General features: G+C 43.2%; 1 pseudogene; it reads right to left on the bottom strand.

Annotated features, from left to right (window-relative positions):
* Positions 1-35837: 35837 nt before the first annotated feature.
* Positions 35838-35955, bottom strand: LOC124596977 (annotated as a pseudogene).
* Between the last annotated feature and the right edge of the window lie 108224 nt (positions 35956-144179).

Genomic DNA, 144179 nt, shown 5'->3' with positions numbered 1-144179 from the left:
CTGCGCGCTAGTTACTTGCATTTGATTTCGTTTTGTCAGAACTTCTGCTGTTTGTCTAGGTAGTGGGTGCGGAGTCCTGAGTTGCGTCCTGCTTGTGCTGTTGTGTGTTTTCCGCCCCCCTTTGCCCGCGAGTGCCGGCTGGCCGTGTATCTAGTTCACTCATGGCTTAATGTATAATTACCCTTACGACATAAGATAATAGATTTGTACTGCTTAGCTGATGTTCATTAATAGGTTGATTAATTCTACAGATGATTTACTGTAATGAATTATTGTGTTTATAGTTCTTAAGGCAGATGTCAGTCTGCTGTAGATACCCACTAGTTCTGGGATTTTCCGTGCCTATTCGTGACCGTTGCTGCTCTCGTTTGGGGGTCCATGCCGAGCTTGTATTGAAAACAGCTGAGTGAGCGGGTTTCCGCTTCTGCGCATAGTTTGTTGAATCCCACGAGGTTGCCTGATCACATGAAATTTTATATTTTATATCCTACATTGTAGGGTGCCTGCCATTTAAGTAACGTGGTTGTGTGCCATGGTATGATTTGTTGTTGCCTGTACTTTTGAGGTGACGCCACTTTGGCAACTTGTACGTCGATAAGGATGAAATGATGATGAATAATACGACACGCCAGTCCCCAAGCAGAGAAAATCTCCAACCCAGCCGGGAATCGAAACCGGGTCCCCTGGCATGACAAGGCGGCTCGCTACGGTGGCGGACAATTCTATCCAAAGGGCTAAACTCTGTTGCAAATATTTAAAATGCAAAGAAAAAATTGGATAAGAAAGGAAACAGACAAAAAGACATAAAAAGATCACCAAAAGGAAATACTAGTGAAGAGAAATACAGACTGAAGCAGCTGAAACAAAAATACTGCAAATAGCTAACCGTGTTTATAAGATGCAGACACTGCAGTGGCTTACGAAAATGACTGTGGTGAGTGCAGTGAGGATGAATGTGTTGGATGTCGTGAAATCTATTACGAAACTAATAAAAATGACTATTGAATTCAGTGTGTTTCCTGTTCACGATTGTCACACGAATATTGTTCAACATTTGATTAATAAGTGTAACATTGAACAGAAAATATGAAGTGAAAGAGTGTAAATTGCATGATTTTGAGTTATTTTTTATTCCAGTTTTTTTTTTTTTTTTTTTTTTTTTTTTTTTTTTTTTTTTTTTTGTCATCAGTCTACTGACTGGTTTGATGCGGCCCGCCACGAATTTCTTTCCTGTGCTAACCTCTTCATCTCAGAGTAGCACTTACAACCTACGTCCTCAATTATTTGCTTGACGTATTCCAATCTCTGTCTTCCTCTACAGTTTTTGCCCTCTACAGCTCCCTCTAGTACCATGGAAGTCATTCCCTCATGTCTTAGCAGATGTCCTATCATCCTGTCCCTTCTCCTTATCAGTGTTTTCCACATATTCCTTTCCTCTCCGATTCTGCGTAGAACCTCCTCATTCCTTACCTTATCAGTCCACCTAATTTTCAGCATTCGTCTATAGCACCACATCTCAAATGCTTCGATTCTCTTCTGTTCCGGTTTTCCCACAGTCCATGTTTCACTACCATACAATGCTGTACTCCAGACGTACATCCTCAGAAATTTCTTCCTCAAATTAAGGCCGGTATTTGATATTAGTAGCCTTCTCTTGGCCAGAAATGCCTTTTTTGCCATAGCGAGTCTGCTTTTGATGTCCTCCTTGCTCCGTCCGTCATTGGTTATTTTACTGCCTAGGTAGCAGAATTCCTTAACCTCATTGACTTCGTGACCATCAATCCTGACGTTAAGTTTCTCGCTGTTCTCATTTCTACTACTTCTCATTACCTTCGTCTTTCTCCGATTTACTCTCAACCCATACTGTGTACTCATTAGACTGTTCATTCCGTTCAGCAGATCATTTAATTCTTCTTCACTTTCACTCAGGACAGCAATGTCATAAGCAAATCGTATCATTGATATCCTTTCACCTTGTATTTTAATTCCACTCCTGAACCTTTCTTTTATTTCCATCATTGCTTCCTCGATGTACAGATTGAAGAGTAGGGGCGAAAGGCTACAGCCTTGTCTTACACCTTTCTTAATACCAGCACTTCGTTCTTGATCGTCCACTCTTATTATTCCCTCTTGGTTGTTGTACATATTGTATATGACCCGTCTCTCCCTATAGCTTACCCCTACTTTTTTTCAGAATCTGGAACAGCTTGCACCATTTTATATTGTCGAACGCTTTTTCCAGGTCGACAAATCCTATGAAAGTGTCTTGATTTTTCTTTAGCCTTGCTTCCATTATTAGCCGTAACGTCAGAAATGCCCCTCTCGTCCCTTTACTTTTCCTAAAGCCAAACTGATCGTCACCTAGTGCATTCTCAATTTTCTTTTCCATTTTTCTGTATATTATTCTTGTAAGCAGCTTCGATGCATGAGCTGTTAAACTGATTGTGCGATAATTCTCGCACTTGTCGGCTCTTGCCGTTTTCGGAAATGTGTGGATGATGCTTTTCCGAAAGTCAGATGGTATGTCGCCAGACTCATATATTCTACACACCAACGTGAATAGTCGTTTTGTTGCCACTTCCCCCAATGATTTTAGAAATTCTGATGGAATGTTATCTATCCCTTCTGCCTTATTTGACCGTAAGTCCTCCAAAGCTCTCTTAAACTCCGAGTCTAATACTGTATCCCCTATCTCTTCTATATCGACTCCTGTTTCTTCTTCTATCACATCAGACAAATATTCACCCTCATAGAGGCTTTCAATGTATTCTTTCCACCTATCTGCTCTCTCCTCTGCATTTAACAGTGGAATTCCCGTTGCACTCTTAATGTTACCACCGTTGCTTTTAATGTCACCAAATGTTGTTTTGACTTTCCTGTATGCTGAGTCTGTCCTTCCGACAATCATATCTTTTTCGATGTCTTCACATTTTTCCTGCAGCCATTTCGTCTTAGCTTCCCTGCACTTCCTATTTATTTCATTCCTCAGCGACTTGTATTTCTGTATTCCTGATTTTCCCGGAACATGTTTGTACTTCCTCCTTTCATCAATCAACTGAAGTATTTCTTCTGTTACCCATGGTTTCTTCGCAGCTACCTTCTTTGTACCTATGTTTTCCTTCCCAACTTCTGTGATGGCCCTTTTTAGAGATGTCCATTCCTCTTCAACTGTACTGCCTACTGCGCTATTCCTTATTGCTGTATCTATAGCGTTAGAGAACTTCAAACGTATCTCGTCATTCCTTAGTACTTCCGTATCCCACTTCTTTGCGTACTGATTCCTCCTGACTAATGTCTTGAACTTCAGCCTACTGTTCATCACTACTATATTGTGATCTGAGTCTATATCTGCTCCTGGGTAGGCCTTACAGTCCAGTATCTGATTTCGGAATCTCTGTCTGACCATGATGTAATCTAATTGAAATCTTCCCGCATGCCCCGGCCTTTTTCAAGCATACCTTCTCCTATTGTGATTCTTGAACAAGGTATTCGCTATTACTATCTGAAACTTGTTACAGAACTCAATTAGTCTTTCTCCTCTTTCATTCCTTGTCCCAAGCCCATATTCTCCTGTAACATTTTCTTGTACTCCTTCCCCTACAACTGCATTCCAGTCGCCCATGACTATTAGATTTTCGTCCCCCTTTACATACTGCATTACCCTTTCAATATCCTCATACACTTTCTCTATCTGTTCATCTTCAGCTTGCGACGTTGGCATGTATACCTGAACTATCGTTGTCGGTGTTGGTCTGCTGTCGATTCTGATTGGAACAACCTGGTCACTGAACTTTTCACAGTAACACACCCTCTGCCCTACCTTCCTATTCATAACGAATCCTACACCTGTTATACCATTTTCTGCTGCTGTTGATATTACCCGATACTCATCTGACCAGAAATCCTTGTCTTCCTTCCACTTCACTTCACTGACCCCTACTATATCTGGATTGAGCCTTTGCATTTCCCTTTTCAGATTTTCTAGTTTCCCTACCACGTTCAAGCTTCTGACATTCCACGCCCCGACTCGTAAAACGTTATCCTTTCGTTGATTATTCAATCTTTTTCAGTATAAAGTGATACAAAATCACCGTCTTCATAAATATTTAGTTCTAGTTTTTTTAAAAAGTAATCTACATTTTTGTGTAAATAACTCACTAACTAAATATACATTCATGTTCCAAGATTCAGCATAACAAATTTTAAGTGAATAATTACTTGAGTTATGTGTTATGCATCGATAAATTTCAGTACCATTCTGGATGTAAAAAAGTAGAATATTAAGAAAAAATGAAGATAATATTACGTGAATGAAAATACTTTGTAAGCCTACTTTGTACCAGAACTATAGAACTATGCATAGCACAAAAGAAAATATATGAATTAACTGGTCACAAATGTATATAAAGGATTACAAATGTTAAATGTCAATATGTACAGTATATACAATTACATATTTTGTTCAGAGATAAATTCAAAAGATGACCGTTTTCGCTTGGCTTGACGTTTATATACTTACTCGGGAACATCCCTTATGACAGACCAGCAGTAATCTGCTAAAATAGTAGGGCTCCACTTTCCGGCATACCTCTTCTCAAATGTGGCAGTATCTTGATGAAATCGCTCCCCATGTTCATCAAAGAGGTCAAGATGACTATGTAAGAAATGCGTTTTCAATGACATGTTGCAACCATGTTTATCATAAGATGACAATATGTTATCTACAACGTCCTTGAAATTTATTGCTCGTTTGTTCCCTAAGAACTGTAAACAAACTGTCTTAAAACATTCCCATGCATGCTTCTCATCACCTTGTATGATTCCATCAAAAGTATGGTCTCCAAAAAGCTCTCGAATCTGTGGGCCTACAAAGATGCCCTGCCCCCCTTTACTTGGGAATCACTTAAGAAAGGGAATTTTTCCCTTAAGTACTTAAACGCGTCAACATCTTTGTTCATTCCCTTAACAAAGTTTTTCATGAGACCCAACTTGATTTTCAAGGATGGGAGCAGAATCTTTTTAGGGTCTACTAGAGGTTCACTCTTAATGTTCTTTATACTTGGTTGAAGAGATTTTCTGGTGTGCCATTCATGTTTAGTGTAATGAGATGCATGAGCTCAGCTATACCATTGACAGAGAAAGCAGCAATATTTAGCATACCCTGACATCATACCTAATAGCACTGCAACCACTTTCAAGTCACCACAAAGCTGCCATTGAGAGTCATTATACTTGATGGCTCCTAGTAAATTGTTCATGTTTTGGTATGACTCTTTCATATGCACACTATGCCCAACTAGAATAGAAGGAAGCTCAGTACCAATACGTACAAGCACTGCTTTTAAGCTCAACTTTGACGAATCAATAAAGAGTCTCTACTCATCAGGGATTTAATTAATTCTGAAAGCCTTCATTAGACCATTTATATCTACACATGCCACAAGACTAACATGAGCATGTTAAAAAAAGGAGTGAATTATTGCTTTCTTCTGCAATAGAATGAAACATTTACATTGTTTTCCATAAAATTGCGCTGCTGCAATCTTGATGCTAAAATCTCAGCCTTAGCTTTGGAGAGCTCCAAATCTCTAATGTGATCACTTAACTCATTTTGAGGCAATTTTTTTGGATCATCAGTTAATGATATATTTGGAAGAAACTCTGGATCTTGTGATATACATGGTTCAGGACATCCAGAATCCCCAGCAGAAGTAATCTCGTACTCTGTCGGTCGTTCAGGTATTGGCAATCTTTCCCCATGTAGAACTGGACGTATGGCAGATGGAATGTTAGGATAGGTCATTGTACGCTTCTTCTTCTTAGATATTCCCTTCTTGATAGCAGGAACCACACAAAAGTAGCAGTCACTGAAATGGTTAGTTGGCTCACGCCAGATCATGGGCACTGCAAAGGGCATTGAACGTCCTTTCCCATTCATCCAATTCCTGAAGTTGCAGGCACAAGTGTTGCAGATCACAAGTGGACCCCAGGGTTTATCCTGATCACATAGGCCGGCCGTTGTGGCCGTGCGGTTCTAGGCGCTTCAGTCAGGAACCGCGTGACCGCTACGGTCGCAGGTTCGAATCCTGCCTCGGGCATGGATGTGTGTGATGTCCTTAGGTTAGTTAGGTTTAAGTAGTTCTAAGTTCTAGGGGACTGATGACCACAGATGTTAAGTCCCATAGTCCTCAGAGCCATTTGAACCATTTTCTGATCGCATATTTTGCACCCCAAATAACAACTGTAAGCTTCTTTAATCAATGGAGTTATTTGCTGTTTTTGTGAAGCAAATGTCACTTCTCCACACGCATACCAAACTGGGTTAGCACTGTTAACACAAACTTGTGGCATTTTTGTCCACTTCAATAGCAGTCAACTTGAACAAATGGTAGTTAATCTGGAAACAAATGTGCAAAAATTATTACATGCATTAATAAAGTCACTGAAGTTGAAGAGGAGGGAGACAAGATGATCACTAAAACTGGTATCAAAATGTTTACGATTAGATCCAAAAATTTGCACACAAGTAAGACCAGGGACAATAATATAATCCATTGTTACTAGTTATTAGTCCGCAGCTCGTGGTTTTGCGGTAGCGTTCTCGCTTCCCGAGCACGGGGTCCCGGTTCGATTCCCGGCGGGGTCAGGGATTTTTCCCTGCCTCGAGATGGCTGCGTGTTGTTGTGTCATAATCATCATTCATCCCCATTATGGTCGGAGGAAGGCAATGGCAAACCACCTCCGCTAGGACCTTGCCTAGTACGGCGGTGCGGGTTTCCTGCATCGTCCCCTACGCTCCTCGTAATATGAGAACCCATCATCACCACTAGTCATTATGACTTTGACAAACCATTACAATATTTGATTTCAAACTTAACATAAAATCCGTATACAATTATCTCACTGTAATAAAACAGTGTAAAATGAAAACAGAGCTAACTTTGAATTGTCTTTGTGATATTCGCGATCAGCACATTAGAACTGAGAGAAATTGGCTATTTTCATTAGATTTACATTTTCATTGTTGCACAGTGTAATCACAAGTGCTACAAATTATTTAAGAGGTTCTTTGTTGCGAACTTTCAGAAACTGTTGTTCAGATTCATACAAGGAAGTGTATTTTAGCTCATAGGGTATTACAGAAGAAAGTGCAAAAGCAGTTTGTGTGGAACCGTTGTTAAGGCTGTAGACGTAAAATAGGGCAGTTTTAGTACAAATTGTAGCCAGAAATTGTCATATTATTTTCCTGTGTAAGTCACTAGTTATTGAGCTGAAGGTTTAGATACGTTGACTTATTCTACATAACACTGTGACTACGATTAAGTCCAACATATCTAATTTACCGTTCAGCTAGACTCTAAAAATATCGGTTTAACTGAAGCTCCTCATAACACTTTTAACAAATTATTTAAGCTATCATTACAGTTACTAAATTAATGTTACAAAGTGTTTATTTAACATTACATTTCATCATCATCAGTTATCTGCTATATTAGCAGGTCCTTTGCCTCTCCATTTTCTGCGATCCATTGCTTCCTTCTTAAGGCTGCTGTATGTTGTACCGTCCATCATGTCATCCAGTATCTGGGATCTCTTCCTTCCTCGCTTCCTTTTCCCTTCTACATAACCTTCTAAAACTGTTTTTATCAGTCCGTCATTCTTTCTTAATATATGCCCAATCCAATTTCTTTTTCTTCTCTTTAGTACATCTAGTAACTGCCTTTTCTCTCCCACTCTTCTCAGTACCTCTTCATTTTTTTACTCTGTCCATCCAACTTATTCCTTCCATCTTCCGCCATGTCCAGATCTCAAAAGCCTCCAGCCTTTCTCTGTCTTTTTTCCTCATAGTCCATGTTTCAGCGCCATATAGAAGAACACTCCATACAAGACATTTTATGAGTCTCTTTCTGAGTTCTCTGTCCATACCGCTGCAGAAGATTCTCCTTTTCTTATAAAACGCCTCTTTTGCCATTGCTATCCTTATTTTAATTTCTGTGGTGCACTTCCAGTCGGTGTCTATCCTGCTTCCAAGATACTTAAAATTTTGCACCTGTTCTAGTGTTTCTCCATTCAGCACAATTTTTATTTCCTTATTTCCTCCTATTGCCAATACTTTTGTTTTATTTGTGTTAATTTTCATTCCATATTTTTTTCCGTTAGTTGCAATGGTGTCCACCAAATCCTGTAATTCTTTTTCCCCTGTGGCTAGAAGGACCATGTCATCAGCAAATCTCAAGCACCCTACTCTTCTTCCTCCAATTTCTACTCCTTTGTCATCTAATGAGCATTGGTCAATCATATTTTCCAAGTACAGGTTGAAAAGAGTAGGTGATAAACAGCATCCTTGTCTTACTCCTTTCCCTAGTCTGATCCAGTTTGTACTTCCTCCTCTCACTTTAACTGAAACTTTTTGATTAAGGTACAATGAGTTTATTACATTTCATTTCATACATCTACTTAATTACGGAGTGAAACAGATTTTGATATTATTATGGTAAACTACCGACAATTCATGAAAAAAGTTGTACGCCACTATAATCCGTTCAGCATAAGAATAAACCTGATGCAAACATTGCACTATGGATTCTTCCGCGTTTGCTGGAACGTCATTGGATTTCCGTTTCACGTGGGACTGCATCCAAGCTGCCTAGAGTACTGTCAAGTACGATAATAAGGGTACGTTTTGTGCTATGGGTTACGCGCACATCGACTTAGCGATAATACGGGACAACAGCTTTACCGGCGCATTTAGCTTGGAGAGCATTGGCCGGTCAGGGCGTAAAGCTAGGCTACAGTGATATGGCCAGCTGCAGTTCACACGTAAAAAGAGACGAGCAGAGGAGCAATACAGTTTCGAATGTGATTTAATTTTTGAGCAGAATGAAATAATACACTGCAAATCGCCCACAATACGCTCCTTAGACGACGAGACGAAAACAGCAACACGTTATCGTTTTTAGCTAACGTGTCATTGTAATTAGAAACAAGAATGATGAAAATTCCTAACATAGCCACAGGGTAACTTTTCTGCATGAGCTGTGTGTAACGTAAGAGAGCATTGATGGATTTCACCGTATAGTTAAATATTGAAACCACTGAAGGATTTACTTACAGTCAGTCGTCTGGTAATCTCTCAGCTCCTTCCTTATCCGAATCCGAGAAATACATTTCAGCTCTGGAAGTGCCACCTGCTACGTTGATAACGAGTCTATCAACAACGAATCCACGAAGCCAATCAGGCGCAGCAATTTCTCTTCTTTTATGACGAGCCGTTCTATATCCCGCCAGCGTTCGGCAGTGACGCGTGAGAAAGCTGCGTGCGTTAGTTCCAGTACGTCTGGCAGCTTAACAGTCTTGTTACTTCTCGGGCCAAATCCCGCAACTTGGCTCCAGATCAGTCCTGTTGGGTTCATATAGTAGTGGTACAGTGGCAAATGTAAAAATGCTGCATTTGTATGATGTGCTGGATGCTGTGAAAATGATTGTTTTTCATGTTTCTACGATACTTACGTACCTTCTGTGGTATAAAACGATGTACATAGTCCAAATAAAGAGGATTTGGTTTTTCACTTTTGCCTTAAAAATTAAATTGTTTTCTACATTCAAACAACTCTTATGAACACTCTTTCATACAACATCGATAATTAAGGATTTGTATCTGAAATGGAATTTCGCCTGCAGTATGTAATTAGAAACAAGAAGACCGTGCATTATTCATAAAAAATGATGAGTTTTATAATTACGAGATGTAGGTATTTCAAACTGAACGAGAAAAAAAGGATACTGGGGGAGCATTGAACCGACACACGAATAACCGTAGTATGTTAATATTCCATTACGCTCCCGACTGCGCTACACTTTCAATATAGAATTGAATGTCAACTGCATAATATACAAAACTTCAAAGCCGATTATCTCCTAAAATTTATGAGAAACATTAAGAACAGCCTATTTCTCGGCACTTTTTAACCGTGTTCCACTAGCGTGTTTCACTACGGATCAGAAAGCAGCCTCAGCCATTTTTTAACTGTGCATTAACAGTGGGACAATCAGAGCACAACGCAGTAGAGGCTGAGACTTTATGCGATTTTTTAAATAAAAACTACGTAGCTAAAGCGTGATTAAGAAAAACGTTGATGGTAGTTAATACATTTGACTACCTTAAAGTATCATTTAACGTAACTTAGTAATGAGATATCAAATACAGAAGTAGGACCTACCTCCAAGAGCGTAACAACACCAGTGTACGTGTGCTACGGCTTCTGACCAATCATCGCGTTTGTGTTTGTTTACTTCAGGTTTATTCTTATGATGAACTGATTACAGGAAGTGAATCCACCGTCTGTTATTTAGAGACAGTTTGAATGACGCAGCTGTGGTGGCTTAATTGTCTGCGAGACGTAGCTTCACTCATCGTTCAAAAGTGCGTCTCGAGTGGGTTCATGTTTGTGTTTACTCGATACGGTATCCTTAGTCGACGACTCTCTCAAATTATGGCATTAAAAGTCAAAACCGATTCAGCATCATCACTAAAAGAAAGGTTCGTGAAGTGGGAGAATACATTTTGAAATAATGAATCCGTTACTGTAATAGTACACTTCTTACTGAAGGGATCCAAAAATAAATCATTTTCAGAACGTCACATCATGTTATAGCTAGACAGTGAATTCATTACATTTCTCTCTAACAGATAAATCATCATGTGTTCCATTTTTCTCTCCTCATTTAGTAGATAATAAGTAAGTGTCATTGTGGCTCCAACTGGCTGGTTTCGGAGTGTAACGACAGTTCTGTTTCATCGTTATTTGTGAAAGTAATTGATAGGTAATCATGCTGAAGTTCTTCAGCAGTTCAGAGTTTGCTTCATTTTGGTATATCTGTATCACTGTTCAGCACTGTACACTGAAGGTCGCTGAAGTACACTGTCCAGTCACATTATTGCGACCGCCTGTCAAAAGGCTGAATAACCACCTTCTGCAGCGCGGACCGCTGAAAGACGTCCAGGGGCAGAGTTAAACCGTCGGCACACGGACCGTGCTGTCGAACGTTAACGTTGAGCGTGCCAAGTTCAACGTGCTGCTGAACGCTCAGGAACGATGCAACTTGTGCATACGGTACGTGGGCCCCAACGTGGTATACGCGATCGCAACGCACTCCAGCGGCAGTTCAGGGATGTTTCTAGTTCGTAAATAACACAGTTTACTCAACGGGCGCGCGTAAAATTCCCACGTTAGCTCTATTAGAACGCACATTTCCTCCATCGTCCACGAAAGGGAAAGTACCACGTCCAATCAATAAGGACACAGGCTTATAAAAGTTCCATTACAAACAGTGCGGTACAAATTTGGAATACTGCTCCGCATAAGATAAAAATTGTTTCATCATTCCCACATTTTAGTAAAACCCCGAGGTCAATCTTACTTGATCACTGTTCCTACCCAGTAGCAGAATCTTTGCAACATGTGAATTACGAAGCGTAAAAGAAAAAGGAGCAAAATATCTTCATACAAGTAGCGCAAGCTGTCCTGCAGATTAAGCCAATCGAACAGTCACCCCTCAAAACAAAAGGTGAACTTATATTTACATAACATCAAATATACATATACTTATATTAAACTAATAATAAAGTATGAGAACCTAATAAAAACGTGAATGTTAGGAAAAAAATTTGGTAGTCTCAAGACGCGAACCACCGCCCACACAAAAATCTCTAGTGAGGACAGTGACGCTACTAATTACGCTAAACCAACAACACAGTCCTTGAAGCAGATCACACAATGTTTCGGCATGCTGAAAACCTTAATAGTAGATATGTTACTAACTGAAATTTAATTATAACAAATTCTATCAAGAACAATGCGTTTTGGATGGATCTTCAGTATGTAGCTGCCTTTAAATAGCCTCCTCTCATAATACGCAAGTTACAATAATTCTTTTGCCCCAAATATGATGTTTCTCATTATTTTATTGCAACGAATCACAAAGTTAACAACGGGTTTTCCAGTGATTCTCATTTTGCTGGTGCTCAGAAACGGCATATGTACATATAGGCTTGAAATGAATGCCAATATGGCGCCTCAGAACTCTGTGCTGAAGGGAGACGGCGAGCGTGTGACGTAGGTGGCGTTGTGCCATCTCATTGGTCATCGCTCAGACACATGCTCAGAATATCTGACATGCCAGATACTGCTCTGCACGTTCGGAAAGACTCCCGAACGTGCTGCTCCACGCTATGACGTCAGAAACTCGACACGCTCCACGTTCGGATGCACGGTCCGTGTGCCGACGGCTTTACTGAGGTTCTAGAGAGTACCGGCAGGGTTGTGGAGCCGTTTGGACTCCACCACCGTGGCCACTGCGTTACGTTTCTCGGTTGAGGATCCATGTCGCGAACAGCCAGATCGATGTGGTTCAAACCCGGAGAGTTTGGTGGACAGGGGAATGCGGTAAATTCTTTCTGGTGCTGTTCGAACCACAAACGATCACTGCGACCTATGTGACACGTTGCATTCTCCTTCTGGTAGATGCCATCGTGCCGAGGAAAAACAACTGCATATAGGGGTGGACATACTTTTGTTGAGCCATTGTGCCTTCCGGAACGACGATATCATCTAGGAAGTGTCACGAAAACGTTCCCCGGATCATGACACTCCCTCATTCGGCCTGGACCCTTTCGCCGATTGTTGCAGGATGTTTGCCTTCAGACGTTTCATGCTGTACACGCTAACGGCCATCTGTCCGATGGAGCATATAACATGATTCAACTGGAAAGGCCAACTGACGCCACTCAGAATAGTCGTCCAAATTCTAGCCTTCGTTGCTGATGAACAGCAGTCAGCTTGGGTGCACGAATCACGCGCCTGCTGCGGAAGCGCGTAGCAGCAATGATCGCTGAACAGTCATTGAGGACACAACGTTGGCAGTCTCTTGGTTCCTTTGGGCGCACAGCTGCTCAACAATTGCGCATCTATTCGCCCGTACATATCTTGCGCTCCGGCGCCCATTTTGGATAGCGTCATTTTGCTATGCACGGTATATTTTAACCACAGCGGCACGCCAACAGTTTACAAACCTAGCAGTTTCGGAAATGCTTCCAACCTTTATCCGAAAACCAGTGATCATGCCCTTTTGGACCTCAGATAATTCGTTTCGTTTCCGCATTAGGACAACGACTGCTCCGTTTCTCGTGTCTCCCCGCCCTCCAATATGTTTTACGCTCCATGACTAGTGCTGTCACCTGCTGTCTGTGAGTGTTATTGCACGTTGATGTCGAACATAGACGATGGTCACATTAATGTGACTGGACCGTGTATAAATTGAGATCCGCGAGGAACGCGCTTTGCTTGAAGTAGCAGCTACGAGAGTAATCCCAAAAGTAAGGTCTCCTATTTTTTTTATAAGTACATAGACCTGTTTATTTCCACAATGGCTTACATCAGTTTACAGCTATTTTTCGACATAATCACCATTTCTGTCCATGCATTTTTGCAGACGCTGTGGCAGTTTTTGTATGCCCATGTCATACCAGCTCGCCGCCATGCTGTTCAGAAAGTTATGAACCTCTTCTTTCACCTCGTCGTCGGAGCTGAATCGCTTTCCGGCCAAATTTTTTTTTTTTTTTTATTTTTTTTTTTTAACCTAGGGAGCAGTTGATAGTCACTGGCCGCCAAGTCAGGACTATAGGATGGGTGGGTGCTTATGTTCCACTGAAACTGTTGCAGGAGAGCAACGGTTTGCCGAGCGATGTGTGGGCGAGCGTTGTCATGGAGAATGTGTACGCCCTTGCTCAACATTCCTCTTCTCCGGCTCTGAATTGACCGTTTGAGTTTTTTCGGAGTCTCACAGCACCTTTCAGCGTTAATTGTGGTCCCAGTGGGTATAAAGTCGACCAACAACACCCCTTTCCGATCCCAAAAAATGGCTGTCGTGACTTTACCGGCAGACTGTGTTTGTTTGAATTTGCGCGGCTTTGGCGAAGAAGGATGCCGCCACTGGCGTGGTTGTTGCTTGGTCTCAGGTGTAAAGTGGTATGCCCAGGTTTCGTCACCCGTGACAATTCAGTCCAGAAAGTTGTCCTGCTCGGCTGCAAGGCGGTGAAGAAATGAGCGGGAAGCATCAACTCGTTGCTTGAGCATGTGGTGCTCAGTCAGCATGCGTGGCACCCATCTTGAGCACACCTTCCAGTAGTTCAATGTATCCGTTAAAATTCTGTGAGCGGTGCTTCGGGAAACCGCACGAACCAACGTGCAGAGATCATCCAGCGTGATCCGCCGATCTTCACGCAGGCTTTGCTCAACCTTCAACACTGTCTCCTCAGAAATTGACGGTCTCCCGCTCCTTTGTTCGTCGTGAATTTCGTTCCGACCAGCTGCAAACTCTCTACACCACTTACCAACATTTTTGACGTCCATACACGACTAACCATACACTTCCATCAACTCACGATGGATTTCAATCGGCGCAGTGACCTTTGCATTCAAAAACCGAATAACTGCGCGCAATTCGCACTTGGCGGTTAACATCCAACGGGAGCTCCATTCTTAACGGCAGCCAAGCCAAGACTGAGCGCCTCAGCGCGGCGTGCTCATGTTTACACACAGCGCGTGAAGCACTCTTCATAACAGTGTAACCAACTGCCAAACAGAGTTCTGTACTCACAAAAAAATAGAAGACCTTACTTTTGGGACTTTTACGGTCAATTTACTGCTAACTAGAATAATTTTCATAGTGTGAGCAAGAGGAGGGCATGGGTGTGGACTATTCGTTGGTACTGAAATTGAGGAGTGCAATTTCTTATAATTTAAACAAAGCACCAGTATTCCACATTATTACGACACTGTGCACCGTCAATAGCGGCCCAAAATTACACGTCACCCCCACACTACAAAGTAACGGTACTCACCACTTCCTGGCAGATTAAAACTGTGCGCCCGACCGAGACTCGAACTCGGGACCTTTGCCTTTCGCGGGCAAGTGCTCTACCAACTGAGCTACTGAAGCACGACTCACGCCCGGTACTCACAGCTTTACTTCTGCCAGTACCTCGTCTCCTACCTTCCAAACTTTACAGAAGCTCTCCTGCGAACCTTGCAGAACTAGCACTCCTGAAAGAAAGGATATTGCGGAGACATGGCTTAGCCACAGCCTGGGGGATGTTTCCAGAATGAGATTTTCACTCTGCAGCGGAGTGTGCGCTGATATGAAACTTCCTGGCAGATCAAAACCATGTGCCCGACCGAGACTCGAGCTCGGGTCATTTGCCCTTCGCGAGCAAGTGCTCTACCAACTGAGCTACCGAAGCACGACTCACGGCCGGTACTCACAGCTTTACTTCTGCCAGTACCTCGTCTCCTACCTTCCAAACTTTACAGAAGCTCTCCTGCGAACCTTGCAGAACTAGCACTCCTGAAAGAAAGGATATTGCGGAGACATGGCTTAGCCACAGCCTGGGGGATGTTTCCAGAATGAGATTTTCACTCTGCAGCGGAGTGTGCGCTGATCTGAAACTTCCTGGCAGATTAAAACTGTGTGCCCGACCGAGACTCGAACTAGGGACCTTTGCCTTTCGCAGGCAAGTGCTCTACCAACTGAGCTACCGAAGCACGACTCACGCCCGGTTTTCACAGCTTTACTTCTGCCAGTACCTCGTCTCCTACCTTCCAAACTTTACAGAAGCTCTCCTGCGAACGTTGCAGAACTAGCACTCCTGAAAGAAAGGATATTGCGGAGACATGGCTTAGCCACAGCCTGGGGGATGTTTCCAGACTGAGATTTTCACTCTGCAGTGGAGTGTGCGCTGATATGAAACTTCCTGGCAGATTAAAACTGTGTGCCCGACCGAGACTCGAACTCAGGACCTTTGCCTTTCGCGGGCAAGTGCTCTACCAACTTTTTTTTTTTTTTTTTTTTTGTATTAAAGAAATTATTTTTACTAATTTCTTAATTAAGTCCCATAACCTTTTAGAAAACGCGAATGCGAAAATAAAAAGATACAGCAGGATTCGAACCCTTTGCCGACCCAACCTCTGTTTAGCAACTTTTTTTTATTATTATTTTTTATTTTTTTAACCACTTTTTTTTCTTTGTAACAGTAACAAACATAAACTGCTTCTAGCATTTTTTTTAAATATATAAGACGATAACTTTACAAAATAAAATTTTCTGGGAAACGTAAATAAGTGGACTTCCTTTTTTTTTACAGAATAGTGAAAAAAATAAAATAAAATATCCTTCTTCTGTCAGTACAAAACAATAACGTTCTACGTTCCTCTTTTAGGCGCGTACCTCACTAATCCCGTCATACCTCCCGTTGGTGTCGGGTACGTCTTCACGTGTGTTTGTGGATCCTCTCCACTGTCCTACCGAGCGGGGTGGCGCAGTGGTTAGACACTGGACTCGCATTCGGGAGGACGACGGTTCAATCCCGCGTCCGGCCATCCTGATTTAGGTTTTCCGTGATTTCCCTAAATCACTCCAGGCAAATGCCGGGATGGTTCCTCTGAAAGGGCACGGCCGACTTCCTTCCCAATCCTTCCCTAATCCGATGAGACCGATGACCACGCTGTCTGGTCTCCTTCCCCAAAACCAACCAACCAATCCACTGTCCTGGTCCTTTCGTGTTCTGATACTTATAGACAATAATTACATTCTCCTACCCGGGACACCCCAACTGGGTGGGGGACCAAGCAAGGCACTCCCTAAAAAATTTGCGTAATATGTTCGATATCTCGGATGTCTTATAAGCTGTGAGTGATGTTCCTGTAGTAAGGCCCAAAAGTCAAGCACATTCTTACTGCCGTCTCGGAAAAGATAACGCACAGTCAAACCTCGAATCCAAGTCACTGCGTTTGTCTTCGTTCGGGGATAATATGTCCTATCTGGGAGAAGTAGTGTGCGTGGTTCTATTGTTTGCGGCCCCACCCGAAGGAGGAAGGCGATCATTTTTTTGACCAAACACCATACGTCCGCCGAAGGACCGCATATCAGGCGATGCTCCTCAGTGTCTATAACATTACACTGCGGACACAGTGGCTCGTCCGCCATATGAATTTTATGCAACCTGGAACGAGTCACGTACTTCCCATTTACCACCTGATACCACAGTGCGCGCGTTCCCGTATCAAGGTGTGGGTGGTGCACTGTACGCCATACCACTGACCACGTAACTGTTGGTTGGCGGCGCTCTACGGCGTTATTCGGCCGTCGTCGAGTCAAGATGTGATATATATCACGTGCCGTCGCCGTCCTGATAGTCGGTAGTTCCATATGTACATAACTGTGTTCCACAAAGAAGGTTCGCATATGGGCAAGCGATGGTGAGATGTGAGCCACCGCTACCGGAGCCGAAAGCGAAGTTGGAGCGAGTTCGTCTATCAAGCTGCCCGTCAGACTTGTCTGGTGTCGTGTCCACATCTTTATCATTGTGGTTACATAAATAGCCACTGCTCGGTCGCGAACGTGGATGAGTCCAAGACCTCCACGACTACGAGGAAGGGTGAGGGTTTCGTATCCTACCTTAGAAAGCAGACCTGTGCTCACAAAATATTCAAGTGCCGCCAGGATTCGGCGGGCCAACACCACCGGCATAGGAAGAACTTGTGCCAGGTGGGGGATGCGAGAGGCTAGATAAGTGTTGGCAAAGGTGACCCGTTGTATCATATCCAGTGCCCTTAACCTGTGACTTCGGACACTCGCACGTATTGTTTGCAGATGATGTCTGTAACTCAGTGCCGCCGTGCGTCGAACGTCTGTAGTGAAGATAATTCCTAGGCATTTCATCTTGTTGATCGGCTGTAATGGTGCTACACTTCCTGTCGGGAGTCCTCTCCCGATGTTCATCGCTCCTGACTTTGCCATGTTCAGGCGACTTCCCGTAGCCATACAATACAAATTAATCCAATGCAAGGCCACTTTTGCCTCGTCGCCTGACCTTGCTAAAAACACTAGGTCATCTGCGTATGTTCGGCATATAAACGTGTTGTGCCTTATCGTCATTCCTTGGAGTCGATTCCGGAGCCCGCAAAGCAGCGGCTCGACAGCGATGGCATACAATATCGTTGACAGCGGGCACCCTTGTCTGACCGATCGTGAGATGGTGATGGGCCCCACCAAGCGTCCATTGATGAGCACTTTGGATGCGGCTCCGTGGAGTAGTCTCATGACGACGGTGACAAAACTTTCCGGAAACTTCATTTTCGTCATCACGTCCGTGAGATAAGCATGACTCAGCCTGTCAAATGCGCGATCGAAGTCTATCGATACCAATACACCCCGGAGACGACATGTTGAAGCCAGTGCGATAACATCGTGGTAGTCGCTGAGTGCCGTTTGTATATTGCTAGCTCCTCCTAGCTGGGTTTGGTCGAGTGAAATCACTTGGCGTATCACGCGTTTAAAGCGTGCTGCAAGTATCCTGGCGTAGATCTTGTAGTCGCAATTAAGAAGGGTCAGTGGCCGGTAGGCCTGTATCCCTGTGCCGCCAGATGGTTTGTGGATGGGGATGATCATTCCTTCCACGAAGGAGGGTGGAAGAGTCACGTCGGGAGACATCAATTCGCAGTACATGGCAGTCCATCGTGGAATCATGAGATCTTTAAATGTACGATAGAACTCTAACGGAAACCCGTCGGGCCCCGGCGATTTGTGCGACGCTCCCTTATCAATCGCTTCCATTACGTCGTCAACTGTGATTTCACCTGTTAACTCCAGGTTGGCCGACTCGTCGAGACACGCGGAGAGCGTTCGTCGGACCTCATGAAAGGCTGCCTGATCGTGTTCCGCTTCTTGATAGAGATGACCGTAGTGTTCCACGAAAGCGTTGGCAATGTCTTTTTGCGTTGTCATGCGGCGACCATCTGGCAGTACGACCGTCTGTATTAACGTTCTGCGGCTACGTCGTTTTTCTCTGATAACGTGATATATCGACGGGGATTCTCCACGGACTCGTTCAAAGGCCCTTGCACGGATTGCGACACCCTCCAGTCGGCGGCGGGTTATGGAAATTATTTGGGCCTGTGCTCGTTTTATACCGGCACGACGCTCCTGTGAAGGTGCTTGTACAGAAAGTTCGCGCAGCATCGTGAAATAAAATTCCGTCGTGTGTCGCCTCCACATCATCTGCTCTCTTCCGTATGCATTTAACGCTCGGCGCAATGCAGGCTTAACGCATTCCAGCCACCACTGCAACGTCGTCGGATATGTCGGGAGGCGTCGTTCACACACGTGCCAAGTGTCTTCGACTAAGTGTCTGCACTCAGGTTCCCTAAGGTGGGCTGTATTCAGTTTCCAAACACTGCGACTCCTCCACACTTGTTGACGACTCAGGGAGACCGTGCATATATATGCTATGTGATCTGAAAAGGCGACAGGCCACAATTCCGCATCGAGGATCGCAGGTTCGAGACGACGTGTTACGTAAATGCGATCGAGACGACTTGCAGAGTGACTCGTGACGTAGGTGTATCCACGTCTGTCGCCATGTATCTTCTCCCATGTATCAATGAGATTCATGTCCTGTATGAGTTGCCGCAGCTCCGGGCACGAAGTATAACGTGGGTATTGATCTTTTGGTGCGAGCACGCAGTTGAAGTCGCCTCCAAATAAGACATGTTCATACCGACCTAAGAATAGTGTTGCTATCGCCTCTGCGTAAAATCGGGATCGGTCGCGCCGTCTGCCTGACCCCGAAGGTGCGTAAATGTTAACGACCCGTACTCCCAGCACTGTGAGCGTCAGTCCTCGCGCTGACGGCAGGTACACCACGTCCTCGGCTACTATGCCGCTACGTAGAAGTATCGCTGTTCCGCTGACGCCGTCGGTAGTAGGTGTAATGTACGTATCGTACTCATAGAGGTCGGGGAAGCTCTCAACACATGCTTCCTGCAGCAGAACGATGTCGACTTCTGACGCATGCAACATGTCTCGTAATAATTGCAATTTGACAGGCGTTCTGATCGTATTAATATTAATAGAGGCCGTTCGATATGCCTGCCGCTGGTCCTCAGTGCGTAAAGCGCACATGAACGCTTATGTTAATTTGTGTGCTGCTGCCCGGTGACATGCTGTCCGTGCGTCAGTCTGCATCTTCTGCGCGGTTAACATCCGGTGGACGCAGCACTCGCCATGGCGGGTGCATCGTCGGTGTGGGGGTCAGTATCGGATTCGTCGGCCCAGTTCCTGTGCTGGAGGTCCAGCTCCCGTCGTGTCTCTCCGGCCGGGCTAACCGAAGGCTGTGGCGTTGCTGCGGTGGGTGGAGGGACTCCTTCCGTCGGCTTTCCGTCCGGTGTGTCTGTATTTAACCCCTGTGTATCATGATCCGCGTCGTACTGCTGTGTGGGAGGTAGAACCTCCCGTTGCGCATCCGGATGCACTGTATCGACGTTACACCCAAGTTCGTCTGCCGTGGACTGCAGTAAGCAGGTATCCGACGGCGCTAGTCGTCGTTTCTTGTGGCGCTTCGGCGATCGTTGCTTGCGCGTGTGCGCCTCCGTATCCGAGTGCGGAAGTGACTCCCGGTGCTCAGGGACGAAAGCAGCCGTCGGCACAACAGCAGGATCAATTTCCATTTCTCCTACCGATCCTTTCCGCTCGGTGAAGTGCGTCGTCGGCGCCGGAGCGGCCGAGGTGTGCGTCGTTTCGTCACTGGAGGCGGTCTCTGCCGCAGTCGGCTGCCGTAAACTGTCAGGATTCTGTAGCTGGTCATTCTTCGGGATGGGATCCGTTCGAAACGCATCCGCATACGTTAGTGGCAGCGGCGTCAACGTGGACGGAGGTACGGGTTCGCCGTTTGGAACTTGCACTATCCTCCGCTGCATACATTCGGAACGGACGTGGCCCTCTTTCCCGCAGCCTGAGCATGTTTTGGGTTGTCCATCGTATATGACTATAGCTCTGCATCCGCCGATGAACAAGTACGAGGGTACATGTTGTGTCAGTTCTATTCTGATTTGACGCACCCCATTGAGAACGGGGTAAGTCGTGAAGTTGGACCATTTTTCCTCAACGTGGCTAAGCACTCTGCCATATGGGCGTAAGGCGTCAACGACCAAGTCAGACGGAACCTCGAAGGGAAGTTCGAAAATACGTATGTTTCGTAAGCCCAGTCCTGCATGATGAATAGTGACTTCTCCAACATGTCCATCAGAGTGACGAAATCTGAGTCCATGTTTAGTATCTCGGATGATTCTGTCACATACTGCATCGTTAATCAGCTTGACGTAAACGACACTGCTCACTATGGAGAGGTGGATTCCGAGAAGTTCGTTGTAGTCGAGTTTAACTTCGTCTCGTAGGAACCGTTCTATTTCGTAGGCTTTCGGTCGCGCATATTCATTCGAAAAACTAATCTTGAGAGTCGACTTTCGGTATGCATGTGCCATTCTATATCGAGTCGCCTAAACGCACCAGTACGCCGAAGAGGTAAACAACTGCGCGAGCGCGAACTTCTCCGGCGGGGACGTAAACAGACGTCCGTGCCGTAGCACCGCCGAAGGCAGACTGAACTGAGCTACTGAAGCACGACTCACGCCCGGTACTCACAGCTTTACTTCTGCCAGTACCTCGTCTCCTACCGTCCAAACTTTACAGAAGCTCTCCTGCGAACCTTGCATAACTAGCACTCCTGAAAGAAGGGATATTGCGGAGACATGGCTTAGCCACAGCCTGGGGGATGTTTCCAGAATGAGATTTTCACTCTGCAGCGGAGTGTGCGCTGATATGAAACTTCCTGGCAGATTAAAACTGTGTGCCCGACCGAGACTCGAACTAGGGACCTTTGCCTTTCGCAGGCAAGTGCTCTACCAACTGAGCTACCGAAGCACGACTCACGCCCGGTTCTCACAGCTTTACTTCTGCCAGTACCTCGTCTCCTACCTTCCAAACTTTACAGAAGCTCTCCTGCGAACGTTGCAGAACTAGCACTCCTGAAAGAAAGGATATTGCGGAGACATGGCTTTGCCACAGCCTGGGGGATGTTTCCAGAATAAGATTTTCACTCTGCAGCGGAGTGTGTGCTGATATGAAACTTCCTGGCAGATTAAAACTGTGTGCCCGACCGAGACTCGAAATCGGGACCTTTGCCTTTCGCGGGCAAGTGCTCTACCAACTGAGCTACCGAAGCACGACTCACGCCCGGTACTCACAGCTTTACTTCTGCCAGTACCTCGTCTCCTACCTTCCAAACTTTACAGAAGCTCTCCTGCGAACCTTGCAGAACTAGCACTCATGAAAGAAAGGATATTGCGGAGACATGGCTTTGCCACAGCCTGGGGGATGTTTCCAGAATGAGATTTTCACTCTGCAGCGGAGTGTGCGCTGATATGAAACTTCCTGGCAGATTAAAACTGTGTGCCCGACCGAGACTCGAACTCGGCACCTTTGCTTTTCGCGGAGAAGGGCTCTACCAACTGAGCTACCGAAGCACGACTCACGCCCGGTACTCACAGCTTTACTTCTGCCAGTACATCTTCTCCTACCTTGCCCGCGAAAGGCAAAGGTCCCGAATTCGAGTCTCGGTCGGGCACACAGTTTTAATCTGCCAGGAAGTTTCATATCAGTGCACACTCCGCTGCAGAGTGAAAATCTCATTCTGGAAACATCCCCCAGGCTGTGTCTAAGCCATGTCTCCGCAATATCCTTTCTTTCAGGAGTGCTAGTTCTGCAAGGTTCGCAGGAGAGCTTCTGTAAAGTTTGGAAGGTAGGAGACGAGGTACTGGCAGAAGTAAAGCTGTGAGTACCGGGCGTGAGTCGTGCTTCGGTAGCTCAGTTGGTAGAGCACTTGCCCGCGAAAGGCAAAGGTCCCAAGTTCGAGTCTCGGTCGGGCACACAGTTTTAATCTGCCAGGAAGTTTCATATCAGCGCACACTCCGCTGCAGAGTGAAAATCTCATTCTGGAAACATCCCCCAGGCTGTGGCTAAGCCATGTCTCCGCAATATCTTTTCTTTCAGGAGTGCTAGTTCTGCAACGTTCGCAGGAGAGCTTCTGTAAAGTTTGGAAGGTAGGAGACGAGGTACTGGCAGTAGTAAAGCTGTGAGTACCGGGCGTGAGTCATGCTTTGGTAGCTCAGTTGGTGGAGCACTTGCCCGCGAAAGGCAAGGGTCCCGAGTTCGAGTCCCGGTCGGGCACACAGTTTTAATCTGCCAGGATGTTTCATATCAGCGCACACTCCGCTGCAGAGTGAAAATCTCATTCTGGAAACATCCTCCAGGCTGTGGCTAAGCCATGTCTCCGCAATATCCTTTCTTTCAGGAGTGCTAGTTCTGCAACGTTCGCAGGAGAGCTTCTGTAAAGTTTGGAAGGTAGGAGACGAGGTACTGGCAGAAGTAAAGCTGTGAGTACCGGGCGTGAGTCGTGCTTCGGTAGCTCAGTTGGTAGAGCACTTGCCCGCGAAAGGCAAAGGTCCCGAGTTCGAGTCTCGGTCGGGCACACAGTTTTAATCTGCCAGGAAGTTTCATATCAGTGCACACTCCGCTGAAGAGTGAAAATCTCATTCTGGATCATCCTCCAGGCTGTGGCTAAGCCATGTCTCCGCAATATCCTTTCTTTCAGGAGTGCTAGTTCTGCAAGGTTCGCAGGAGAGCTTCTGTAAAGTTTGGAAGGTAGGAGACGAGGTACTGGCAGAAGTAAAGCTGTGAGTACCGGGCGTGAGTCGTGCTTCGGTAGCTCAGTTGGTAGAGCACTTGCCCGCGAAAGGCAAAAGTCCCGTGTTCGAGTCTCGGTCGGGCACACAGTTTTAATCTGCCAGGAAGTTTCATATCAGCGCACACTCCGCTGCAGAGTGAAAATCTCATTCTGGAAACATCCCCCAGGCTGTGGCTAAGCCATGTCTCCGCAATATCCTTTCTTTCAGGAGTGCTAGTTCTGCAACGTTCGCAGGAGAGCTTCTGTAAAGTTTGGAAGGTAGGAGACGAGGTACTGGCAGAAGTAAAGCAGTGAGTACCGGGCGTGAGTCGTGCTTCGGTAGCTAAGTTGGTAGAGCACTTGCCCGCGAAATTCAAAGGTCCCGAGTTCGAGTCTCGGTCGGGCACACAGTTTTAATCTGCCAGGAAGTTTCACACACAGCATTGTTTAATAACGCAGTATCACTGTCCACACAATTCCAAATCGAGTGGGCACTTATCTATCATTTCTTCCTGCAGCTCAAGATACTGTTTTGTATTCCATATCTGAAAGACAAAAAAAAATGTCAAATGTGTGTGGACTCTTGTCGGACTTAACTGCTACGGTCATCAGTCCCTAAACTTACACACTACTTAACCTAAATTATCCTAAGGATAAACACACACACCCATGCCCGAGGGAGGACTCGAACCTCTGCCGGGACCAGCCGCACAGTCCATGACTGCAGCGCCTAAGACCGCTCGGCTAGTCCCGCGCGCATCTGAAAGACAGCAAATCGTTAAAAACTTCCTTATTGGAATGGGTGTTATTTAAGAAGATGGCTCACCTCTACGTAGAAGGTTTAGAAACGCTTGTTCCACTCGGAAGGTAAATGAGATTTAGTAATTGAAAAAAAAAATAGAAAGCAACAGATAATGGACGTCTGCGGGTCTCGTAATACAGATCTAAATTTTTCGTTATCCTGTCTAACCAAATTACATACAACGCAAAATTGCGGTACGTACCTGACACGAATTTAACTTCCCTTTAGTTTGAAATTGGACGCCATTTTTTCACTTTTGCATCTCGTCCAGTATTCCTTCATTTAGACACCATTTTTTGAAAAACTCAGGAATGCCTTCCATAGGATGAGTCTGAGCATGCGTTCCAGTTTTTGAACCTTGTAAGCTGATAAACAATATTTTTGTAACGGCCAAGGACGAAGCTATACAAAGAGAAGCCAACCACTGCCGGACGACCATTAACGTAGCCACGTAGCCGTTCCCCTCCCCCAGTGCCGGTGGAAGAGGAACAATTTATTCTCGAACTTCAGACTGACAATCCTCTTACTTGACGCCATTTCAAGGGCTTAAAATCAGAACTCATTAAAATTTCATCGAAGCGAACTCTTCCCTTGATCTTTCGTCGCCACTCTGCTTCTCATAAATACGTAATTCAATCTAGCGCGCATTGCGCCGAAGGATGACAAAGACAGAGAGGATGAGAAAGAGAGAGAGAGAGAGAGAGAGATCTTGGAATAATTTAAAACTAAATTCGATAATCCTCCATAGGCTTCTGCATTAAATAGGTATTTCATAATCCGTAGTTATTTTAATTCTGAACACCATCTTGAGCTGAAGAGAGAAAAACGGTTTCCACCGCCTAAAGCTGCTTCCCCGTGCGACGGAACAAAGTTTTGAGGATTACATCTCGTACTTCTTTTGTTAATCCGAATTACAGTGCTCACTTTGTAGACAGACTTCTGTTTCGACTCTTTCCCTTCCGTTGTGTTTTACATAATTTAATTTGTATCTTAGTTGATAGGTTTTTAATTTGTTAATCTTCATCTCGAGAGTAAAATACCATATAAATCTTTTAAAATGAACAAATTCCCCTGCAAATAAAGACTTTATGACCTGCAGAATGTTTGCATTCATCAATACGTTTAACGCAGAGGACGTTTTGTACCAATCAATAAGAGTGTGGTTCAGTGTAATGCAATATCCCTGCTTAACGTAACATATTCGAGATAGCATACTCAAAATTTTAAAAACTTGTACGAAGCTAATGCATTGTGTCGGCAAAATGATGAGGTTGTTTCAACGTTATGTGTCACATGTAGCTCGTACAAAAACTTAACATCCTCAAGCGGAATACCATATTTGTGTTTTTCGACCGTATCTTTTGCTGCAATGAAATACGAATGCTGAAAAACAAACTGTAGAAGAAGAATGATTTCTCTAGTCAAAATTGCAGAGCATTTTGTTGCCTTGTTTTTCCAAACACCAACCAGTAGCTCAGGGTACTTCTCTCCAAAGCTGTTATTAGCCAACAACACAGTAGAATACCAGCCGCACTGCTTCGTCTACATTCTTTACAGAAAGAGTAATCATTGTAAAACCAATATCGTTTGAACCTTCTGCACATAGTAACAACTCTGTTGAACGTTTTGTGCAGTATGACTGTATTATTCACATGTAGTCAATTTTAATCAGTGTAGCTAGTGAACAGTCTAAAATCGTCACTAACAATTAAAGAATATAACAACTAAAATACTTCAAATCCATCGGTTGTGATATAGTATATGATTACCACGAAGACATAGCAAATAAAGTGAATAAGTTATGTAAATAATATATCAAACTTTTCCAATTTAGAATTAAAGAATTTTACCTACAAAAATTACAGATATAATGTAAGCATGTGATATGCGTTAAGAAAAACACAGGGAGCAGAAAAGTCACACCGTTATGTTAGCCCCCACTAAGTCTGCTGCCACCCGACCATTTTTAGCTTAATTTTCAGTATGTGCCTTTAGGAACCTTTATCGAAATTGAATGTGTAATTATACTTGATCATTAACACACAAACCTCTCACAACCGTACGTCTGATGGCAGAATACACATCCATTAAAAGTTGTCGCACTGTAACCAGTCGAGTCAAATATGCTAAACGCGACTGACATAATAATTCTGGAGCAAAACTCTAAATTATGATGATATACGCATTCAGCATAGCTTAAACGAAATTATAGCAATAACATTATGTTGTGCTAGTAACTGTTGATCTCACAATTCTAAACACAATATTTATTTACATTGCCATCTTCTGATAGAAGATATGGCCACGAAACTACAGCTATGAGCTGCTGTTCTGTAAGTCACAGTGTCCTGTTACTAAGGCTGACAGCTGGCAAGTCAGCGTTTTAGAAATCGACTATTCGGTTATTCATACGCTGTGTTATTAAAATCATCGCAGGATAAAAATCTTAAATTATTCCTGTGACTGGTATGCGACAAAATAATAGTGGTACAGTGTACCACAACCAGCAGTACATATTTAATCGCAAGGTCAGGCCTGAGGCCGACCAATATTTGTCACATGGGAAACAGGGAACAGAAAACTATCATAGCAGTATTTGTGACCACGGAACTATTACTGTTTACCACACTAACAGTATCATGCTACAGACAACGAGTATCAAATGCCAGGATCTTCTCGTCTTTCCATTCTACAGATAATTTTTGTTTCCATTATCCCATTCACATAAGGGACAATAAGGTGCAGTTACGCATACTTGGTTAATATTAAAACAATTATCATTTTTTACGTTCAGTACATGTAAAAGTCGTAAGTATTACAGTGATGAGCTATCGTCCTGCATCTCTCATCGTCACGTTTCTAAAGCCATCACCTGACCACACGGCTTTTTAGAAACGATACTATTCAGTGATCATGTGCTCTGATACTAAAATTCTCTTGGGATAAAATCAAGAATAATTCAGTTATTCGTATATTTCAAAGCATGATCGGCACGCTATGCCGTAACCACGTGCACTTATATAATCATCAGGTCTGCCCTCATGCCACCCGTTATTTGTAATAGTGATAAAGAAATACAACGCTAACAGATTAAAACAACTTTAGTAGTAAAATACAACAAAATAACATTGGTAAGCTGGGCCGCACTGAGGCATCCATAGCTGACCTCCAGGTACTTTCATTAGCCACCTATTATTTGTCATATTTATAACAAACTGTATACTAGCATAGATGGTTCTGGGTAACTCATGGGTCCTGATGCCATCGCCTTACCGTTCTTATCTTCGCCCACTTTTTCTTTAAGCTCAAATACCAGGCACCTTAGCAACTAGTTGCCATTTCAAAGGCCATAGCATCTCAGCTCTACGAACGCTATTCGACAACCATAGTTTAATGTCAAATGCTTACATAGTTAATCCAATACGTTAACAAATCGAAATAAGAACTAGGTTACGCTTGTGTATTGAAGTCTTAGTGTCATGCAATGCCGCACCAATTACTCGTTGTCAAACGTCATACAGATGAACTGGGCAATATACAAGTGTGGTTGTAGCTACACACTAAATTGTCAGTGGCATGCAATGCAGCAGCCAAATTCTGCAGGAGGATTATTCCATAGTCATTCGATTGATCTATTTATATTAGCTCTGAATATAATTGCTCGATTTGTAAACTATTCTTTATCACATAATAACAATGAGTATATTGATTCCGACAATAGAAATTTTTGATCCAATTACTGCAGACCATCAGCTGATGACTACTCATTGCACTAAAATTCTTTTTCAGACCACATCCAAATGTAACAATTTTCTATTGGAGTTCCCTTAGCTGGAAAATAATGATGCTTGTAGGATCAGCAAACAGTGTCAGTTTAGCTTCTTGTTTCAGACAAGAAGGGATGTCATTCACTTTTACCAAGAACAGAAGATTAAACCGTGCAGAACACCTATTGTTATGTCATCCAAGTTAGATAAAGTGGGAAATTTCGTTAAATCACTTCTTCCGTATAAAGAAACGTTTTGCTTCCTGTACAGTAGACATGACTTAAACCACTTATGTGCTGTTCCATTTTAGCGTAGAATTGTAATTTCTGTAACATAATGTCGTTGTTCACACAATCAAATGCTTTGGATAAGTCACAGAAAATTGCTATTCGTGACATTTTACTAGTTGAAGACTCTATTATGTGGGCAGTGAAATTGTGTATTGCTATTTCAGTAGAACAGCATTTTCGAAATCCAAACTGTGATTTACTAAGTATGCCATTACTGTTGAGATGGCTAACCACTCTTGAGTACATTTCTTTCTCGACGATTTTTGAAAATGCTGTCAGCAAGGATGCTGCCCGATAATTATTGACATCTGTGGTGTCGTCTTTTTTCTAGAGGCTTGACAATGGCGTATTTTTAACCTTTCTGGGAAAATAGCGTGAGTGCAAATGTGACTCAGAACATCAGCTGTAACTGCTGCACATTGTTTTAATATCTTGTTAGAGGTGCCATCTACTCCAACAGAACATTTAATTTTCAAAGATTTAATGATTTTCCTTATTCCGCAAGAGGTTATTAGATGAAAATTAACGTGACAAGGATTTCTCGAAACTGACTCTTCCATGTACTGCTTGGCTTTTTCTTTTGAACTACTAGCACCAATTTCTTCATCTACACTTAAAAAATGGTTGTTAAATACATTAGCTACTTGTGTACTGTTAGTTAAGATGGTCTCATCCTCTTTAATAGTAATACTACCTACCCGAGTGGTTACTTTTCCTGTCTCTCTTCTAACACCATTCCATACTGATTTGATTTTATTGCCTGAGTTGTTAATTTCATCTCTAATATACATTTTTTTTTTATTTTCTGACTAATTTTCTCATAATGTTACAATAATTTTTATAGTGTAAAATTACTTATGGATCTTTACTAATTCTTGATGTCTCACACAATTTTCTTTTTCTTTCTTAAGTCACTGTAATACCTGTAGTAATTCAAGGTTTCTTTGAAAACTGTTTGGTGTTACATTTAGTAATTTCTTGGAGAAACCGTGTTCAAAAAGCGATATAAATTTATTAAGAAATATATTGCATATATATTATCATTTGGCGCATTATATACATCTCCCCAATTACATTACTTAAATTTTCTCTGAATTGCTCTATAGATATCGGGTTGACCAGCCTCACACTTTCACTAAATGGTTTCTGAAATGTACACGCTGCTACGTTTTGTTAGTTAATCAATTGTGCATCGTGGTCTGATAATCCATTTATCACAGGGGAAGCATGTGTTAGTTTTACATCCTCTTGCTGTACAAATACATTACCTGTTAGTGCTACTGTCTTGAGCTATACATGTAGGGAAGTTGATCACTGATTCTAAATTACACGTCAGTAAGAACACTTCTAGTTCACTTTTCCAATCAGAATTGCTTAGAAAGTTTATACTGAAATCACCACAGATTAATAACGTCTGCTTTTTGTTTGACAGACAGCATTATAGGGAGTCAAACTTTTTTTATGAATAGCTCCCAATCTCCTAGTGGGGACCTGTACACTGTTGCTAATATCAACACTACATTATCTAGCCGTAGTTCACATGCACAAACTTCAAGTGCCGATCGACATAAAATTTGCTTACTTCTACAGTTTTGTACTTATATCCCTGTTTTGTGTAAATGGTAACTCCTCCTTTATCCATGCTAGATCAGTAAGTGTAAGATGCTAAATTATTCTCATTTATACTGACACTTTCCATCCCACAGTTACAGACAGACAAATTATATCAATTTCATTCTTATTTTTGAGTTCATTGTAAACACACTAATAGCTCATCTACTTTATTTTTTATTCCCCTGATATTTTGATAAAGTAAATTTAAATGACTCTTAGCTTTAGTGTACATGAACCTCATTTTATTCTATTTTTCCTGATTGTTCTCTGCCTGGACCTTTGGCTTTAACCTAAAAAACCTGTCTTCCTGGTCCCATTAACCACAGGGGTCATCCCTTGTGTGACCCTGTGGGCCCCCCTTACAGTATCTGTTAGTAGACAAACTAACTTATCTTTCGCCTTCCTATTTAGGTGAAGGCTGTGTGTAGTGTATCCTCACCTACCAAAAGCATCAACTGGAACAACACGTGTCAGATTTTGCTGGTGTGTGGAGCATCCTGTTCAGCTCAGTGTTAACATGCATTACAGCAGTGATTACCCAGGGTTAATCATGGCACTGAAAGACCTCCACAAACCCCACATATATGTGTCCAGTTTATGTTCCTATTTTGTCCAGCTCACTCCTAATATTATACCTTGGAATCATAGCCACGTTGATTCCCGCTACCCCAACTATAATTACTCGATCTAGCATTTGGTTTTACAAAACTTGTGACCCGATACCCTGCACCTAATTTCTCCTGAAGCTGCTCGCCTACACCGCTCCCATGACTGCTACCTAGAAGCAAAATTCTTCTTTTCCTATTCTCATTTGACCCCGACCTGTCTTTTTTGTTTAAGCTAATATTCTGCTTCAGCCTACATTCAGCTGCATCTGAATCAGGCCCTTCTTCCACATCTTCAGATAGCAAGCCAAACTGATTTACTAACCGAATTTCTGAAGATTTTTCAACAATATCTCTTTTTCATCCTTTGCTTGCTACCTTTTCCCAGCATCCCGTCTCTTTTTCCCTCCGCAGCTTACATAATTTCAAATTCTCGCTTCCTAATTCAGCCTTAAGGGCCCAAATTGTTGCCTCCCGTTCAGCAATTTTTCTGTCCTTTCTACAAAACCTACATTGTCATGGAAGAGCCTCATTATGTATCCCGTTTCTTCGCTGCTACATTCTCCTCAATGAAACCATAACCTTCAGTCTTCAGGCACCCTCTCCTTCAGATTTCTACGGGAACCAGCACATTTGCCACACATGGTTTGATAGAAAAGTTACACAAAAGCAGAGAATAGCTTGGCATAAGAACACTGAAGTTTCTTAGCCTGTACTAATACGCAAACAAACTTCTAAACTTAGTTTCGAAAGTTTTAATTAACTACCTATACTCTATATGACAGACACGATTTAATTTAACTTTGAACCGCTAAGTTTAGTCAAAAAATAGAGATCTACACTCGCACGAAATTTACGTCTAGAATGTAAAAAAAATTTAACGACCATCGGCCTTTACAAAATATTTTCCTTTCAATCTAAATAAGCTCATAAAAGCGAAACCTTCAATAGGTAGCTTAGCGAAGAAGTAAATGCACTAGTCTAAATTGTAACATTAACTAAACTAGCTCTTATTTCAATATTAATCACTTAACTTAGCGCGAGCTTCGTGGACGTGCGTCTGCCAGAGATAATAGACCACAGAGTCCCAAAAGGAATCCGCCAAATTCGGTTTACAGGACAAAACACACGATTCTGCAAATTCCACCAAGCACCTAGGGATTACAATTAGGAATTTTAATTTAGGTTGTATGCATTGCGTGCAGCGTCATGAGACTTACCACTTAGATGACAGTGATATAAGCTGCAGCAATTAATTAAAATTTGCGCAACGCTTCGGCCTTGAACCCAGGTCTTCCGTTCAGTAAACACATATTCTAGACACTACACCACGAGAGAACTACAGCTATTGCAGCTGCACGAACTACGTATGTCCAATGGTCTGTCTAACACAAACTTCGATTCACACGTTCAGTCCATTTTCCGCTTCTCAAATCGTTAGTATTGTCGAGGCTCTTCGATATTGGAATAGCATACCAGCTTTGTATGTAATGGGGAAATGCTGCCTGTACGCAGGCGTAGGAGATCTATCAATCTGATGGAATTACGTTATCCGGGAGACTTCTGTGTCTCAACTTCATCTTCCATAATGATAGAAGCTTAAACAATGACTTAACATGTGTATCATAGCCAGGACTTGAACCCATCTCCCCTGCTTATTGGACAGTGTGCTAGCTGCTACACCACCGTAGCATTGTGGCTACGAGAGCCGAACTGACTATGTAAGCCTAGTGTCCTCCCTAACACAAGCTCCAATTCACACCTTCAGTCTATTTTCCCCTTCTCAAATCGTCAGTACTGCCAAGGCTCTCTAACACTGGTAAAGCACCCCAGCTTTTTACATAATGGGGAAATGCTGCCTTTACCTCAGGCATAGGAGATCTATTAATCCTATGCAATTACATTGTCCTGGAGACTTATGCGTCTGAACTTTATTTTCTATAATGACAAGCTGAAGCAATGAATTAAAATTTGTCATGGCTGGGATCTGCTTACAAGGCAAATATGCTAGTTCAGCAGAGCATTGTGGGTACCACAGCTACACACACTACGTAAGTCCAACACCCTCCTTAACACAAAATTAAATACACGCCTTCAGCGAATTTTCCCTTTCTCAAATCGTCAGGTACAGACAGCATTTTTCCATTACGTACAAAGCTGGGGTGCTAAAACAATATCAGAGAGTCTCAGCAAAACTTACGATTTGAGAAGGGGAAAATGGGCTGAAGGTGTGAACTGAGGTTATTGTTAGGCAGTCCACGCAGCTGTGATACTCAAAATGCTCTTGTGGTGGAGTGGCTAGCATATCTGTCTATTAAGTGGGGAACTGAGGTTCAAGTCCAGGCTGTAGCACAGATTTTAATTCATTGCTTCAGCTTCTATCATTATCGAAGATTATGTTGAACGTAATTCCATCAGACCAACAAACGATAGTGATCCGTACATGTTTTTTCACTGGTTTTTGCTAATCACATCAGACAAATATGATTCTCAATAGCTTATCATACTTCAGTTTAAGTTCCTGAGTAACAGTTAGGGTAACTATGTTTCATCAGCGCCTCCTGTAGTTCCTTCAAACTCAGAGATCAACCATTTCGTATGTTCTTTCCCACCACAGGATTGATAATAATTACTGATTATGGTTGGCTTGATACGAACATACATACTAACATGCTTCAGAAATTGGTATGTACTGTTCTGCGAGTGTTGTATGCAAGGCAGTAGGTCATCTTCAGAGCACATCGCAGGACTGAGAAGCCGTTCAAAGTTTGGTACACTACAAATGGTACTTACTTCTTGTGTGAAAAATTGCTAAACGCTGGGAAATTTTGGGCCTCAGTAAGCATTGCTACACATACCGGATTCTGGGTAGAGCAATGTCTCTGTCAGTTGATTGTTCGAATAAAATGTATTCATGTTCTAGAACATATAATTGTCATGTATTCTTATTTACAGTCTATTTGGTGAAAATAAGGTGGGACATTTTTTCGATCCAGCAGTAATGTTGCTTTGCACCATCAGAGATGAGCAACAAATGACGTGTTTCTCACATGGACCTGTGAATAGGGTATAATGGAAGGCTCTGACAATTTTATGCTCGCCTTTCTTCTTCTTCTTCTGCACATCGTACCAGGTTTGTCTTTCTCTAGGCCATAAAAATGAACTGATACGCTGGGTTTCTGCCTCTCAAATTTTACAATGTCCATGAGCTTGATGAGTGTGTTAATACCTAATGGTTACTGCTAGGTAGCTGTTGCTCTTCCAGGCAGCATCCCATACCAAAAAAACCATTTGTGCCTTTACCTGTGGTTACTCGTACTTTAGGTACTTGAACTATGTATGGATCTGTTTAAAAAGGATAACTTGGTGTAGTCATAGAGTCCATCCGCACACATTTGCTTTCATGCCCCACAGCTAATACGCTGCAAATAACAACCTGTAGCCGTGAACCTACGGTCTGATAGTCTGTGCATTGGCTAGAATTGCGAGTTAAGAAAAAAGACAGAAATAAAAATAAAAGTTAAATGATTATCTTAATAGCTAGGGTTCTGTCATATTAGTCTGTAACAATGTAGACAACAGAGAATTATGTTGAACAATGTTTACTCAAGAAAGGACATCTCATATAAATGGGAAGTGGTCCTACGATATCCAGTTAAAACACGGACAGAAAGTACCCTTATCAGATGCAGTAAAGTTGAGAGCGATACGAGAATCGTAGAAAAATCCCCAAGCTAAATAGTTATCAAAGATACTCTAAACTAAGTGCAATCCAAGTCAGAGTTCTATTCTGGAGCACATTCAGACCTCTCAAAACATAAAGTTCCTTGATAAATTAAAGTATGGTAGATCATGTACACAGCCCAGAATCTGTCACCCACTCCATCATAAACCCACTGATACCACAGGCCTGTCTACCTTCTTCCAGAGCGAACATGCAAGTCCAGACTCGCTCCCTTGAACTCTTCATTCAAGAAATCCCAGCCTCCACTTCACTCCTGTAGATTTCTGTCTGCTTTTCCATTGACTGAATGCCATCACCACCAAAATTATATCGTGTTATGTCCTACAGATATCATTTGACTCAACATAACTACTTCCAAGATTAAACTAATATATTACAACAATATTTAAAAAAAGACGTGTTATAAAAATTCAGTGACACTCAGACCATTCACAATAAATATAAATAAAGGCATGTCCATAAATAAATAAGCCAGTATTCATGTGCAAGTGCACTCATGATACATGAGATTGTAGTACAGATTGTAGTTAATATTATTTAAACAATTATTTAGGCCTGCTTTTGAGAAACGTCTACTGGCACTCTTTTAGAGAGGAAGTGTCACCTAACACATGCAGTTGACCACTTCTTAAATTACCAAGATTTTATATTATCAGTTGCAATTAATATTTGAATAAAGGTATTGGAAAAATGGCAAAGTGTTCATAAAATAAAAACGTGAGCATGCAAAATATGAGGTACTGATGCTGTGTTCAATTGTTGTGTAAATTTTTATACTTCGTTCTGACAAACATTTGTGTAATAAAAAATATGTAAAAGACGCAACAAATCAAGAAATAAAACATGTACATGTAACTGGCTTTCAGGGTTGGTAGCTATAGTGCTATGCTATCATCTGAGCTATCGTTTGCTGGAATCACATGAAGCGTTTAAAAGAATGTTTATTTGTTGTGAGATATTAACTTCTGTAGTTTTAAAGACACTGAAATGTTCTATCATCGGATGCTCCTCATTTTACTGAGACCGCAGATGTGTTCAAATCTGCTTTAATATTTGACTGTGAATTATTATAGAGTCTTGAAGAGCTGTACGAAGCCTCTTTCAGCTTGTCTGACTCTCCTCCATTTCTTGGAGAATTGTCTCTCCTCTGAAGCGGTCGACACATCGTCCAAATTCCCCGTACTGAAGAGAGAGAGCACTCCGTCACCAGGCCACAAGTGGCCCATCGGGACCATCCGACCAGCGTGTCATCCTCAGCTGAGGATGCGGATAGGAGGGGCGTGTGGTCAGCACACCGCTCTCCCGGTCGTTACGATGGTTTTCTTTGATCGGAGCCGCTACTATTCGGTCGAGTAGCTCCTCAATTGGCTTCACGAGGCTGAGTGCACCCCGAAAAATGGCAACAGCACAGGGCGGCCCCGATGGTCACCCATCCAAGTGCCGGCCACACCCAACACCGCTTAACTTCGGTGATCTGACGGGAACCGGTGTATCCACTGCGGCAAGGCCGTTGCTAAATGCCCCGTACTGGGATTTTCCCTCTTCCGGCCATGCATCTGAGCTCGCCTGGGACAGTCGTGCGATGTCGTGCCAGTAGTCAGTCCATGTTGCCGTGGCCGCGGCTGCTGCTGTGCCATCGTCGAGGGCTCTGCTGCTGCTGGCCGCCTTAGACTCCAACTCAAGGCGCCTCTGCATAGACTTCTTCTTCTTTCTTGAGTTCTGCAGCCAATTCCCCCACTCTTAACTTTTGCTACTAATCCACACGCACGAAACTGCTGCAATATCTTATGCTCGGAGCCACCACACAAATTGTCTATAATGCGATAGATTTGAGACCCGGATACAGAATACGATAAAGTGTTAGAATTACAATTACAATCGTAAAGGAATTAGACTCATATGCCGGACGAGAAAACTCCAATTCCGACTGTACCTAACGAATACTATTAGGTAGTCGTTGCTCCTCCAAGCGCGGCCGAGCGGTTCTAGATGCTTCAGTCCGGAACCGCGCTGCTGAAGCGGTCGCAGATTCGAATCCTGCCTCGGGCACGGATGTGTGTGATGTCTTTAGGTTACTTAGGTTTAAGTAGTTCTAAGTATAGGGGACTGGTGACCTCAGATGTGAAGTCCCATAGTGCTTGGAGCCATTTGAATTTGCTCTTGCAAACAACATCTTTACTTGTGGTTACTCGTACTTCAGGTACATGGGCTAGGCACGGCTCTGTTCAAAAGACCAGCTCGACGTGGTCATAGGGTCGAGCCGCGCAAGTCTGCTTTCGTGCTCCGCAGTTAATTCGCTGCAAATAATAACCAGTAGCTGTGATCCTGCAACCAAATAGTCTATGCATTGGCTAGAAATGCGAGATAATAAAATACACAGAAATACGATGCTTGTTTGTATGCATTGCTGTCTATTGTCGGAGATAGAACATAAACACACACACTCATGCAAACGCAACTCACACACGCAAGGCCGCAGTCTCTGGCCGCTGAGGCCACACACTGGCCTCTCCGACGAAGGCTCATTTCTGACAGCCTTTTTGTTGTGCCTGTTGTGACTGACAATTCGCAATTTTTCACAACACAACTTTCATTGATGTAAGTTCACAAGGTTGATGACTGAACATACAAACGAAAGGTAACAATAACGAAAAAAGTCTCCTAATTGAGGCAAACAAAAGTTCACTTCTTATTTTCCACAAAGGTTCGTGGTAACACACTCACATACTAGTAACAGTCCAATTCCGAGACGAAGACGTAATCTTCGACGGTTGCAGTACACGAGGTCGGCATCTGGCGTGAACTGAACTTCGGGCCTGGTTCTAGCCCCTAAATAGCTGTCTCCAGCCAGTCAGATTTCGGCGTAGTGATACTTCCTGCAGGCCGTGGCTCGAGCTCCTCCTGCAAAAAGTAGTGCTCGGAATGAATGTTTCCATTATCTTGTATGTAAATAGCCGGTGTTAACCATGGTGCTTTTGGATACGCCTTTGGGCATAGACAACCTCGTCCTCTGCGGTGTTATATGGGTTGCCGGCCCTCAGGGGCTACCTTGGCTCCGGTATAACAGTGCCTACAAGCGATTCACTATCTCCGCTTTGTGGTGAGCAGCAACTATCCTTTCCATAATATTGTTACATTCGAGCCTGCATTTTCCACTGTTGGATTTTGCTGTCTGTTGTGTTTTGTTTCAGAATTAGTTGATAAAAAAAAAAGTCGTGTGACTAGGCCCTCCCGTCGGGTAGACCGTTCGCCGGGTGCAAGTCTTTCGATTTGACGCCACTTCGGCGACTTGCGCGTCGATGGGGATGAAATGATGATGATTAGGACAACACAACACCCAGCCCCTGAGCGGAGAAAATCTCCGACCCAGCCGGGAATCGAACCCGGGCCCTTAGGATTGACAGTCTGTCGCGCTGACCGGGATCATCTAATGTCTTCGAAATACCCCATTAGCTTGAGTGGTATAGGCGCATTAAAGCATCTGTATTCGTTCCTTGATGTTGATGTCGTTTTTTCCACAATCTATCCTGCATTTTACAAACCGTTTAAGTCCGATTTCAATGCAAAAACTATTGTTTTAAAGGTTAATATTTGTCCTATATTTCTTTTACGATCAACTTCAGCTTATTTTCTGAAACAAGAAGATGAATGCATTACACGTCATATGACATATTGTTGTAGGGTTTCCATTCATTTACACATATTTTCCTTTGAAGTATAGTAAACTTGGAATTGTTAAACCAACTTCGTGCTAAATGAGAATTGTAATCTCATCACTGTTATTAAATGCGGCCAAAGCAAGCGGATTGTGCAAGGGAGAAACGTTCTTGTCTTATATTTCACTGATCATGGTCCACTGGAGCAGTTATATCGAGTGAAGTCACTGGGTGGTTTCAAGCCTAGAAGTTTAAGGATTTTTTGGTTCCTTCTGTGTCAGTATTAAAGAAGGAACATAAAACATAAATGTCCACAAAGCAGTGATATAATTCTTCAGGCATAAGTGGGTCTCCAAATGAATCAAAGTAGTAGATTCCACATTGTCATAGGCAATATATTTTGCATAAATACTCCGCAAACCCTAGGAACATGGAACTTTTTCATGAACTGGAGTCGATTTCAAGAAGCCTGTTGAGTAGTGTACCAAGGTGCTTTTTTAATGAGCGTTATCAGTCCACGTCAATTTTAAACATAGTCCTTTTCCAATAATCACACATTCCATCTTTTTCTTGCGTCTTTTCGCCTCTTCAACCCATTCTTAAGTGCTTCCCACATTTTCCACTGTTCAAGTGATGGTGGCTGCTGCTCCTCCAGCTAATGGCGTAATAGCTGAGACTCCTGTCAGTGCAGGTATTATGAATATAATAATGCCACTCGATAATGTCTCAGGTAATGATAGAACCAACAGTTTTATAATCAGTCTTCTTGTCCTTATTCTTTTTTGACTCAACACGCATTTACCGGCCGTCACTGATGATTAGCTGCATATTTTAAATCTACTTGAGGGTTGCTTTTAGCGGATGATGAGCAGCATTCATAATATGCTGAAAGTTTTTCCTGGCACCCAATTTAAGATTGGCTTGCATTTTGTTATCAATGAAGCAATACGTTGTCGTATACCAATGTCCCTTCTGCACGTATTCGTTTTGTTTTATCAACCAAAATTTCATCGGCAGTTTAACGTTCTTCCAGACCTTTAATTGCTGTGTGTGGAGTATTGCGTATCCTACGCTACTGAATGGTTTGAAGATTTTGAGCCCTGTTGTGTACAATGTCTTTGACGTCTACCCAGCTGTTCTGTGACGAAGGGAAACCGAGCAATCGAACCAACATCTTGTTCCCTCTGCTTCTCATAATGTGCTCCACGAGAAACATGTTCGGTTCAGTGCTCCTCGGCAATCCTTCAGTATACGAACTGCGTGATACTTGGTTATTCCTGCTATGTTTTACAACGTATGTTCTCAGATTCGTCCGCAGCACACTGGATATTGTGAACAACTCTGCTGACAAGCTGGTAGGCATAATTTCTCCAAAGCAGATCTTTTCTGTTTTGAAATATGTACTAAATCACAAACATTAAATTTCTGTTTGTTCCTAACTTCCATTTAATGTGACTGTATGCATTATTTAGAAGCTTATTATCATCAACGTTTAACGTTTTGTGTATGCTTCAGTTATACTGCTCAATTATTTGTGAAACAATGTCTCTTCATCTGTATGAGCCACAAAGATTACATTGCTTCCACATGTGGTATTTTATAGTTCTCTTAAAATATCTCACAATATGTAACTTCATTTGGGAGAATCTTGAATGGTAGTGTGTATACGATACTGCTTCAGTACGCCCTGGGATGTCTGTTATAAAACACACCACTATGTTTGGTTTGAATGTTTACTGGACATTTGCAGCAATTGATCCATCACCCGTGCAACTGCCTTCCCCGTCTTTTTTTTTCTTTTTTTACGGGTAAGACTCAAGCGAACTTGGAATGTGTATTAATGACCATTAAAATATATTTGAAATGTTTATTCTCCCATGAATATTGCCTCATCTTTACAATATCGAAATGCCAAACGTCATCTAAGCCTCATATTAGCACATGCCTATGTGGGAATGCTTAGCATACTGGTCTGTGGAATTCTCGAATTATCATCTGTATAGTTATTCGTTATGCATCTTCCTCTGAGCTCTGAAATGGCTTATATGGTTGGATTCGTATGAGTGCTAATTCCTGCAATGACCGATGCTGTGAGCTTTCTTATGTGTTCCACTACCTCGCTGGGATCGACATAATTTATACACTGGTGCGCAGAAGTTAAGGATGAGATACAGAAAGTAGCAGAGCATACTAAGTACCTAGTGGAAATGAACAGAAGAGCGGGAGCATGATGTCAGACATCTTCCAGTCGTGCCCTGAAACCTGGGCGCTATATGACGTGAGGTCAGCGTGGATGTAGCGCTAAATGGGGCTGGTCCCGTTAACATGGGACAGTTGGAGGAACGGGAAACGAAAGTGCGTGCCAGTCAGCGACCAGTTAGGCTCACTGTGGTGGTGATCTTCATTACTGCTGGCCAGGACATCCCATTTGGACGAATTCACACTGAGAAGTATCATTGAAAACCTGGAAGATGGGCGAAGTGTGACGAGTGTAGACCAGGATTTTTGTATTGCTCACAGCATTGCTCCCTTCCGTGGGGAGCGTTGCGAACCACAGGCACTGGAGATAATGCTCAAGCACTGCAACAGATAACCACTATATTGTGGAGTAGGGAAGAAGCGACATACATCATATAGCGGATTGGATCTATGCAATGCACACAATTTCACGTTTCACAGTGGTATGGCGACTGCATGCGGCGGTCTTTTTACCCGGCGACGAGTACATTACGTTCCGCTGACAACCACACATCGGCGACGCCGTTTGCGATGGTGCCAGGAGCATAGGGGATGGATCAACGAGGAATGAAATCGTGTTCTCTTCTCGGATGAGAGCAGATTCAGTCTGAGCAGTGATTCTGAACGTACCCTCGTACAGACAGATGTGGGAACACGTCAACCACCGAGGAACACTGTCGAACATGATCGTTTTGGTGGTTCAAATATGATGGTGTGGGGAGCCGTAATGTTGCATAGGCCCACTGCCTCCAAATCTCTGAACACGGTACACTCACCGGACAAAGTTATTGTGATACTGTATTCCTTTGCCATATGCGTTTTTCAGTAACACATTCGGCCCTGAATTCATTTTTATGGATGACAATGCGGTGGAGGGGCTCTTGGAACGAAAGGATATTCGGAAAATGATCTGCCTGCCTATTCCCCTGAGTGTAATCCCACTGAGCACGTGTGGGGCGCTGCGGGAAGACGTACTGCAGCACGTTCACTTGCGGCAACCCAGTTGTCAACAACGCTGGTGCAGAGACGGAACGGCCTTCAACAAGAATTCCCCACCACCCTTGTGACCAGCACGCGAGCGCATTGCAGAGTATGCATTACTGCCCATGGTGATCACACACCCTATTAAGAATCTTATCTCCCTTTGGTAATGTCCAGGGGACTGTTCGTCAGGATAGAAGTCAGGAGCGGAGGGCGTTGTAAAATGAAAATTAATTGAGTGGAATGGACCCAGTTTATTCTTGTAATGATGGTACAGTGGTGCCTACGTAGGGCTGAGCAGCCCCAAGAGGGGTTGCCGTCTGCTCATCAGAGAGGCAGAGACTAGAGGAGCGACTACTCGGGGCCGAGGTCAGAAGCTAAGAGAGCGCGGAGCTGTTTCCAAGCCGCCCTCGCCGCTCCCGGCCGCGTCCCCACGTGATCACACGATTAGTCTCTGATTGGAGGATTGATTCCGCCAACGCGCCTTGCTAGTAGCGTGCCCCCGTCAGCGCAACCAACCCGTGGGACTTGAGTCTGACCGAGGAGCACGTGGCAGGAATGTGCCGACCATGGTCTTCCGGCCAGCACCTTCCACCACAGTATGCCCAAGCCGGCTACGGCCGAACATTATGCATTGAAAATTTATTTAAATAAAATTTTGTCGGCAATGATCCCTCTTGGGGGTCTCCTCCCTGCACATCCTTTCCCCTTCCGAAGAAGGCTCTCTGGATGAAAATGAATGAGCTTATTCTAATCGATTATTCCATTTAAAAAATATATGATCATTATGAAGGGTCCCATAACATAGTGATATCAATATGTGCAAATGTTACAAAGTGGCCTGAAGGGCCTGAAGGAAGGCTCTTGAATAACAAACTTGTGAAGTTGGTGCGACGGCAGTGGGGCGGCGCCATGCTGTGAATGTGTGTCGGCGGTATCAGTGGTGGTGGGTACCCAGGCGATGATGAGGGGCACCGGAGCACAGCACACTGAAACACTCCACCCTCGTGGGGGTGGTACTACTTCTCGGAAGGAAGTGAAACATTTGCAAAACCCTCTTTTACAGAGTATCCAGAATACTATAATCAGAATTATTACAGTGATGATTACCGAACCAGCGCTGGGCAATACAACGGTGGTTAATCGCTTGGTTTGGTGCCAATCAGCAATATGTGAGGCCACTCGGTCAAGAGCAACTTGGTTGTGTTCCTGGGTAAGGAGATGATTGATCGATTGGAGTAGATCTGAATCATTGGTATTCGGTAAATTCTTCAGCTTCTCATGGTGATGGATTTTAAAAGTGAGTTCAGGAAGGTATAAGGTAAATGTGGGAATGGTGACATGAAAGGTGGAGTGCAATTGAGCTGATATCCTCATAGAAGCAGCGTATACGTCACATCTAGAACTATTATACACTAGGCCACTATTATTCAGTGTTACCCGGTACGATTCAGTCTCTGCCATTGAACGGTGGCACACGAGGGTGGCGGTGACAGTCTGTGGAACAGCGAACAGAAAACTGTTGCCAACAGGCTGAATTATTGGTTGACGAAGTGAGACTAGAACACGAGGACATGGAGGGGTAGTGGTTTCAGCTAAAAACAGTGACATCTCGCACTCAGTAGTGTTAGTGTGTAAAATTAGCGTGGAGCATAAGTAATGTGTTGTATGGAAGCAACTGGATAGTTCAGCGCGAGTGAGAGTGGCGTGAGTTTGTCGATCCCGACTAACTATTAAAAATTCTTGAGTCTGCCAAACAACATGGTGATGAAGGGTAGCCCAAGAGACTGGAAAAGTGTATATTTGATAGCACTCGTATTCGCAATTTGCGCACGTGATTGGCAACCTCATTCGCATCCGAATACCGTCAGAATTACGGGTAAGTCGGACCTCCAATGCAGCATAGTAAAAGGGGAGGTTGCTTTCAGCTTCCAATGTTGATAACGGTCGACTGCGAGAGAAAGTATTAGTGCCCCTAGAAGTAAAAATTTCCTGGCTTACTTGATGAGTAATTCAGAGATGACGGAGGGGGTACAACGTTGTAGCAATAATTACCTGGCAAGTAGCGACGATGGACCCGTTCAGTCACGCTTACTGCCGTGGGGGTAGCAAGGCGGCAAGACAATGGTGTAATTCGACACCGAGTATCCGCTGATCAATCACGCGTCAGCAAAATAGACGCTGAACGCGGAGGCAGTACTACGCAGCGCAGACTAAGCGTAACTCGCTGGAAAAATTTTTCTACCTGCTATGGGGCGAAGGCCAAGTGTCATCAATTAATTTGAGCTTTGTACGAAGAAAGTTTTTTTTTTTTTTTTTTTTTTTTTTTAATGAATAAAATGAGAAGGATTCCTGTGATCGCGGTGTAAACCTGCACAGCCTAGGCACCTCCCACGCATTGGCCACTACGCAGGGGCACCCACCCCGCTAAGGCTCGACACGGCGAGACAGGTGAAGTACTTCATAAATTTCAGAAATAATATTGAGTGGTTTTTCAGCTGTAGAAAACCCGAATGAGGGTAGGACAACTCAAGTTAACTCAATAATCAAAGGATCTTTACTTACAGAAGTGGTCAATAGAAGTCGGAAATGAATGTTAGCGAGAGCGAGTCTGTTGCTCGTGAATACAGAGGCTGGGTGTGAAGCAGTGGAGGCGGCGCAGCGCAGCTTTATCAGCGCTGAGCCGGCAGAGTGCTGAGCTCAGATAACAGCGTCAGAGAGCGCTAGTGGCTCTGCGTCCGAGACTAAGACATTGTAAGTGCAACTTAAAAGTAACAGTTTATTGCAAAGCAATAATACACAAATAGCTGATGTCACAAAGACGTTTGATTCCATTTTAACAGAACAACTTAAGTGTTCAACAGGTAAATTGACTACGTTGTTGATTAAAAGAAACTGCTACTGAACATAACGTACATACGTACGTACTTCCCTTTCCCCTTCCGAAGAGCGGAGGGCATAAACCATAAAAGCCTTGTTCATGTACTTAGTATATGACAATAGAGGTCTGGTAACATCAACAAGTTACACCAAGGTAGTGTGGATATGAACAGTGTGAGTGTGTTGTTAGTTGTTATTGGCGTATGAAGTGTTGTGTAAATGTGTGCCTAACGGTAGCTGATGGCGGATACGAATTGAAGGCCAATAGGTGCTATCAGAGATACTTCCAGTCGAGAAACAATGAAACTTAAAAGGGAATACCGAATATGACACAAAAATAGCGTATAACCATAAAGTGTACTAACATTAATCATAACTATAAATTGATAACAATAAAACATGACATTGAAGTAATAATAATTGACAAGAAATAAAATAAAGAGGATATTTCCCGAATGTAAACTTCCGAATCGGATACGAAATCCGTCAGGGGAAGTTGTTTTTTTCTTTTTTTTTTTTTTTTTAGTCGGTTGACGAAGTGCATAAGGGACTACGTCAGTAAAATCCGACAGTGTGTGTATGTAACAACATCGTTCTTAAAAGTGCAGTTTGCACTCTCAGATGGTGAAAAGCAACTAATCCGTTCAGCAACGGAAAAGGCTGCCATCTGGGGAACGGTATCTGAATCTTTGGCAGAATCCGATGATTTTGCAATGGAATTGCCATCTAGAAGACGGTGGCTTTGTATAAAATGTAATAAAAGAGCGTCTGGGGCTCAGTTCATTTGTGGTTGAGTGCCAAAGGCGTAGTGTGAGTGCAAATTGTCTCACGGTAATTGATGTATGAATTGTTTTGTGGTCAACCGAGGAGCCTAGGATTCGGTGACGTGTAAGTACAAGTTCGCAGTGCGTATGAGCTACCTGCGAGTGACTCGACTATTAAGTTCAGCAGTGCATTAGTGCAATCTGCAGACTTGGATTGATGATTATATAATTTGCAGGGCAATGGGGCAACCTGCGGACAGTGCTAAGGCAACCTGTCTAATAATTGAGGGGTAGGCAGTGCATTGGAGCTATCTGCGATACCGTGGTTCAGCGGGCCTAAGGGCGTCCGTCTGACTTAATAAGAATTAGTGTAGGCACATGGGTTTCCTGCGATACATGTAATAAAAGTATCAGCGGCGTTATTAGCGACCTGCTGTACTAGGGAAATGTCGACTGTTCAAGCAATAAAAATAGCTCTGAAGCTAGAATAGCATACATGCATAAATAGCGTCACTTTTTGAGCGCGCAGTACATAACACTACATAAAATGAAAATCATGAACTATAAATCACTAGTGCTAGCATAATGACATAATTAAACACAATGACATATATTGACAGGAAAATAAAAACACAATAATGTATAATAATAATGCTGCAAGTAGTCGGAACGCTCAACATTAACATGCAACACTGGCCACCTGGGGCTGGCTGCTAGGCTGCGTGTGTGTTAGTTTTAAAACTGACGATAACAAATTGAACTGAAAGGACAACTAGGCACAGTTCCCGTAGCGCTTACATCACCGGCTAATTAGAGGCAAAGTACGTATCTCACAATGGATCACTGGCCGATATTTTGGGGCAAGACTGCAACAAGGGAGAGCAATATCTCGGTGTAAATGGTGGTAAGACTAAAAGACCGGTACTGTCGGAAGAGGGTACCTAACATGTTGTAGGGGCCTCCTCATCGACAGAAGAAGGAAAACAGGATAGAACAATGACCACGGCGGTAGAGTAAAATAAATGGGGAGGGCAAAAATAACTGCGTAGCAACCAAGGAACAATCGTCTACCGATATACGGCAGCCCGGACGATTGGTCGTTTGTGCCTCGTCAGTAGCGTGAAAAACCCGTGGCATTGTATTGGTTTGCCCATATCTGGCCTTGTCCAAGGCAGTTCGATGTGTAAGAGGGTTAGGGCTGTAGTTTGTAGCTTACACAATGAATCAAAGCAGTAGTGAAATTTCACTTATAGGATTGGCAGACTAAGGTATGCAGAATAATGTAAATCGTTAAGAACTTCGTGTGATTTATCCAGCTAATGTGAAACAAAACGAGGAAAAGAATTTAAACAATGAATCACATCTATTTAATATTTATGTTAAGATTTATTGGTATGTTTGAATGAATTTTGTTTGCCGTGTCTTCCGGATGCATGAAAGAAACCAGCTTGGAGCTGTTAGCGAGAGCGCAGCGCACGCGTAGGTGCGGAGTAGGCAACGGCACGTCAGCGGTTATGTGAGACGGCGTGTAGCCGCGAGAGACCGGCCGCTACTGCAGCGACAAATATCACGCGCTTAGCGTGTACCAGAAATAACGATGAATTAGAAATTGCTAATTATCTAGAATAAGAGTTTTTTTTGTTAAAAAAAAAGGGTGTTAGTTATATAAACTGATGGTAAGTGCATTGTAGTCTGTCATACACGGAGGATAGGGCAGTAATTTGCGGTTTGTGTTTGTAACTACTAGGACGCTCCGCGTGTTGAGACGCTGGAGGCGGCAGCGCACGTGGTGATAAGATACGTCATCGCGCGGAGCGCTGTTACTGGCTGAGAAGGAATGATGGCCGCTGGCCAGTTCTTGGCGAGGAGAAGGGACAGCGCTGAAGAGGAGGGGAGGCGACAGCTGATGTTATGCCCCGCCAACAGCTGGTCCCGTAAACAAAGCGTACGAGGCGTATGCATTTCAAGTCCTGGCTTTATCTGTTCCGATTACTTACGAATAGCTGCAGCAAATACAGAACTAGGACATATAGTACAATACACTAGACGTCAACGTAACAAGTATTAAGAAAAGCTCGGAGTAAAAATACTCCACATGTACTGGTTTGCCAAATAGATGGCAATAGAGGACATTGAAGAATATTATTCGGAGTTAGCAGCCGCGGTACTGCCAACACCAAGTGTAATGGTTGCATTTGAAGCAAGTCAGTTGCGTGACGTCTAATGCGTGGCATTGTTTGCAAAACATAAAACATAATCACACATATAAAAATGAGCAAAAATACATGACAGGACTGGAAACTGACAATTGAGAATGGCTGGGAACTCCGTGGTGGCCAGGCACGTCTTGTTTCCAAGTCCCTGGAGAAAATGACTTAAACTAAGCTGCAATAGAACATAACATAAAACTCTAACTAGGCGTTATTAATCACGCGACCTCAACCCATAAGGGTGTCGATTCCGCAAAGGGTATCTACAACCCTGTGGAGGTAATCTCCTCCGTTTTTCCTTTCGTTTTTGTTCTACTTGAGGTGGAGGTGACACAGGCGGATCGGGGGCTGCGACCTGTTGTGGTGACACAGCCCTACCGTGGTAAGGTTGCAGGCGGTCAAAGTGCACTATCACCGTACGATCGGTTAATTGCAGTTCTGCATTGACTGGTGAGGTCAACCGTACAATCCGATACGGGCCTTCAAAGCGGGGAGAGAACTTTTTAGTTCGTCCCTTTTTGATTGCCGGGTTTCGTAGTAACACTAAATCACCTGTCTGATAAGTCGGTAAAACAGCATTTTTGTTCTGCCTGTGCAACAGTTTATTAGTAGCCTTGATATTATTCCTCTTTACCTTATACCAGATCGCTTTTAGCCGGCGGGCTAAACCTTTTACTTCCTTTATTTCTACACCTTGAGGTAGTTTGTCTATTTCGAACGGCGAATTCATCGGCCGTCCAAACACAGCTTCGTAAGGGGTATACCCTGTGGATTCATGTATTCGGGTGTTGTATGCAGAAGAAATATACGGTACATATCTGTCCCAATCAGCGTGCGTTTTTGCAACATAATAGGATAACATTTTACAAATTGTACGGTGTACGCGTTCAACGCGACCGTTGGCTTTAGGATGGAAGGGAGTTGTACGCCATTTTTTGATTCTTAATAATTTACAAACTTGTACAAATAAAGCAGACATGAAATTGGTTCCTTGATCCGTTAAAATGGCATCAGGACTTCCAAAAGGTAGTATCACACGATTTACAAACTCTCTCGCCACAGTTTCAGCTGTCATGTCGGGGAGGGGAACCAAAATTAGATAACGTGAAAAGTGATCAATAATAGACAAAATGTATTTGTTACCTTGTTGCGACTGTGGAAAAGGACCTTGGAAATCTAAAGCAAGAATTTCGAAGGGTGAAGATGCCTGAGGAAGTGTTTGCAGCGGCACTCGCGGATGCCTATTTTGTGCTCGTTGTGCACACGGCAGGCAAGATCTTACATACCTGTCCACATCACGTTGTCGGTATTGCCACCAATAACGTGTCGCAATTCGAGCGTTCGTAGCGCGTTTTCCGCTGTGACATGCTTGGATGGTATCATGGCATTGCCGTATTATACGTTGCTGCAAGCATTCCGGTATTACCAAACGATTCCCATGTGGAGTTCTTCGATACAAAAGGTCGTCTATTACTTCAAATTCTGGGAAGGTGGCGTATCTTTGACATTGAACGTCCACCTGCTGTGCTTCTTTTAACTCTTCAATTGATACCTCATCTGATTCAATGACACGCACTTTTCTACTTAACGCATCAGCATTTTGATGCAACCGACCAGGCTTGTGCCGAACTTCAAAATCATATTCTGACAGTTTCATGGCCCAGCGCATAAGTTTGCTGCTAGGGTCTTTAAGATTCAATAACCACTGCAGAGCAGAGTGATCGGTAAGAACTGTAAATTTGCGACCATAGAGGTAACATCTAAAATAATTAATTCCAAAAAGAAGGGCAAGCAATTCCTTTTCTGTAGTACTGTAATTAGTTTCTGCTTTATTCAGTTGACGAGAGGCATACCCAACGGGTTTTTCCTCACCATCTTGCACTTGGCTTAGGACACATCCTACAGCAAAATCAGATGCGTCACAAGATAAAATAAAAGGTTCAGCGAAGTCTGGGTAAACAAGTAGAGGTGAACTAGTTAAAATAGTTTTCACTGTTTGAAAGGCGGTCGAACATTCATCCGTCCAAACAAAAGGAGTATCCTTTTTCAACAATTTAGTAAGTGGTTTGGTAATAGTAGCATAATCTTTAACAAAACGGCGGTAATAATTTGCAAGGCCAAGGAAGGATTGTAATTCCTTTAAATTTGTTGGAATAGAAAAAGTGTCTACTGCTTCAGTTAATCGTGGATCTGGTTTGACTCCGCTGGAACTGATGACATGACCTAAATACTGCACTTGTGATTGAGCAAAAGAACATTTTTCTAATTTTAAGCTTAAATTAGCATTTTGCAAGCGCAACAGTACACTGCGTAGATGTTCAGCATGTTCAGCAATGGATTTTGAAAATATAATTATATCATCAAGATACACAAGGCACATAGTAGGTTTCAACCCACGTAATAGCAGATCTGCAAATCGCTGAAAGGTTGCTGGTGCGTTGCGAAGCCCGAAAGGCATCCTTAAGAATTCATATAAGCCGCCAGGAACTACAAAAGCTGTCTTAGCTCGATCTTCAGGAGCAATTGGAATTTGATGATACCCACTGCGCATGTCTAATGTTGTGAAGTACCGGCAATTGCCCAGACGATCGAGTGTTTCATCGATCCGGGGTAATGGATAATGATCTGGAGTAGTAACTTTGTTTACTGCTCGCATGTCTACACAGAGGCGATAGGATTTTTCTCCGTCTATAGATTTCTTTGGAACGACTACAATTGGGCTAGACCACGCACTAGAAGAGGGTTGTATTATTCCTGCTTCTAGTTGCTGTTGTATAGTTTCCTCTACCACTGACTGAAGATGGTAGGGAATTCGGTACCCTTTTTGAGCTATTGGCCTAGCATTTCCGGTTGGAATCTCATGTTGGATTAAATCTGTTGCTGGTAAATATTTCCTGTCTTCAAACAACCATGAATACTCATTCAATACTTCATTTATTAGCTTTTGTTCATGCAATGGGAGGTGACTAAGCTTAGCTTTAAACTTATCTGTCAGATGTGACGTGATTGTCAAAAGGTGTTGAGAGGCGGCAGCAGCCTTTTTCTTTTTCAGAGAAGGGGTTCTCTTTGACAACTCATCTTCTGGGATAACCTGTAAGCTGGCTAATACTGTACCACGTGGTATGAAAGCTTGCTTGTGACTAAAATTGTCTAAACACACGGGTACGCAATTTTCTTTCTGTACTTGCTGTGCTTTGCACAGGCTACGTTTTACGTGGACCTGCATCTGGTCAAGAGTTTCATTCTGGCAGAGTGGATCTACCAAGAAATGAACCTCTTCGGATTCACGTATCCCGACAGGCACCCAAAGGATCTTTCCTGTGCCTTCTGGTATCTCCACGGGATTATCGGCTTTTAGCATCGTTACGGGAGACTCCGAAACTTGGGAAACGGATCCTTTTTTCCCAGCTCCGCTCGCCCGCAACGTGCAGTCACGTCCAAAACGGTGCACGTTGTCGCCGAATTGGACGGTATTCAACCTATAGTCAATAATCCCCTGGAAATGACGCAGAAAGTCACTTCCTAGGATGATGTCGTAATCCGTGCGCCTGTTTCGTACAACCTCCATCGTAAAAGCATATTCTGTGGAGTCCAACATGAACTCAACGCAACAGCTGCCATCAGGTTTCACTATGCCGGGACCAATACCACTGATATGGTACCGCGGCGGTTGCAATGTTCTTTTATCTCTCTTCGATAAAAATGCCAAGCTGATCTGTGCGCCTGTGTCAATTAGCACGCGTATTGGTTTGCGGCCTCTAACACCATCGACAACCACGCTTGCCACCTGCGTGATTCCCTTATCAACTAGGGGGGTCACTATTTTTAACGGGGGCCGGGAGGGGTGGCACTTCCTGCCCCGCGGCCGTTTCCCGAATTCTGTGATTGGTTTGCATTTCGCCTGGAATTTGCAGGCGGTTGTGGCCTACTATTTGGACAATGCACGCTTTGGTGGCCCATGTTCCTGCACTGATGACAATATGGCACGCGACATTGCTCTGCCACATGTCCTTGTCTATTACAGCGCCCACACTTAGTATCGTTCGAAAAGACACGTCGGGGCTCACTTTGCCGCGCGGAGACGGCCACAAATCGGCTCGCCTCCTCTCTCAAGAGTGCTAATCGCACGGCTTCATGTAAGGTGCGGGGGGAAGCTACCTTGATTTCGCCCCCTATTTGAGGGTTTATGCCACGAATAAACACGTCTATCGCACGACATTCTGATTCTTCCAGCAGAACTTCGTTACGAGCAGAACTGGCACTTAGTGCGTACGTGTGGCATGCGACGCTTCGAATCCTGTCCGCGAATGCTTCTAAATCTTCACCCGTTTTTTGCTTAAGGGTGGAAAGCAAGTCGCGATAGTAACTAGTACCACGTTTGTCTGTATACCTTTCAATCAACCCTGTTGCAAGGGACTGGAAGGTAGGGGCATTTTTCAAGCTCTCGACCGACTGCACGTAGTTCCGCGCTTCGCCGGTGAGTTTCATTTTCATCACGTTTAAGAGAAATTCATCTGGCCAACCGCAAAGCTTTCCGATGTCCTGGATATTCTGGACAAGCGTTTGAATATCCTCGTGCGGCTTTCCAGCGAACGCCGGAATAAACGCTACTGCTGGGAAGCTCTGCACCAAAGTAGAGGTGGCTACTGCCACAGGTGATTCTGCACTAGTGAGTGGTGGAATCACCTGCTTCGGCTGTTCTTCCACTAGCACTGGCTTAGCAACACTAGATTGCGGAGAAGCCATTTTAAGATCATCTATCTGTTGCTTAAGCTCCGCGTTAGTTAGAATTAATTGATTTAACTGGGACTGCAGCGCCAAGAGGGGATCTTCATCCGCTCCGGCTGCTCCTGCCTCCGATTGCTGCCTGGTGATCGGCATGTTACAATAGTATGGGCATCTACACCACCGTAGCGTCGCTAGCGACTTACATTATTTGGTGGCGTGCAGACGACGGACGGCGGCGGTGTCGACGAGCGGCGGCAGGCGCGTTGATCACGCGTGGGCGCAGCAGGCGGCGGGCGACAGCATGGACAGCTGCGACGGCGGGGCGGCGCGAGGGCCGCACCCCGGACCCTGGCGCAGGCGGTGGCCCGTGGCAGCTACGGACAGCGGCGGCGGCGGCGGCGGCGGCGGCGAGCGTGACTGCATCGCGGACCCTCCTCGGCTCGCGTCCGGCGGCGAACTGCGTCACGCTTGTGGCGCGCTAGTGCGCGGCCACGCACATTCTGCAACGCAGGCGTCCGGCTGGCACGTGCATGGCGCGCTGCAGCCTCGCCACGTTCGGTCTAGTTTCCCTTAATTGCTCAAACTCGGCCCCTTCATAGTACTCATACTCAACTGATGAGTTGATTTTACAACCGTAAGGTAGGTCGCATCCCACTTCTGACACCATTTGTTCGTCAGGATAGAAGTCAGGAGCGGAGGGCGTTGTAAAATGAAAATTAATTGAGTGGAATGGACCCAGTTTATTCTTGTAATGATGGTACAGTGGTGCCTACGTAGGGCTGAGCAGCCCCAAGAGGGGTTGCCGTCTGCTCATCAGAGAGGCAGAGACTAGAGGAGCGACTACTCGGGGCTGGCACCCGCGCGGACCCTTAGCTGTCTGTGTCGTTTCTTCACTTTTCCGTTTCGCGGCATAGTCCGTTCTACCCACTTTGATCTGTCAACTTTCAACAGACACAAAACTATTCAGCCCAGACTTTGATCTTCCATCTCGGAGAAGAGTTCACGAGAACAGTGTTCCGTGCTCTCTGACGACAGCTGATCAGGCAACGTCAGACGCGAACCGCGTCTAGCCCGCAGCTAAACGCCAGTAAGCGGAAATCTCTGTTCAAAACCTTGAGCCTTCTTTGTTTCTCCCGTTGTATTTTCCGAAGGAATACCGACTATTGAAGTAGTAGCATTTAACTGTATGACGTGTCCCAGGACACTGCGATACAAGCAAGGATAGACGGAGTTTTAAGCAACCAGCTGGGCCCAATGAGCCCAGCACCATGGAGTTATAGAGACGGTGAGTTTAGTTTCGAGATGTTGAGTGGATGAAGACGGCGAATTTTGTCGCGCAGTAAAGTTTTGTTTTAAGTGAGAGAAGTCGTGTTTTAGGAAGAAGTAAGTAGCAGCTATCTTGGAGTCGCAGAATTGTCATATACACAGTTAAGTAGGCGATAACGTCGTGTCAACGATGCGCCGTGCGCTAAACCTTCATAAAGGAAAAGTCCTTCAGAAATTACGCTCAAATTATATTGTAATCCAATTTCTTACGCTTTCTGTCTCCACTATGGAAATCTCTAGATTCCCTTCGAGTTTTGTTTCTCTCCTTTCGCTAGCAACAGCGTTGACATCCTACGACACAATCTATGTCCCACCTGCACCAAACTGGTGTCACTTTTCTTCGTCACTCTCACTTAACGGCGTGCAGCAAATATATTGAGTGACGAGAAAATTCTTCTCAAAATGTGAATGTTGTTACACGTAGAGGGTCAGCCCAAAGAGGCACTTAACTTTCTTTGTTTACCGATGTGGAATATGCAGTAAATTTAATATGATATATGTGTACTTCACTTTTACATTTTCATGTTATGAACCAATTTACTGATGCGTAATGTAATTTTAAACAGAACCCACTGTAACAGCTCATCTAGCTTTATGTCACGCGTAATCCCACTTCTGACACCATTTGTTCGTCAGGATAGAAGTCAGGAGCGGAGGGCGTTGTAAAATGAAAATTAATTGAGTGGAATGGACCCAGTTTATTCTTGTAATGATGGTACAGTGGTGCCTACGTAGGGCTGAGCAGCCCCAAGAGGGGTTGCCGTCTGCTCATCAGAGAGGCAGAGACTAGAGGAGCGACTACTCGGGGCCGAGGTCAGAAGCTAAGAGAGCGCGGAGCTGTTTCCAAGCCGCCCTCGCCGCTCCCGGCCGCGTCCCCACGTGATCACACGATTAGTCTCTGATTGGAGGATTGATTCCGCCAACGCGCCTTGCTAGTAGCGTGCCCCCGTCAGCGCAACCAACCCGTGGGACTTGAGTCTGACCGAGGAGCACGTGGCAGGAATGTGCCGACCATGGTCTTCCGGCCAGCACCTTCCACCACAGTATGCCCAAGCCGGCTACGGCCGAACATTATGCATTGAAAATTTATTTAAATAAAATTTTGTCGGCAATGATCCCTCTTGGGGGTCTCCTCCCTGCACAGGACCATAATAAACTGCAGTAACTTCAGTGTAATTATTATCTTTCAAGATTTTAAACATGGCTGCAGCAGCAACTGTTAAAATTCTTCACAATAAAGGATGGCAGCCAAAAACAGTTGCAGGATAGAATTTTTTTATTAAAATTCTTGACCAAGGTTTCGGTACATATAAATATACCTTCATCAGAAGTAAAACTTCCTGAATAGAAATACACATTCATTAGGAAAGCCATATCAACGAAAGTGAGAAACAGAAGCTTAAATAACGGTGAAATTGCTAAAGTAATACAGGCACACAATCTTTAGTACTTACTAAAATTACATCATGCACTGGAGAATAATAAAACAATTATGTCAAAAGGCGTCGTCAGTAATTAAAATATCATCTCCATTTGTACAACATGTGTAATGGGCACAGGATCCAAGCGAACAGTTTAACAATGTTACTTCGCCTATGAACTGTTGAGACACGAGTGTGAAGGCACTAAGGCAGATTGTTTCGCCGAGAGAGGGCACTTGCATGTGCCAGACTCGCGCATATTACAATCCATAAATACATACATAAGCGCATCAAAAATTATTAAAGGTTGTGTTAATTCAAACTTTGTCTTAATAAATAAAGCGTATCACGCCAATTAAAGACATTTATGTAAACTAGAAATATAGAACCAAATTTACCTGTGTCCTAGTGTCAAACGGATAAAGCTTGCGCTTGGAACATCTAACGAGAGAGGGCACTATTGTAATGCGCGAGAGTCTCGCGTAACGTAGGCAGTGAAATACATACTAGCGAAACAACCAAAATGTTATAATAAAACGAAACCATCTGTCTGTATGAATAAAACATAGTAGTCATTTAACCACATTGTGAATTATTATCTTTGCATAAAAGGGAATTTCCGTTCGTCTCACCGCATATTTCTTTCAGTTACCATCTGTGCAATACTGTAGCAGTTCCTTCTATGTACAACCAAGTTTCATCGAGCTATGTTACTATGTAGTGACAAATTATGTGAAAGTTACTTTCCTCCTTAAGTTTAGCACTTGGTTTATACTGCAGAGATCTTTTGTCCACTTTTTATGCTAAATGTCGGTAACGTCACAACCCTGCCGTATTAATCATCTAATTGTGGTTCAATAACCTTTTTCTATTTCCCACCCTGAGAGTCTTTTTATTCGTTGACTCTTCATCCTATGTGCGTCAGTCATCAGTAAGGTTTTTTAAAATTTTTTGGATGAATATTCGCCACATTTTGAAATTTTTAAGAATATTATGTTCAGCAAACCAGCTGTTCTTTTAAATCCTATGTCCCAAACCAAGGTCTTTTGCTTGGTGAAACATACAGGTTGCGTACCCAGTACATATTTCGCTTTAGGAGACCAAAAGCTGAATAGGGTAACATATGTAGGCTGCAATAATTATTCGGAGATTAAGAGGGTTGCAAATTATAGGGCAGCATGGAGAGCTGCACCAAACCAGTCTTTGGACTGAAGACCACAACTACTATCGCGCATATATAGTTCTTCCCTGTAAGTTCCAGATGTTTCAGTATTCCTTCGACTGCTACATCCATAACACACATTTAAACCACCTGAGTTGAAAGTTATTAATAATGTCCTCTGCATGAAAGAGATAGTAAAGTTCCTGTGATTCGTGTTTGCAAAAAACTGATGTACATAGTTATCACACCTAAAATATACAATAACAAAGGGCGTTTACGCGTCTAACTTCCTGAAGTGTCAGCCGCAAGTCTTGGAGACCAAACAGAGCATGTCTACACGCACTTCAACGAGCTTTTATGCGGCAGAGGCTTGATCTTGTATGTCAGTTCTACATATCAGCTAGACCTGCACAACTGCAGATCGTCGACCCTGTCCACCATGAGGATTTCAGATGTCTACAAGACCAGCCCTACAGCCATCCTCCGCCCCGCGGCTGATTTGATACTACTCTCTACCCAGCTGAAACTGCTTATGTTGCGTCAGGCATATGACTTCTTGATATATCTACAATCATCCATATTCTACCTGAAACATCCTGGCAGATTAAAACTGTGTGCCGGACCGAGACTCGAACTCTGGACCTTTGCCTTCCGTGGGCAAGTGCTCTACCAACTGAGCTCCGAAAGCAAGGCCCACGACCCGTCCCCAATGCTTCAATTCTGTCAGTACCTCATCTCCTACCTTCCAAACTTCACAGAAGCTCTTCTGGAAACTTGCAGAACTAGCACTCCTGGAAGAAAGAATATTGAGGAGACATGGCTTAGCCACAGCCTGGGGGTGTTTCCAGAATGATATTCTACCTGCATGACCTACCACCCACGGTGATGACGATCACTTGTCACCCACATGTGACAAAGCCATTATGTGTCTCCAAGAACTGAGATCCTTTGGTATAGATCTTAACCACGGTTGGAATTACCTGTTACGCTGATCCTTAATAAGGTCTAGCATTCTTTTAAAGGGGACGTTCATGAAAAACACATTCTGTTTAAAAGATGCATCAAATCCTCCATTTTGAAGATATGCTCGGATGAGAGCAGATTCAGTCTCAATAGTGATTCTGAACGTTACCTCATATAGCGAGAGGTGGAAAGACTTTATATATGTGTGTGTGTGTGTGTGTGTGTGTGTGTGTGTGTGTGTGTGTGTGTGTGTATGTGTTTTTTGAATATATCGAATAATTTTTAATTGCACTTCTGTAAGTATAACATAAAATTCTTTCAATTTTCAAGCGTTTCCCCTCATATCTCAACGTAAAATTTCAAGATTTACTCTTGAGACAACATTTATTGGATTTATAGAAATAACTGCACAAAATTTCATAATTCTAGCCTCCATAGATTCTGAGAAAAAGGTACATAAACCTTAAAAAACATAATTTTCAGGGAACGCAATTAAAGATCAACCGAACTCTTTTTCTTATGTCACCTCTTCAGAAAACCACAGATTTGTAGACAGCGTCCTCTTTCCCTTCACGGTTTCTCTTCTGGATTCTTGATTTCTGGCTTCTTTCCTTTACCAGGTCTTCAAGCGACTTTTTAGCTGCAGAGAGGCACTGTAAATCTAATTTTCTCAAGATACGTTGAGTGAAATTTTCTGTCTTAAAGCCCATTCTTTCTAACACCTTCATCTTCCCTACATTCCCATCATTAAATACAAGAACTACGTGATACGTTGCAGTTCTACAACTGTAGCAGATGAAAATACGGTTTTAGGGCATCATCTCCAGAAGAGCGAATTTAGAGACTCGTTTTGATTCTGGGTTTTGCCATCAACACACTTTGTTTAGAAGTTCAGGATCGACCAGAAGCCTGTAATTTGGCTTCACAACGTCCAAAAGTATAAAATTTGAAAGACTCTCCTTGTGACTGTAATCTACAGATCGTTCACCGAGCTAGAAGTATTGCTTCAAAAAGTGAGTGTGTCAGGAAGGTCGCGTCTTATATAAAACTAATGAAGAATCAGAAGGATTTTATTCCTGTTTTAAGACATAGTTTGTCATATTTTAAATTTGCAACACAGCTTCATAGCTGGCCACTGAAACTGCAGCACAATGAAGGCGGCGTATAACAGGCGTCAGACTGGCGTGAAATATACAGGGTGCTTCAAAAAGAATGACCTGATTTTAGAGTATAATAATTTTGAAACAGTGGCCGTAGCGGTCAGGAAATTTGTGTTAATTAATTGGGTGTGGCTTAGAGTTTTAGAGAATCGCCGCTAGGCGCCAGCTGATGCGCCTCCACAATCAATGTGTGGCAATGTGGCATCCGCGCAACGGAAGTCGTTTTGCGTACTCAAGCGTGGCAAGAGTGATTCAGCGATTACAGTCAAGTTTGAATTTCCACCTTCGCCGAAAAACATTCGTCATGTCTTCAGTTTGAGGAAAAATGATTTTTAACGAAGCTGAGAGTCTGGGTCGACTACGCACTTCAAATGAAACAGTGGAAAGAATTCAGCAAACGAACTGGCAATGCATCATACGACTGTCTGGCGAGTGTTACGGCTTAGTTTGGTCTATAAATCATACAGACTACAATAAGTGTAAGCTCTTCTGGTTGGTGATGAAAGTAAACGGGCTGACTTCAGCAATGTTTTGCTAGAGGACATGGAAGAGGATACATTTTTTACCACGGTTACTATTCAGTAATGAAGCAACTGTACATCATGTTAGCCGTAAAGTAAACAGACATAACTGTGCATAGGGGAACTCCAGAACCCGCATGGTGCTACTGAGCACGAAAGAGTCTCATCTAAAGTGAACTTTTTTTGTGCCATTTCCTGTGAAAAAGCGTACGCTCCCTTCTTTCTCAAGGAAAACAAGGTAACTAGAATGAGCTATCTTCAAATGTTGCGTAATTTCCTTTTTCCACAACTTCAGGAGGACTTTGATGATTTCATTTTCCAACAGGATGGAGCATTATTCCGGTCTCGTAAACAAATACGGGCAGGAGAGCGGTGCGCTGACCACATGCCCCTCGATAGCCGCGTCCAGTGACGCCTGTGGACTGAGGATGCCGCAGCGGCCCGACAGTACCGTTGGGCCTTCATGGCCTGTTCCGGCGGAGTTAAGTCTTTTAACTGGAGCTCCACAACACTGGCACAACAGCATACGTCAGTTTCTCGGTGACAGTCTGCCTCAGTGCTGGATAGGGCGCACTTGACCCCGAGACACTGCATTCTTGGCTTCCGAGATCGCCAGAGACGAGACTATGCTATATTTTCTTGTGGGGATATGTGAAGGGAAGTGTCTTGTGAGGATATGTGAAGGAAATTGTATGACGAATTTAGCTTCGTCTAGATGTTTTTCATGCTGCTGGTGGTAGACACATACAGTATTTGTTATAGCAATCCTGAAACTTTAAGATTTTCTTACTATTTTGCAATTTATCCCATGTCTGTAGTCTGTTTTTAACTATATATATAGAGTTTTGAAATTAGCTCATTAGTTTTGAAATACCCTGCACTACACGCTTGGATATGCAGGACATCAGCATTTTAGCGCAGTCACAAAAATTAGGTAGAAATAGCGTCATCCACATTCTGCATTTATGGAAACGCTGCGCAGAGCGTTTAGCATTGGCATATCGCGTTTGAATGTTGGTTACTTGTGCGAATATCGTGTTATGGCTCGTGTATGAATGAGAAACGGCTACCAGGACGTGTTGGAATTAGACAGCGGCACAATGGTGGCCTATCGAGATGGCAGTTCTTCGATATTGCTCTATGCAGCATCTGTCACGATCTGAGCATGATCGGTGACGATCAAAGCCAGTAAATTTGTAATAAATTTGTTGCGATTGGGCCGGACAATAAATTATTTTCAAAACGAGCAGTCACTGTCGCCTCCTTTACGCATGAAATGCCATTCTTTTCAAAACTCATGAACCTACCGCACCTTACCTCTGTGCTAAATAAATCGTTCTCAATCTCACAGTAACTGTTTGGGACTAGTTGAAACAGCAATCAACATCCCTGAAATTTGGCAGTTCAATGGCATCCAATCTTCAACGAATGGCGTCAGCTGGTTACGGCTTACCTAAAGAATAGTCGTCGAACTGACGCCAGCGTGAAGGCTTGACACGGTATTAAGAGTGATGTTTTCTGAATATGGCAAACTGTAAGTGCTTTTGTTCAACGTCTACACTGCTGGCCATTCAAACTGCAAAATCACGATGGCAGTGTGCAAAAGATGTCAAATTGATAACAAGTGTACTACATGCTCGGATATGTAAATGATTAGCATTTCAGCACAATCGGACAAGGTAGGTAACGCCATCTGCATTCTGTCTATGAGCATAGACTGCACAGTGGGGTTGTCATTGACAATCCATATGACAAGGTGACTACATGGGAATCGGATTTTTAACTTTTTATTTTTATGGTATGTGAAGTTCAGAACTTGTATATCACTTTCCCAACTCTCAAAAATTCTCGAGAAAATCGACTTTGAAATCTTGCGAGCGTCTTTAATACCGTAAAGTAAAGCGGAAATTCTGACAGAGAGTCCAGCTCTATGGCAAGATGCTTACCTGAAAATTGGGTGGTCTAGGTTCAATTCCTAGCTGTGCCAGATTTTAAAAAAAATTATTCCCTGAAGTGCTAAATACATAAACATGAGAAAATTTGACTTGTAACTTTTTTGAAACGATCTTTGTTAAAAAGATCGGTAATTAAGAATGTATGTTCCCAATGAAGATTTTTGTGTTTGATATGTAATGAGAAATGTGCATTTTTCATCTAAATGAGAGTGTGACATATGTTAATTAGCAAATATTTGATGAATTTGATATCTAAAAGACCGTGGTATCCTAAACGAACGGAAAAAAGAGAAAACAAAGTAATGAACAGAACGGGACACGAACCAGCGATTACCACGGTTCAGTGATACCCATTCTTCCCATAATTATGCATTTTACGCTTTACAGAAATATTTGTAGAACACGCCTCTTAGATTAAAAATTTACGCTGATCAGGAATCGAATCCCGGCCACCCACTTGGAACGCCATCTCCCTGTTGAAAAATTTACTTACTTCACTTTGAGTACTACAGACACTCGGAGAGCTTCAGAATCGGTTTTCTGTAAAATTTTTGAGAGTTACATGAACTGCTTTGTGTGACTGATATTTCAGTTATGAATTCTGCGTACCACAAATATAAAAAAAATGAAAACTCCGATTCCCGTCTTCTCTTCTCATGCATTTTGGTTTCTTATGTGAACATTATTTTATGCCTCATATAAGAAGGAGAAAGCGGCACGTTTCTGAATGCGACAGCGGTGTCATAGTGGCCAGTCGATCCTTTGGCTTACAGTTCTGTGATATTGCTGCTCGCGTGGGGCAAGATACCACGAATCTTATGCGAATATGGGTGCAAAGAATTCAGTAGGTCCATTCTCAATTCCAACCACATAAGCGACCCCACGAAATTAGCTGTACAAGATGAGACATCCCCATCACGTGCACTGAGTCAGGAAATATGCTTGTTTGCAGGAAGACAACTACCCATGCGGGCAGCGCGACGATGTCTGGAGCACTATACGCCGACAGCTCGACGATCCATTCATGCTGACAGACCTGACGTCGCAGCGGAAAAAATTGCGTAACGACATCTCTTAACACAAGACTGCATACAGAATGAACGTAATCATGTATGGGGGCTCCGAGGAACAAGAACGATGACAGAACGCACTGTAGCGGCCAATGACAGTGTAGGGCGCCATTCAGTACAGGAGATTGGCATTTACAGTTGACGTAGCTGGTAATTTAGACAGCAGCCATTACATTTCCGACAGTTACGGCCAGTGGCTTTGCCCTGTCTTCGAGGTCTTCATGACGTTGTTTCAACACGATAATGCAAGATCAAGTGTAGCCACGTTTCATGTCGCTCATGTTCTAATTTACACCGATACACACTGCGTTCGATTTTTGTCCAGGCTAGGACGTTCTCCATATCTCTCACGCACTAGAAACATTCCGGCCAGCGACTACGACAGATGAACAGAGCTGAAAGCTGAAGGAACATTGGATGAAATACCCATAACTGTCAGCTAACGTCAGATCCAATCGACATCTAGTCGCGTCAGAAACATTGTTATTGCCAGAGGCATCATCTGCACCCCAGACGCATTCAAATCTTCTACAATATTATCGTGATTCTTCCTCATAGACTGTATGCGTACCAAAAATACTACGGACATTCAAAACATAATGCAACTCTTTTTTTCGGAGAATTTCGGTTGAAAAAATGCGGAATTTGTTGTGGGACGTCGTAGGATACTCCCGCTTCGGACCCTGCAGTTTCGTAAAGTTCCGACCGGAAACGGCGCTATATGTAGCCTTCAAAATGGCATCTATAACAGAAGTGCATTCCTAGCCGACAGCTGACATTAAGTTTCTTTTAACGGAAAACCAGAACATCGCAGATATTCACAGACGCTTGCATAATGTCTACGAAGAGCTTACAGTGAACAAAAGCGTGGTGAGTCGTTGGGCGGGTCGTTTGTCACCTCCTCAATCTGTCCGATCTCCCGCGTGCTGCCCGGCTGCATACAGCTGTGACCACTGCAACGTTGGAACATGCGAACACTCTCGTTCAAGGTAATCGACAGATGCAAACTAACTTCTCCTTCTCCAGAAAAACGCAAGGAGTCACACAAGTCCGCTCACCCGTGAGGAGCTCACAAAACTTCATTGGACAGTTCTTCCTCAGCCACCCACAGCACGGACTACTTCCACCTTTTAGGCCCAACGAAGGCCACATCCGCGGGAGCAGTACGTGGATGATTGGAGAGTTATTGATGCAGCAAAATGTTGGCTCCAACGGCGGGCATACTAAACTTTCCAGTAAGGTGGCATAAGGTCGTCGCATTATGTTGAAAAATAGTATTTTGTAGCAAAAGAGTCGGCAATAATACGGAATCCTCTACTTTCAGAAAATAATTGTTGCATTACTTATTCAGCGTCCTTCGTAAAATTTCATTATTCCCTATCCTTTGCTGTACTGCAATTTTGATGGTCAGCAAGGTAGGACGTAAAAACAATATATTAGCTTCATTTCACACCGCCTCCTATCTCGCTGATCACGAGCGTAATATTTATCTTCCGCTCGCGGTGCACGCAGGCTGCTGCACCATTCATTTTCTCATTTCCCGAGGCGCCGACACGCCGTGCGACAATGTTGCTGGTTTAACCCGCGACCCGTTCCTAATCCCGTGACAGTGGGGCGGACGCGCGAGCGGAGACAGATGCGAGTCGAGTCCGCCGTGGCCGGCCCGGCATGAATATCACATTCATCAGAGGCCGCTGCCCACCCCACGCCGTATTTTCTCCCCTTTTTTCACAGTTTATTCTACGCCGCAACTTCCGGCCGAGAAACAGGAAGTGCGGCTTGCAGGCCTCCCCGGCGCCCCCACCCAGTCCGCCACTGGAAGCAGCGACAGCCAGCGAGGAGTGGAATTAACGCGGTCGCGCACATACGGAAGAATTATTCATCCTTCCGCGAAACTATGGTAAAAATATTAATTATGCAGCGCACGACGCGAGAGGGCGGTGCGCCTCGTTTTCTGTAACCTCAAGGGAAAGAGCTGCCGTCCGTAGGCCTCAGCAAGCAGAGTATGTTTGGATTCGTGCCTTCAGCCCTTACCCTTTCTCACGGGAGGTCGTGCAGCCGAATACAGTGAGACGCTTCAAGCAGTCGGTCTTCGACGCATACATCCCAAGTCCCGCTCACTGTGTGGAAACGGAGCCTGGGTCTACCAGCGTGGCTTGAAACGACATCAAGTACAGTGCGATCGAAACTTCACACACATGAAAATACAGGTGTCTGTATACAGTATTAGCCAGAACTCCACCGACAAACTTTCAGAGGTGGTAATTTGGAACAAAACCAAAGATAAAAATCCATGGGATCTAAGATGCATACCATAAGAGCTATGAGCACTTCTTCGTTTTCGATACTGTGAAGCACATCTCGTCTACTGCAAGCTCTCGGCTTTCCATAACTTAGGATGTCGTGATATGGCCCAAAACAAGAGAAAAACCGCCCAGTAAATAAGGTCTATAAAATGCACCCCTTAAGACCGGTGAGCACTTATTCAGCAGAAGAGACGTGTTTCGAGAAAAAAGATGGCCGCCGAGTAAGTGACGCCAGAAACCATTTCCAGAAAGTTAAGTGATTTAGACAGGAATATAATTTAGTTTAACGCCGACAACAAATTAAATACGTGCATTAGTGTATCGTTTAGTCTTGCCATTAAAGGTTTGACTTTTCTTTGCGTATTTTTTCAGAAAACACGAAAAGATCGTAACTTCGCGAAGTCGCGCTTAGGCTTAAATTTTGTAAACGTGTTTGTTTCTTGTTTCACGGTAATTTAACTAGTTTCTCGGTAACAAATAAGTAAACTACCGTAAATAGCGTATAACTTCATTGTTTTAATACAGATTTCAGAAAAACAGCGTAACTTTATATCAGAAACTTACCTATATACATTTGTTTATAGGCCTAATACTCGTAACGTTTTTGGAGAATCAAAGTTAAAGTATCTCGTTTAATTGTCCTCTTTTTTCATTCCATCGAGTGAAATATATAATAAATAGCGTATACCTTCATTGTTTTAATACAGATCTCAGAAAAACAGCGGAATTTTAAATCAGAAACTCGCTTATATACATTTGTGAATAGGCTTAATTCTTGTAACGTCTTTTTTGATTTTCGGTAATTTAATTGATTTATTCTACCTAAAGTATTATTTTTGCCATGAGTGAGAAGTGCCTGACTTGCCGTAGAATTGTTAGTTCCGGAGTTTGGAGTGATGGGTGTAGTAGTTTTTTTCACTGGGGGGACTGCAGTGGCGTGGGTGTTGGGAAAGTGGATCAGGCTCATCAGTGGTTATGTAGGATTTGCAGCAGAGATAGGAAGATAGTGGAACAGGAGGGGAAAATTGCTGCCCTTCAGGCTGAGCTAGATCAGGCTAGGGAATATCTGGACAGGTTAAGGAGGGACAAGGGCAAAGAGAGGTGGGAAGTGGCAACAGGTAGCAGGAGGAACAGGCCTAGAACTAAGTCTGACAGTTTTGTGGTGAATGTCAAAAATAAGTTTGACCTGTTGCTTCAGTTAGAAACTGATGAGCCTCAAGCAGAGGTAGGTGTAGACAGGACACAACAAACTTTCAATAGGAAATTGAAAAAGAATGTAGTAAACTCATCGAAAAGGAAGAAAGTTTTGTTGTTAGGCAGTTCTCATGCCAGAGGTGTAGGCCAACTTCTGCAGGAGGAATTAGGACCAGAATACCAGGTCACAAATTTTTTCAAACCAAGTGCTAGTCTGGATCAGGTGACAGAGGATTTAGGTTCACTCTGTAAAGGATTTACCAGGGAATACACCGTGGTTATAGTGGGAGGGCCAAGGAACAGCATCGACAGAGATCCTGGGTACAGTATAGAGTGTGACCTGGTAAAGATTGCGTCGGCATCGAGACACACCAATGTTGAATTTGTATCTGTCCTGAGACGCCATGACCGGCCTCATTTGAACTCTTCTGTTGGGAGAGTTAATTTGGAGTTGGAACAGGTGCTTGGGTCGGGTGCGGGGGCTCATATTGGTGTGGTTCCTGTTGATTATCTCAGTAGGTGGGACTATACCAGGCACGGCCTACATCTCAACAGGAAAGGGAAGGGGAAACTGGCTGGGGTAATAGCAGGAAATTTAAGGGGGGGAGGCACTGCCATGAATGGTAAAATACCAGTGATTACAGGTGTTGGAGCAGCACCTTTTTTAGGATAGGTAAGACAGAAAGATGTCAAGTTCTACGAGAGGTCAGGATTGAAACAAATCTTCAGTTTAGGAAAGAAATTAAACAGCACAATTCTAGCACATTTGATCATCAATCACAGCTATCAATTATAAATTTTCACCAATCACCAGAAAATTTATCTCCACCAAGTTGTATCTCAGTCCTAGGTAATTGCATTGATGAATTAAACTCACCCAACCCAGTTGACATAATCTGCCTCTCTGAACACCATGTGACCACTGGTATAGGAACTAGGCCTAAGCACAATGAGAAACTCAGACAGGAGAGTACTGCAAATATTAGAATAAGGAAAGGTTCTCATAAAAGTATAATTAAAAATAATGTAAGTATATTTCATCAAAATATTGGGAGTTTAAAGAATAAAGTAGATGAGCTTCTGGTTTGTTTAGAAGATTTAGAAGCTGAGAATGAAATAGATATACTATGCCTCTCTGAGCATCACATTGTTACTGATATGGATAAGGTAAATGTAAGTGGATATAAGCTCTCTGCACATGTAATGAGAGAAAATATGGAGAAAGGAGGAGTTGCCATATATGTCAAAAGTTATCATTGTGCAAAAAGTATAGAAACAAAAAAGTTTTGTGTAGAGAAACATATAGAAGCATGTGCCTGTGAGCTTAAATTAAATAAAGGCACATTTATAATTGTAACTGTATATAGGTCCCCATCAGGAAATTTTCATCTATTTCTGAAAAATTTGGACTCCTTGTTGTGCTATCTGTCAGACAGGGGGAAGCAAATTATTATTTGTGGGGACTTCGATGTAGATTCTCTGAAAGAGGGTAATAGGAAAAATGACCTTGAAGTATTACTCGGTTCTTTCAATTTGACACCCGTTATTGATTTTCCTACTCGGGTGGTAAAGGATAGCAGCTCACTGATAGATAACTTCTTTATAGACCAAGATAAGTTTAACCAGATAAATGCTCAGCCTGTTGAGAATGGTCTTTCTGATCATGGTGCACAGCTAGTTACAATATATGACATAGCTCCATTCAGCAATACTAAACAGTCCTCCAAAGTAGTACGTTCAGTCAACGATTTAACAATTGCAAATTTCAGGGAAAGCCTACAGCAGTTAGACTGGGATGAGGTGTACCGTGAACCTGATGCCAATTTAAAATATAATTTATTTCATGACATTTTTGTAAATGCATTTGAAAACTGCTTCCCAAAGAAAATAGTTAAATATACTCGTAAGAAACCTTGTAACAAACCATGGCTTACTAAGGGTATAAAAATATCTTGTAACCGGAAAAGGGAAATGTATCTGACAGCAAGAAAGAGTAGTGAACAAAGAAACTATCAAAAATTATAAAAACTACTGTGTTATATTAAGAAAAGTTATTAAAAAATCCAGGAGTATGTGTATCATGTCTGAAATCAGCAACTCTGATAATAAAATTAAAACAATTTGGAATATTATTAAAAGAGAAACAGGTCAACCAAGAGCAGAGGAAGACAGTATTACCATCAAATTGAATGAAAACTTTACAAACAAAAAGTCAGAAGTTGAAAATATTTTTAATAATCATTTTCTAAATGTTGTGGATATAGTAGGATCCAGGTGTTCATTAGAAGATGCTAGGCTGTTAATGGAAGAGGCCATACCTATGCAATTTGATACAATTGAAATCTCACCCACTTCTCCCTCTGAAATCAGGAAAATAATAAACTTGCTTAAAAGCAAAAACTCACATGGAATTGATGGCATTTCCAGCAAAATACTAAAAGCTTGTTCTCAACAGATAAGTAAGATTCTCAGCCACCTGTGTAATAGCTCTTTGGAACAGGGCATTTTCCCTGATAGACTGAAATATGCTATTGTTATACCTTTGCATAAAAAGGGGGATATATCTGATGTCAACAATTACCGTCCAATCTCCCTTCTAACAGCTTTATCCAAAATTTTTGAGAAAGTAATGTATTCAAGAGTAGCTTCACATATCTGTAAAAATGAAGTACTAACAAAATATCAGTTTGGTTTCCAGAAAGGTTTTTCAACAGAAAATGCCATATATGCTTTCACCAGTCAAATTTTGAATGATATGAATAACCGAACACCACCCATTGGGATTTTTTGTGATCTCTCAAAGGCTTTTGATTGTGTAAATCATGAAATTCTGCTAGACAAGCTCAAGTATTGTGGCATGAGTGGGACAGTGCACAAATGGTTTAATTCGTACCTAACTGGAAGAGTGCAGAAAGTTGAAATAAGTAGTTCTCGTAACATGCAAAGATCAGCACATTCCTCAAACTGGGGAACTATCAAGAATGGGGTTCCACAAGGGTCAGTCTTGGGTCCTTTGTTGTTCTTAATATATATTAATGACTTGCCATTCTATATTCATGAAGAGGCAAAGTTAGTTCTCTTTGCTGATGATACAAGCATAGTAATCACACCTGACAAACAAGAATTAACTGATGAAATTGTCAATACTGTCTTTCAGAAAATTACTAAGTGGTTCCTTGTAAACGGACTCTCACTGAATTTTGATAAGACACAGTACATACAGTTCCGTACAGGGAATGGTATGATGCCATTAATAAATATAGACCTTAATCAGAAGCATATAGCTAAGGTAGAATATTCCAAATTTTTAGGTGTGTCCATTGATGAGAGATTAAATTGGAAGAAACACATTGATGATCTGCTGAAACGTTCGAGTTCAGCTACTTATGCAATAAGGGTCATTGCAAATTTTGGTGATAAACATCTTTGTAAATTAGCTTACTACGCCTATTTTCACTCATTGCTCTCATATGGCATCATATTTTGGGGGAATTCATCACTGAGGAATAAAGTATTTATTGCACAAAAGCGTGTAATCAGAATAATAGCTGGAGTCCACCCAAGATCATCCTGCAGACATTTACTTAAGGATCTAGGGATATTCACAGTAGATTCTCAGTATATATACTCTCTTATGAAATTTGTTATTAACAACCAAACCCAATTCAAAAGTAATAGCAGTGTGCATAACTACAATACTAGGAGAAAGGATGATCTTCACTATTCAAGATTAAATCTAACTTTGGCACAGAAAGGGGTGAATTACACTGGCACTAAAGTCTTTGGTCACTTACCAAATAGTATCAAAAGTCTGACAGATAACCAACAAGTATTTAAGAAGAAATTAAAAGAATTTCTGAATGACAACTCCTTCTACTCCATAGAGGAATTTTTAGATATATATTAAGAAAAAAAAGAAAAAATATTTAAAAAATTAAAAAAAATAAAAATAAAAATAAAGAAAAACAAAAAACACAAAAAAATAAAGTTGTTATATTAACTTAAGTATGTTGTTAAATTAACCTAATTATGTCATGTATTAGAAAATTCGACTCGTTCCACATCATTGCGAAATATCGTATTCATGATCCATGGAACTAGTATTAATCTAATCTAATCTAATCTTACATGTTTCTATCACTCAGGATCATCTTGAGGCCTAAATAGTTGCGTCAGCAACCCGTACTTTCTACCCAGAACCACATATCACCGTACCATGTTTTGCAACTACTTAGGTCTGAAGATGATCCTAAGAGATCGAAACATGTAAGCTCATTAAAAATGTGCAGATGAGACGGAACAATAAATGAGAATTATCTTAAATACAGTTGTTGAATTTCTCAAAACGAATATTTCAGCTCTAGTGAGATAGTGGCGAAGACGGACAAGTGCTTGTATTTTCTAATGTGTGCTCTTTAGAGGCCGTGTTAATGGAAACTTTTTTCTTGTTTTGGTCCATAGTACCACCTCTGAAAGTATGTCAGTGGAGTTCTGGTTCACCCTGCATAGGATTTGCGTTGCGTTCATTCGATCACCCGTCGCAAGGTAGCACCACAAGAATTACCGACAGCAAAAGAAGACACCAATGTTACGGGTGCAGGTCACATGACGTCTGCTACATCACGCAGTTCACTGCTTGGTAACCATGTCGTTTCCCCAGATCATCTAGTTTTCATTTTTGACAGTATTTTGCACGTCGTTCGTGTGCTCGCGGTTTAAACTCATTTCGTAGGAAATATACAGTCGCCGCAGTGCCGAACAGTTCAACAACAACGAGATTAAGCGTCCGTTTCCAGTTATGTGGATCACCTGAATACACGAAGAGAACTGGGAGACTGGTCAATTTGACGGACGCTGAATTGGCTGTGCCGGGTGATGTCATGCTTCGTTCACCTTCACCATCTGTCCAGCCCCACATTTCGTATGACAGCTCTCAGAAAGCGGTGCACAAGCTGAAATTTCGTGTTTAGCAAGTTCTTAGTGTGCAGCAATTGAAGATATCGGTTAAAGACAAGCGTTTAGCGTACTGTGTATTGTTTCTGTCATTTGTTGAAATCCATGGATGCGCAGAGGTGGATCGTGTTTTCTTCATTGAAGAGGTATATTTTCACCTCAGTTGACACTTAAATAGTCAAAACACAAAAAATTTTTTCACCAAAAACCCACATGTAGTTCATGAAAACTGAGCCGTGGTCAGCTCGCGCTGATGCCGTCTTCCTTTATTTGGCATTTTGTCACCATCGAGTGGCGTCTTCTTGCTCCCTCAGTTACTACCCGTTGCACACTTGCCTCCGTCAGTGGCAGCAGCAGCGTTATCTATATTAGTACTGCTGTACCTTCTTTGGTGTGGCCGCTATATTTCCGTGTCATGGTGTGTGTGAGGCAGCTGGGTCGGTTGCGACAGAGTAGCGAGAAAGTCTCCGCGGCGTGAGGTGAGACCGGGTCTGCTGGCAGTGTGCACCCACGGTCAGAGTTGTGTGGCACTAGCTGCGAGAGCTGCAAACTTCGTCGCCCACCGAACCTGCATACTAGAGTTGAGTAATGAGTGAACCTGTTATGAAACCTCAACTGCTGTGACATCTCTTCGTTGGATACTGGTTGTTGCTTCCTGGGCTGTTACCGCAAGCAGCAACGTGATGGTGTGCTGGAGTCGGCAAGATTTTGCATCCGTCTTCCTATATGGTGTTTAACTTTTGAAATGATTGTAATTTATCAAGTGAAGTGCACCAGCGGTATCTTCTGCCTTGTGACCGTTAACGTTCCGGTTACCTGCCCTGGTCGTTAGCGTAGTTTTCCGGCAGTGTGTTTTCCTCGCCGTGTTGACGCTGTCTGGCATGCCGTGTAGTTCGACAGCTTGATGTTGTTCCCCCTTTTCCTTGGGGTGGTTATTGTGCCTTGACTGTGTTGAGACGCCAGTTATTAAGACATAGTCCTGCTGCGATTCTCGTCCTCGCTGATATTTTTGGTTGTCATCCCGTTGGTCGGGTGGAAGGGAATTGACTGTGTTGTTGGTTGGTTCTTCAGCCGTCCCTAGGTCGTGCTGCCACACAATTATTTAGTGTAGCTGCCTGTCTAACTTAAACTGTTGTTAGAGCTTCCTCCCCAGGCCGACACTTTGAACACTTCTGAGCACCACTGTTTTGCTGTTTGTGACTGCGATTTTCTTTTGTTGCAAGTACTGTGCCAGGCCTTCAGCTGCGTATTAATTTTGTCTGTTCTATGTTCAGTCTATGGCCTTGGGGCGAATCTTATGTGAAGTATTTTAAGATTAGGCCTTCAGCCGTGTTTTATTTAAAATTCATGTTTGCTCTGTATTTAGGCCTTCAGCCGGTTTGTTTTAAAATGTGTGGCTTTCAGACCGTAAGGTGTAAATTCCTGTCTATAAGGTTTCTCTTTAATTACCTTGAAATCTTAAAACGACCTTCAGCCATACTGTGTAAATGCTATCTTAAGGTTTGTCTTTAATAATTGCGTGGGCCTTCAGCCGTCAAGATATTTTAAGTTTTCTTAACATGGTTTTCTGTTGTACTGTGTAAATGATTGTCTTTAAAGGTGCCCTTTTATTATGTTGAAATGTTATTTAGCTTTCAGCAGAGGAATTAATTTAACTTTGCCTTAAAATGGCTTTTAGCCGAAATTTGTAAATGCTTGCCTTTTAAGAATTTCCTTTGCTGATCTGATATGTTATTTGGGCCTTTAGAAGAGAAGATATTTCAATTTTATTGAAGTAAGGCCTTCAGCCATTTGTCCAAATTCTTGTGCCTTAAAAGGAATTATTTAGGGGTATTTTAATTTTACTTATGTAAGGCCTTCAGCCGTTTCTCTAAATCCTTGTGTTTTAAAAGGAATTATTTAAACTTTATTATTGAGAAGTTACTTGGACCCTCAGCCGTGAAACTGTGCATTGGTGTTCGAGGGATAAAGTTGTGTGTTCTTGTATATCTAACAGTAACTGATCTTGGCCCCTTTCCACAACCTGATTCGCACTGTCCTGCGAAATCAAATTCAAAAACACTGTCAAAAATTGGAGCGTGGTGACCCGTATTGCGTCGACGCACAGTGGGCTCTATTTTCTGTGAAACTACGGGTAACAGCGCTGTGTACCGAGATATCACCACACTCTTCATTTCGCTTCTTACGGTAGATCAACGTTATTGTTGGTGGCAGCAGGTCAGCTCCACTGGTCACACATGTAATGAAACAACTCAATCGTTGTTTGATCATCGAATCGCCTTTAAAGGATTATGCCCCACACCCTCGCCCGTGCCCCCTACCCCTGTTCACCAGATTTAACGTCTCCAGATTGCTTCCTATAGGGCTACCTTAAAGGAGGGACTTTCCACTTCAACTTGTGTACCTAGAGGTTAACGCAACAACAGAGATTAGTAACGTCAGTGATAACGTAACACAGGACAACGATTTGAGCTAATGTTACAAACATACATATTGTTAACACGTAAATAAGCGATTATGAGTGGCGGCCAAATGAAAACCGAACACCAGCCACAACGGACCCATAGAATGGTTCCACATAAAAGTAACCATTGGACGTGTTACGATATTACCCCACTGGAAGACGAGTCGATCAATTCAGGTTCCGTAGAAAGCGGTCGGCTGGTGACGGATCCACAACTGCACGCAGTTTTGCACTGTGCGGACGTCCGAAAGAACAGACACCACGTATTCATTAGCTGGTTCGTCTCAATAGGAAACGAATTCACCTTCTTCACTGCGGATGTACAATTACGACTGACCTTCTGCATGAACCTGTAGATAGCGAGCATGGAGGGAACGGAGTGTGGGTCGGCCAACGGGCGTGCCGAGGTAGTCCGCACAGGTGCGATGAGCACACTGTCCGGATGGAGCAGCAGTTAACGCAACTGACTCATAAGCAAGAGATCCCGGTCCGACACACATTTTCACTCGTCGCCGCTGATTCCACGTAAAGTTCCGATGCAGTTGGCATCAATAGTCCTTTCCTCCCCCCTTCCATCATCTTCAGTTTACATATAATGTAATATGAGACGTTCTACTGCCGTGCACCATCACTAGACAGAATCTTTCCCGCTCACACTCATTTTCACGTTTCATTTCTTTATTCATCATATTTCTTGATGTCTATTATGTGGTGTTTCCTTATTGAACAATTACTGTCTCTCGGTTCCTTAACCATTGATTACCTGTAGTAGCAGCACTTAATGCCACTTATTTCCTACTTTCTCATTTACATTAAAGCGCCAAAGGAACTGGTATAGGCATCCGTATTCAAATACAGAGATACGCAAGCAAACAGAATACGGCGCTACGGTCGGCAACGCCTAGGTATAAGACAAGTGTCTGGCGCAGTTGTTAAGTTGGTTACTGCTGCTGCAATGGCAGGTTATCAAGATTTAAGTGAGTCTGAACGTGGTGTTACAGTCGGCGCACGAGCGATGGGACACAGCTTCTCCGAGGTAGTGATGAAGTGGGGATTTTCCCGTGCCACCCTTTCACAAGTGTACCGTGAATATCAGGAATCCAGCAAAAATGAAATCTCTGACATCGCTACGGACGGAAAAAGATCCTGCAAGAACGGGGCCTACGACGACTGAAGAGAATCGTTCAACGTGACAGAAGTGCAACCCTTCGGCAAATTGCTGCAGATTTCAGTGCTAGGCCATCAACAAATGTCAGTGTGTGAACCATTCAACGAAACATCATCGATATGGGCTTCCGGAGCCGAAGGCACACTCGTGTACCCCTGATGACTGCACGACACAAAGCTTTACGCCTCGCCTGGGCCCGTCAACACCGACATTGGACTGTTGATGACTGGAAAAATGTTACCTGTCCGAGTGAATGGGCGTGTACGGATGTGGAGACAACCTCATGAATCCATGGAGCACGCTTGTCAGCAGGGGACTGTTCGAGCTGGTGGAGACTCTGTAATGATGTGGGGCGTGTGGAGTTGGAGTAATGTGGGACCCCTGTTACGTCTAGATACGACTCCGACGGGGGACACGCACATAAGCATACTGTCTGATCACCTGCATCCATTCATGTCCATTGTACATTGCGACGGACTTGGACAATGCGACGCTCCACACGTCCAGAATCGCTACTGAGTGGCTCCAGAAACACTCTTGTGAGTTTAAACACTTCCGCTGGCCACCAAATTCCCCAGACTTAAACATTATTGAGCCTTGCAGCGTGCTGTTCAGAAGAGATCTCCACCCGCTGGTACTCATTTATGGGTAGCCGTGCAAAGTTCTTGGTGTCAATTCGCTCCAGCACTACTTCAGACATTAGTCGAGTCCATTCGATGTCGTGCTGCGGCACTTCTGCTTGCTTACGGGGACCCAACGCGATATTAGGCACGTGTACCAGGTTTTTTTGCCTCTTCTGCGTGTAAAATTTGTGAGCCTCCTTTGAAATGTATTATGGGTCCCCATGAAACAGTGTATGTGATTAACTGACCCTGTAGTCAACTATTATTGGTGGAGAGTTGTGCTGTCCCCTCCTGTCTCTAATTTTAATAATGCTTTGCCGCCATCACTATGATCAAACGTGTCGTCAAGGCGCATTAAGCCAGCAGTAGGCGCAGAAGATGAGTAGGTAGAGAAAACAAGTGTGTTCAACGGCAGCTCAGTGTGTAAAGCGAGATGACATTCTAATAATTACGGGAGATTCGATCACAGTAGCAGGGGAAGGAATTGAAGGAAAAGTTACGGGAGGATATAGACTTAGTAGCAACAATGAAAGAGGAGTGAGACAGTTCTGCAACAAATTTTGGCAAGAACAGCGAATACACTGTTCAAAATCACAAGAGTAGTAGATATACTTTGAAAACGCCCAAAAACGCTGGATGGTTCCAGGTGGATCACGTCGTGGTCAGAGATTTCCAAGACAGATACTGTATTACAAGGCGTACTCAGGAATAGGTATACATTCAGGTCACAATTTAGTAACGATGAAGAGCAGGCTAAAGTTTAAGAATGTTGTCTGGAAGAATCATCGTGGAAAAAGTGGAATTCTGAAGTACTGAGGAATGATAATATGTGTTTGAAATTCTCTATGGCTGTAGATACTGCGGTCATGGATACGACAATATGCTGTTCAGCTGAATAGGAATGGACATCTCTAAAAAGACCATTAACAGATGTTGGACAGACAAGCAGAGGTACAAGTAGCGTAACTAGGAAGAAACCTAGTTTAAAAGAAGAAATACTGTAACTGATGAACGGAAGAAGGAAATACAAATATTTTTAGTTAAAGAAAGGAACACAATTTTTTTTTGGAAATTTGTGGTGAGGTCTTATGGGACCAAACTGCTGAGGTCATCGGTCCCTAAGCTTACACACTACTTAATCCAACTTAAACTAACTTAAGCTAAGGACGACAAACACACCCATGCCCGAAGGAAGATTCGAACCTCCGACGGGGTAAGCCGTGCGGGGCCGTGACAAGACGCCTCAGACCGCTCGGCTACCCCACGCGGCCACAGGAACACAGAAATATGTGTCACTTAGGAATAAAATAAATAGAAAGTGCAGGGCAGACAAGCTGAAATTGCTAGATGATAAACTTAAAGAAATCGAAAAAGAAAAGGACTGATTCAGCATATATCTAAGCATCAGTATTAGCTGTTTAGTAAATCCAGTCTATCCTCGCATAACGCATAAAGTTAATAATTAAAATGAAGTATTCTTTGATAAATTCAAATTTATATGTTATTCCTGGCCTCAAAGATGCCAGGTTCTTCAATGTTTAGAAAGTATGTCACACTAGAATGAGATTTTCACTCTGCAGCGGAGTGCGCGCTGATATGAAACTTTCTGGAAGATTAAAACTGTGTGCCCGACCGAGACTCGAACTCGGGACCTTTGCCTTTCGCGGGCAAGTGCTCTACCATGCTTCGGTAGCTCAGATGGTAGAGCACTTGCCCGCGAAAGGCAAAGGTCCCGAGTTCGAGTCTCGGTCGGGCACACAGTTTTAATCTGCCAGAAAGCTTTTATGTCACACTAAATTCCGCCACCCCCTAGAGAGTGCAGCATCACAATTGCAGTCGGCCTTCTGCTTATTGTAGTTGAACTGAACACGTTGTTGCACAACTGTCTTGTCAGCTCTAAGATATTATTAGGACATTTTGTACACAATAAATAGTCTGTGACTCTGGGAAACACTTAAGCGCAGTTTGTAACGGAGAACAGAAGCTATTCGCTTACTACTTTTCCTCCACTGAGCTGTATTTATTGTTTTGATTTTTTTGCAGTCGATTTCGAAGCAACTCTAGCTTCATCTACAGGCACTTAGAACTGTTATCGATGTGATATAAAATCGAATGTTCATCTCAAACTTCACTGTGTAACAATTACCACACCAATGGAGCTGACCCACAATTACAGTATATACATTATCTGATTAAAGGTATATGGACAACTATTAGCGGATACTAATAGGGTGTGTGCTCGTCCTTTGCCTTTATGACGCCTTGAACTCTGTTGGAGACTCTTGCAGTGAGGTGTCTGAGTGTCTTTGGAGGAATGGCAACCCATTCTTCCTCAAGAGAGAGAAAGCAGTGATGCTGGAAACTAGTGTCTGGAGGGAAGTCGACTTTCTATCTCATCCCAAAGGTCATCCATTGGTTTCAGGTCGGGATTCGGCGCGGGCCAATCCATTTTAGGAATGTTATTGTCCACAGTCCATTGCATCACAGTTGCTTTGTCATTCTGATACAGCCATCGTCTCCTACCCATTCCTGTACTGTAGAAGTACATAATGCTGTAACATGCGTTCGTATCCTCGGGCAATTAATTTTTTCTTATGTTTAATAAAGGGGCTACGCCCAAAGCACGAAAAATACTCCCATACCGTAAGCACCACCTCCTATGTACTTCACTACTGGCACTACACATGATGGCAGGTAACGTTCTCCAGGAATTCTCCACCACCCAAACTGTTCCATCGGATTGTCGCTGGGTATAGGCATGATCCAGTGGTCCAGAACATTCGTTTCCAGTCATCCACTGTCCAACGGCGTTGCTCTTTACGCAACCTCAAGTCTGCTTAGCATTAACTACAAAAATGTGTGGCTTATGAAGAACTGCCCGACCGTTGTACCTCCGTCTTTTTAACTCCCTACTCACAGCCATTGGGCGTCACCCTCCGCTATGCTCTGTCCGCGAGTGCATGAAATGTGTCTGGCCTTGGTTTAGCTATATTTGCGCGTTCTTCTATCCACGTCACAGTCACATCACCAGCTGTCGGTTGGGGCAGCTTTAGGAAGGCTGAAATCACCCTGGTGGATTTGCTACTTAAGTGACATCCAATGACTAGTCCACGTTCAAATAAAGAAGAAAAAGCAGGATAAGCAGCTTCGTGTGTTTGCTTGCAGACGACATAACGCTATGCTCCGGCTACGTCATCGATGATGACTGTTGCCTATTCCAAGAGGTCCCTAGGGATTATAGTATTAGCCGTTTGCTGTCGAGCCAATAACCGGCGACTGCACCAGGACTTGGTTTTGTGCATCAGGATCGTACTTTGCATAAACTGTACCTTTTAGTCAGTAAACGTGGCGTGCGCCAAGTCACAACAGTATTCTCATCTCGTTGAGCAGAGAAGATATACAAGTAACTAAAAATTGTAAAAATAGGTGTAACACGACCTGCTACAGTACTTAGTACCAGATCAAAAGTCGATACCAGCAATTAAACAAAAAAAATTTCAATAGCTGGCAGTCTAGAGGCAGTGCAGAGGACCAACGGCACACGGCAGTTCAACATTCGGTCAGTTGACACGGGATGATATGGCAGGGGTCACTCAGTGACAAAGGAAAAACACCGTGCTGTGGAGGGCTGTGACTCGCTCGTAGCATACATCTCCCTTCCTCCTTCCCTCCCTCTCTCAGCCGTGCTGAGGTTGCTCTACCCTCAATGACCGTTATGCCTCCAGCGGTGATCACGTACTTCGGGCAAATGCCACGACCGCAGAATAAGGACCATATTTTGGGCTGGAGCTACGCACATATTCGGCTGTGCTGCTGGAGAGCACTTCCCCTCCCCCCCCCCCCCCCCCCTACCTGAGCCTGTCCACCCTCCTCACCCCGCCACGAGACTGAAGCTCGGTTCCCGTTCCGCCCGCCGTCAGCCGATTGATAGCTTCGGAGCGGATCGTAAGTCGCGGCCCGCGCCGCCGCTTAATGTTCTGGAATATGAGATAAGGTTAAGGTTCCTCGAGTGGCACTCGGAAATATATTCGCGAAATCCAACGCGGCGCCCTGTAACTGCCACGCACCCAAATTTACGGGCGGGACTTAAAACTATTAAGGCGGCAGCCCGGCACCTTACGTTTTGATATACAGCGTCTTGTTCTCCGCTCACCCCCTCTCCCTTCCCCCCCCCCCTTCCCCCTCCAACCCTCCCCCAGGTGACTCGCGTCTGGGACTGCGACGAAATTAATTCCGCCAGATTTATCATTGGCCGCGCCGAGGGCTTGCAATACTCGGTGCCTTCTCACAGATGCGTCCTTCATGATATATTTGGCGCTTCATTTGCGCCTGCAAGGCACTTTTATTCGTATAAATGTTTATGAGAAGTACTCTTATTTATTAGAAGGGGCTACTGTCATATGCGCAGTCCCAATACGCTTAATGAGGAAGACTAATTTCGTCCAGCGTTCCCTGTGTTATACATCATACTGCCTCGACGTAACAGACGGTCCAAATGTTATTACACCTAGATCTATTGCAGCTGCTCTACACCGAAGAAACAAATAACGTTACAATACATTTTGAGGATATTACCACTACAATTTATTGCGTCTTACTTTAACGCTGTTACACTATCTTCAGTTGTTTTAATAACTCGGTTCCCCATGGAGTGTTTATGCAACTGATCGCCTTGCTTGGTACAGGCAAGATTTCGCTACAAGGTTTAGAATTTTTCTACCAAACTGCTATTTAATTATTGTCTAGTTGTATTTTCCAGATATCTCAAAATGTTTATGTTGTTTGTGTTCTGAAACTGTTTGTTTACAATTCAGTGTTGTTTGGTTTAATAGATCCTGACAACCATTGAACATCTCAAAAAGACAGTAATTAGACAAAAGTATAATAGCAGCTTGGCTGCAAAACTTTCAGATGTGAAGTACAGTACTGCAAAAAAAAAAAAAGAAAAGAAAAAAAACGCACACACCTGTACCAACCAAGACAGACCACCGTACAAACAGTCAAATGTGAAATTACGATATCAGTTGATAAATAAACACCGAAGATGGAACGACAATTGTGGAGTAGGATAAGTGCTTTCTTTGTATGACTAAAACCCGCAAATTTTTACCCAGCGAAAGTATTACAACTAGCACTTTCTTAAGTGTAACAAAGCATTTTACTGACAGTTGGAAATTTGGAAATTTGTGGTAAGGACTTGTGGTGCCAAACTGCTGAGGTCATCGGTCCCTAAGCTTACGCACTAGTGAATCTAACTTAAACTAACCTACACTAAGAACAACACACACACCCATGCCCAAGGGAGGACTCGAACCTACGACGGGGGGAGCCGCGAGGACCGTGACGAGGTGCCATAGACCGCGCGGCTTAGAGCCAGTTGATAGGCCTTAAAAACACGAATATTTTAATGTGGAGTCTGCTTAAGTTTGCAGTGACACTTTTCGCAAAAATAGCTGTGAAATGATCTACATTTGAAACTAAGAACTACCAGGCAGTGTGGTTTCACCTTGACTGACGCATAAACTTCGTATAAATGGGCGGAGGCATTGTGCTGACACCTTCCGCTCTCCCAACTATAACTTTGTCCTATTTTTACGATAACTTTTAAATGGAAACATTAATAACACATGACATTCGCAATACTTCTACTTTCAAGAACACTTCAATCCCCTTTAAAAAATCAGTTCCTTGCTGCAGTATTTTAATACATAAAATAAATATGTTACTAGCGTTGGTTACATTTCTTGGTCTGTTCATGAACCATTACGAGCGCCCATTCTCATGACTCATTCAGTATATGGCAGTTAGTTAATTGGTCAGTTGCATAGTTTCATGTTGCGTTAATCATTTTGCACGATAAATCGTAATAATGTGGAACGAGCTATTTTACATTCACTTCGCAAATTAACTTGTAAATACAGCTACACACTGAACATTTGTAAGTTATATACAGGGTGGCCCATATTTCCTTACGTAATACACGAATATGTAATAAAAATGGGGCTTCCTATTTTAAAACACGCAGTTGATATCCGTTTGACCTATGGCAGCGCCATCTAGCGGGCCAACCATAGGCCATCTAGTTTCCCCCTTCAAGGCAGACAAGTTTCGTTCTTTGTAATTTTTTCGTCTGACGCTTATTTCGTGAGATATTTGGCCCGGTCACGATCAATGGACCACCCTGTATATACACTCCTGGAAATTGAAATAAGAACACCGTGAATTCATTGTCCCAGGAAGGGGAAACTTTGTTGACACATTCCTGGGGTCAGATATATCACATGATCACACTGACAGAACCACAGGCACATAGACACAGGCAACAGAGCATGCACAATGTCGGCACTAGTACAGTGTATATCCACCTTTCGCAGCAATGCAGGCTGCTATTCTCCCATGGAGACGATCGTAGAGATGCTGGATGTAGTCCTGTGGAACGGCTTGCCATGCCATTTCCACCTGGCGCCTCAGTTGGACCAGCGTTCGTGCTGGACGTGCAGACCGCGTGAGACGACGCTTCACCCAGTCCCAAACATGCTCAATGGGGGACAGATCCGGAGATCTTGCTGGCCAGGGTAGTTGACTTACACCTTCTAGAGCACGTTGGGTGGCACGGGATACATGCGGACGTGCATTGTCCTGTTGGAACAGCAAGTTCCCTTGCCGGTCTAGGAATGGTAGAACGATGGGTTCGATGACGGTTTGGATGTACCGTGCACTATTCAGCGTCCCCTCGACGATCACCAGTGGTGTACGGCCAGTGTAGGAGATCGCTCCCCACACCATGATGCCGGGTGTTGGCCCTGTGTGCCTCGGTCGTATGCAGTCCTGATTGTGGCGCTCACCTGCACGGCGCCAAACAGGCATACGACCATCATTGGCACCAAGGCAGAAGCGACTCTCATCGCTGAAGACGACACGTCTCCATTCGTCCCTCCATTCACGCCTTTCGCGACACCACTGGAGGCGGGCTGCACGATGTTGGGGCGTGAGCGGAAGACGGCCTAACGGTGTGCGGGACCGTAGCCCAGCTTCATGGAGACGGTTGCGAATAGTCCTCGCCGATACCCCAGGAGCAACAGTGTCCCTAATTTGCTGGGAAGTGGCGGTGCGGTCCCCTACGGCACTGCATAGGATCCTACGGTCTTGGCGTGCATCCGTGCGTCGCTGCGGTCCGGTCCCAGGTCGACGGGCACGTGCACCTTCCGCCGACCACTGGCGACAACATCGATGTACTGTGGAGACCTCACGCCCCACGTGTTGAGCAATTCGGCGGTACGTCCACCCGGCCTCCCGCCTGCCCACTATACGCCCTCGCTCAAAGTCCGTCAACTGCACATACGGTTCACGTCCACGCTGTCGCGGCATGCTACCAGTGTTAAAGACTGCGATGGAGCTCCGTATGCCACGGCAAACTGGCTGACACTGACGGCGGCGGTGCACAAATGCTGCGCAGCTAGCGCCATTCGACGGCCAACACCGCGGTTCCTGGTGTGTCCGCTGTGACGTGCGTGTGATCATTGCTTGTACAGCCCTCTCGCAGTGTCCGGAGCAAGTATGGTGGGTCTGACACACCGGTGTCAATGTGTTCTTTTTTCCATTTCCAGGAGTGTATATAAGGAAGTGAGTTAGTGATTCCTATTCACCAACTTTTACACAATATCTGATAGTGCGGTGATGACAAATTACAGCCAAGAATAGTGCAGATTCTAAGCTATTAAGTACGTCACGTGGGAAACACAGCCAGATTATCTAAGATGAAACTGTTCTAGTCCAAACACGCCTCCTCTTGTGCATGTGGTCTGACGAAAGTGCGAAAATGACTTCAGCACATTTGTAACACCTCCGTAGTTTTAACCAGCTAGAGCTCTTAAATAAGAAAACACGATAATGGGGTTATCGAACTGGCTGTGAAAGGCTACGAGCAATTACTTCGTTTAGCGGTCATGTTAGACTCGCTGCCACGATGAATACCAAAAACCCGAAAATTTTGTTGGCTGAGAGTACCTATTTTTATACATTTAAACTCCTCCTATACGGAACCCTAAAACTCCAAGTTTTGGCTGGTACAAGCGAAGATACGAGTAAACACATACTGATTCAGCTGATCCAGGCCATGGTTATGGTGAAAACCTCAACGATAGTGATGGCAGGCAAGATGGACAACAAATTTTCGCTCCCACGGGAAGCCATATAATATCTCTTGGCCCGTGCTAGCGGATACAAATCGGGGACTTCCGAACGGTAGAGCTGCCGAATAAGGCACCTTACTGTTATGCGCTAAATTGAGCAGAGGGCACGAGAGTTCCACATATTAGTGGAGCTACTCCAGCACCATCTGTTTACCTGTTAATGGTTGCTGATTCATTCTCGGATGACTTCCAATTTTGTACTCTCTACAAGCGGCCAGGAAACGCCTGGAAGCTTTTCATGCATTACCAACATAGCAAACCTATACGTATAATAACCCACATGTAAGAGTGGATCGAGAGCCAGTGATTCACTTTCCCCAGGCTCATAACCTATCACCTAAAATTAATCACAAACTGCCGGCCGGAGTGGTCGAGCGGTTCTAGGCGCTACAGTCTGGAACTGCGCTGCCGTTACGGTCGCAGGTTCGAATCCTGCCTCGGGCATGGACGTGTGTGATGTGCTTAGGTTAGTTAGGTTTAAGTAGTTCTAAGTTCTAGGGGACTGATCACCTCAGCAATTAAGTCCCATAGTGCTCAGAGTCATTTCAGTCAATTACAAACTTAATGTAATGGAAAACAAGCAACAGACTAAAAACCTCAGTCCTCGCCATTAACAGCAAAGTGACCCTGTTCATTGAAATTTTCAGTACATCATGCATGGAGGAATTTGAGCTTCTCAGTCAGATAAAAGATAAATTTATTAGCTTCCTCGACATACGGACGTCAACCAAAACAGGAAAACTTGCAGAATGAGATTCTGATCAAATTCATTCAGATGCAGGCACCTACAGTTACATCTACATACACAATCCGTAAGCCACCGTACGGTGCATGGTGGAGGGTACCTTGTACCACTATTAGTCATTCCCTTTCCCGTTCCATTCGCAAATGAAGCGAGGGAAAAACGAACCTATTTCCCTTATCTTGTCTCTTCCGTCTTTAAGCGTAATGTACGTTGGCCGCAAACTCCGATTCTCCATATTTTCTCGACAGTGTTTCGTGAAACGAGCATTGTCTCCCCTCTAGGATTCCTGTTTCATTTCACGGTGCCTTTACGTAACACTCGAGTGCTGATCTAACCTGCCGGTAACAAATCCTGCAGCACGCCTTTGTATTGCTTCAATGTCTTCCTTTACTCCGACCTGGCGGCGACCCAAAACACTCTAGCAATACTGAAGAGTGGTTTGCACTAGTGTTCTGCACGCAGTATCCATCACAGATGAGCTACACTTACCAAGAATTGTCTCAGTATATGGAAGTCGACCATTCGTCTTCCGTACTACCGACTTGACGTGCCCGTTCCATTTCACATAGCTATGCAATGTTACGCCCTGTTATTTGATGGACGTCTGTGTAAAGCGGTAGATCACTAATAATTAATGTATTCGAACATTACAGCACTGGTTTCCCTACTCACTGCATTAACTCACGTTTTTCTACATTTAGAGCAATCTGTCATTCATCACACAAAATAGAAACTGTTTGCCTCATCCTACATCTTCCTACAGTTACTCAGTGATGGCACTTTCCCGTGCACTACATCAACATCAACATCAGCAAACATCGCAGGTTGCTGCTCACCCTATCCGTCAGGTCGTTTATGTATATAGTGAGTAAGAGCGGTGCTGTCACACTCCCCAGGAGTGCAGTCCAGGCGGTACCTCCGTCTCTGAACATTCCCCGTCCAGGACAACGTATTGAGTTCTATTTCTTAAGAAGATTTTGAGCCACTCACGTATCTGAGAAGCTACTCGGCATGCCCGAATCTTCATTAACAATCAGTGTCAAACACAGAGAAATCTAGGAATATGGGATCTGCCTGTTGTCTCTCATCCATAGTTTGCAGGAAATCGTGCCAGAAAAGGCAGCGAACTGATGTTAAGGACATTTGCCTATGATTATGTAAGTCCGTTCTTTTGCCCTTCATACACACGGCTTGCTCTTTATTTTCGGTAATTTGGGAATTTGCACTTTGCGAGAAAATTACGATAAATGTAAGTTATATAAGGGACCAGTATCGAAGAATACTTTCTGGAAAATCTAGTTGTGATTCCATCTGAACCAGGTGACGTTTGTTTTCAGTTTCAGTTGCTCCTCAACGCCAGAGATGCCTATTTCTATGTCCTCCGTTCCGGATTACGCGTGACAGACGAACGATGGTATGGCTGTACGATCGTCCTGTGTGGATGATTACTCAAACGCGAAATTTAAAAGTTCAGTTTTCCTTTTGCTATCATCTATTTCCACACCAGACTGGTCAACGATTGACTGAAAAGAAGCCCTCGACTTGCTTTAGAATTTTCTCGGGTTCTCGGCAATACCATTCGCTAACGTATGACGATGGAAGTTGTTGCATTCTTCGAGCATCGATGTTTCTATAGATGTACAAATTTCTACTAAATTTTACCTGTCGATCTTTTTAACCTAGAGTACAACAGTTTCTGTAACTGATGAAATCGTAAACAAATGGTAATTTATTCACTTTAATGGTGGCTAAAGCATTTTTTAAAAGAAACAGATTTAAAATTATAATCATAAAGCACCCTCTAAATATCAAGTTACAATTTATTCAGAGGCAGAAAGAACAAATTTTTGACTGTATGAGCTTTCGGGCTGAGAACCTTGTTGCTCCCTTTTGACACGGCCGTAGTCACGACCGCTCACAACAACCTCTGAAAGACTACACTGGTACAAATCTGCAACACATCAGATTGCTTTAAGCTAAACGTTTTAACAATTGACACAAGCAAATAAACTATGCACCCCGTATGAGGGTTGGAAATGGTACAAAACACTAAAATTAAAATATTAACTTGCCACCGAGGGTGAAACTAGATTTTGACTTCTAAGAAAAGTCTTATGGTGGAAGGGTGGCAACTTTATATACTAAAATGACCATTTAAATAAAATCCCATGAAATGCAATCTTAAATAAAATTATACAAGGTTGGCCAAACGAGTTGACATGCTCTAGAGTACACATATACCGCCTCTCAAGATGACAGGCAAGACCAAAACATATTTCAGGAATTCGTTAACACACCGAATCCGACAAACATGACAGAGGCAGCTCCGAACGACAGACAGACACTAACTGCCTAACAAATGCGGACGAGAGACAAACGAGCAAGCTGGGAACGAGAGACTGACCAAGAAAACAAGTAAAATTTAACAAAAGTAAATCACACAACATATCACCAATCACTTAACTTCTAATAAACTGCGATTTCTCGAGAAGACCTGGCGCAGCAGCCTCCAAACCGCTCTCCCGAACCGTCCGCTGCCAGCCGCCTCAACGGACGCAGGAAGGAAGGCCGATCTCCCGTCTCACGGCGTCGCAGCTCGCACTGGCCAGACCGATGTCGTGGGTTGATTCCTGTTGCTCTCGTGTCAAAAGCGAAGCCACTACCCCTCGCTATATGCCGCGGCCCACTGGATTCACGTGGCGACCTCACATGCGCCGACGCTCAAGACGGACAAGTCATCTTGTGTTTCAGTGCGCGACCAACCAACCGATCGATCCAACCGCCAATGACTATTGCCTGAGCAAACTCGAGCCGACTGGCGGCCTAACGCGCAGACTCAGATGCAGGAACTAAGCCCCGACCGGGCGACCACTCGCTGTCTTACTGGCGGAATGGAAAGACTCTCATTTTGCCAGCTTTAAAGGTTGATCCGAACGAAAGACATACTAGCACTCCGGATGACAGACAGGCACTAACTGCCTCACAATGCGTACGACAGACAGACTGACCGGACTGTTGCTGGCTGCCAACTCTTCTCCGACTGATACTGGTTCAGTGCTCAGCAGACCACATGTCACCATCCGATGACCAGCCGACCGATCGACCAACGGCCTTCCGTCTGCGTCGACCACAGTCCCGGCGCGTACTTGCACCGTGCGGACCTGCCTGCTGCTGACTGCCAACTCGTCCAACAGCGGAGTAACGACGAACCCGACCCAGTCCACAATCCAACGGCGACTGAGACTTAGAGCAAACTGACTAACATGCGACTGTCTGCCTTCCGACTGACTCTGTCGACTCACTGCACCGACTTCCAGACTGACTCCGACTGACCCGCGAGTTCAAAGCGCCCCTTAAATGCACGTGAACAGCAACCTTCCCCCCTTTCCCACCAGAGGGAGACACAAAAGCTACGATTGCCACAGCGGCGCCACAGCCAGAAACGGAGGGCGACTACTTCACACTACGCGCTGCGGCGCGCTCTTCAAAAACAGCAGTTCTTACCAAGGCTCAATCATTTTAGTATATAAAGTTGCCACCCTTTCACTGTAAGACTTTTCTTAGAAGTTAAAATAAAGTTGCACCTTCGGTGGCAAGGTTAATATTTTAATTGTTAGTGTTTTGTACCATTTCCATCCCTCCTACAGGGGATGCATAGTTTGTGTGCTTGTGTAAATTGTTAAAACTCTTAGTTTAAAGTTATCTGGTGTGTTGCAGATGTACACCAGTGTAGTCTTTCAGAGGCTGTTGTGAGAGGTCGTAACTACGGCCGTGTCAAAAGGGAGTGGCGAGGTTCTCTGCCCGAAAGCTCATACAGTCAAAACTTGTTTCTTTCTGCCTCTGAATAAATTGTAACTTTTATATTTAGAGGGTGCTTTCTGATTATAATTTTAAATCTGTTTCTTTTAAAAAATGCTTTTAGGCACTATTAAAGTGAATAAAATTCCCATTTGTTAACAGGAATTTGGTTATGATTTCATCAGTTACTCCCTGGCAACCACTTCCATGCTTACATAGTGTGATTAAACGTGTTAAAGTCTTGATGAATCGCTAGTAAATAAAATAAATTCTTAAGAATATTCTTTGAAAATGAATCACGGTTCAGTGAGTACACTTGGACCTCATGGTCGAGTGGCTGCTCATAAGCCACGCATTACGCCGGTAAATGCCAAACGACTCCTCGTTTGGTGTAAGGAGCGTAAACAATGGAGATTGAACAGTGGAAAAACATTGTGTAGAGTGACGAATCACGGTACACGACATGGCGATCCGATGGCAGGGTGTGGAAATGGCGAAGGCCCGGTGAACATCATCTGCCAGAGTGTGTAGTACCAACAGTAAAATTCGGAGGCGGTGGTGTTATGGTGTGGTCGTGTTTTTCATTGAAGGGGCTTGCTTGCACCCCTTGTTGTTTTGCGTGGCACTATCACAGCACAGGCCTACATTGATGTTTTAAGCACCTTCCTGCTTCCCACCGTTGAAGATCAATTCGGGGATGGCGATTGCATCTTTCAACACGAGAGCACCTGTTCATAATGCACGGCATGTGGCAGAGTGGTTAGACGACAATAACATCCCTGTAATGGACAGCCTGCACAGATTCCTGACCTGAATCCTATAGAACACCTTTCGGATGATTTGGAACGCCGATCTCGTGCCAGGCCTCCTCAGTACAGCACTCCGTGAAGAATGGGCTGCCATTCCCCAAGAAACCTTCCAGCACCTGATTGACTGTATGCCTGCGAGAGTGGAAGCTGTCATCAAGGCTAAGGGTGCTCCAACAATATACTGAATTCCAGCCTTACCGATGGAGGGCCCCACGAACTTGTAAGTCATTTTCAGTCAGGTGTCCGGATACTTTTGATCACATAGTGTAGACAGGGGAAATCTAAGCGACTGACTCTGCGGAACGAGCAGAGCATTCACAAACAATAATGAATGTAAACTAAGGACATGGAGCTGTGCATCAAAATACTTGAATGATATTAAAGTTCGAAACTTCATCGAATGCACACAAGTCTTTATACGCTAACAAAATGGGCCTTGGCTGAGAAGTTCAAGCTCTGATAGCTCTAGTATGGGACTATGCCCACTAGCATTCAGAGTCTCAAAATATTTCTAACTCCTGTGAAACGCTTAAGCCCATGTGACTTCCTGGCCGCGTAGATCTTACCAATACGAACCTCAAAAGGTGAGAGATGGAGACCAAAAACCATAAACCCTGCTCTGCATGCCTATTTAAAAACTTGATGATGTGACCAACTGCTTTACTCATGCTGAAACTTACAGCTTGACCACCATTGATAAGATTACATACATTACAATATTTATACATTTCTGACATACATGACATATACTTTTAGTTGATTTCTAGTCTGATTGAATTATTCAGTTTTATACATAGCTAAGTAACTCGTTTTGTTTAAATGTTACACACCACAAACAGCAGTGCAGCAGCCTGGTCAAGTGAGTGACTTTATTTAGCTTGGCACTGTAATCCTACATTATTTAATTTATAATCTTACAAACATTAAGTTACAAAAATTCTTACTAAATAACTTCAGGATAATGGGACACGACACTCATGCTGAAGCTAATCATTAGTATACATGTATAGAAATCTTTGTTTAGCATTATTCTACGAATTCTTCAGTAAGTTACGTATAACAGTTTCTATATTTGTTTAAAAATAGTAAAAATATGCTCATATTTTAGCTGACATCAAGACCTATCTAACCGTGTGTCATAAAAATATATTGTGTGCCTGTGTCATTTTTATTGATTTTATGAATTCATGAATACTTTTTAGTAGAAATGGTAATAACATTGTTAATAACGACTTCATACACATGGTAATAACTTTAGTGTGCTTGTCTCACTGCCACGAGTTCGACGATGTTTTTATATTTTTCTTGTCATGTCTGGAAGTAATTGTAGTGTTTCTGTTAGAGATTGTAAGTTTCAATCGGTTTCTGGCTTTATTGCTTCACTTCCCTAAGCATGCGACAGCTCCGTCTCCCATTTCGCCTTGAGGTTTTCTGAGCCATTAGGCCGCTGTGGCAAGCCAAGCGGCTCCACTCCTCCATCCACTGTTCGCTGTAATAACTCCGGTACAAAGCCCAGTGCTTCCTGTAAAGTATCTCCGTCTTACAGTGATCTTTGAACAGGGAGTCGAGTGACGGCTTGCATGCTGAACGGAGTAATTGAATATTTACGAGGTATAGGAACAGCCTGAGTGCTAAACGAATGATCATAAAAGTATAAGTGTATATTAATGGTGTTGGTTTCAAAGCCAAGTGGTGCATGATTGTGGAGAGTAGCAACCATATCTAATTCTATTATTACCAAAAGTTAAAGCGGAAAGCTACAGGCTAAGTGAAGAGTAAGTAAGAGTATTTGTTTGTATTCATTGTGTCGTAAGAAACAAGTTTCATTACAACAAACAGGTTTTGATCTTGTGAAGAGTTATTTCTTCTCTCTCCAAAGACCACAACATTAACTGACGCAATAATCAATATTATGGTGTTTACTCCCCCACGCTAGTACCTTATATTGCTCACCTGACTGGCCCGTCCACTACAAAGCAACTTACCTACCACATATTGCTGACACAAACACTGTTTTTGATAAAATTACACGATGGACTTGCCGTTCATAATGTCGCAACTGTCAGCATGAAGCGTTTTTGTAGCTGTAAGGTCTAAAATATTTCCGTCACAAATAGTTTGGCAAACTAGCTCATAAGTTCAGTTTTCGAAAAATGTGATCAAAACTACTTCACCGAATGTCTGTCGTACCACCTGCACTGAATCCATAGACGTCTTGGTCTATACTCGGCAGTTTAAAGTCGCCTCCCACTAATACTGCATGATCTCCAGACGTCTGCACTACTGAGCATGACTTTCTTTTAATGACGTTACAACTGTTACAGAGGAATCATGTGGCCAGTAATAATGGTTGATTTGAGTTAATCTAGGCCTGTTAAGCGCATCTAGTTAACTTGACAGTCAGACTCAATTACGACCTCGGTAGATACAACTGCAGCATATTGTAAATACAAATAAAAATCTACAATTAAACTCGGAAACAGGAATTTGCATACTGGACCTGCGTGGCTGATGCGCAGAGTGTTTTAAAAATTATTATTACAGGCTTCTGGGGGTTGTAGAGGGGACTTAGTAGATAAAGTTTTGAGGAGGAACCCATGTCTGGAAATGTATTTTGAAGATAAAATAGGTTTCAAGATCAGATCACTTACAAATCTTCCGTTTCGTGGTAAAGTTTGTGTGTCCTACGGGGGTAATGGCATGGCGAATGTTTCGAGTACTCATCGCTGGGATCTCTTCCATGTGACGAAGGATGTTCTTTTCAAAGCCGAGGGTACGGTGCATCCGTGGAACACCACAGTCCACCCTTCCTTGCGAATGTACCACTTTCTGGCAGCCGTTATTGTAGCTGGACGAGAATTCTATGTGATATAATCATAAAGGAACTGTCGATGGTTCCCTTTTCTCAGTTTATGCGCGTGGGAGATTTAAAACTGATACGATCTTCAATTTTATTTTATATCCAAGAGCTACATTTCCGGAGAGCTCCTTGTCAAAATTTATCTACTAAGTCGTCTTCACAACGCCTAGAAGCTTGTAATAACACTGTTGAGCATATTTAGGGAACTGCAAGTACAACGATTCTAATGTCGCCAAAGTACATTTCGCGTAAGGAGTACTAGATATTAAAGCACGTACGGAGTCGTACAAGCAATCGCTTTTCCCTCGCAGTGGTTGCGAGTGGAACAGGAAAGAAAGTTACCAATAGTGGTACAAGGTACCCTCCGCCACGCACCATACCTTGGCTTGCGGAGTATGGATGTAGTTATACGTGTAGATGCAAGTATAGATGCTTCAAAGTGCAATGGTCCTGACTAAAATAACAATAATTTCTGGTCAAGGACAGTCTCGAAGATACCTCGGCACCATGTTAAGAGCCTGCTTACAGGTTTCAATACGAAAATCGACAGAGAAAGGGACTGCAAACTCACAATCAGGAATTTCTCAGCAAACAGGACAAATGGCAATGGGAAACGAATAGTAAATACATGTAGAGTGACCAACCGTCAGCTAATATCCACTCACTTCCAGAAACCACCGCTGAAAACGTCATAGAAATCGCCAGCCAGCTATGCAGGTGAACACCGCGTCGACCAAGTAGCAGTCACTCTCCAGAATTAGGGAGAACACGCTTGCGGAATAGAAATATAAAGTGCAATCACCATTTCTCACAAATCAAATTCCGCTTTAATTGTTATCGGAAAAAATATTAAAAACCTAAAATATCACGCATTGATGCAGGGTACATAAAAGAACGTGCAAAGGAATTTATGCAGTGGTTGCAGATAAACAGAAAAACATCGAATCCACTCCTCGAGTCCATTCAGAAATCAGCAAGCACACTCGGTACACATTCCGACGTAGCGAAAAATGTTTGTGATGCAGAAATTGCTTTCCATCTAGGTGACCCCACAAAAACTGTTGTGTGAGCTTTTAGCTTGTGAAACCCCACGTGCACCAGGATGAATAATAAACTGAAAGTGCATCCGTCTGTGTGGTTGAGCCTCTAAGAGTTGGCTACGTTATAATTTAGGAGCCAACCAAATGTACTTGTAGCATTTGCTTTAAAATCTGGTCAGAAACTTCAAATAAACGCAGAGAGGAATTTGCGGTAAAAATAATGTTCACTTTTCATAGCATTTTTAAAAATTAACGAAGCGGTGTTTTAGCCGGCCAGTGTGGCCGTGCGGTTCTAGGCGCTTCAGTCTGGAACCGCGTGACCGCTACGGTCGCAGGTTCGAATCCTGCCTCAGGCATGGATGTGTATGCTGTCCTTAGGTTAGTTAGGTTTAAGTAGTTCTAAGTTCTAGGGGACTGATGACCTCCGATGTTAAGTCCCATAGTGCTCAGTGCCATTTGAACCATTTTTTTTAACAGTGTTTTTCTTTTCTTTGACCTATATAACAGCTTATAATTTTTAACACTAAGTTAATGACTGTCTAAGCGAGAGCTTCAAACGAAGTGGAGAAGTATCTCACATTACGTATCGCGTAAACTTCCGGAAAAATCTGGGAAAATAATCAATGTTCATTTCGTGTAAGTTTAAAGTTCTACAAGTGCAAACTGCGATTGCAGATCCCTCACAAATAGCCTTGATAAGGTTATAAAGTTCAGACTAGTTCGCATAATGCGAATTATATAGAGTTCACAAGTTGAAAACAGTTCAGAGTATACGCTAGCGACATGAGAGACTGCTACGTCTAAGATTCAACAAGTACACTCGAGACGCGATCTGCACGCCAGTCATACATACTCGCTCTCGTAAGTCTTTAAACCCACTGCTCCATGGATAGCGAACGAAATGCCCCGGCGCCGGCCGCGGTGACCGAGCGATCCTGGACGCTTCATTCCGGAAACGCGCGACTGCTATGGTCGCAGGTTCGAATCCTGCCTCGGGTATGGATGTGTGTGGTGTCCTTAGGTTAATTAGGTTTAAGTAGTTCTAATTTCTAGGGGACTGATGACCTCAGATGTTAAGCCCCATAGAAATAACGATTTTGTCAAGGTAAATACTACTTTATGATATTTAGCTGATAACAAATATAAACAATTAATCCTATATACATCCATACATCCCAATTTAAATTTACTTTCAATGATTTATTTAGTACCTAGAGGTAAATTCTTATTTTTATGTGCAGATGCACTTACTGGCGTGCAATAAAAAATACGTAATGTTAATAACAAATCTACTACACACATCAAAAGAAGATTTGCATCACCTCGGTTCTCAGAACTCCTGAAGATAGACGTTGACTGTGGATATTGTATCACAGACACAGTCCCTTTGACTGTTCAGAGATGTCACTAAACCGCCCAAAGATGTAAACAACCATGCTTCAGCAGCTCCCGTTAGACGGAGGGGGTCCCACAGCCGATCAGTTCCAGTAATTCCACCAGGAAGGACGTATACGGCTCGTATTGTCTGTAGTTCAACCATGCCTAGACGGTCAATACCACAGTTCGATCACGTCCGCATTGTTATTTTGTGCCAGGAAGGGCTCTCAACAAAGGAAGTGTCCAGGCGTCTCGAAGTGAAGCAAAGCGATGTTGTTCGGACATAGAGAAGATACAGAGAGACAGGAACTGTCGATGACATGCCTCGCTCAGACCGCCCAAGGGCTACTATTGTCCTGGATAACTGCTACCTACGGATTATGGCTCGGAGGAACCCTGACAGCAACGTCACCATGTTGAATAATGTTTTTCGTGCAGGCACAGGACGTCGTGTTACGACTCAAACTGTGCGCAATAGGCTGCATGGTGCGCAACTTCACTCCCGGCGACCATGGCGAGGTTCATCTTTGCAACAACATGCCAAGTGGATGGGCCCAACAACATGCCAAGTGGACCGCTCAGGATTGGCACCACGTTCCCTTCGCCGATGAGTGTCGCATATGCCTTCAATCAGACAATCGTCGGAGACGTGTTTAGAGGCAATCCGGTCAGGCTGAACACCTTAGACAACGGGGGCAACAAGGTGGAGGTCCCCTGCTGTTTCGGAGTGGCATTATGTGGGGCCGACGTACGCCGCTGGTGGTCATGGAAGGCGCCGTAATGGCTGTACGATACGTGAATGCCATCCTCCGACAGGTAGTACAACCATATTGGCAGCATATTGGCGGGGCGTTCGTCTTCATGGACGACAATTCGCGCCCGCAACGTGCACATCTTGCGAATGACTTCCTTCAGGATAACGACGTCGCTCGAGTAGAGTGTAGAGTGGCCAGTATGTTCTCCAGACAAGAACCCTACCGTTCATGCCTGGGATGGATTGAAAAGGGCTGTTTATGGACGACGTGACCCACCAACCACAGCATACAGAACAAAGTATTCAATACAACAAATGAATTAAATGCAGGTAGCACTTCTAAAGATTGGAGGAAATTCATAATGACTCGTAATCCTGCTCGTAATTATGTATCTATTGTCGCCTATATAATGTATGGTAAAAAAATCATCTTTGCGACTTGCATTATTTTCTACGGAAATAGTATACAAAAATTCTGAAACGTGAGCTGCTGTATCTTACTAGTCTGGGCAAACAAATTTTACTCGAGATGTGCTGCAGGAAGGCAGTTGGTTTTACGTCAGAGGCTAGAGTGACTAGCTAATATTAAAACTTTGTGGTTTTGGAATTCTGAAATACGAGTTATTGCGTTGTTAGTTTCTTTGAAACGATATTGAACTCTTTCAGAAATGTGATTGTGGATGTCATCATCTTGGGATATGGAATTAGTTCCTGGAAACAATGCTCATGCCATTGGAAGAGCGTTAGACCATCTTTCCCAGCGATCTGGTCACATGGAACACCGGAAACCATACTTTTATCATTATAAAGTTTCCATTACGGTTCACAGTAGAAAGCAGACTATCTATTTTGTATTCCAGCGCAGTTTTACTGTATATGCAAAGACGCCTCGAGGAAGGAAAAACTGTGAAAGTATACTGGTCGAGTCAAATGACATGTCTCCATTGTATGATATTCTAGAATGCCAGTTCCTTCCGCCACTGAGGCTGTACTTTGCTTCCATCCGATTTACAACAGGTTTCACAATAGCAGCTCCATCATCAATGTTTCGTTTATGTTGATTCCACTGCATTGTTTTCAAGGACGCAGTATTCTCTAGTTGGTCCCGGCGGAGGTTCGAGTCCTCCTTCGGGCATGGGTGTGTGTGTTTGTCCTTAGGATAATTTAGGTTACGTAGTGTGTAAGCTTAGGGACTGATTATCTTAGCAGTTAAGTCCCAAAAGATTTCACACACATTTGAACATTTTATTCTCTAGTCGCCCATTCGGATTAGAAGCTATTTCCCTGGCAACAATCTTACTAGTAGAGCCAGTAGCCATTATCGATTCTCTTAGTTTTTTATGGTGTTGTTCTACAGATGCGGTGAAATACCTAGGTTCGAGCTGAGGTCCGGCCCACAGATTTACGGTCAATAGTGAAGTTTATTTTTTGTTCCACTTTTCTGTTTATTAGACAACTCTTTACCACGAATTCCTTATGCTATTAAGGCAATAAATACAAAAATACAGCGATTCTTAGCAGATTTGCGACCTTTGATGATGCGCCAACTGAGTGGGCATGACATTTTACCCATACTGAAAATCTGCGAAGTCAGACATCATTGCAAACCAACACAATGCCACAGAGACCACTAGCATACTGGCTGCTCAGAAATCTTCCACGGATTTAGATTTATGACCAAACGCAATATAAAATATAAATCTGTGAGTTACCATGGTTAACAGACAAAGAACCTGCTTCAGTCTCGGATAACTAACAGACACGTCAGTTCCCAAACGAAACAAATGGTCCCGGATATACAGAATTTGAAGAGAACATTACTTACGTAATGTATGTAACCACTCAGAAAGGATGTTCCTAAATTTAATTTCTAAACAAATCCAATAAATACGCTTTCTTCCGCTGGGCTGCTGGGGCTCGATTAAGGCGCCACTGACTCCCAGGGGCGCTTATCAGTTTCGAGTTCCTGCACGACGTATATGCTATGCAGGTTGTATCGTTGCTACTGTATGGAGTTCCAAATATCTTCCTTCAAATGTCACAACCGTGAACAAATGAAAGCCACACCGTTCGAAGCGAAAAGAATACATATAATTTTTACGATTTTGAAAATTCTGTTCGCTAATAATGCCAAGCTTTATTATGAATTTGAAAATATTACACGCGAAAAGAACTCCATTGCTCTCTTGTGTTGTCAATTTTTCACCCCTGGCATCATCCACCCACTATTTACAGTATTCTAAATATGAACTGGATTACAGGTCCAGACTTCTTCTAAAACTAAAATCTGGCTGATGAAATTAAAATAATTAATATTAATAAAACTGTTGCAGCAGGTCGTTGTGATCGTTACTGAGAATGGAGCTTCTCTGTTTTTTTCTGTTCCCATTTTTAGTGTTCCACATCCCAGAAACGCTTTGAATCATGCTCCCACTTGCCCCCACTGAGGAAACAGTCATCTATTGAAACAATACCCAAACAATTCCCCACGTTTTGGTCTCATCACTGAAAATATAATCCATTTCATCACAACTATCCTCCAAAATATCAGTCCTTTGACTATCCACCCAGCCCGTACTTCACATGATTGGCACTACCACATACTCCCAGAACTAGTCCAGTTTCACTGTTCCCTACCTGGATACGCTTGTTTAATCTTAGTCCTTCCCAACACCGAGCATCATCTACAATCATGCTGCAGCCAATCTCCCCCACTAACATAGCCAGATCCTACGTCACTGCCTCATCATTCCCAACGCTCGCCTGAAATTTCCCCTGTACAACCTAAACCCTCTCAGTAGCTCCCCACTTACATTCCATCTCCATTTCCCATTCCATATTCCCATTTTGTCTAACTTTCACCTGGACCTGGCCGTCAAGCTCCAGATGGAGTGGCAGCTCCACCATCAACCGCCTCAGTAACATTCCAACGGTAACTGCAGCCATTTCATCACCTCCGCAAAATGAATCATTCTTAACTGACAAAAATTTGCGCTTTTCCTATTTTATTTTAGTATTTTTCACTATAAGCTTTAAGACACTTTAACTACGTGAACCTAAATTCTTTTTGAGAAACTAGGTTCCGTTTCTCACAAGCCAGAATAAAGGCAGAGTGAAGGAGGGGGTAACAACCTCCTTAAAAATTCTTGGTCCATCTGGCCCAGATATCTATACTAGGGAGCAGTGAAACTGGTAGCTGGAGGGGTGAGTATAGATGCCACCCTCTCCACCTTTTCTGCACGCGCTGAAAGCCGCAGTCGTCACAAGTCGGAAGCCTTCGGTCAGCGCGTGCCGAGCCGAATCTGGTAAACAGTGTCATCAGACAATGCTGTCTGGCCCATGCATGCGCGTTTCATTACTAGGTGCTCACTTGAAAATTATGTGATACTTGAAATCAACAGATAGCGCTCTGCAGGAAGAAGCAGACAATGACTTATTTTAAACAATTTATTATACCTGCAAAACGGTACGTCAAGAAAATGCGTAGTAAACAGCAACCTTCTCCTCATTAACTCATTCTCGTGTGATTTAGAAGGTATAATTCAACCAAATACACTATTACTGCTTATCCGTTAATTATCAGGCAATTTCAGTTTTGATTATACGACGAGAATAGAAACAGTCTGAAAAGCTTTTTGCAGTGTTGCGTGGTAGGTTGTGATGACAAGTAACTGCTAACAAAAAATTCGATACGTTACACCGTTTACCAGTGAATTAGCACTTAAAGTAGCCAGTCAGGTCTTTGCACGCGCAAATTCAAGCAGCCTGCCACATACAATTAGTGTCAGTTGTTCTATAGTGTAGGTGATAGTGCATGAGAGTGCCTCGCCTTTGGTTCGGGTTCGATCCTTACTACCGTTCCTACCTCCAATTTTTGTATTGTTCTCTTGTTCGGTTTTAGAAAACCAAACGACGAACACGTTTAGCGACATCGTCTCTGGCTGTAGCTTGGATTTGCGCGCGCATCGGCCTGATTGGCTACCTTCAATGCAAATTAACTCGAAAACGTCGCAACGCATCGAATTTTTTCTTAATAATTATTTCTCAGCACAGCCTCTCTTGTAAAGTCCTTACAAACTTTTCAGACTACTCCTGACCACCCTGTATGAATACTTAAGCATTCCTCAGCTTTGCGTGCTACTTTTAACCTCAGTAAAAAGCATAAAACATGGGTCTTCTGCTTTCCACAGGTAACATCGACAAATATGTCAGCCCTGGCCTTGTACACGCGACGGCTGATCTGCCTCGTGTTTACAAATTTTTGGGAGGAGAGAGGATAGAGAAGGCAATAAATAGGGAGCGGAGAGAAGAAACAGCGTTTACAGCTTCGAGGAGGGGAAGGATCAAGAAACATAACTTTTAATGCAGTTAATTGTCCTTTTCTGAAGAATTAAGGATACACGCCTTACATTTTGAATGTGCAATTTCTGGATGCAACATTTCACTAAACTTGGGCCCTGCTTTTCTATCTGGTTCTATTGGTAGACAAGGGGGGCAATATCACAACATAATAGCCCATTTCTGCTGCTAAGCTGTTAAGGTCACATTGATTCTGAGTGTACTTGAGACGCCTGTCTTCCTCAAACATTGCTTTCGTATAGAAGATCGAAACAGAAATAAATTTCTCCATTATCCATTGTGTAATTTCTCCCTCCTTTGTATCTGAAATAGGAAACTTCTCCTTTTTTTTAATGATAACTGGCGCTATCCATGACGATAACACGATCCTCTTCTAAACCACGTAATAAATCTAAAAACCAGTGTTTAAATACATCACTCTTCATGGAAATCACTGGATATGCAGAATGTACACTGAGACGACAAAAGTCGTAGAATAACTATATGGCCGGCCGGAGTGGCCGAGCGGTTCTAGGCGCTACAGTCTGGAACCGCGCGACCGCTATGGTCGCAGGTTCGAGTCCTGCCGTGGGCATGGATGTGTGTGATGTCCTTAGGTTAGTTAGGTTTAAGTAGTTCTAAGTTCTAGTGGACTGATGACCTCAGAAGTTAAGTCACAGTGCTCAGAGCCATTTGAACCAATAACTATATGTACACATACAAATGGCGGTAATATCGCATATACAAGCTGGTGAGTCCAGATTTCAGTTGGTAAGAGCTGATGGCAGGGTTCGAGTGTGGCACAGTCCCATGAAGCTATGGATCCACTTCACTGTGCAAGCTGGTGGTGGCTCCATATTGGCGTAAGGTGTTTACGTGGTACACTCCTGGAAATTGAAATAAGAACACCGTGAATTCATTGTCCCAGGAAAGGGAAACTTTATTGACACATTCCTGGGGTCAGATACATCACATGATCACACTGACAGAACCACAGGCACATAGACACAGGCAACAGAGCATGCACAATGTCGGCACTAGTACAGTGCATATCCACCTTTCGCAGCAATGCAGGCTGCTATTCTCCCATGGAGACGATCGTAGAGATGCTGGATGTAGTCCTGTGGAACGGCTTGCCATGCCATTTCCACCTGGCTCCTCAGTTGGACCAGCGTTCGTGCTGGACGTGCAGACCGCGTGAGACGACGCTTCATCCAGTCCCAAACATGCTCAATGGGGGACAGATCCTGAGATCTTGCTGGCCAGGGTAGTTGACTTACACCTTCTAGAGCACGTTGGGTGGCACGGGATACATGCGGACGTGCATTGTCCTGTTGGAACAGCAAGTTCCCTTGCCGGTCTAGGAATGGTAGAACGATGGGTTCGATGACGGTTTGGATGTACCGTGCACTATTCAGTGTCCCCTCGACGATCACCAGTGGTGTACGGCCAGTGTAGGAGATCGCTCCCCACACCATGATGCCGGGTGTTGGCCCTGTGTGCCTCGGTCGTATGCAGTCCTGATTGTGGCGCTCACCTGCACGGCGCCAAACACGCATACGACCATCATTGGCACCAAGGCAGAAGCGACTCTCATCGCTGAAGACGACACGTCTCCATTCGTCCCTCCATTCACGCCTGTCGCGACACCACTAGAGGCGGGCTGCACGATGTTGGGGCGTGAGCGGAAGACGGCCTAACGGTGTGCGGGACCGTAGCCCAGCTTCATGGAGACGGTTGCGAATGGTCCTCGCCAATACCCTAGGAGCAACAGTGTCCCTAATTTGCTGGGAAGTGGCGGTGCGGTCCCCTACGGCACTGCGTAGCATCCTACGGACTTGGCGTGCATCCGTGCGTCGCTGCGGGCCGGTCCCAGGTCGACGGGCACGTGCACCTTCCGCCGACCACTGGCGACAACATCGATGTACTGTGGAGACCTCACGCCCCACGTGTTGAGCAATTCGGCGGTACGTCCACCCGGCCTCCCGCATGCCCACTATACGCCCTCGCTCAAAGTCCGTCAACTGCACATACGGTTCACGTCCACGCTGTCGCGGCATGCTACCAGTGTTAAAGACTGCGATGGAGCTCCGTATGCCACGGCAAACTGGCTGACACTGACGGCGGCGGTGCACAAATGCTGCGCAGCTAGCGCCATTCGACGGCCAACACCGCGGTTCCTGGTGTGTCCGCTGTGCCGTGCGTGTGATCATTGCTTGTACAGCCCTCTCGCAGTGTCCGGAGCAAGTATGGTGGGTCTGACACACCGGTGTCAATGTGTTCTTTTTTCCATTTCCAGGAGTGTATTACTTTAACTGGATCCTCTGGCCTAAACGAACCGAACATTGCCTGGAATTGGCTATTTTCTATTACTTGGAGACTATTTGCAGCCATTCATGGACTTCATGTTCCCAAACAATGATCGATTTTTTATGGATGATGGTGGCCATGTCACCGGGCCATAGCTGTTCGCAATTGGTTTGAAGAACATTCTGAACAATTGGAGCTAATGATTTGGCCCACCCAGATCGCCCGACATAAATCTCACCTAACATATTTATGGGACGTAATCGAGATGTCAGTTCGTACATAAAAACCTGCACCGGCAACGCTTTAGAAATTATAGACTGCTATAGAGGCATCATGGCCCAATATTTATGCAGGGGACTTCCAACGATTTGTTCAGTCCATGCTGCATCGAGCTGTTGAACTGTGCCGGGTAAATGGAGGTCCGATACGAAAGTAGGAGATGCTAATGACTTTTGTCACCTCGATGTAAGTATTAGCTTTGCGCTTTTGATAAACTCATATTCAGATGTTGCTGCATGACAGACAATGAGACTGTTTCCTTTGCTAGACGATAGTTTCAAATCTCCATTGCCTTTCTAATGCTGTCGGATGTGACTGCTATCGTGATTTTGATTAATCCAGCTCTAATCGAGATAAATAACACAGCGATGATGATTTTCTTTTGTGTTGTTATGCATTTTTCTTACAAAAGTTACCTTAGATGTTATAATATCGGATCTCTCCATCAGAATGCGTCTTCAGCCGTTGTATTTTCTGTATCTCACTGCAAAACTTTTCAGAATTACTCTGTTCGAATGATAGCCCCCTGTGAAATATCGGATCTCTCCATCAGAATGCGTCTTCAGCCGTTGTATTTTCTGTATCTCACTGCAAAACTTTTCAGAATTACTCTGTTCGAATGATAGCCCCCTGTGAAAGCAATCTTGCCGTGTAAAACATTTGCCATCTTTTGCCGTATGGGATACACACCACTATAGTAAAATTTCAGTACTTTCACTAATATTATTCCTTAGAGACTGAAACACCATTCCTTACAACAGGTTTCCTTTCCCATGCTTTCGCAAATATTCTCTGTACTGTTAGTAGTAGAATATCACAAGTCTTTGCAGTCTGCTGTACCGATAAGATTTTATCTCTTGTGGCAATGTCTTTGAGATCGCGAAGAAATTTATATATCTTGTTCTGTCAGTTCCACAAGAAAGTATACGCCATAATTTTAAATGTAACGTCCGCAGCGACATCTCTTGGACTGGGGACCCACAGCTTCGCAAATAAATTCACCTTACCTCGTACCAATTCTAGGCGTCGTACAGCGTGGTCGGTGACTCTTAGCATACATTCTTGACACAATATCATTCCTGCCGCAGGCACACTGTTGAAGAAGCACTGTGAGAAGCAACGGCTACCAGCCGAGCTCCTATCGTTTATGTGGCACCACTGCATTCATGTATATTCATATATATATATATATATATATATATATATATATATATATATATATATATATATATATATATGGCTCACCGGCCATTTGACCATCATCTTCAGTGCAGATGCACAAACAGTGCCCGAACTCTTACGGGAATCGGCAAAAAGCCGCGAGTAATGAGTATAATGGGCAGGGATACTATGAATATAGTGCGGGCCAATAAGATGGGAATGTGGGTCTCACGGGAGGCGTGCCAGAGATAAGTCCCTACAGTCGCACTATCCTCTGGGTCCTCGGTGGCTCAGGTGGGAGCCGGCACGGGAGCTCAGCGTGTTCGGTCAGAGAGTAGTTGGCCTCTGCAATAAAAGACTGAGTGGAAGGATCAACAAACGAACTTTAACGGGTGTCATGTGACGTCTGCAACGACCAGACACAACGATCAACAACGAACACAACGCAAAAAAAAAAAAATGATGGATAGAGCGTCTGCCATGTAAGCAGGAGATCCCGGGTTCGAGTCCCGGTCGGGGCACACATTTTCAACTGTCCCCGTTGACTTATATCAACGCCTGTATGCAGCTCGGGGTATTCATTTCATTGTAACTACTGTATTTCATCCATGCTGTCGCCAGCATTGCTTTGCGCCTCTTTTGCTACCATCATTCATTTAAGTGTTTGCTGTGAGGAAAAATATGTTTGTGAAGAGACCTGCGGTTTTCGTTGCGTAGTAGTGCCATGACACTGATGACACTGCTAGTCTCAGTACAAAATGAACCAGAATTACAGAGTCTGTTGAATGTGAAACCTGTTAATGCGATGAGCGTGAATGCCCACGCTCTAACTTGGCACTACTTTTAATCTGTTATGTCTGTAAAAAAGAGCAATCAATTACTGTACAAGCGAACGCGGTTGCTGTACGAGCAACGGAACAGAAGTTATAGCGAGCTTAATTAATCGGGGCGAATCAGAAATCAGTTTTATATTGGGCGTGAGGAAAGCTGGCGCGGATCGCATGGTGGCAGAGCTAAGAGTTCTCTTTGGCACTTACACCCAAGCTTCTGGATGACAGGTATAATCGGTTCATAATAGGCACTTACACCCAAGCTTCTGGATGACAGGTATAATCGGTTCATCATAAGAATAAACCTGATGTAAACAAACACAAACGCGATGAATAGTCAACAGCCGTAGCTCCCGTACACTGGTGTGCTCCGCTCTTGGAAGTAGGCCCAACTTAGGTATTAGATATTTTATTGCCATGTCACTGTAAATCAAACTTTATGACATCCTGATTAATTAACAGCCATCAACGTTTTTCTTAATCATACTTTAGCTACGTAATTTTCATTTCAAAAATCGTGTTCTGTCACAGTCTCTGTAAGCGCTACATGTGCTCTGATTGTCTCACTGTTCACATTTACCGCGAAAACAGATGACACTGCTTCCTGCTTCGTAATGAAACACGCGCGCGGAACACCGTTAATGACTAGAAACAAGTTGTTCTTAATGTTTTTCACAACATTACAGAGAAAAATGAGCTTTGACATTTATTGAGAAATATAATGTACTAAATATATGACACTTGTTTGTAATTGTAATCGTGGCGTAATGGAAACGAACTTCTTTCTTAATTGAGCGCGCTGGTGGGTGTAGTTCGAAAGCCGTTGTGGTCTTTAACTTTTTTTGGTTCCGTTTGAATACCTAAATCATTTAGATGGAAATTTGTTAGTATGTGGTAATGAACTCCTACTTAACCATCATTTCTTCAAGAAAAATGCCTGTCTTCTGGTCTTTAATTACATATCACACACAGAATCTTGGTTTTCATTGAAAATAAACATTCTTAACTATCGATATCTTATTTAAGATTGTTACAGATTTTGAAGCTAAGAAACATAACACAATTAAATTTATTGCAGACAAATGAAAAATCAAATACTCATAGTTTGAATATGCCCACTGTTTTATAGGACACATGTGGTCTCACGCAGACAGAGAGATAAGCATCTTAGAAACAAGGGAAACAATTTTCACAGGGTCGAGCACACTGCACAAATACTGAATTTTTACAGTTTTCACCGTACCATTGCTACCTGAACCCAACAGAATTGATCTGGAGCCAAGTTAAAGGTTTTGTCGCGGTACTAATGCACGAAGCTTTGTGACACGTCACTGCCGAACGATGGCTAAATTCAGAGCAGCACACCATAAAAGAGGAGGAGGAAATATGGACTTTTTGATGGCTTGGGAGTCCGCTGTTGATCGCCTCGTTACCAGAGAAGCAGTACTGAAATGTACCGCTTTCCTCAGAGTTCGATATGGAAGAAGTTCAGAGATTACCAGACGACTGACTGCAATGCCTTCAGTGGTTTCAATATACTACATTGTGAAATCCCAGGAGTGCGCTTTTACGCAGCACATAGCTCATGCAGAAACATTACCCTTGTTAAAGTCAGGAATTTTCATCACTTTCGTTTTTAAGTGCAGTACTATATTTGCAAAGATCGAGAGCTTGTTTTCCTCCAGCTCACCTAAGAAGCGTATCGCCTGAGTTTTACCATTATTTCCTTCTGTTCAAAAATTAAATGACATTCAAGGCTATATTGTTCTCTGCTCGTCTTTTCTTTTTTTTGACGTCTTTACTACAACTGTTCACATCACTGCAGGTTACCTGGACCAGGTGGCTGACCAGTGCTTTCCAAGTGAAATGTGCCGGTAACGCTGTTGTCCCGTATTATATCTGAGTCGATGTACGCTTAACGCACAGCTTAAAACGTATCCTCGTTGCCGTACTTGACAGTACTCGAGACAGATTGGCTTCTGCTCCACGTGAAACGAAATCCAATGAGGTTCCAACAAACGCGAAAGAATACATAGTGTAATATTTATATTAGTTTTAGACTTATGATGAACGGAGTATAGTGAGACCGGTGCGAAACAATGAATACCAACACAGTATCACGCAAAACTGCGCTATAGTTTGTGCTAAGTGTTGTCGTCCACGAGAATGTGGGTAAACGGTAGTAATAAGTATACCTGACCTAAGGAGCACAGAACAAGCGTAACTGCAAGCATCTGTCGTTTAGAGTTCCCGTAACGAAGTCGGTAGAGCGTTCGTTTGTCGCACCAAGGGTCTCGAGTTCGAGCCATTGTCCTGTCACTTTCTGTACTGTCATTTTTGAGAAACTGTTAAGTGGTACAAAATGTTCCTGACCTGTAAAGGTCTGTTCGGAGTTTATAGCAATGTGCTACTGGCAGTCCCTTTCGCTTCGTTTATCTGAAAGTAGCAAGCCTACATCTACATCTACGTGCATATTCTGCAAATCACATTTAAGTGCCTGGCAGAGGGTTCATTGAACAACCTTCTAATTCTCTATTATTCGAATCTCATACAGCGCGCCGAAAGAACGAACACCTATATCTTTCCGTACGAGCTCTAATTTCCCTTACTTTATTATAGTGATCGTTTCTCTCTATGTTGGTCGGCGTCAACAAAATATTTTCGCATTCAGAGGCGAATGTTGGTGATTGGAATTTCTTGACAAGATTCCGCCGCAACGAAAAACGCCTTTGTTTTAATTATGTCCACCCCAAATCCTGTATCATGTCAGTGACACTATCTCCCATATTTCGCGGTAATACAAAACGTGCTGCCCGTCTCTGAACTTTTTCGATGTACTCCGTCAATCTTATCTGGTAATGATCCCACACCGCGCAGCTGTATTCTAAAAGAGGACGTACGAGAATAGTGTAGGCAGTCTCCTTAGTAGGTCTGTTACATTTTCTAAGTGTCCTGCAAATAAAACGCAGTCCTACAACATTTCCTATGTGTTCCTTCCAGTTTAAGTTGTTCGTAATTGTAATTCCTAGATATTTAGTTGAATTTACAGCCATTAGATTTGACTGATTTATCGTGTAACCGAAGTTTAACGTATTCCTTTTAGCACTCATATGGATCACCTCACACTTTTCATTATTTAGGGTCATCTGCCAATTCTCGCACCATAGAGATATCTTTTCTAAATCGTTTTGCAATTTGTTTTGATCTTCTGATGACTATGTTAGCGTCTTCTGCAAATAACTAAGACTGCTGCTCAGATTGTCTCCCAAATCGTTTTTATAGATAAGGAACAGCAAAGGGCTTATAACTCTACCTTGTGGAACGTCAAAAATCACTTCTGTTTTACTCGATGACTTTCAAAAAAATGTTCAGATGTGTGTGAAATCTTATGGGACTTAACTGCTAAGGTCATCAGTCCCTAAGCTTACACACTACTTAACCTAAATTATCCTAAGGACAAACACACACACCCATGCCCGAGGGAGGACTCGAACCTCCGCCGGGACCAGCCGCACAGTCGGTGACTGCAGCGCCTCAGACCGCGCTGCTAATCGCGCGCGGCGATGACTTTCCGTCAATTACTACGAACTGTGACCTCACTGACAGGAAATCATGAATCCAGTCACATGGCTGGGACGGTATTCCATAAGCACGCAGTTTCACTGCAAACCGCTTATGTGGTACAGTGTCAAAAGCCTTCCAGAAATTCAGAAATACGGAATCAATCTGAAATCCCTTGTCAGTAGCACTCAACATTTCAAGCGAGTAAAGAACATTTCAAGCGAGTAAAAAGCTAGTTCTGTTTCACAAGAACGATGTTTTCTAAATCCATGTTGACTGTGTGTCAATAGACCGTTTCCTTCGAGGTAATTCATAATGTTCGAACACAATATATGTTCCAGAATCCTGCTGCATATCGACGTTAATGACATGGGCCTGTAATTTAGTGGATTACTCTTACTACCATTCTTGAATATTGGTGTGACCTGTGTCTTTAGGTACGGATCTTTCGTCGAGCGATTGTTAAGTATGGAGCTAATGCATCAGCATACTCTGTAAGGAACCTAATTGGTATACAGTCTGGACCAGACGACTTCCATTTATTAAGTGATTTAAATTGCTTCACTACTCCGAGGATATTTAATTCTTCACTACTCATGTTGCCCAGCTGTTCTTGATTCGAATTCTGGAATATTTACTTCGTCTTCTTTTGTGAATGCATTACGGAAGGCTGTGTTTAGTAACAATGCCTTGGTAGAACTGTCGTAGATAGTATCTCCATTGCTATCGCGCAAAGGAGGCATTTATTATGTTTTGCTCCTAGCGTACTTCACATGTGACCAGAATCTCTTTGGATTTTCTGCCAGGTTTCGAGACAGTTTCATTGTGGCATCTATTAAAAGCATCTCGCATTGAACTCCGCGCAAAATTTCGAGCTTCTGTAAAAGATCACCAATCTTGGTAATTTTGCGTCTGTTTAAATTTGGCATGTTTGTTTCGTTGTTTCTGCAACAGTGTTCTGATCCGTTTTATGTGCCAAGGAGGATCAGCTCCGTCGTTTGTTAATTTATTTGGCATTAATCTCTGAATTGCTGCCGACGATATTTCTTTGAATTCAAGCCACATCTGGCCTACACTTATATTGTTAATTTTTAAGAAGTGGAGATTGTCTCTCAGGAAGGCGTGAAGTGAATTTTTCTCTGCTTTTTTGAATAGGTATATTTTTCGTTATTTTTAGAGGATTTGGGGGTTACAGTATTCATTCTCGCTACGACAGCCCTGTGTTTAACAGTCCCTTTATCCGTTTTGATACTCGTTATTAACTCAGGATTATTTGTTGCTAAGATGTCAAGTGTGTTTTCACAATCATTTACCATTTGCGTGGGCTCATTAACTAACTGTCCGAAATAATGTATAGAGAATGCGTTTAGCACAATTTGGGATGACGTTTTGTGCGTACCTCCGGAATTAAACGTGTATTGTCGCCAACATAGGGAGGGTAAATTAAAGTCATCACCAATTATAACCGTATGAGTCGGGTACGTCTTTGAAATCAAACTCAAGTTTCCTTTGAAACTTTCAGCTGTTGTATCATCTGAAATGGGAGGTCGGTAAACGATCCACTTACTATTTTATTGCAGTTGCCAAGAATTACCTGTGCCCATACTAACTCACAGGAACCATCTACTTCAATTTAGCGACAAGATAAACTACTTCTAACAGCAACAAACACGCCACCGCCAACCGTGTGTAGCCTATCCTTTCGGAAGAAGGTTAGGTACTTCGCAAAAATTTCGGCTGAGCTTATATCCGGTTTTAGCCAGATTTCAGTGCCTATAAAGATTTGAGCATCAGTGCTTTCTATTAGCGCTTGGAACTCTGGTACTTTCCCAACACAGCTACGATAATTTACACCAGTTACACCGATGGTTCCTGTATCTACGTTCTTCCTGTGTTCGCCCTACACCCTTTGTGACTGAAGCCCATTTTTGTGTTTTCCCGAGACCCTCTAACCTAAAAAAACCGCTCCTCCGTCCACGCCACACAGCGTATGCTACGCGCGTTGCCGCCTCCTGCGTATAGTGGACTCCTGACCTATTCAGCAGAAACTGGAACTCAACCACCCTTTGACGCAAGTGGAGGAATCTGCAGCCTACACGGTCGCAGACCCGTCTGAACCTCTGATTCAGATCCTCCACTCGGCTCTGTACTAGAAGTCCGCAATCGGCCCTGACGACTATGCTGCAAACGGTCAGCTCTGCTTTCATCTCGCAAGCAAGACTGGCAGCCTTTGCCACTTCCGTTAGCCGCTCGAAACCAGAGAGAATATCTTCTGATCCAAAGTGACACACATCATTGGTACCGAAGTGAGCCACCAGCTGCAATTTGCTGCACTCTGTGCTCTTCATGGCATTCGAGAGGACCCGTTTCACATCTGGATTGACTCCACCCCGTATGCACACGGAGTGCACATTGGCTTTCTTCCCCTTCTTGGCAGCCATGTCCCTAAGAGGCCCCATAACGATCCTAACGTTGGAGCTCCCAGCTATCAATGATCCCATCCTTTGTGATTGTCCGGACCTTGCAGGCTGAGAGGTTTCCTCTGAAACAGGACATGCGACGCATCTGGCTCAGCGACAGTGTCAGCCACAGATAGCATTTGGAACCTGCGTGTCAGACTAACTGGGGAGGTCTTACGTGCGGCCCCTGGGAAGTCTTTCACCTATAGCGTACATTTGTAGTTTCACGGAATAAACATAAACAATCAGAAGAGATGAGTAAAGAAACAGTTGTAGCACACATGTGGAAGTAATAACAGTAATAAAAATAAGAAGAATCATTATTATTATTGATATCACTATTAATACTGCCGCAGATGTGATGCATTTTTGTCTTTATTCATCTGTTCAAATTGCTTATGTTTGTTCTGTGATACTACAAATGTACGCTATAGGTTTTCCGATTTTAAATAAACGAAGAAAAAGCGGACTGCCAATAGAACATTGCTATGAACTCCGAACAGTTCTTCTACATATGTCCTTCTACACGTCATGAGCGTGTTTTCCCTCATAACAATTTCACAGATATAACGGTACTGAACTGGCGCGGTCATGGCTTGGGATCGGGACCCTTGGTACGAGAAAGTATCGTTCTACCGACTTTCCCACGGTAGCTCTATACGCAGGCGCTCACAGGCATGCTTTTCCTATACTCCGTGGAAAAGTTCTGCTGGACGCAGCATGTGAAAGTTGCTGGATTTGGACGGGTTACTCCTGTAACTAAAATATCGGATCTGAAGATGGTTCTGAATGAACCAAAACCGGTCATGTGAATAAAAAAATTTTGCAATCAAGACGGATTATAAGTAACATTAAACTTCCCCAATCCTGTGAGACCGATGACCTTGCTGTTTGGTCTCTTCCCCCAAACAACCCAACCAACTTTGCACTCGTTCAACACGTTTTTCAGTCACTCTTTGTCATTCCAAACTATTCCCATTGCACATCGGTATACAAACAAAACTGTTTGAGTTGCTCTTTCATTTGGTGTATTATTTACAATTGTAGGTTGAAAGTAATAAATGCTACAACGCCTTAAAACTTGTATGTTCATTTTGAAACACCCTGTACGTTTATTTTTGCGTGAATTCCTTCTGCTTTGCCTTTCATGACATTAGCACCACCAGATGTCTAAGCAGTCAGTTTTTGTACATTTACTTGAAGGATTATGTTAAATTGTCTTGAAATACATTTTTATGTGCCATAATATGCTGTCTTATTTTGACCCGACTAGATTTTTGACCCCACTAGATAGCCGCGCTCATAAGCAAACCGCTTCTCGGATTCGAGGAGTCGCGCCGTACCCGGATCCAATCCGTGCGGCGGGTCAATGCTGAGGACTGGTGTGCCGGCCAGCCTGATTTAGTTTTCAGGTGGTTTCCTACATCCGAGTAGGTGGATACCGGGCTGGTACTCACGTCCCTCCTTGGCTACACATTGACAAACATTTCAGAAACATTTCCACACTTTCACATATGATAACGCAAGATGCTGGCAGATGGATTGTACAGTCACCTCCTTGGGGAGAGGAGACGAGGTGTGGAAGGGAGCGGTGGTGGTGGTGGTGGTGGTGGTGGTGGTGGTGACAGGAAGGGCATCCGGCTACCCTCTACCAACAACATTAAAAAATCCGGAATATCATGTCGATTCCATGAAAATATGGGACAAGATCAGGAAAAAGAAAAAGATATGGTGTGATTTTCTTGATTTAAGATTCCTCAAAATCGCACAAATATTTCTCCATTCAATACGTACCGTAGAACGAGGGCTATTTGAATGTGTTCCGAAACGTCTGTTGTGTCATCAGTCACGACAGCTACAGAGGAAGATTTTCTAATTTCCAATCTCTTCTCTCCATGGTATATTTGTAGCAGCCTGTCATCGAATTCTGAGTGGTATTAGAAACGCCTTCGAAGACTGTCCCAGTCTGTAAGTGAATCTTCAAATCTCAATAACAGCGGCGATAACTACAACGCAGTACGCAGCTCGTAGTCGTGCGGCAGCGTTCTCGCTTCCCACGCCCGGGGTCCCCGGTTCGATTCCCGGCGGGGTCAGGGATTTTCTCTGCCTCGTGATGACTGGGTGTTGTGTGCTGTCCTTAGGTTAGTTAGGTTTGAGTAGTTCTAAGTTCTAGGGGACTGATGACCTCAGATGTTAAGTCCCATAGTGGTTACAGCCATTTGAACCATTTTTTGATTTTCAGTATGTATTAAATTCACGGTATTGCTCATATTTTTTTAATTGACTGCCAGTCAGTGGATAAACATTTCCTATGTTCCATTATTATTAATGGATTAAGCAATCATCTTCCTTCAAACCCATACTGTAGCTGTTGAATTGAGTTACTTCTATTAATAAAAGTGCTGTGTGTTCGATGAACTAAGTTCCTATACTGAAACACAAAAAACTTACAAACTGATCACTAGTGAGAGTTTCTGACCCCTTGCTCACTAGTGCAGTATCCTCAGAACGTGGCGTAGATTACCACCAATTCCCTACGAGAACATACCCAGGTGTAAAGTGTGCACGGAGCTAAGATTCATAGTCAATATGCTCATTAATTAATACTAGTTTTGCACCTGCGACTTAATTACATTTAAAGTTTATTATGTCCACGGATCTTAAAGTGCAATGCGATAGCCAACAGAACCTGTGCCTTACATGCAAGTAGGAAAAAAGTCTCGGAACAAGGCTATTTATATCAAGGAATTTATACAAATTCTTCCAGTTCTTTTGCAAATGTACAGCATTCCTAAATACTGAAGGAAGTCTGCCCATGCAGCACTTTTGTAGGATGAAGAAGCGATCGCAAATGGAGGACAGAGGCCCAAAAAGAGCACTCAGAAATAATTGGGCTGTCGCGATGTGGCGGCACGCTCAAGGAATGCCACTAATCATCATTAGCGGTTCGGGCGATCTGGCACCGGGCCATTAATCTCGGTTTAGCCGCGTTTTCGAATGACGAGGTGGGCACAGCCCGGCAGACAGTCGGTCGGGGGCGCTGGTCCAGTCACAGCCCCATTCATCTCGGCGGTTGCGGCGGCGGCCGCAGCGGCAGCACCATCGATCATAGCAGACAGCGGCGGAAGACGTCATCGGTGCCACGTCACAGCGGTGCACACTGTTCCCACTCCAGCCACCGCAGATCGCGAGCTTTCCAAATGGATCCTCTGCTAGGCATTCCGTTTGACGGACGAAACAGGTCTTATCACTCACTATCCCAATCATTTCATACACGAGGTCGATAACAAGGTTTTCGAGCGACACCGACCACCTGTTCCTCAATATTCGTTAGAGTAAAGCGATATTCACCGCACAGAAATGTCGTCTATCACAATTCTGTTTAGAATATGTCATTGTTAGTTGTTTTCTGAACTTGTATTTTATTTTGCTTTTGTCCTCTGCAATGAAAAAATACCGTATTGCTAATACTCTCGCGCCTTCCATAGTAAAATATTCGATATACGACAGCCAAGCAGTTAAAAGTAAGTAGGGCCAGTATTAACCCACTGACTTACCAACATTTTTCCCCATACTCGACCTATATTTACTATTTAAACTGACGAAAATCACCGTATTTTGTCTTACCCACATTTTTCAAAGTTATGTAACTGATTTGTAGAAATTCTTTATAAATCTGTCCGTACTATTTATTTAATTGATGAGGAGTGAAGATGATACTGTTTTAAAAGCTGAAGCGCATTTGTCACACTCATAACGTGTATAACTTTTTGTGTCACTTTTCTTCTTCCGTGTTTTGCACACTACACAATTTCTGGATGGTGTTTTCTTGATGGGACTGGGAGAGATAAACGTAAAAAAACTTGAAAACGATTGCTTATAACTCGAAAAAAGTTGAGTGCATTATATATCACTAAACAGATCAATGTCTCAACTTCCCAATCGTATATAACATGTCATGCCATCCATCAACAGAGAAGAAAAAACACTAAGAAGGTGCTATAGCTGCTCGCCCCGTCTCACAGCCAGCAATGTAATATCGGATCTGAAATCTGAGACCGGCTGTAGAAGCCAATGGGTTTATTACCAGCGATTACTCCTCGAATATAGCTTTCTGGAGCAGTCAAGACGTTATTACTCTCATTCTGCCTAAAGTAGTGGTGACGAGCCATCTAGTTTCTAGGAGGATTTGGCACATTAGCGGTTTCTGATGTTTAAAATGTTGCCACAGATGGGGCATGCTATCACGTATGTTTATTCATAAACGTGATCGTATTGCAGTCTGAGAAATCAAGGAGGTTAAAATAAAGAGATATTGGGATACCTTCGCTGAGAACAGCCATATGTTGAAGCCAGTCCGCCATTTTGGGGAGATCAAGTCGAGCGTTTCTTGGTGAAAATCCCCTTGTCACCTCTACGCTAAGTCATTGAAGTGAGAGTCACTTCTGAGTATGTGATTGGATACAATCTACGTTTGCTTGTCATCATACAGTAGCCGATCTAATTTGTTGATGCGAATTTTCATTCATGAAGTATGGATCATATTACGACAAAAGAGCCGTTCGCTTTTACTTTAAGTCGAACTATTCACTGCAGCAGTTCACCAAAGTGTACGATTTTTAGAATGTCAACACTGAAGTGACGCATTTTATACAGAGGAACACATTATACGCAGATTACTGATTGAACTTCCGTCGATTTTTAAGCACTTCCCACAAAAATGAAAAACTTACCCTTAATTTCAGGTAAAGGCTTTATCTCTTTCACGCATTGTTCCCCTTGAAGTGTTTCCTCACTCAACTTTCCATGAAGTAGCGAAAGTTTTCAGAGACACGATTCAACCGGATTAAATTAAATTACTTGTATGTAATAGATGTAGACGACAATCTCTGCAGGAGGACAACACTTTCACAAGCTGCGACATGGTCGCGGACTCAAACAATGATCTAGTAAGTGTAGAATAAATTTCTTTTATTTCCATCAATGTTCACAAAATGTATCGTTCTTAGACTACCGGATTCGGTCAACAAATATGTGCGACATGCTGAGCTGATTTTGTGTATATTTTGACGATGGCACTACGCTTTCTTACATTAGGACATAGTGTAAAACAGCTCTGAAGATGGTCATCCCTGACCGAAACCGATAGTCTAAGGACAAAAGTTCTGTGACGAGCATTGTACGAATTAAAAGGAATTCACTATAACTCAACTACGCATCACAGAAGATGGAACACAAGACAGAAGTGAGCCAGCACGCCAAAAGCAACAGAAGTATGCTCACATTTTCTTGTTTTAGAAAACGAGTGCTGCATGTCGTAGAGTGTCTAGGAAGTTCTGATTTGAAATACAGATCATTGGTATCTTTCAGAGGATATCTACATTTTACAGTATCGACTTCAGGGAAATTTTTGTATACGTAATTGAAGAAGAAAGTTTCACACACATACTAGAGCTAGGCTCTACCTTTAATATCAATCAGAAAAACATAGATATCTTTATAAAAAAAAACATCTCATCTTCAAAGAACGTTTAGGCAGTTCTACACAACACCAATTTCGTTTCACATTTTTGCACAACAATAATATACATTTCAGTTATGACGTCTGTAAAAAAAAAAAGAGCAAATTCGGCAACAAACGAATTGTCCACTTAAAAGACCATTTTATTTACAAAAGAACAGTACTACATTTCTTTGTCCTTTTAAATCTTTATTTCACTTTCTCAAGCAAAACAAGCTTGAAACTTATTAACCAATGTACTGTATCACAAATTTAGTTCACTATCTTTCAAAGATAATTAGATTATTTCATTTGCATATACTTTCGTCTTTGTGGGCAAAGATATCGTGCATTCTCACGGCATGAGCCATACTAGACTACAATAACTTTTATCAGCAATACTGACTATCAAGTGACAGTTGATATCTCAAGTTTATAAATGAAGCCTTGTTTACGCACATACTCATAGCTTCACTAACCATTAAATCAAAGGAGTTCTGTGTATCATTTGTGATACTAAGTGCCCCATCCACAATTTAATACCACTTACTTATTGTTCTAGGATGTGACAAGCAGTATCAAATAAAACTCACATAATCATATGCTCTTGTCCAACAGAAGAGGTAATGGAAAAGACCACAAGGCTAAAACATATTTTGTAAGAACGACAGAAATTAACGTGACACACTCTTGTTTACGTCTGATACATTATTAAGCAGTGAAATACTCACTTCATTCAAGTAGTTATTTTCCTGGAAGGCATTTATTGTATCATTCAGGTTACTACGTCACTGAATAAGAAAACAGTTTTCCCGTAATAAGAACAACAGTCTCATGAGGTAGTGTGTCTGGACTGAGAGGAACTATTTTAGCAACACTAGAAAACAAACAAATTATTACCAATTTCTGGAGTTATCGTTCCTGAAATGTAGCAAAAACCTTCCAACATTACAATTAACGCAAAGCATAATAACCGTATATGTACAAAAATTGATATGTTGAAAATTTAAAATGAATGATTTGTTGAATGGTCACAACATTCAGTCGCTGGATTATCTCCAACGCAAACAGTGAAGTAAAACAGACAATGCACGGACAGCTGCTGTGGCACCAGCTGCCAACAGCAAAGGAAAGCAAGTCCGTTAAACAAACAGATATCACACACTGGAAAACTACAATCATTTGTTAAACCTCTAGCACAACATAAATTCAGCATGTATGGAAAAATGCAAGGCACAGCGCCGTCTATGATGCGAAAGCATTCGTCGAAGTTCAACCAATGTCAGCTTCGTAGAAACTCTACGAGCACATTGTGCTATATTCTGTTGGTTCCCCGTCGTCGCATCTCCTCGATCAGAAGCGTTTCTTGCGCTGTCGTTCATGAACCTACAATACGTAAACAAAAAACTGCGAAGCCAGTTAGTGAAAACGTCAATACCAAAAGTATTAGTTTAGCTGTGCATTTCTTTGGAGAGAAAAACAGCTGACATTCCGTTCCTGTCTGTGCATCCGTTGGCAGCACTAGAAACCATTCTTGCACACATTTGTGTTTTTATTTCGATGAACGACATTCCAGTACAGGTACTCACTCGAGGTGGTTTGGTCTCCCTAATATCGTAGAGTGCAAAAGACGCTGGCGTCGCGACTACTGCCGTAGGGCATTTCCATTGATTGTAACCATCTTGGCAGAAGCTGATGCACTCAATCCGCATCGGTAAAAAGCAGATCCAGATCATCACATCACTTTCATTAAATTTCAGTGTTCACCAAACATCCGTTTCAGCCATTCTACGTAACAATGAATATTTTGCGCACATGCCTCAAAGCGTTGTCGCTTGTTCGTTATTGTAATCTGTGGTTTCTGGGAAGAAGTACGACTTCGAAAACTGAGTCTTATCACCTCTCAGTAGATAGTTTTCTCAGCGACCTCTGTATTTGTTTCTGCAGTGGTTGAAAATAACAAGTGACGATGGCTTCCCAAAATTTGCTTTAAGTTTTGGAAGTTAGTTAAATAGGTACTTACAGATGCCATAAATCACTTGTGACATTTCTACGGAAATTAGACAGATCGAGGGAGCGTAGAAGCTGTTAATGCGTGATGTGTTTGTGTGTGTGGCTGCACGCATCAACCCCCCTCCCCCATTTACCTGAGACTTTTCCGCGATATTTCACGCACACATGAGGAGGTGCCAGTGGCTGAGTCGGCCAGCCATTACAAAGAAACTGTATCTAATTGTCCGATTAATAACCATCCTGATCACAGATTCATGGGCGACATAAATTACTCGAATCACGGTTCGACTGCATGAATGTTTAAAATGTCGGTAAACTTAATATGCAAATGTCTAACAAAATATAAATTTCATCGATATTATGGACACCCTAATGTTTTGCTGAGACATAGGACCATGGGATGGTGTACTGAAACAAATTTTAATGTCCGCCAATTATGTTGGTTAAGGAAGTCACAAGGTAGCGTATATCGTTAAAGAAAGGAGCCGATTGGTTTAAAATGGCGAAGCAGACCAGTTACTGCAGACCATGTCCTATTATTCACGGCAGCACCTAACTGGCGCCACCGCAGAATAGCCAATTTAAGCGCCAGGGAGCTTCCCCCGACACTCTGCCTAAAATTCCGTGCTTGTGGTCAGCTCTTCCACTCTAGTAAAGTTGGCTACATTAACTACTTTTTATCCGTGGAGACATTCCACTGTGCCTCTACCGAGGCAATAAAACCACGGCGACCCATGCTCTGGGGCCAATTCTGATGAAAGCTCCCGTTGGCGCCGATTGTTAAATCGCTAGATACAATTAGTGCGTAAGTTGCCGCCATCTTTGATTATCACCTACTGGCGTTCATTACTTCGGAGTCCGTTGTGCGTAGCATCACACCGGTAAGAATCAGGTCGCGCCAAGAGAGTGTGCGCGCACCTACCGTGATCGTCACAACAGAAACTGTTAGGACAAATTTCCCTGGTTAACCTAGTTTATACTGAAAGGGTACAGTACCGCCCGACATTGAAAATAGGTACAACATACTTCATTATTTTTGTCAGAACAACACATTTTTTTTTAAATAACTTAATTTCAATTAATACAGCGAAGCCGGATACCAGTGTGGGAAAGAGCGACAATTTATTCATTTAATTGATCACATGTGCACTCCCACAAAGTAAATCCTTACATCCAGTTTGGTGAGATCTGTGAAATGAATGAATGTATGGTCATCTGCTAACCGCAGATAGTGAATGTGAATATATGATCATCTTTGAGTCGATCCTTTGGCCACCTTTGGTGGGACCAAAGAGATGAAATTTACCAGAGCTTTGAGCGCCTGAAATGTGGCTGACCAATGCGGTAGAAAGGTGCTTCCCCCACCTCGACAGAGATGGGAGAGGATCTAGAGAACGGCCATGTTTCAGCACTCTGCCGCTGGATCTTGTGCTGTTAAGACCTGTTTTAGTTGTGCTTCGTAATGATGAAAGAGTGGAGACATGGTATGCATGTGGAATATTTAAGAGTAGTTTGAAATAATAATTTCTCTATTTCAGGAACTTTTGTGGGGAGAATTAAATGTCAGGCAGGTAATATTAAAGGGATTGTAGGAATCTTCGGAAGTGACCAACGGTCACAATGAAATCACGTGTAGCATTAAGTTGAAATACTTCCGTGTGCTTAAGTTAAGCTGAATTACTAGCGTGTGTACAATAAGTTGAAATATTTCAGAAATAGCGTGTGTACCATAAGTTGAAATATTTAAGAAATGGCGTGTGCAGGACTTGAAATTAGAGACGAGTACTTCCACGTGGTGAGTACTGTGTGAGTCTCAAACTGTGTATGAGACAAAAGATAAAGAGAAGTACTCGTCCATGATATCAGTTGAGGACTCGCATGTGTGCTTAATATTACTTTGCGTGATATGATTCCGTGTGACGTTAGATTCAAACTCTGAGAGAGAAGCAAGGTGAGTCGGCCGTCTATCCAGCAACGCCACTTGGCTTGCATTGGACAGGAAGACGTGCAAATATCTCCAGAGTTCATAGTAGGAAAGTAGAATTACAAAGTGGGGCAGTGTCGTGTGAAACTGGGATAAATATTAATTGGAGTGGGAAAGCTGAAAGTGATAGTGTTGTGACTATTTAGTGTAGTATTTCATGTTGCAGTGTGATGTATGTCATGTAATTTGGGTATGTGTGGTTTGCATGGGAGAGTAGCAAGGTAGTTTCAAAAGATTAGTGGGTTATGCTTGTTCCTTCTGTGTCGCTCGATCTGGAGGAAAGTTTAGTGATGATGATTGTGAGAGTCGAAGTGTGAGGTATAATAAAAGATCCACCATCCTATCCAGAAAGTGCACTGTAGCGTTAAAAATAATTACGAGACCATAATATAGAGATTCACCATTGTAAAGCCAGGCCCACTGGGCGGAATTTCTCATGTGTTATTGTTGTAGGTTGTAGAATTTGTGTGTTTAGGTTAGAGAATTTATCGGAATAAATAAGATAGTGAAAAGAAAAAGATTGGTGGACTTTTACTTCGAATTGTATGTTGTCATAATGTCCCGAATTTATAATGTGTGCGGTGGCCACGTGTTGACAAAAGCCGTTAAATAAAAGACAAAAAGAAAATGTGGTATTGCCAGTGCGTAGTGTACAGTCAGAGTTCTGTAAATTACTGATAGTCAGATGCGTGTTTCCGTTGCGTATTAATCATATAGGAAGATAACTTGTAACTTAAGTGTGAGTACTAGAGTTCATGTTACTATATAAGTAAGAATGAATCCACTCGCTTGGCAGACCACTCATCTTGCAGGCCTGACTGCTTGATGCCACAGTATGAGCAAGGCATGTGGGTGCCTCTCAATACGTACTCCAGATATGCAGACCTGCACGCTTAGAGATGCCTTTCTAGTGATCAGAGCTCGCAAGAAATAGAAAGCAGCCAATAAGGGCCATCACGTAATGAGAAACGCGGTAAAGCAAGGCTTCCTTGACGGACTTCGCTGCACATTACATACAGAATTCATCTGACTGTTCTCTCACAGCCGGCCGAAGTGGCCGAGCGGTTCTAGGTGCTACAGTCTGGAACCGCGTGACCGCTACGGTCGCAGGTTCGAATCCTGCCTCGGGCATGGATGTGTGTGATGTCCTTAGGTTAGTTAGGGGACTGATGACGTCAGAAGTTAAGTCCCATAGTACTAAGAGCCATTTGAGCCATCTTCTCTCACAAAATTTTCTACTCATGACGCCAACTTAGAAGGGAGGACGCTGACGCCTCCGCAGATTGAGGTCGCAGCATCTCTGCCACCAACAGTCACTACAAAGGGCGTTCAAAATGTTTTGCACAGTCGTCTCTAACTTTTTTTTATTTTTTGCACGTGGAGAATTTTTTTGTGAACATACTTCGAACATTTAGCTATAAGTTGGTATATAAAAGTATTTTCTTTTATTTGCAGGTGAGCCATAATGGGCTGTGGAGTAGATGTCAGGTTGCAACAATGGCCAGCGATGGAGTTCCTCTTCAAAACCCGCGATGACTCATGGAGTTCCTCTTCAAGAGTGGCGATGACTCTGCCACATCGATTCACAGGAAGTTGCTCCCTGTTTATTGGGATCGCAGCCGGCTGGAGTGGCCTTGCGGTTCTAGGCACTGCAGTCTGGAACCGCGCGACCGCTACGGTCGCAGGTTCGAATCCTGCCCGGGGGCGTGGATGTGTGTGATGTCCTTAGGTTAGTTAGGTTTAATTAGTTCTAAGTTCTAGGCGACTGATGACCTCAGAAGTTAGGTCGCATAGTGCTCAGAGCCATTTTGAACAGTGGATCACAGCAGTATCCAGCGATGGTTGCGGAGGTTAAATGAAGGTGATTTCTCTCTAGTGGATAATCCACGATGCGGTAGACCATCGATGGCAGTAAGTGATGTGAATAAGGAAGCCATTGATAAATAATCCAAAGTGACAGATGTGTGACGACACGACAGCTTGCTGAAATGACAAACGAGTCTTGAAAAGAACACGGCTGGTGTTTTTCCCCAATCTTCCAAAATCAGAGTTTGTTTCCATCTCTAATGACCTCTTCATCAAAAATTGTTCAAATGTCTCTGAGCACTATGGGACTTAACATCTGAGGTCATCAGTCCCCTAGAACTTAGAACTACGACCTGCGACCGTAGCGGTCGCGCGGTTCCAGACTGAAGCGCCTAGAACCGCTGGGCCACTCCGGGTGGCGACCTAATCATCAATTGGATGTTGAAGCCTAAACTTCCTTCCTTTAATCTCCATTGATATAAAAGTGCAAGAAGTAATTTGGTGCGCCAGGTTGGATTCCATTGGTACACGTGTATTTACGCGATTGCTGAGTCCATATGACTCACTTCATATGCACTGATGTCAGTTATACTGTAGCTGAAATCTTTAGCGACTGATTGCTGACTTCATTCATTTTTCAATTTAGTACGTAATCATATCACTTTAAGATTAATAAATATAAATGGACAATGGTTTCTTTCGAATAAAGACGCAATGAGACAGCTATTCGTTCGTACAAATCAATGAAAGGTAATCATTTTAACCACCGTAGGCTGTCAGTTTCACTCCTTCCATGCACCATGCATATAAATTACATTGCCCGCCAGTTTCGACCTTAGGCCTATCAGATCTACGATATTAGTGATGTGTGTGTCACATTTAAAAATATCTGTTGCGTGTTATTTACATTTTTAAATGTGATACACGCATCACTAATAGCATACATTTGATAATGCCATAAGGCCGAGACTCGCCAGTAATGTAATTTATACGCATGGTGATTTAAGGAGTAAAACTGACACCCTACGGTGGTTAAAATTGTTCCATCATGTGGACGATACATTGAGGCTGTGGACGAGTACATAAAGAAACAATGAGAGGTAGTTCATTAAGTAAACAACTGTAACATAAGAACCTATGTGTGATTGGGGTTTCGTTAATTAGCAAACCTGGATAAACGGCAAGCATAATTCTTTGAAGAGAGTGAAGACCTTGATGAAGCAGGTTATACTTCAGATTAAGCTACTGTCAGAATGAAGATAAGTGTCAGGAAGAAAACACAAAGCGCAGCTAGGTAAATAGGAAAGTTATTTTTATAGAATGATTACGCTTGTAATATATGGCAATAAAATGTTTCATGCAGCAGGAGCTATTTAAGACAATTTTTATTTCCGTTCTAATAAAAGTTTTATACACACGAACTTCGCGTGAGTAAAAAACATCTTTCTTGATGCAATAGAAAGAGAAAAACTCAACAAAAAGTTTGCAAATAAAACCAGCACATGACGCTGCCAATTACTAACCCGTACATTGCCAGTTTCGATCGACTGGACAACTGTGCACAGCTGAAATGAGAGCAAGGAGGACCATTCTGCGGTGATTTACGATGTAATAACACACACGTTAAATCCAATGCTGTTAATGTTTGCACTATCAAATGAAGCAATATTTTTGTTTTGTTTTTGGTACTTTAATACGAATGGGAACGCCAAGTGTATGGAATATAAAGCAGAGTGCGGTAACAAATCTTCCAAACGCGTCCCTGTATCGGCCAGCTTTCCCCCACATGTATGATATACGCAGGTGCACTACGTTTGAATTATTTTCCCCTTAACACCAGTAACGAAGCAAGTTGCACAGGCAGTTCGTACCACCACCAGTTGATTACGATTCCCGCCACAGTTAAAGGTACGAACAGGGAACAGACGACGCTTTTCGTATGTGTAATTATGTTGAGTATATCATTGTTCTTTCTTTTTTTATATTTCATCTGTAGGTAGTTATTCAAAACATTAACATCTGCAACGTAGTTTTGAGCGTACTTCCTGAAGGGAAATAATAAAAACATACAATGATACAGGAAAATGGCTTGTCTCTTAGCCATTAGTTTTATAGCTCAGGTAATGTAGGCCGTTTATCATATGTGAAAGATACCATAGTGCAACTTTTGGTGGATGAAAATCAGGAAAGAAACAAAATTTGTAATGAATGCTACCGAATAATGTTACTTTTCTCAATAATCCAGGGTCTAATATTGTCAATGACAGCTGCAGCCAACTTATGACCAATAAACGGGCAATAATGAACCAGGGTGTACCGAGCGAGGTGGCGCAGTGGTTATCACTAGTGAGTAGCATTCGGAGGGACGACTGGTCAAACCCACGCCCGGTCATCAAGATTTACGTTTCCCGTGATTTCCTAAAATTTCTCCAGGAATGGTTCCTTTGAAAGGGCAAGGCCGATTTCCTTCCCCATCCTTGACACCAGCTGCGCTTGTGCTCCCCCTCTAATGACCTCGATGTAGACGTTAAACCCAATCTTCCTTCCTTTCGTTATTGGACTAGGATAAAGAGTTTTAGACCAGCACGTCATTCCCACAGACTTATACTGTGGTCGCAATACATTTTCCAACATGCTAATCTCCAGGAATCCGCTATATCCACGGTGACGCCACACATACATTCTTCTGACCTGTGTCTTTTGGGAAGAAGCAAGACCACGAAAACCGAATTATGTCGCCTCTCAGTGGATCAAACTGTCACTCACCTCTGAGACGAAAGTATTCTGCTTTAGCTCTACATCTACACTCAACCTCTACCTCTCTGCTTTGAAGTGCATGGCAGAGGGTAATTCCTATTTCACCACATATTACTATTTTTTACTGTTCCATTCACGTATGGAACACGGGAGGAATAATTGCATAAATGCCTCGGTACGTGCTATTAATAAGTCTAATCTTGTCTTTGCGATGGCTGTGAAAGTGATACGTAGGGGAATGTAGTACATTGCTTGATTCAGACAAATATGTGACCATTCATGCTGCCCTTCTATGTACTCCATACATTTAACTTCCACTGTTAATCCCATTGGCTAATGGTCCTACACAACATTCTAGTCTGCGCTGCATGAATGTTTTCTAAGCAGTGTGTCTTTGTATACTGGCTGAATTCTCCCAGTATCCTAGCTGCATCATTTCGTGTTCTCAATACTTGCCCTTATCTGAGGACTTTTCCAAACACCATCTCAAGTTCCCGGTTCTCGCATTAATGGTTTCCGACTGAATAGTTTCTTTCTTCACTTTCTTATTTATCCTTGTACCAATACTATAAAGGCAATCAAAAAATTTCCTTTCGAAGGCCGTACAGTCCAGAATCGCTATGCCAATCAGGGAAAATCGCCGTGAGTATTGAGACAATCATTCTGCCGACACACCAGGTTGAAGTCCGCCCCCGGTAGCTGATTGGTGCCGGCACGGTAGCTCAGCGTGTTCGGTCAAAGAGGCGCTGGCCCTCTGTAATTAAAAAAAACTGAATAAAGGAATCAACGATCAACTTTAACGGATGTCCTATATAGTCCGCCCAGAACAAAACGCAACGAACATTGCCGAAAAGAAAAAGTGAAAGAGAAAAGGTGGTCAGCGCTACAGAATGCCAATCCTAAGGCCGGGGTTCGATTCCCGGCTGGGTCGGAGATTTTCTACTCTCAGGGACGGGATGTTGTGTTGTCCTAATCATCATCATTTCATCCCCATCGACACGCAAGTCGCCAAAGTGGCGTCAAAACGAAAGACTTGTCCCCGGCGAAAGGTCTACGCGACGAGAGGCCCTGGTCACACGACATTTACATTTTCCAGGTTGAAGATACCCGTTTGGTAGCTGCTTACTGCACATCCTTACCCGACAGGAATCATCGACCTTCAACATTATTTTAAGGGACAAAAGGCGTGATAAACACAGGGAGAGGTCAGGAATACAGGGTGGATGCTTGAGTGTCTCCCGCTTGTGTTGGCGTAACTTTCGCATCACCACGTTTGCGATATGGGGACATGCATTATCATGAGGCAGCATGGAACTTAGCGCACCATGCCACAGTGCTGGTTTTTGAAGGATGTGCTGCCCCATACACATTCTTCATTCTCCGATGGATGTCTACTGGTGTTTGTCCTTAGGCAGCAAAGAAAGAAATAACAGCACGATGGCCCTGTTTGGACACATTTGGTAATAATGTCGCCATAGTTCACGTTTCTGCATTTAACCGCATGCACGTCGAAAAGAGAAGAATGCTACACTTATTTCTTGCCTTTATGTCAGTGCTTATGTAGTTGCTTCCGAGGCGTGCTGCTCTGCATATATGCTGCAGCAACGCTCTCAAATGGAATCTTTTTGATCGCCCCTTGTAGTTGACGAAGGTTTTTTTCAAAATATTTGTACATATCGTATGTGTCTGCAGCTTTAGTTCCTCATGGGACTGCTTCTTTTTCCATTTATCCACTTGACAAATTTAATTCACTCACTATCTGTCCAACTTTGAGGCAGTATTTCCTTTAATTAACGGATAAATGCAAGATACATAACCTTCTCGCCAGATAGGAACGTGTGGAAATGTCTGCAGCAAAGCGTAATATCCACTATATGTCATCGCCATTGCATTTAGATTTTCTAGAAATGAAATACTGACATAGCTTGGCGATGCAGTTCCACTGGCTCCTGCTTCAGAGCTGCAATCCGCTACCGGAGCATTTGCTACTGGTGACATATGGTGTTATTTCTCTTCTAGTTGTTTTCCTCAACTGCTGAAACTCTTTGTGTACTGCTCCAGCATCAGCAGAAATTTTGCTCATAGATCATTGTATACGTGCAACTTGAGTGGTTGTGTGATCAATAGAGGGTAGTCACATGAAAACGAGGCAGATAAAAAAAAGGGGGGCCACAAGTTGTCGAGGTTGTTTCGACTACACTCCAGAAGTTTTTCTGCATCCTTCACACAGTCTCGATCTCTCCTCATGCGATTTCCGTATTGTGGAGCCACGAAGAAAGACACTCATGGCCGCTGAGCTGCTTCGAACGAAGAAGTGCACGCCTGAATAGAATTATGGCTCCGTGGGCAACAGTAAACAGTTTTCGATTAAGGCATTCACCGTTTTGTCTCACAGTGGAATAAATTATGTATTAACAGCTATGGCGATTACTTTTGAATCAACAAATAGTTTTTTTCCTGTGTTCCGTTTCCATTTGACTGTCCCTTATATCTTGGTACTTATTTCATTGTGGACAGTGGCTAAGTTATGCTCCGCGGAATCTTACGTGCTTCCTATCTGTCTGTCTCAATGATTTGTCTATTTTTTTCTCGTCCTGTGCTGAGTTCCTCAGTTTTTTCTTGTATTTTTTCCGTTCTTCATGCTAGTAATTTGCAAATTGTGCTCTACAATGGTTGTTCCCATACTTTTATTCGGGTCTGTCTCCAGTCAGAAAACTTCTTATCTAACACCGAAGAGTGGCAAGTAACTTGTCATGTTGCTTTTCATTTCATATGAGAAAGAGGTGGCGGAATACGATCATAATGTTTATAAAAACGTATTGGACTGCAGTGGCCAGAGATACTGATTTCTAACTAACTTTATATCTTAACTACTCTCCTATTATTTTTGGGAGCGCTTGGGCCAGGATAGACTGCTGGACCAAGGACAGGCACAGCAGTATCTGATGTAAGGAAAAAAGCAGCGTCTGGCATACGCATAGACTGGCAGCCTCAGGTGTTGACTGAAAGTCATTTCGCCGGTCGAGTTCCAAGGGGTCGGAGTTGCTACGCGTTTATGAGGTCCCACCAGCCCTGTGGCCGAGCAGAGGCAGGGAAGCAATTTTATCAGTGGGAGGCCAGCATTTTCCCGTGTTCTGAAGAGTGCCTTCACCAGATAACAACGCTTTTCAGAAAAAGAACAGGGCTTACAGGAAAAGTAGAGTCTAGCCTCAGTTGCAGCTTTTTTAATTTCAGCGAAACTCTGATGTGATGCTAGTTGCCAGGTGTGAAAACATGTGCCTGGTAAAAGTATAATGTCACAAATACAGAGAAGAAGCAGCAGCTCTCTCTCTCTCTCTCTCTCTCTCTCTCTCTCTCTCTCTCTCTCTCTCTTTTGAGAAAGAAGGGCGACAAGGGAAGTCATTGGCATCTTACGAGCTTTCTTGGCGGGATTTTCGTGCAAGAGGGAATCATATCTTTGGTCAGCTGAGTGATCATATTCAGCGACTGAAGGGCATGTCCTGTTCAGTGAGCAGCAAAGAGCAAGCTGTAAGATTCAACTCGAAAACAGGACGGTGGTTGGGGGCTGGAGAAGTGAACGGATTGAAGAGTTCATCCAGAGACGGGGAGGCGTGGATCTGGCGTGTATCTTAGCAGCCGACCGGGGTCCAGAGTTCGCGTTTGCAGAAGCACAACCCACATCTCTTACGCTGAATGTTTCCAGTGTGCGTTATTAGCAGCACCTGCATCATAGGACAATCCTTGGTCCGCATTTGCTCAGATCATTGCAGTTATCTGTCTCAAGTCAGGCATTGCTTTAGTAGATGCATGTAATCTTCAATCTGTCAGGTCAACAACGGAATGAAAGCTTGTTAGTAATTTTAGAATGTCAGTCGCATCTAAAGTGCACATTCTCATTTACCCTCAAGTAACACTCAAAACCAGCAGGTATGCGTGGTATAGTTCACCTAGAGCGCATTTTATACTATCACGTGAGGTTCTTTCATAGTCAGATGCGTTTAATGAGTGTTTTTATTTGATTAATGTTTTCATTTAAAACTTGTTTCTATTAACACCTTCCATTAATATCAAACTGAATGCTATGCGATTCTCCACTTCAGGATCCACAGATGGGGACATAAATTCTTTTTGTTAGTCACTCCATTGTGCACAATAATTTCAGCTCTGGTCTCAAAGGCATAGTTGGCTCTGATTAACTTTCTGGGTCTGGGTAATTATATTTAAATCACATGGGGATTTACAGCATCTGTTCAAACGGATCATCTTGTTCAGTAGTCTAATGTACAAAATGCTCCCCTAGTTCAACTGATGACATATTTACCAGATATAACAGAATCTCTTTGAGACTTCCTGGTAGATTAAAACTGTGTACTAGACTAGGACTCCAACCCGGGATCTTTCTTTCTCTGGCGTGCCACAGGGGAGTGTTATGGGACCATTGCTTTTCACAATATATATAAATGACCTAGTAGATAGTGTCGGAAGTTTCATGCGGCTTTTCGCGGATGATGCTGTAGTATACAGAGAAGTTGCAGCATTAGAAAATTGTAGCGAAATGCAGGAAGATCTGCAGCGGATAGGCACTTGGTGCAGGGAGTGGCAACTGACCCTTAACATAGACAAATGTAATGTATTGCGAATACATAGAAAGAAGGATCCTTTATTGTATGATTATATGATAGCGGAACAAACACTGGAAGCAGTTACTTCTGTAAAATATCTGGGAGTATGCGTGCGGAACGATTTGAAGTGGAATGATCATATAAAATTAATTGTTGGTAAGGCGGGTACCAGGTTGAGATTCATTGGGAGAGTGCTTAGAAAATGTAGTCCATCAACAAAGGAGGTGGCTTACAAAACACTCGTTCGACCTATACTTGAGTATTGCTCATCAGTGTGGGATCCGTACCAGATCGGTCTGACGGAGGAGACAGAGAAGATCCAAAGAAGAGCGGCGCGTTTCGTCACAGGGTTATTTGGTAACCGTGATAGCGCTACGGAGATGTTTAATAAACTCAAGTGGCAGACTCTGCAAGAGAGGCGCTCTGCATCGCGGTGTAGCTTGCTCGCCAGGTTTCGAGAGGGTGCGTTTCTGGATGAGGTATCGAATATATTGCTTCCCCCTACTTATACCTCCCGAGGAGATCACGAATGTAAAATTAGAGAGATTAGAGCGCGCACGGAGGCTTTCAGACAGTCGTTCTTCCCGCGAACCATACGCGACTGGAACAGGAAAGGGAGGTAATGACAGTGGCGCGTAAAGTGCCCTCCGCCACACACCGTTGGGTGGCTTGCGGAGTATAAATGTAGAATGTAGATGTAGATAAATGTTCTGCCTACTGCGCTATCCAAGCACGACTCTCTGCCCATCGGTAGAGCACTTGCCTGGGAAAGACAAACCTCCCTGGTTCGAGTCCTGGTCCAGCACACAGTTTTAGTCTGCCAGGAAGTCTCAAAGCAGCGCACACTTCGCTGCTCAGTGAAAATTCATTCTGGAGTCTCTACCAGCTGTTCTACTTACACATAAACTGTCGACAATTTCTTTCCTCGTTCCATTTTCGCATTTACTTTGACATCTCTTTAGTGACAATCATGCTCCCGAGTGTCTAAGCGAGTAGATTTAATTTTTCTAACATTTTGTTCAATTTGGCCACCGATCGGATTTCTACTGCCTCCACCATTTTACCAAAATTTAATTATAGTCGTTTTTCACTTTAAATCACAAGTTCGAAAAAAATTTGTCACTTCCAATACCCAATTTAAATTAAGCGTGCAACAGAAAATTTGGCAGGGACTTCAGAAAGTTGGTTACTCATGTCGTCTCACGCTAAGACCATTGCGCAACAAGAATTCTGCGTTGTCAGTATTCCTAGTTTCCCGCAGACACAGTTCTGCTGCGCTACGGATAACAGGTGCGTTACAGTGTGGGATTGAAAAGGCACAGCAAGTGGAAACGTACTCCAAAGTAAAAGTACGCAGGACAGTACGCCTCTTGTGGGCAAAACGTCTAAATTGCACACAGATTCACCACGAAATTCTGTTGATATATGGACCAAATGCGGTGTGAAATAGTGCCAACAGTTGGACCTACGGCACACAGACGTGGTTGATGCTGATCGGAACGTCCATATCATGGCACCACGCGATCCCTCTGGCGAGCTGAAAGAATATTTGAGAGAAGAGATTTTCCAATGATGAGGACGTTTTAACACAGCGATTCTGAGATGCTTCGGTATCATAGAAAGGAATTCTATAGTTGAGAAGTTATACGATTGGTAGAATCCCCCGACCGTTGTTTACAGAAACTGAGTGGTTGTGTTGAAAAATAATGTCATGTTACTGTGTCACATTGCAGTGCAGTACAGCATTCAATAAACGTTACTTGGCTTGCCTTAATAACGTGTCCTCTCGTATAATGCCGGACGACACAGTTAGTTCTCGCAGGCAACAATGTCACCGGTACAGTAGACCGTAAATGCTGTAAGCTAATAGTTTCAGTCATATTATGGTACTACGCACAAAGCATTTAAAAATTACGTATGCTAGTTGGAGCGTCTCCTGGCATCCGAAAATTTACAAGAAAGATTTTTGTGTATGTCTGCATAATTTGGCCAAGTTCCTTATGTATTGAACATCGGTTGCTTCATCAGTCTGGTTCGATCTATACGATCCTTTCGTTCGTTTTATCATGCCGTTTTTCTTCTCTTACCCATTTTAGTTTCGACAGTTTTCACATGTAAGATGCAATTGCACAGATATTAGTAGACATTTACGAAAACTTCTTAACCTCAAGTCATACAACCGCACATCTGTTTAAATGACTTATAATCCGAATTTTTTTGTACTCTCACGTGAGCTAGTTTGCTAGAATACGAAACTTTTCAGTTTCACGAATCATAAAGCACCCGCATATAACACGCAACCTTCACGTTCAGCTGTTTCATAAGACACAATACGTCCACTTCTACCCACATTCTTAACAGAAATAAGTAACTTGTACCCAATGTTTCTCTGTTACACAAATTTAATGGATCAAAAATGAAACTGTGACACATCCACATTCAGAAAATAATATTAAACCTTCTTCTTTTTTAATATTCACATTGTCCATTTACATCATGAAATGCTGGCTCTTTTTAATTAAAATAGTACTAACGGCTAGCAATGGCGCTGATTAATTCTTCTTTTATGGAATACAATAAAATTTTAGTTTAAATCCTGATAAATCAAGAATTCCCCATGAAATGGTAATGTCCCTGTCAAATGCTATACAGAAATTTCCAGTGAATTGGCTCCACACTTGATCCTAGTTTACCACAGGTCCATTGAGCAGAGAAATCCATAGTATTGCAAAACCGCGCACGTCACACCCGTCTACAAAAAAGAAACTAAAATGGATCCACAGAACTACCGTCCTATATCAATCAGATCTGCTTGTAGCAGAACTTTATAACTTATTATGATCTAGCTGAAACAATATTGTCTTCCTTTAGTTCTCTGGGCCATTTGGAATTTCACTTCTGCTGGATGAATTCTACATTCTCGTTGGGCACTTGTGGTCCACGGCTCATTTGCATACAACAAAGAAGGAATAGGCATGATCTTATAAAATTTCAGTCGTTTTATTTTCTGGGCACCCATTTACATTTGCACAGAAATCTGATAATTTTTGTAGTATATCTGTATGTCGTATTCATGTGCAAAGGCTCATCCTAAACAGTTAAAATACACTCCTGGAAATGGAAAAAAGAACACATTGATACCGGTGTGACAGACCCACCATACTTGCTCCGGACACTGCGAGAGGGCTGTACAAGCAATGATCACACGCACGGCAAAGCGGACACACCAGGAACCGCGGTGTTGGCCGTCGAATGGGGCTAGCTGCGCAGCATTTGTGCACCGCCGCCGTCAGTGTCAGCCAGTTTGCCGTGGCATACGGAGCTCCATCGCAGTCTTTAACAATGGTAGCATGCCGCGACAGCGTGGACGTGAACCGTATGTGCAGCTGACGGACTTTGAGCGAGGGCGTATAATGGGCATGCGGGAGGCCGGGTGGACGTACCGCCGAATTGCTCAACACGTGGGGCGTGAGGTCTCCACAGTACATCGATGTTGTCGCCAGTGGTCGGCGGAGGGTGCACGTGCCCGTCGACCTGGGACCGGACCGCAGCGACGCACGGATACACGCCAAGACCGTAGGATCCTACGCAGTGCCGTAGGGGACCGCACCGCCACTTCCCAGCAAATTAGGGACACTGTTGCTCCTGGGGTATCGGCGAGGACCATTCGCAACCGTCTCCATGAAGCTGGGCTACGGTCCCGCACACCGTTAGGCCGTCTTCCGCTCACGCCCCAACATCGTGCAGCCCGCCTCCAGTGGTGTCGCGACAGGCGTGAATGGAGGGACGAATGGAGACGTGTCGTCTTCAGCGATGAGAGTCGCTTCTGCCTTGGTGCCAATGATGGTCGTATGCGTGTTTGGCGCCGTGCAGGTGAGCGCCACAATCAGGACTGCATACGACCGAGGCACACAGGGCCAACACCTGGCATCATGGTGTGGGGAGCGATCTCCTACACTGGCCGTACACCACTGGTGATCGTCGAGGGGACACTGAATAGTGCACGGTACATCCAAACCGTCATCGAACCCATCGTTCTACCATTCCTAGACCGGCAAGGGAACTTGCTGTTCCAACAGGACAATGCACGTCCGCATGTATCCCGTGCCACCCAACGTGCTCTAGAAGGTGTAAGTCAACTACCCTGGCCAGCAAGATCTCCGGATCTGTCCCCCATTGAGCATGTTTGGGACTGGATGAAGCGTCGTCTCACGCGGTCTGCACGTCCAGCACGAACGCTGGCCCAACTGAGGCATCAGGTGGAAATGGCATGGCAAGCCGTTCCACAGGACTACATCCAGCATCTCTACGATGGTCTCCATGGGAGAATAGCAGCCTGCATTGCTGCGAAAGGTGGATATACACTGTACTAGTGCCGACATTGTGCATGCTCTGTTGCCTGTGTCTATGTGCCTGTGGTCCTGTCAGTGTGATCATGTGATGTATCTGACCCCAGGAATGTGTCAATAAAGTTTCCCCTTCCTGGGACAATGAATTCACGGTGTTCTTATTTCAATTTCCAGGAGTGTATTTAACATGTTCTACATTACCTCACGAAATAAGTATAAGAACCAGAAGGAGACAAAAAAACGAAATGAAACTTCGCGTTCTCTTTCTCTCTCTCTCTTTTATTTTTCATTTATTTATTTTTTTATTGTTTTATTTTTAGTTCGTGATAAGATCCTATGAGACCAAAGTCCAAAATGCTGAGTTCATCGGTCGCTAAGCTTACGCGCTACTTAATCTAACTTGCGCTAAGGACAACACACACAACCATGCCCGAGGGAGGACTCGAACCTCCGACGGGGGAGCCGCGCGAATCGTGACAAGGCGCCTGTACCACGTGGCTTCCCCGCGCGGCTTTCGCGGGTTGAAAGGCTGTGTGATATTATTTCGGTGACTATGTAATCAAGTCAGATTCACAAACAACTTAATGCATACACAGATTCAGTTGGGAAGAGCGTTATAAGCCCGCTGTATCCTCTTTTGGGGCAAACTGGCCCACATCCATGAGACTCTGGATTCTGGCACTGCGACACGGCTGACGTCCGAGCTGGTTCCAGACGCGCTCGGGCGGGACGGATCTGGGAATTCTACTAACCACGGTGGTAGCTCGACACCAACCAAGCAAGCATGTTATAGAGACACGTGCCATGTGTGGACGAGCACTATCCTGTTGAAATTGGCACCACGGTGCTTCCGCTGGAGAGGTAACTCACGAGGACGCAGGATGTCCGTGACGCTCCACTGCGCTGTCAGCATTCCCCTAATCACTACCAGTACTGGCCTCCCCAAAACAGTGGGCCGCCGCAATACTCGCCGGCGATGGTCATCGGTGGTAGCGAAAACCGCCGTTTCACCACCGAAGACAATGCGACGTCACTAATCCCGGTAGCGGCACCACTCCAGGCGCTGCTGTTTGTGCCGTGATAGCCTACGCTCGGGGCAGTAATTCCCAGTCTGGCTGCTGCTAGACTGTAGCCAAAGGTGCGCGCCGACACAGAATATTGCAAAGAGTTTATCAGTTGCTCTCAGACAGCAGACGCAGATGTGAAGGGGGTGCTTGGGCACAGTACGTTGATCGCCCCTTATTGTGGTCGACAAGGACCTTGATGACGAGTTCCCAGTCCAGAGTCAGGCCACTTTCACATCCGAAATTCCCACAAATAAGGTACTCCACGATTCGACAACCTGACTAAATGAATACGCATAATGCAACCCCTATCAGACTCTGTCAGATGCTGATAACGCTGTCTCACATGAGTATGCGGCACCTCCGCGTTCATCACAGTGATCATTCAGCATCTAGTGCTGTTCACGTCCCTTATATACTCTACCAGACCTGATCCTAACACTAAACACGAACAACACTAATGCATCCTGCAAATAATTCTACCTGTTTTTTTTTAAGTAAATCTCCACACCAGTAGCACTTTTCTGTTTATTTAAAACCACATCCTGTTTTGTCGCACAGGGCCTTATATAAAGGTATGTACGTAGCATCAGACAGCAAGCAACAACAGAATTACGCAAATCGTAGTAATAAGCACCGACCACAACAATTCAAATACATAAATGTTCAAAGCATGCTTCATAAAAGCAATTAAATTAACATAATGCGGTGTGAACTCGTCTATTATCAAAGTGGATGTAAGTTAGGTAAATTAAATAATACTAAAATACAACTTGTCAATAAGCATAATAAAACCCCCAATATTCACTTAAATATTGTTAGAAGTCGGTTACAATGTAGCAAAGGGATACATGCCGTTTGAACTTACATGTTAGGCGTCCTGAGAGGGCACAGGACGATTATTGAGGAGTGCCAGACCTGGCGTTTAAACAAGGGAGAGCCAAGATACAGGTAGGGCCTGTAGGGGTCAGGTAAATAAGCAGGCAGAGGAAAGTCATGGAATAAATGCTTTAAAAGTTAAATGAAATACAAAGGAAATTCAAACTAAACGACTTACAGCGATACGTAATAAGAAGACTGGTAAAAAATATTATTACGAAAAGAGAAAGCACAGCAGACGACGCTCAAAGACCCTATGATAAACGAAAAGTCAATCTGGGAATCAACGACAGTAAACGAACGAAAGTAGCGATGGATATCTCTGCGTGCAACCACGGTGCCAATATGACATGTGACCATAAGGAACTGAGCACGCTCTCCTGTTTACAATAAATGGGCCTGCTGTGTTGTGTAAAGAGACGTAACAGAATTAAATGTAATTTCATTATAATACATCAGACACATGCTGAAAACCATTTAAGAAAACAGTGTTTCTCTGGCTTTGTTGTTTGTTGAAAACATCGCTCTTATTGTGGTGCACGTAACTCTAGATTTCATTTTTCTTAGAAATGTCCGTACGGGTAGCCTCCTCAATTTTATGCAAAAGTGTCAGGTCATTGGTAATATTAGTGACATTAGGTCGTTTTGAAACTAAGCGAGAAGCAAAGATAGATTTTTCTTGTTCGTTTTCCCTCCCCGCTTGTTTGAAACTGGTTTTAAAGTTTCTACCTGTTTGGCTAATATAAAAGGCGTTGTAACCAGTGCAGCAGATTTTATAAATGCCTGAAGTTGTAAATGTATTATTTTTAGTTTAGATGTTGTGTACAAGTAGCTGGCTAGTGTGTCATCGGTACTGAAGGCAATGTAAACATTGAATCTGCGAAACAGTGCACAGAGTTTATGAGAAACTTTCCCATAAAAGATAAACGAGATGAATTTTATATTTCGGGCCACATTGTCATTATCATTTTGAAGAACCTCAGGTTTGGAATTATGTATCTTGTCAGCTGTGGAGAAATGACAGCCGTTTTTGGAGGCAATTTGGTGCAGTGTATTCAGTTTTTTGTTGGTTTTTGTATTATGCGTAATATTGGTAATCTGCTTATCGTGCGTGGGAAAAAACTTTCTTTGGGGCTCTGGGTGGCAAAATACTGAGAAATGCTGACATCGGTTGTTGTAGGCTTATGATAAATCCCAAATGAATAACTTTGATGTTAGAAATGCGTAAATCAAGAAATTATTTGATGTATTTTGCAGATGTTCAACATTAAAATGAAAATGAGGATGAAGTTCATCCATCTTCAGGGCTAACAGGTCAATGTAATCTTTAGATCCAAAATACAACAGAATGTCATCTACATATCTTTTGTAATTCTGTACTTCCTGTGAATGTTTACTGAAGAACTGTTTTTTTTTAATGGTTGATAAATATAATGGTAATAGTGCCAGCAGGCGGAGAGCCCATAGTCATATCTGCTGTCTTCATAAAAATCGTATTGTTGAAGGAAATGTAATTATGGTGCAGTAGTACCGTTAGGAATTCTGTAAAGTTGATTATTACACCAGGTAACAACGTTTTGTGGGTGACTGGATTATTTTTTATTATCTCAATATTTTCGTCCATAGGAATGTTTGTGTAAATGTCAAACGAAGCAAATTTAGCTCCCTGTGGGATGGTCTAATTGACCCAGCTATTTCATAGCAGTTTGTACTGATCAATTATTACGAGACGTGTAATATGTTTGAAGCACTGTATTTAATTTTTTAGATATTAAATAGCCCAGTTTGTTAATTTCGTTACTACTCCACCTTACTAGAGTATTTTCTTTATGTACCTTGAATCGAGTTCTCAGTCTTGGTGTCAATGGATTCATTATCTTCTCATATTTATTAAGCAAACTATTAGAATTTTCAGTAGCCTTCCTAATTTCTGTTTTAAATTTATGGGTAGTGGCAGACTTTCTCTCAATGATGTTATTTTCTGCGAAAAACCTGAATGAGTTTGAAATATGTTCTGTTTCATGAGTAACCATTAACGTGATTCATTTAACTGCTTTGGTTATTACAGCCTTATTGAGTGGTTATTTACGGCAGATACTACTGCAGATTGCTCAATCATGATTAAGAATTACTTTAGCGTTAATAGCGTTTCAGATTATCTCACTAGATTTGACTGCAAGCTTAGATTGATGATTTTTATTAGCTTTAACTATATTGAGCAATAAGTTCTTTGCCATTTGACTGTGTCAGATTACTACTGAGACTATGTTCATATCCTCTACCTGGCATTGTCTTCTCTGCTTTCGAAAAACTGTGTTAGCTCCATTGACAGCTCTATCAAAAAAAATTAAAAAACCATGTCGGGCTTTGGAGCGCCGTTGTCATAATAGAAAGTTTTTAAAACTTTCTTTCTGTTGCCTAGTAATAACCTGAGTAGCATGTTGTTGTGCCTTTCGGTGATGGTGTGTCTGTAGGTACGATCTATTACATGCATAAATGTAATCAAACTGAAAATAAGTCACTAGTTTACAAAGCCGCAAATGTATTTCATACATTTTCGAACTACCCTTTTTGCTACAGTTAGACCTAACCTTGGTTTTAATTCAATTAATTTTCCACTTACATTTAGCAGCAAGTGCTGCATTTAATTGAACTCTAGTATTTACCTAGACATAGTTAAGTTTATCATTGTACAAGCGTAACTGATTCAAATAGTTCAAATGGCTCTGAGCACTATGAGACTTAACATCTGAGGTCATCAGTCCCCTAGAACTTAGAACTACTTAAATCTAACTAACCTAAGAACATCACACACATCCATTCTCGAGGCAGGATTCGAACCTGCGACCGTAGCGGTCGCGAGGTTCCAGACTGAAGCGCCTAGAACCGCTCGGCCCCACCGGCCGGCGAATAAGCGTAACTCAATAAATATAAATAAACTAAGAAGTGAATACTAGCTTAACTTGTGGTTTGCTGTAGCCTAAGAGCACTTCTCTTGCCTGTCCAGCCGAACTCATTAATTCCTCGTCCAGTATGTGGAACATTTTGGTGGCGATTCCGCAGCTGTGATAATGGTTTTGAAGAAAACGTCCACCCCATTAGCACCTTTCTGTTTATTTAAAATCACAACTGGTTCTGGTCCCACAAGGCCATTATCTCGTGGTATTTACATAGTATCAAACAGTAAAGTACAACAGAATTACTCAAATCATAGCAATAATCATAACAATTCAAATATATTAACGTTCATAGCAGTTTGTCCATAAAAATAATAAAAGTAATAAACTAAGATACTGCAGTCTGAACTCGTCTGTTACGGAAACTGGTATTAGTTAAGTAAATTAAATAATGCTGAAAAACTACTTGTCAATAGCCCTAATCTCATAAATATCGTAAGTATTCAGTTACAATCTAGGGTATCGACGTATGTCGCTTGAACTTACATATCATAAAAACAACGAATTTACAATTGCAAACATTTATAAAATCTGATGCATTGACTGCAGCGACTTTTATATTGGCCAAACAGACAGAAAATTAAAAACGAGTTCCAAAGAACCAGAGAGGAAAAATGAAGAAGACAAATCTATCTATGCTTCTTACTTAATTTCAAAATGACACAGTGTCTCTAATTTTACCAATAACCTCACAGTTTTGCATAAAAGTGGGAAAAGGAAATTGAAATCTACAGTCGTGTGTACCACGATCAGAGCGGTGTTCTTTGCGCAGTCCTAAAGCATCGACTGCACACTGACCAGCGCAGCGCCGCAAAACGGCATCAAGAAGGCGCTGACCCCCGCGCAGTGGAAAGAATGAGCAGCGCCACACGACCAGGAAGGAAGTGTTCAGCGCTCCCTGCCAACGCTGACTTATCCAACCGCCCATCGCTGGTTGGGCCAGTTCGGTCGCAGCTTGAGTTCTGTGAACAATAATGTGTAAAAGTAATTGCATGTAGGAGGCACAGAATGTATATCAAGCCACCTCATAATGAGATGTTAAGTTATGTTTCTTTCCTTCTTATGAATAAAGTGTTGTATTAATCTGTAAGTGCTATGTACATATCATTTTGGATTCCTGCCACCAGCCATCGCAACATCCCTTGGTGCTGTTGGTGCTGACTCCCACAGTATCTGACACAACATTCTTAACTAACAAAACGGTCTGAAAAACATTGTTCTCTTAAATGCCTCTCAGAATATGTTTGATGTGTTATAATGTATCTATTTTAACTTTATTACGTCTCTCTGAGGGAATTAGATTAGGAAATGAGACACTTAAAGTAGTAAAGGAGTTTTGCTATTTGGGGAGCAAAATAACTGATGATGGTCGAAGTAGAGAAGATATAAAATGTAGATTGGCAATGGCAAGGAAAGCGTTTCTGAAGAAGAGAAATTTGTTAACATCGAGTCTAGATTTAAGTGTCAGGAAGTCGTTTCTGAAAGTATTTGTATGGAGTGTAGCCATGTATGGAAGTGAAACATGGACGATAAATAGTTTGGACAAGAAGAGAATAGAAGCTTTCGAAATGTGGTGCTACAGAAGAATGCTGAAGATTAGATGGGTAGATCACATAACTAATGAGGAGGTATTGAATAGAATTGGGGAGGAGTTTGTGGCACAACTTGATGAGAAGAAGGGACCGGTTGGTAGGACATGTTCTAAGGCATCAAGGGATCACAAATTTAGCATTGGAGGGCAGCGTGGAGGGTAAAAATCATAGAGGGAGACCAAGAGATGAATACACTAAGCAGATTCTGAAGGATGTAGGTTGCAGTAGGTACTGGGAGATGAAGAAACTTGCACAGGATAGGGTGGCGTGGAGAGCTGCATCAAACCAGTCTCTGGACTGAAGACCACAACAACAACACGTCTCTCTACACAGTACAGCAAGCCCATTTATTGTAAACGGCAGACCATGCTCAGTTCCTTATGGCCACACATCACATTAACATCGTGTTTGTGTGTTGCTGCTTTCGTTCGTTTACTATCGCTGGTACCCATAGCGACTTTCTCTTCACCATAGTGTCCCTGAGAACCGTATACTGCGCTTTCTCGTTTCGAAAAAACATTTTTACCAGTCGTTTTATTATGTATCCCTGTCAATCGTTTAGTTCCAATTTGCTTTGTATTTTATTTAACTTTTAAAGCATTTTATCAGATTTTATCTCATGACTTGTCTCTGTCTGCTTATGTACCTGCCGTCTACAGGCTCTGCTTGTAACTTGCCTCACCTTCATTTAAATGCCACACCTGGCATGCCTCAACAGCAGAGAAGAGCGCGACTCCGCAATGTGCAAACCGTTGCGTGCGCACTATTGAGACAAGCACCCCGACCCCGCTGGAGTTTGTCGATCTCCGTCCGACGGGGTCAAAGACAGAGGACCAACCCAGGCTGTGGACATGGTTTACAAGGGGCAAGGACGGATGAACAGGGAATCGTTAGACTCCGGGGATAGGATATCCGCAGGCCCCCTAAGAAAACAGAAGAGTGTCAAACAGATGTCTAAACTGTATAAGGAAGTCAGCTTCACCACCCACCAAGAGAAACAGAAATAAATCTGCGAGGCAATACGTCATCCAATAAGCAAGACAAGACACAGCAGCTCCCAACAACCGACCACCACAAGAGTCTGAGAAGGAACAACAACGCCAGCAACACCGACGAAGCAGAATGAAAGTTGCTTGGTCGACATTGGTCAAAGCTTTGCGGTGATGGTAATCTGAATGTGACATCCGTCAATCCAAGCAGGTTACGTTTATATAGTACTGACAGTCGTGTTACCGCACTTTCACGACTAAAAACTTTGTTGTTGATAATTACAGGGTTAAGAAAAAAGATGTACAGTCTAATCCTCCAGTGTTAACAGGATTAGTGACAGAATTGTGTGCGATGTATATAATTTAGTGAATAGATGGAACCACATTCTCGATGTCAAAACAATTTGGAAGAAGATATAGTTTTTCTGGGACGAAATAATCAGACATCTACATCTACATTTATACTCCGCAAGCCACCCAACGGTGTGTGGCGGAGGGCACTTTACGTGCCACTGTCATAACCTCCCTTTCCTGTTCCAGTCGCGTATGGTTCGCGGGAAGAACGACTGCCGGAAAGCCTATGTGCGCGCTCGAATCTCTCTAATTTTACATTCGTGATCTCATCGGGAGGTATAAGTAGGGGGAAGCAATACATTCGATACCTCATCCAGAAACGCATCCTCTCGAAACCCGGACAGCAAACTACACCGCGATGCAGAGTACCTCTGTTCAAGAGAGTGCCACTTGAGTTTGCTAAACATCTCCATAACGCTATCACGCTTACCAAATAACCCTGTGACGAAACGCGACGCTCTTCTTTGGATCTTCTCTATCTCCTCCGTCAACCCGATCTGGTACGGATCCCACACTGATGAGCAATACTCAAGTATAGGTCAAACGAGTGTTTTGTAAGCCACCTCCTTTGTTGATGGACTACATTTTCTAAAGACTCTCCCAATGAATCTCAACCTGGTACCCGCCTTACCAACAATTAATTTTATATGATCATTCCACTTCAAATCGTTCCGCACGCATACTCCCAGATATTTTACAGAAATAACTGCTACCAGTGTTTGTTCCGCTACCATATAATCATACAATAAAGGATCCTTCTTTCTATGTATTCGCAATACATTACATTTGTCAGTGTTAAGGGTCAAACCTTCCTGCATTTCGCTACAATTTTCTAATGCTGCAACTTCTCTGCATACTACAGCATCATCCGCGAAAAGTCGCATGGAACTTCCGACACTATCTACTAGGTCATTTATATATATTGTGAACAGCAATGGTCCCATAACACTCCCGTATGGCACGCCAGAGGTTACTTTAACGTCTGTAGACGTCTCTCCATTGAGAAAACATGCTGCGTTCTGTTTGCTAAAAACTCTTCAATCCAGCCACACAGCTGGTCTGATATTCCGTAGGCTCTTACTTTGTTTATCAGGCGACAGTGCGGAACTGTTTCGAACGCCTTCCGGAAGGCAAGGAAAATAGCATCTACCTGGGAGCCTGTATCTAATATTTTCTGGGTCTCATGAACAAATAAAGCGAGCTGGGTCTCACACGATCGCTGTTTCCGGAATCCATGTTGATTCCTACAGAGTAGATTCTGGGTTTCCAGAAACGACATGATACGCGAGCAAAAAGCATGTTCTAAAATTCTACAACAGATCGACGTTAGAGATATAGGTCTATAGTTTTGCGCATCTGCTCGTCGACCCTTCTTGAAGACTGGGACTACCTGTGCTCTCACTCAGTAAGGTTATTTCTAGTAAAATCTCGTTTAAATACACAGCTATAATCTCGCGAAGTACACCGCTGGGAACCATTTTCTCCACAACTGGCCGGCCATTGTGGCCGAGCGGTTCTAGGAACTTCAGTCCGAAACCGCGCTGCTGCTATGATCGCAGGTTCGAATCCTGCCTTGGACATGGATGTGTGTGATGTCCTTAGGTTAGTTAGGTTTAAATAGTTCTAAGTCTAGGGGACTGATGACCTCAGATGTTAAGTCCCATAGTGCATAGAGCCACTTCAACCATTTGTCTCCACAACGTGTGCCATCATACCACAGATTCTAGTATATTTTAGATACGATCCTTGTTTGTATACCTCTATTCTCTCAATGCGTGCACTAACTATGTAATATGCCGTCCGATCTGCCACAGATCGCTGCCAATCCCGGTTTATTCAGTGGACACCCATCCGACCTCCCGTTCTATGACGAAGTGTGGACTTCCAAAACATTCTTGCCTGCTTGTGGTTTCGCCGTCCTTCAACCACTTTCCATAAATACTCAGGGCAGTGACATGCGTAATGCCAACCAATTTCGTCGTTTCCGAGATGCTTGTTCTGAGACACTGGACCATACACTTCTGCCCTTATTAAAGTCGCTTATGACACTGCATTTCCCAATCTGCGTTACAGTGACTTCCCATTCGCCTCTATGATGCGATTTTTTTTTAGCCTCTTTCGTTTTTAGTTTAAATGTGCGGCAATTTTCTTCAGTTGGATCACTAAGGTATTTTTATGAGTGTGTTGTTTTTGCGTACTAACCTTTTCAATCTCTTAGTTCTAATTTTTAAACTATTTTTAGTTCTTGTATTTTTACTGCTTGATCAGCATCTTCCTTGATCGATTTTTCCGTATTGCCCCATTCTTCATCAACATCTGTTTTTCGTAATGGTGCTAGAAGTTATTCAGTTTCTTACAGAAATAGTCTCTCATAATACCTTCATTGAGTAGATAGACATTATAAACATCTTCTTCTGTTTTTCCTCATCTCAGATCGTTCTTCCTTTTCCATTCTGTACACATTTCTAAGTCTGATGTTACCTAGTAATGGTCTAATGCTGTAAACTGTCCTCTGAATACTCTTGCGACTCTTACATTTTCATCATGTTTCTGTTGATAATCTATGAAGGATCTGCAATCCCTGGTAGGTTAATAAAGATCTTTTTCCGGAAAAAAAGTAAGAGCTATGTTCAGTCCGTTAAAAGTCAGAAAGTTACTTTTTTCCGTTCTCGTTACAGGTATGTTGTCCCATTATTACAACCATATTTTGTATTAGTAAAGTACTTACTGCTACATTGGGATCTCCAAATAAAATTATCATACGGATCTTATTATGTTTCAGTTTCTTGTAATGTCTCGTAGAAAGCTGTAGACTCATCTGTTCTCCCTTCCTCAGGCCCATAAAATGCAACCGTCGTTAGTCTTCGTCTCCCTTCTTTCAAAGTCGAAGTTAAGATTCTTGTGATTGACACAGGTGTATCTTTTATTTTATTTTCCATTCTTTGCTGTTTCACATTGTTTTATCCCACTCTAAATCGAGAAACGGTATTTTGCCTACAGAGTGAACACTAATAAAACCGCAAACTGCAGAGACGGATTCATAACGAAATGGAGGAAAAAAAGGCCTATGAACATGCGTTCGGAAATGCCTCGCTACCACGTTAGATGACGCTGAAGAATGACAGTTCGTCCGACCACGTGCCGTGTGTTCCCTGTGGGTTGCAGATCGTGTGATTGACGGAGAGTACTGTAGGCAGCAGAATGGTCCAGTATTCATGCTGGAAACAAGCCGATGTGGTGTTTACGTACAGCCAAGCAGATGGAAACGGTCGAGAGGCAGCACAGCTATACCAAAACAAGTACCCCCACAGACACCAACCACATCACACAATATTTCAAGCTGTTTTTGGGTATCTTTGTGATCATGCGTCCTTTCAAAAGACGAACGTGCAGGTAGGCGGCGGACTGTGAGTACGCCAGATTTGGACGACCGGGTTCTACAAGATACTCAGATCAACCGTCGAACAAGCTCCATGCAAGTGACCCGCCAACATGGTGTAGACCAAAGTACGATTATGTGTATCCTGCATGACAACCGCTACCATCCCTATCACCTGCAACGAGTGCAAGGGTTATCAATAGCGGATTCCCCCTACGGGAAGGATTTTGTCGATGGTTTTCGCACCGGGCTATCTGTCTTCAGGAGTCAGTGAAGCGAGATGTGAACGCGTGCATTGCATCCCATAGAGGCCACTTTGGACATTTATTGCGACGTGGATGCGATGCAGTTCTGTACTGTGTTCTGGGACAATTTGTTGTCGTTGGCCGAGGGGTTCTCCGCTACGGTCGCAGGTTCGAATCCTGCCTCGGGCATGGATATGTATGATGTCCTTAGGTTAGTTAGGTTTAAGTAGTTCTAAGTTCTAGGGACTGATGACCTCAGACGTTGAGTCCCTTAGTGCTCAGAGCCATTTGAACCATTTTGTTGTCGTTGCATGCACACCGCTCGTTTCCGGACATATGTTCCTAGGAACTTATTTTTCTCTATTTCCAGTCAGGAATTCGTCCCTGAATATTGGTTAACTGAGGAAAACAGCTGAATAGTCAGCAAAAGAAATAAAGAAGAGAAACACAGAAAGAGAAAGGTAAACGAACAATCGTATTAGGGAATGATGTCCAGTGCAAGGAGTAATTAACAATGTAACAAAAATGAAATGGAAGTTGCCAGAACATAAAGACAGGCGAATGGTTGGTGTATCTCCGTCTACATACATACATACACCGCAAGCCACCATACAGTGAATAGCGGAGGGCACCCTGTACTACAGCTCGCCATTTTCTTTTCTGTTCCACTCTCAAATGGAGCGAGAGAAAAAGACTGCCTATATGCTTCCGTAAGAGCCCTGATTTCTCTTATCTTGTTTTCTCTGTCCTTACGCGAGATGTACGTTGGAGGCAGTAGAAGTGTTCTGTAGTCACCTTTAAATGTCAGTTCTCTAAACTTTCTCAACGTAGTCTCGAGAAATGAACATCTTCCATCCAGGAATTCTCATTTGAGTTGCCACAGTATTTCCGTAATACTCGCGTGTTGATCGAACCTACCGGTAATAAATCGCAGCGCTCCTCTGAATTGCTTCAATGTCTTCCACCGAGCGTGGTGGGACATTGGTTAGCATA

Source organism: Schistocerca americana, chromosome 2 (genome assembly GCF_021461395.2).
Source record: "Schistocerca americana isolate TAMUIC-IGC-003095 chromosome 2, iqSchAmer2.1, whole genome shotgun sequence".
In the NCBI taxonomy this organism is placed as follows: Eukaryota; Metazoa; Arthropoda; class Insecta; order Orthoptera; family Acrididae; genus Schistocerca; species Schistocerca americana.
Note: the sequence above shows the minus strand (reverse complement) of the source record. Positions and strands in the feature narration are given on the sequence as shown.